The 144179-nt window shown below is 39.6% G+C and overlaps 4 protein-coding genes across 8 annotated transcripts in view; 2 read left to right on the top strand and 2 right to left on the bottom strand.

Moving 5' to 3' along the window:
- Positions 1-16175: 16175 nt before the first annotated feature.
- On the top strand, positions 16176-20254 carry dclre1b (DNA cross-link repair 1B). Its single transcript, XM_020648259.3, has 4 exons — positions 16176-16789; positions 17449-17614; positions 17756-17938; positions 18230-20254. Exons 1-4 carry the CDS (start codon positions 16592-16594, stop codon positions 19519-19521), a joined length of 1839 nt encoding a protein of 612 aa, XP_020503915.2. The 5' UTR covers positions 16176-16591; the 3' UTR covers positions 19522-20254.
- A 12007-nt stretch (positions 20255-32261) lies between these two features.
- Positions 32262-106587, bottom strand: cpne5a (copine Va). 2 transcript variants are annotated; one of them, XM_020648255.2, is made up of 21 exons: positions 106154-106587; positions 92075-92115; positions 91214-91260; positions 85158-85261; positions 83988-84027; positions 83097-83111; positions 82852-82928; positions 69710-69773; positions 65746-65849; positions 65389-65493; positions 62802-62843; positions 62473-62548; positions 60036-60089; positions 57274-57335; positions 47484-47530; positions 46238-46419; positions 44548-44675; positions 42811-42913; positions 37755-37812; positions 37526-37599; positions 32262-36157 (listed from the first exon to the last, which is right to left on the bottom strand). In XM_020648255.2, exons 1-21 carry the CDS (start codon positions 106261-106263, stop codon positions 35969-35971), a joined length of 1722 nt encoding a protein of 573 aa, XP_020503911.2. In that variant the 5' UTR covers positions 106264-106587; the 3' UTR covers positions 32262-35968. The 2 variants fall into 2 exon arrangements, with proteins under 2 accessions (XP_020503911.2, XP_020503912.2); XM_020648256.2 differs by lacking the exon at positions 83097-83111.
- An 18999-nt stretch (positions 106588-125586) lies between these two features.
- Positions 125587-129422, top strand: lhfpl5b (LHFPL tetraspan subfamily member 5b). The gene is made up of 3 exons (XM_020648294.3): positions 125587-126246; positions 128090-128326; positions 129160-129422. The coding sequence occupies exons 1-3, from the start codon at positions 125838-125840 to the stop codon at positions 129168-129170; spliced, it is 657 nt and encodes a 218-aa protein (XP_020503950.1). The 5' UTR covers positions 125587-125837; the 3' UTR covers positions 129171-129422.
- Positions 129423-129689: 267 nt separating this feature from the next.
- srpk1a (SRSF protein kinase 1a) overlaps positions 129690-144179 on the bottom strand; it is a 14661-nt gene continuing 171 nt past the window's right edge. The window contains exons 2-16 of one of the 4 annotated variants that reach the window (XM_020648272.3): positions 143496-143550; positions 139324-139451; positions 138783-138891; positions 138533-138620; positions 138249-138336; positions 137649-137755; positions 136490-136655; positions 136372-136397; positions 136033-136258; positions 135531-135926; positions 135274-135374; positions 134933-135040; positions 134127-134196; positions 132879-132971; positions 129690-130817 (exon numbers count right to left, since the gene is read on the bottom strand). In XM_020648272.3, coding sequence (XP_020503928.2) covers positions 130633-130817; positions 132879-132971; positions 134127-134196; positions 134933-135040; positions 135274-135374; positions 135531-135926; positions 136033-136258; positions 136372-136397; positions 136490-136655; positions 137649-137755; positions 138249-138336; positions 138533-138620; positions 138783-138891; positions 139324-139451; positions 143496-143550 — 1946 coding nt within the window. In that variant the 3' untranslated portion in view covers positions 129690-130632. Of the gene's footprint in view, positions 130818-131106; positions 131200-132878; positions 132972-134126; positions 134197-134932; positions 135041-135273; positions 135375-135530; positions 135927-136032; positions 136259-136371; positions 136398-136489; positions 136656-137648; positions 137756-138248; positions 138337-138532; positions 138621-138782; positions 138892-139323; positions 139452-143495; positions 143551-144179 lie in introns of all 4 variants that reach the window. The other 3 variants (XM_020648273.3, XM_020648274.3, XM_020648275.3) reach the window with 3 other exon arrangements.

Below are 144179 nucleotides of genomic sequence, written 5' to 3'. Positions count from 1 at the left end.
AATCCAGAAACTTGAACAATAGGGACATAATTCTGTATTTTTTTTGTACTTCAGTTAATGCCTTGGATCAATGGTTTAAAATGGAGTTAAAAGGTGTGAACATATTCCTGCTCCACAAACATCATCTTTACATTCTTTTTGGGGCTCCATGAGCTTATATGTACTCTAGGGTAAACTTTGGTACATCACAAACTGAGAAATGTTGTATTTCTTTATATCACAGTTTATATCTGATTGACTCGTACCGTGGGGATACTATAAATCTGTTTCCATTTACTGTACTTTCATGTGCCACTTTATGATCCTACTGGAATGTTTTATTTATATTGTTTTGCTTCTAAAGCACTTTTTAATGTTAATTTAAAAGGTGCCTCATAAATAAAAATGTATTGTAATTGATACTTGTACCCCGCTTCAAATTATTCAATTTAAATGCACAAAACTTTTTTTATACAAGTTGTCGCTATATATTGCAGCCTCTATGAGCAAACTGAGGTTTAAACTTCAAGTTCACTTTCATGAGTCGGGGGTAAATGTCTCTCTTTGTTTCCTGCACACAGTTATGATCTACATGTCATCGCTTTGTATTTTGGTTTAAATGTATTTGTAGCTATTTTGAAGCCATATTTCTTTCCAAACACAGAGAAATGGAGATGATCTGTGCTTTATAGATGCCCATTTATCTCTGAGAAAGCATATAAATCAGCACATACTGTGTTATAGATTGCCATCGTATATTTTGTTACAATCGATCATAAAATCCGAAGCAGTGCCCTGTGAGGAGGAATAAGATCGTCTGGGCTGAATTCAGGTTATGTGTTTTACAGACAAATGAGGGCACAGATTAAATCACACACTCAGAAATACACACTCACACAGACAGATGTTGTGATGCTGGATGTGGATAATCCCAGTGTCCTTAAGGTATCAGCTTAAAGTCTTTGATGTGGGAAAGTCTTTCCGAGCTGTCTCAGCCTCGGCACAAGTGGCCAAATATTTAAATTTCAAGTTCTCTCACGCCACATGAATGTGTTTTTTCAGATAGCAAAGTTGTGATTATCTTTTGTTTTGAAAGTGCTTTTCATTACCTTGCTGTGAATGTTCATGAATAAAACATGCAGTGGTCAAGGTCTTCTATCAATTTCCTTTAAAGGATCCACTAAAGTGTCCGGGTCCTTACCCAAGGGCAGGACTCTAGGCTCATGCTCCTGTGCATAATGATTTCTTACAGTAAATAACCTTTCATAAAGAAACCCAGTGACAGAGAATAGTTTGACCCCATGTTTGGTTATTTACAAGGCGATTTTTCACAAGTAAATGCCAGGTTGTCTAGTTTTATTCATTATTAAATAATTTATTCCAGAGAGTGGGTATGGGAGTAAACAAAATAAACAACAATTTCTGATGGATTAAACAACATGTCAGCATCATTAACCTGACTGTAAAGCATGAAGAAAAGCATTTTGTCTTGAATGTTGTTGTGTGCTTGACTTAAATCAAGTGGGTTCACCTAAATTACAAATACTCATATTTTAATCATTTATCTCTTGTATCTAGCCATACAGATTTGCTTTACATCTGCAATTAGTATTTCTAAATGGTTGAAAGGATGGAAATAAATTAAAGGATACCTAACCAAACTAACTGTCCTACCCACCATATTGTATCCTACTCCATACTTAGAAAATAACAGCATTATTTCAGCCGAATGTCCCCAGAAAAGTACACAATTATAGTCCACAGAGTGAGGTGTCTCATAGCCTGATATGACTTTAATATATAGTCTCTTAACTTCCAGTTACCTACTATTGTTATTTGCGATTGATTTATTTGTTTTGGGGTTTTTTTAGATTCTTTTAGGACGTTAGCCTTTGTTTGGATAGGACAATGCAGAGTAGGAAATCTGAGGGGACGGTAGATATGTGGGAAAGTATGTGCAGGTCGGACTTGAACCTGGGCCGCCCACTTGGAGGACTATAGCCTCTGTACATGGCTTTACATGTAACATATAACATGTACATGACCTCTGATCTAACTGCTAGGTCATCTGAACCTCGTTATATGCTATTGTTATAGTTTTTAAAAACTGCTGGTTGGATGTCAGCTGTACTTTTATGCTAGAGCTAATTAGCATGGGTTAGCATGCCAGTGGTAAAAGGCATATACACATTCAGAGCTGTCAGGTTTGTTGTACATTCAAAAACAGAAATGTTTTTTTTACCTTTTTAACTTGATGTTTTGGGCTAAGCTCACAAACCACAGTGGTGTCAGAACAAAAGAGCTTTGATAGATTGGTTTTGGAAGGCAGAGACGTTAAGAGCTTATATTTGTCAAATAACAAACAATGACTTGTTGTTCACCTGGCAGAAAGCGGGGGAGAGCAGAGTTTAGGGCTTACGAACGAGATGTCAAGTCCTTTTTATATAAAATAAACTGTGTTCACCTTTTCAGAGCCATGCAGTATTTAACATTTAACCTCTGTTAACCTCAATCAATCTGTATTGACCCTTTCAAATCAACATGGACCTTTATTAAACTGTTGCTTTAGAGGGGAATGGACTACCTTAGAATGTTTACATTGGTTGGTATGCTGTTAAACCAATTTCCTTGTCTGATCTTTCAAGAACACATCTTTTCTATCTAGAATAATCTAATGCTTCAGTAGTTTACACAGAGGTCTGACTTCAATACCCAAAAGTCAACTTGAGCTAATGAATCCACTGCAGGACATTGATGGGAACACCTCATCTGAAATCAAAACAACAGCATTTGACAAGCCTGATTCTGCTTTTACCACTGACAAAAGACCGGGAGAGTGCACTAATGCTCCGAAGTAAGCAACTGTACAGGACATACGTGATCAATTATGGATGACTTGGACAATCGCAAGTGAAAGTTCTGTTAATGGAAAACTTTCAAGCAACACAGAGAGATGGGTAGAGTTGGCGAAAGAGAGAGAAAGTGCAGAGAGGTGGGTTTGGGATTTGGAATTAATATTTCATCCTCCTCTCCCTCTATCTTTCTTTATCTCTCTCTGTTTCTGATAAGACAAGTTCTGCTAAAACAGTGAGTCTGCCTTTGCTGAGGCGTTATGTGGCCTTAGCCGAATGCTTCAATCTCAGCCCCTCACTCCCACCGAGACCAATCGCAGGTCACGCCTGCCTTCGAGTCGTGGCAGCGCTGTGCTGACAGCCAGCCAGCTTTTTCAGATTTAGCACGGTGGAAATTTCTCTTGCCATCCATTCTCTCTCTCTTTATCACAGTCTCTCTTTATCACAAAAAGGCATTCCCCTGCCTTTTTACTTTTAAAACTTTCTCTCTCACATAATTTTCTTACTTCACCTGTCCAGCTGCGTGCTGTTTCCCACATGTTTATGCTTCACATCCCGACCTCACTCATAAATTCTTCTGTTCCTTTGCTCTCTCTTTTTTATCTCTGCACTCTAATACTGTACAGTACCCCGCCTCCCACACCAGCCACCCACAGACACACTTTTTTGCACTCTTGTAAGTCTGTGTTTTATATTTCAGCAGCTGCTGCCACGCAGTGTATGCATTATGCTCACGCTGACACGAGGGCGTTGTCAATTAGAAGAGGACTGTAATGTAAAAACTCTGGGGTGCTCGCTGCATGAGGCTAAGCGGCATTTCAATCAGAATGCAATCAGGGATGACACTTAGCCAAGGAAAGAATCTGACAGCTTATCCCTGACATGTCAGCATGGAAATGTCGGTTTAATGTTGATGATGGAATTTCATGCCCACATCTTTTTCCACTTCCCAAAGCTACATTTTTGTGAACTATATGCATTGGTATTGAATAAGAATGCGTGTATTCATTTCCTCAATGTCAACAGATGCCCATTTTGTCATATCATTTGCTAATAGGAGTTACAGCATAGTATATGGCACCACCTTCAACCTTGACATGATGACATGTGTAACAAACAGCAGTATTCCTCAGAGACGGATTCCTGTCTCGGCTTTATCACTAACAACTGCAAGAGCGAACCTGCTTGAACTCGCTCTGGATAAAAGAGACTGGATGACATGCCAGTACCTCATTATGATGCTTTTTGTTCGGCTGCAGGTTACCTACTGCTGGATGAGGTAATCAGAAAAGTTTCTATGCTGAAAAGTTAGTGCAGGGCATAACACATTGCTGCAGAAGGACCACACACAAATTACAAAACAAAAGTAAGAAATAGTTTAAGTGAGAAGTCAAATGTGCCTTCTAATCAGACAAAAGCAAAATCAGACATATGCTGCATAGCTACAAAACATGACAAATCTATATCCATAAGATGCATACATACAGAGAGTGCTCCGGATCACATGAATAATGAATGGGCACTCATGCTGCTCTCGAAATAGTCTACTGTCAACATGGCAGCCTGGCATGACTGCATATAGTGGAGGGGGGGGATACTGAATATTGGATTGCTTCTCCCATTGCTGCAATCAATTGCTGACGGATTAACGTCTCTTCAGTCAAAGAATCAAAATGAAAAGGATATTCAAGGTTATGGGGTGGCTTGAGAGCAAATTTCAACTGTCAGATGGAGATGTAGAAGTGAAATAAAGTGTGTTTTTTGCAGACCTTAGTGTTCCTTCTACCTCCGGCTTTTACTCAATAAGAGAGTCTGGCCTGAAGGAAAACATTAAAGTAGATTCTGATTAATCCAACTGCAGTCCTCCCTTGCGGCCGAGCCTTGTTGTGACATTAACCGTACAACCTCTTCTTAATGAGACAAGCGGTGTGAGGTCAGACTTGGGACTGTGGGAGTTTGCATAGGATCTTCAAAATGATTGCTGCTATCTCCTTGCAAATTCAGCTTCAAAATGTAGATCAGGGGAAATGTGGGGTATAATTTGTCCCAGTGAAAGGATTCTTGCTTCCCACTTGACAATCAGTGATTAGGTCAGATTTGAATTACTAAATAACTTCCGCACCTGAAAAAGATGTTACTCCTGTTTGCACAGATCACTTGACCTCAGTCTGCATTAAAAACTCGCTGAATGAATTTCAAACACTCCGCTGACATTTTCGGGCAAAGAGATAAGGTTAACAGCCTCTTAAAAAGTGCTGAGGTTTCCCAGAAATCATTTATCCCCTCTGTCTTTTGGCTGGCTTATCTTTTCCTTCAACATGAACAAGCACACTTCTCAGTACAGTATATGATACACTGAGAGCTGCTGATGATTTGTAAAGAATATCACTGCTATTTGTTGTAATTAATCCATGTATAACAACATGGAAATAAAGGCTCTCAGCTACCATGAAACTGAATGAGATACCAATGGGCTGCATTGTTTTATCGCGCCAGGACTTGCCTAATTAAAAATATTTTTCTTTGTTGTTATTTGGTTTTAGCAAGGGAGAAATATTCATTTACTTATTTTAAAATTGGCCCAGTTTCAGATTTGTCCTTCTGCAAAGAATCAATACTTGGGAAGGCTTCTGGCCTTGAGAATATCATGATAAGGATTTTGTGAGTTTTACATTGGAAGGTTTAAATCAAAGAAAATACATTTGCATGAGAGGAGAATTGCATTTAAAAAAAATAAAATAAAGTGTAATAAACCACTCACTTCCACCTTTTGATCCTAAGCTGTTCTCAGCTCTGCAGGAGACGTCCAAGCACAGATATTTGCCTTTTACAGTCTGAGCTCTGGACACTATGCCTTGCAGTCCTGGCCAGAGAAGATACTTAAAATATCTGGGGCAAATGTCTGAATCCTGTTTTAAGATAATTCACTCCAACACAGTTTGTGGCATACAGCACTCTGCCAAGCACTCTCTGCCAACTGGGCCTCATAAAATGATAATGAGAGTGCTGCCTTCTGCTGACAATGAGATAGACGCAGCTAGCATAGCTAGCGCTGGCAGCAGATCCAGACTGACTGCTTATTTCATCGTTTGAAAAGTGCTGCATACTGGAGAAGAAAATCGGCTTGGAGAATGTATTCATGATAGTTTTGTCTCTTTGTCTCTTTTGCTCAATGTCATTCAGACAGAAAAAAACTATTTACCCAGGACTGAGCAGTTTCTTTTGCTGACACTGAGGTCTGGTAAATAATACGCCCAATTTCTGCTGTCATTATTCCGCAGAGTGTTTTTATACTTGACAGATGCAAAATAAAGGCAGAAAATGAATATATCATAACCTTTCTAGTCTTGGATAGCACTTTAAAAACTCAAGAGAAGGTGTTCCTTAGCGCAAATACAAATGAGCCCAAAAGCATGCCTGCTGCTATTTCTGTAATCTCTCTGCTGCAATCCCCAGTGAGTAGCAAACATCTTTTGTTTACACTTTGAGCCTGTGTAAGACCTTAGCCCTCTGGGGACCTCTGACAGCATTAATATTTCACTTCTAGTTCATAAGATGAAACTTGAAAGACCATCAAACTGACACAGAGTGTTAAAAGGTCAGCTGACACAACAGCTGGAGAGAGATGAATCTTTTCCATCTCAGTGTAGGAAAATATGGTAATCTGCTTCCCTTCTTGCAAGACGCCCCCAAAAAGCAAATGGTTCATTATGTGTGCACTAGAGTCAGGATGCTAATGTTGCTATACTGATTGAATATAATGTAACTGTGGTGTTTCATAACAATATAATTCGTTTCTGACCAATACAATCTTAATGCTCATTGTTTTGAAACTGGCTCTGTAGCTCGATTTCACCACAAGATTTTAAAGTCCTTTTTTTTACAAAAGCTGGAGATAGAATCTGTGGGGGTTTGTTTCTCAATATGGTGTTTTGATTGATTGATGGATAGAACGTTATTGTCAGACAAAGTCTGAAATATGTATTGCATCACAGCAGCATATTTACATATCATATATATATAGGATACAAACATTTGACACAACATTCAAACACCAAACAAATATTCAGAGGCCTTCAACGTACTTTTGGTCTTGGATTAAGCTCCACACTCAATTTTAGGATTGACTGGTGTACAAAAGAGTGTTTCAGTCTGATCTAATTATAACCAGAGACCTTGTATCTCAGATTTGATTGTAATGGTTCACTGTTCAGAGTGGACAAAGCTGTGAGCCAGCCTTTACATGTTTTTAGTCATGTTTCTGTAGTGGTTGGCCTACAATCTTTGAGCAGATTTATATTTGGTAGAGCAGTTTTGACTTTGTGGACAAACACATTGACCATGTGGTGTTACAGTACTGTAGGAAACTTAGAAACACTCAAGTTAAACAACAAAACAAGAATGTGTCTACTCCCCCCAAAGCAAAGAAACCAGAGCTGTGTCCCTCTGACATTTGCGCAAGGCATTTGTACACATTTAAAATTTCCCTTTGAAAAATCGAATTGTTGGACCTGTGATGTGAATATCCTGTCTGTCTTTGTGTGTTTGTTCTGCTGTCGTCTTGATCAGGTCTGTTATTAGAAGGAGACCCAATGCCTCGCTGAGATGATCTGATTAGATAAAGGTTAAATAAAAAACAATATTTCCCTCAAGAGTTAGTTGGATATTAGATTTACAGTTATCAGGTAGAGACAAAAAAGGCTCTAAATGACTGATACTGTTGCTGTGGGTACATTTGATACAGTATGTAATAAAGTTTGCTTTAAAAAGATGACGTACCCTTTATACCGCAGTCGTCTACTGCTAGTTTTGCACCGCACACCTAAAAAAACAGTATGATCACTCCCTCGCTTTTCCCATAAAATACCTCTCCTTTCCCCTCGTATTCCATTTCATTAGGGGTTTGAATATGTTTTTCTTCCTCTTCTGTTTGAAGAGTGTTTTCTGTGTATTTAATTGCAATCATGTTTATTCATGGTAATTCTTATTCTAAATTTAATAATTCATCATTAAGACTTGAGTTGTCTACTACAACTCCTACATGTTGTTAATGACATTTAATGAACTGTATTGAAACCCGGACACAGAAAATGTAGTTTCTTACCCTTCTAGGCTGATTTACTCATGTTACTGTGTGTGTGTGTGTGTGTGTGTGTGTGTGTGTGTGTGTGTGTGTGTGTGTGTGTGTGTGTGTGTGTGTGTGTGTGTGTGTGTGTGTGTGTGTGTGTGTGTGTGTGTGAGGCCTCACCTTGTATTTACCATGAGTGGTCTGCAGGCTATCCCAGGTCTGAATGCTGCACCACCTCAGTGTGTTTATTTTAACCTGTGTTCAGTCTTTAAAGTCTGTTTAACCTGACTATAGATAATGAAGACAAATTAAGGCATTCTGTTTGGCCTCATTATTGGGAATCTCTCCTCTGTATAAGCGTGCAGCTACGTCTACTGACACTTCAGAGGAACTGCTGCACTCTTCTTTTTTTTTTAAATCCGAGGTACGACAGTCTACCTCACGCTGGAGTCAAATTGTTTATTTCAGCTGATTTGAATGACGCACTGATTTACAGCTCAATAACTATTCAGTCAACGCAATCTAATGCAATAGCCTGCAATAGCCTGCAATAAATAATAAACCTTTTTAAGGAGTTTGTTGCTGTATTTAATTTTTTGTTGAAAGCATGCCAGGAAAAGAGATCATTATTTTTGTCTTATACAGTTTAGTATTGAATTAAGTTACATGTCTCATTATGTTTTTAATGATTAGTCCACCGCTGTTTATATCAGGGTTGACAGAACAGCAGACAGGCGTTGCAAACTAGCTCAGGCTATAAATGCTGTGGTATGTGGCATTGGTCAGTAGCAATAACCATTAAAATTAATAGGGAACAAGTTTCAATACAGTGTAGTCCAGGACAACACCACAAACTAGAACTTTTAAAAGACTGTAGAGTTACGTCATTGTATCTTTGCACTAAGAGTCAACAAACTCAGAACATATTTTAGTCTCGTTCTGTTGAAATCATAACAGATGCTTTCTATAAATGACCTTAATGATTTTCATCTGAGCCTGCAGGTTAAAAGGTCTACTGGAGCCAGGCTTTTTAAGTACCGGTACATCAAAATGGAAGCTACAGTGCAATCAAATCCACCTTCCCTGGCCCTGTGTCAGATGAAGACCCCCCCCTGCATGACCTTTAAAACTGTTACATCAGCTGCCTCAGTCCTCCTGGGTCTCAAATATGTGCTCAGATTCACCTCAGTTTACACGGGCTGTAATTGATGCTGAGCAGACCATCCATAAGCATTAAATATTGGCATCTGGCTGGGACACAGAGAAAAGGAAAGAGATGAGATAAAACAGCATTTTTCATTCAGTCTCCTCTCTGTGGGGGAAGCACTCTGCAGCTTTTTTTTTTTTTTTTTTTTTTTACCTGAGCTTCTCTTTTTTATAAATGAGAACACATCTGGCTCTTTCAAAATCTATGCAAATAATCCCAATTGTGGGTTTTTCAGTTTGCCTTGTAGTGTCATTATCGGCAGAAAATAATCAAGTTAATAAACACAGAGAATCAAATATGAAGGTAAATATATTATGAAATGACGTACCAAGAAAAAAAACATTATGCAGTTCTTCTGAATTACAAATCAAAGCACTAAAGATATTTTAGTTATGGGTTGAGAGTTTCTCTTTGAAAGAGTCCCATAGAGTCAAGATGTGTTTGTGCATACTCAAAACAACAAGGGATCAATACAGAGTGATAAATCCTGTATAATGCAGGAATAAGTACAATATAGTGCTCTGCATGTGTTTTCATCTTATCAATTGGGGCCAACAATCAGGATGAGATTAAAATGTATTGCATATATCAGGGGAGGGGGGGAGGGGGGCTAGAAAGAAATTTGAGTCTAAGAACCCAAAAAACCTGTGAAACAAGATGAAAAGGTTTGCGGTTGGAATACACAACACAGGCGTCTGAAAAAAAAACAAGCAAGAATAGCAGCATCCTGGGGAAAAAAAGACGATGAGAGATGCCACAAAAGTGTCTTTTATGTCAGCCCAACTGGAGCTGCATGAATAATTCCAACCATTTTCTGTTGAACTCGTTGAATCTACAATTTTGTAAATGATAACTGAAGCATAACAAAAAGTGGGTTAGCCAGAAAGCCGAAGAAGAGGAAATGCAGAGCTACCATCTTGTTGTTGTTGTGCCTTCACTCATTTAATTTGCCCTCAGCCAACTGGTATCACAATAGAAAAAAACAGTCATGTATCCTCTTCGATGCACAAAGAGAAGAGCTATTGTGTTGACAACTGTCAACACCGACTCTTTGTCTAAGGAGACTGTTCAACTTCTTTTAAAATCTTTTGTCCTACGGTGACAAATACATGGAACCTCCTGTCAGTGAAACAGTCACTAACATGTTCACTTGTTTTCTGTCCGTCTTTCTGTGCTAACACTCAGCTGTATGATCCTGCAGGGAGAGAGGAGATAAACTGCTATCAAAAGAGAGTGGTTCCCATCTAATATTTGATATGCACTGGCTTTGGTTACTTGGCTTGAAGTGATTGCAAACCCTGCATACAAAGGGTCACAATGATCACTGTGGCAGGACATTTGGAGTTAAGAGCTGTGAATCCTCCGAGCCTAAACAGTGACAAATTAAACACTATGTATGTTTACTGTTTGATGTCCCATTCAAATGTTCTTTCATTAAATAAGAATGATCTTGAACCTCTTTTTATAAGTACTAAATTAATGCTGCAGAGACGGTGTATTGATTGCCTTGCTCCCCTATGTGAACACAGCAACCGTTTAATTTACTGCAAATCAATCTGCTGGTGCAAGAACATGGAGGTATCTGCTATAGAACGGCTATATTGCCACATAGTGTTGATAATGAGCTGGCTAATGAGGAGTAGTTACCAACAGCCCTGCTGACATGCTGATACCTGGATCTTCATGAACCTGCTGCTTTGCCCTGTGAATAAACTGAAGACTCACAGGAGATGCTCACATCAACTTAACACAGTCGGATTTGGCTTCAGGCCTGTGTGCGTTTTTGTGCGTGTGTGTGTGTGTGTGTTTTGGTGCCTCATTATCGGTAGGGCAAAGTGCTATCCTGACATTGGTCATTTTACCAGCCAGACTGATATAGACCGAAACAAGCTCCTCAGTGCCAACTCCTTCAAGGCTGCTGCCAGCAATTAACTGGCACGCACGCACGCACGCACGCACGCACGCACGCACGCACGCACGCACGCACGCACGCACGCACGCACGCACGCACCTTTGCAGGCATACACAATAAAAAATACAGTACTTCTCCTACCTATTCCCTGGGTGACATTATAGGCAATGTGTGAAACGATAAAGGCAGCAGCCGCAGTGAAGTTTCCTTGCGGTCTCATGGGTGCTGTAACAGTGTTCAAAACAGAAAAGAGTTCCACTGCAGTGAATGCACATCTTTACTGTCCTGACCCATATGTGCATCGTGCACTTGGGGAGCACTTTGCTAAATCATTAGCATCGTTTGTCATGCTCACTGATACACTAAAGCATACTGTGGCCCCCATGTGTAAAGTTTCTGTGAGGCATTTATAATCAATTATTCATCATGTCTTTTATTACTGTTTAATTCACAAGAAATAATATCAACTTCTTTAGATCTGTGACAGCTGTGAGAGTAAATTTGATTAATTGGGATTACATTAACAATGAACAGTGACATTTGAATTTCAAATAGATACTCATGTTCTTTGGTATGACAGTCACATGTGATGAGTCACCATAAGCACAAAGGACTCATGCTTTGCTGTAATATGTTAATCACTTCTTCTTTGCTAAGCTCACCCAGTTTTATACTCTCCGGCTTTTGGCCAGCAAACTCAAAAGTACTCAAAAATCAAATTTTCACAGCTAAATTGGAGTGTTTCTCTTTCAGCTGGATGAAGCATTTAATGGAGATTTTCCTTTTCCAACCATCATCCAATCTCTGGGCCATCTCGGTAATGCACATAGGAGTATTAGTTCTTTGTTGCAGAGAGAAAGGAGTATCTAAAAAGCCTCTGAGTGAGAAAGTGTACTCTTTTCTTGTTTCCACAGGGTAATTACATCTAAATGCCGAACTACTTTTGTGAAATCTGGTCCTGACATAAGAAAAGAGAGTCAACTAAACTGACATGAAAGCAATTTAAAATGTGTCATCGGGGCAGCAAATGTATAAATCTGATCGCTGCATGACCACGTTCCTCCCCGCTTGTGTAGGAAGGAGAAATGATGCACAGCTGGATGTTCTGGTCGGTACATTTGTGAGGAGTTGTCAGTTTTCTGTCAGAAATAGTCATGTACAGTAAGAGACAACAGCAAGACAAATCTTTCTGCCTGGGAAAAACTAAATCATGGGGCTGGACTGATGATGTATTTCTGTTTTTTTATTGCATGGAAGCTTTCCATTATTGCTCAGCGCAGAAATATTATGCCTATGCTGGAGAAAAATGGACTTACACACAACATTAAACAAATTCAATACAGCACGAGAGACACATTTGCAGCATTAGTGTACTAAACAATGGTTGAATCACCTTTATACATCCCAACTTTCAACCGTGCATGACTGTTGGTGTACAAAATGATTATTTTGATATATGATGATATAAAATATAAATAGTTTAAGAGCATGTTCTGTCAGGCCATGGATCAACATCACAAAGTTTACCTCCTGCCTTTGGTGCACATGTTATATCAGTTTAAGTCAGCAACGTATTTGGTGGAGGAATCTACCAGGGCTTGTCTTACACCCATAGATAGAAAGGATTAATGACTTTCTCTAGCCCTGCTCTTATGATGCTTATTAGGATGGCACTGTCTTGAAGAGCTTGAGGTCCTCGTGGATTGGGTTTTCCCCTTGACTCAGCCTGGCAGGATAAATTCATGAAGACTTGGAGCTCTCCAGGAAGACAATTAGAGTCATCTTTCTCTCAGTATGCAGTGCTGCCATGACAGCCAGCTATGAGCACTTCCCAATGCATAATGCAGCCCTTAAGCCCTTGAGCCCTTGACATGATCTGGAAACAGATCATGTCAAGAAAATAAAAAAGACACATATGCACAGTCAGAGATAAAGGGAACTGGAGAGTGACGGAGAGATAAACATAGTGAGACACACGGATTAAGTAAGGATACCTGCCAAAATGAGAAAATGCATTTTCAACAGCTCGTTTTAGCTGGAAACTTGGCACCCTCCGCTGGTCAGGGAGGGATCGTCAGCACGCCGACTGCGTGCCACACCATCCAGCCCACTGAGGAGAGTCTGATGAACTGAGCAGATCAAATTAGATGAGTGCGGGGAATCAACTTGCTCATTGCTCACATTGCTCACTGTTTATTTAAGCCTGACAGGTGTTGCGGCAGTTTGGGAAAGAGTGTGGTCTTTAAGTAAAGAAGGGTACTAGTGATCATGTGGCTATGCTGTGAGGTTTTTTGTGTCAGTGAGTCAAAACGACAAACAGTAAGAGCACAAAAAAGAGATATCCAGAAAAGCTGAATGGGGCTGTCAGAGTGGAAACAGATCATGTCAAGAAAATAAAAAAGACATATATGCACAGTCAGAGAGAAAGGGAACTGGAGAGTGACGGAGAGATAAACATAGAGAGACACACGGATTAAGTAAGGCTACCTGCCAAAATGAGAAAATGCATTTTCAACAGCTCATTTTAGCTGGAAACTTGCTTTCAGCCCCCCCAAGGGACATCTTGGGCTTCTCACACATGTCCATAAATATCTCTGCAGAAGTGTGTGTACAGCACCACCACATTATCTCAGGGGAATATGAGAAATCTAGCTGCCACCGCCTTCTACTGTACAAATGTGTTGACTCAGATGAATGGAGGCAATGGATACAGGCCACATTGCTCATAATTCATGCAGGATCAATAATTAGTGATGCCATAGATATGAGAGGGGTAGGCTTGGACCAGACAATTTGGTCACTCCGATATGTCATTATTTTTTTAATTTTGTCAACAACACAAAAAGGAAAAAAGAAAGTAAAATTAAATTAAATGTCAAAAAGATGATTAAATGAAGTTCTTGACAGTAGAAGCAGAGACAGGTCACATTGGCCTATACTGAAGTCAGTTGAAGTACATGGAGGATTTAAAGCATTGCATTTAAGAACAGCAGAGACAGTGCACAGACTGTGCAGCCATCTGCCTCCTTCGCAGCATTGCTGCTGCTGTCGGGCAGCACTTTGTTTTTTTCTCTTGCAGAACAACATGACAGCAAAGACAAGTCATCCTCCTGACCTCAGCAGCCTTTGGCTCATACCATGGAGAAGTGGTTCTGTTTTTGTTCTTTTTACTGTGTTTTTTCTTTATATTCTGTCATTCTGGAGAACAAAGAAGTGCACCATGGTTACAAGTTCATAATGCAGGAACAGAATGAAAAACTTGAGATAGGGCCAAGACTTCAGTAGTTATAGAAGGTGTTTAATCTTTAATAGAAGTGTTGCTGATAAATAATGGATACAATCTATTTTTGTATCTACATAATTAACAGGTTTGTTTCCAGTATTATTTTACATCCAGGACATCTTTACATCCTTTTGGTCTGGTCTCATATTTTAAGAATCGATGCCTCATGATCAATATTATAGTCAAACTGCATCACTGCCTCTGTACTGTATATGTTTGCAGTCTGAACAGACTGAATTTGTGTTAACTCTTCAGTGGCCGAACCATTAGCCAAGAAAGAACTACAAATGAAGCATTCCAAAGGAAAATAACATAACGTGAAAGTATTGTTATGTGTCATAGTATACTGTAAAAACTTGCTGTAGCTGTATAATGTACCACAGAGAGCATACGATTTAAATAGCTAGAGGGACTCCAATGAATTTGCTGACTTAGATCTACTAACTCTTGTTTAGTTAATCACTGGTATGTATGTCATCTCCGGTGTTATGTTTCCACAGGGGGTGGCGTGTGCGTGTGTGCGTGTGTGTGCGTGTGTTAGATAATTAACTGCATGTGCTTGGGTATGAGTAGAGGACACAGGTTGTATGGTAAGAATATGTGCAATACTCCCAGGTATAATCCTGACAAGTGAGCATTGCAAATGTGTGTGTGTGTGTGTGTGTGTGTGTGTGTGTGTGTGTGTGTGTGTGTGTGTGTGTGTTGTGAGTTTATTTGCAAAAGCATCAAACCAGATGGTTCAGTTTTTGAATTAAATTAATCAATAATCCTCTATAACAGTCAGATAAAAACTTCTCTTTAGTTCTCATATCAGTTGACTTTCTGTGATTATAGAGAAACACGCATGAGAAAGATTAATTTGATGTCAATCTGTAGGACACAAAAAACATTAGTTCAAGAAGATCTTCTTAGATTCATTAACAGCATATTTGTTTTGGATTTGATTGAAAACAATTTTGTTGGGTTATTAAAATGAACAAAATGTGTAAAATTACCTCATTTGTACAGTGAATACCCATATATCTCCTATAACATGGGCTTCTTACAAATAACCTACATGTCCCGAAGAATCTTTTTTTTTATTTTCACTTTATTCTTTCTCATGGCACCATCTGCTGGAGAGTACAAGACAATTCAGTCAACTTTATGGAGATGTTGTACATTGTTAATTCATTTTATGATTTAACAAAAATGTTCTGCATCTTTGTTCCAGCAATTGTCTCATAGGCTCAAAAGAATTTGACTTCAGGGATTAAAAAAAACGATGTAGGCTATCTCTGATAGGCTAACATCTTGTAGTCTTTTTCACACATTTCTTCTGTTCAGGGTCTCATAAAGAAGTGCTATTTTTTCATCCAGTTCTTCCACTTCATTTATTTTGTTTGAATAATTTTTAACATTGTTTTAACCTTGTCTCATGGCGCTGTTATTTCACACACATGAAGGTTATAGGTTATAAATACATAGAATTATTTCTCCAGCCAAAAATAATAGAAAGTTGATAATATCACAAAAAAACATTATGTTTAATATCATAATTCTTACTTAACAGCCTTAATTATTCAATATCATCATTCTGCTTCAGAGCGAGACCAGTAATTTTTTTTTGTTTTACAAAAATATAGGCCTCCTTATTATGAATTAAGGAATTATTTTTTGTATCTTTCATTACCTCAAATGTCATGATTTTACCTGTAATCGAGCTATTTTACTCTTACCAATTGTTTAAACTTTAAATCACGACCAGCATAGTGATAACCGTATCCTATCCTAATGGTCAGCAGAGAACCAAATAGGGGAAGTACTCTCTCCTCCCAGCAGGTGGCAGTGTGATCCAACAAGCATGAGGACAACTACAGTCCAACACCCGAAAAGAAGGATGACAGGAACAGGCGTTGCATTCGGCTTTAAATTGAAAACAGAAATGGCGGGGCGAATATCGGCGTTGAGTAATGTAAACATGCATATTTCAGCTTCTTTCGATGACAAAATTATAACAGGAGAATTTCAAAACGCAAACCGGTGAAGTCGCGAAGAACAACGAGTGTTTAGCCGAAAATGCTAAATTCACTCACCTGTTAATTTATGTCGGGAGTCCTTACTAACGTCACACGTAGATAACATTACCTGTTTTTAACCTGCGCCATGTGTCGTAAAATGACCTTACCTCTACAACTTCTGTAACAGCTATAACCTTTAGGGTTGTTGTTCGCGAGATAAATATACAACGACGGTGTTTTGTAAATCTGGAGACAAACAACAAAAGCTGGTCCACCTGCTGCGCGTGAAAATGTCTGTCAACGGGAAAGTCATACCTCACACCCCGCTGGCCGTAGACTTCTGGCAGATACGGAAGTGTCCAGGCACACGGTTGTTTTTCCTGTCCCACATGCACAGTGACCACACGTCGGGGTTAACCTCCACCTGGAGCGACCGACCTATCTACTGCTCGCCAACCACAGCCACCCTGCTCAGACTCAAGCTGCAGGTGAGTTGGATGTCACATGACTGCACTGAGATGTGATGTATGTGTATGTGACTCACTCACACAAGAAAGCCACTCTATTATGCTGCAAGTTATTTTTCATGGGGGACACTGCACCTTTATGGGCTGTAAAGGGTCAATAGAAATGATTGGTCGTACCTTTCCCTTACCATCTAAGTTAAATGTTTATTTTATAGTTGTCCAACCTAGTTTTACCAATCCTTTATATTTTTGTAGAAAGTAAATCTAAATTCACTGGATGGTCCTTACAGGCCCCAAAACGATGCTCCTTACTCATTACTCAATATATGTTGCAATGCTTTTTTACATTGTAAAATATTGTAAATTGGATAGTGGTTCACATTACATGTACAGGTTGGGCCTTAAATGCATATATGATTTGGACATTGTTTTATTAGTTGTACGATACAATTCCATTAAAAAAAACCCAACATGAAGCATCGGTTTGGTGTGGGACAAAGCAGAGCCACTAGATCGGGTCAGTTTGCTTTAGTTTCTACAATCAGTATTTATTGGATGTTTATATTATGGTGGAGATAAGAGTTTCTGTCTTCGACTGGGGTTTCACCAGGAAACTAGAATAAGTAGATAAAGAACACGTCATTTTGTGATGTTGTCTGATCATTTCTATTTCTGCTAAGGTAAAAGAACAGTGGATTCATCCTTTAGAGCTGGGGGAGCCACACATGCTGCCTCTGGATGACATCAGCAAGGAGAGACTGACAGTCACACTGTTAGACGCCAACCACTGTCCAGGAGCTGTCATGTTTCTCTTCGAGGGCTACTTTGGCTCCATACTGTACACTGGTCAGTATCTCAATGCATGGGCAGAACACTTTATATGTTGATTGCTGGATTTTGTAAATACATCTTCAACTGTAGGTTGTGTTATTATTATTTTGATATTATTTTCCCTTAGCCTTATTACTGACACATTTTTTATTTTAGGTGACTTCAGATATACTCCCTCCATGTTGCGTGAGCCGTGCTTGAGGACCAACATCACTATAGACGTCCTGTACCTGGACAACACCAATTGTGACCCCAATCGGACCCTACCCTCTAGACAGCGAGCCACTCAACATATCAAAGAGATCATCCGCAGCCATCCCAACCACAATGTCGTCATAGGTGATATTATTTTGACAGTTATGACATGCCTCGTGTACATGTACCTATTTTTGGCAGCGTGTAAATGTCCACTTTCACAATGGAAATGATCATTTTGAAAAGTAATTACTGCCTTGCATTATTTGTTATCATGTTGTTGTTTTATTCTGCCTTAATTATTATAACATACTTACTTATTTCTAGTGCTTCCTCTACATAAAAGGCTTATTCCAGTGGCTTTGCTTTTGCTCAATGCACTCACCTGAGGCAGCTAAAATACCAGCTATCATGCTCTTTTGCATTCTCTTGCAGGCCTGTATGCGCTGGGTAAGGAGTCCCTGCTCCTAGATTTGGCCATGGAGTTCAAAACCTGGATCGAAGTGAGCTTTGAGAGGATGGAGACCCTGAAAGCCCTAGAGCTGCCTGACGTTTTCACCACTGATACCGGAGCCGGTCGTATCCGTGTCGTGGCACAGTCAGCGATCTGCTCTGCAGCTTTGCATGAGTGGAATAAAGAACATCCCACTTTGGCCATCTTACCCAGCAGCAGGCCCCTGGTCTCTTTTCATCCCGATGTCCATGTGGTTCCCTACTCCGACCACTCCTCTTACCAAGAGCTTGAGGACTTTGTCTCAGCACTTAAACCTACCTCCATTATACCCATTACAAGAAACTATATACCTGAAAGTATCTCTGCTTTACTGCCCAGCAAGAAGCGCCATGAAATCCTGGTGCCAGAGTCAGTCCAACACTACATGATGAGACAGCCAGAGAGCACACTCAGCTCCTCAGCCTACACCAGCCTTCATCGCAGACATTTCAAACCTCTCGTTCCCAAAGGGGTGATATTTGATTCTCCTGTAAGGGGTTTCAGGAATTCCTGTGCAGAAGCCTGGCAGGCAGAGAGCTTGGAGCAGGATGCATCGGAGGAGGAGATGGACACAGAAATCAGTGAAAATGAATATGACTGTATCCTCATTGACCTGAATGAAAAAGTCCCTCCTTACAAAGACACAAGAGGGGCAGGGGACATGTGGAGCCTCAACATCGTCGAGACAGTGTCTGAGGAGATGATGGCGGCAGAGTCTGTGACACTCTGCAAACTCACACATGCTAACATGAGCCCGACTAACAAGAAGGCCTGCTTGAAGCCTGTCCAGACCACGAGAAAAACCAAAGACACTGAGTTAAATGAAAACTTCTACAGTCCGTATAAAAGACATGATGCTCAAAGTAAGCACACTTTTTCAGATGGCTCTAGCGCGAGTCAGCACAGTAGAGAAGAAACTGATCAGGACGACAACATCATGTCAAACCACAATTATTCGAGTAAGCACAATAAACATTCAGGTGGTCAGAATGGCAGCGAGACTCCACTGAAAAGAAGCCAGGATAACAGTTCCTGCACATCATGGAGCTCAATGACTGAGGTGCAGCAGGAGTACATTGAGGAGCTTGAAAAAAGTATTTTAAAGGATCTCCATTTTACAGAGGAGGACTTTCAGGCCTGTGGCCTCCTACCACTGAGCTTTGTGCAACAGTTTCCCCTCTCTCCTGTGTATGATGAAAATGATGATGACCTCACGGAGCCTAATGTGATCTAACGTTGAAGTTGTTGCCTTGCCTAAGAGGCCTTTTTTGTTTTGTGTGTGTTTGTGTGTAAAGTAAGCACTTTAAGTCTAGTAATGTGTTTTTATTTGATACCTTCCTAGTTATTTTTTTTTTTCTTCTGGTGCCTCCAATTCTTCTGGACGGCCTTGCATGTGAAGCAGTAGACGTGATCAAAAGGTTACAGGATTCTCCTTGAAGTTGGCCTGTCAGGTGATGTTTGAACCTTTGTCCTCTTTCACTATGGTGGCTTCACCTTTGATGTGTAAGCAGGTTAGGTTTTCTGTGATTAAAACACATTTTCAGTTCTATTGCTCTTAGTGAGTGGCTGAGCTACAGTTTACAGTTGTTTGTAATTCATGTTTGTTCAATTAGATTTCCACAAGAGTAAGCTAAGTGCTATTTTTATGTTCTTTGTTCTTAAAGCCAACTTTTCTTTAAAAATAAATTGTCACTTTTTGGTCTTGAGCCTTCAGTGGTTGAAAATGATTCACTGTGAAGTTTGGAATACTTTCAAAGACAAATGTCTATGTGTAATTTGTGGCTGAAATGCTAAGATAAAGTGTGTAAATGCTTGATTACAGAGCTTCTTGCGCCAAATACCAGACCAGTCTTTTTCACATACAGGAACTGTAAATTATTGTTAAACAAACTTCTGTGATTGTCTAAACTGTAAAGCAAATGTTTGAAAAGTTACTGTGTAAATAAAGTTATACGGTTATTGTTGAAGTGTCGTCTCTTTCTGTGTCCTCAACTTCACATAAATGAATCTGAAATGAATCGCAGCATCTTTTAAAACATTTTCTCTCTTTCATTCATTTGAGCAACTTGTCAAATTAACAGTTGAAGTATATATATTTACATGTCTATTTAATAATCCAACCACTTCAGCTTGTATTCCTACAATTGTTTAATGGGTGTTTTATTTATAGTTGTTCCCAAAAATTGCCAAATCTTAAGATTAGCTGCTATTTTTCATTCTAAAGTTTTTATCACTCAAATAATAAACCAGTGGTGTCATCTTTAATCCACAATTAGATGTGTGTGACTAAAATGTAATACACAGGTTATAAACCTTTTCTATGGGTGTTTACAAGTGAAGTTTAATATAACTAAGTGTTTCATTGGTGTTGAATACAGGCCGTTTGTGTGAATGGTTTCCTTGATACATTTCCCTTATAGTAGCATATGAATCACAGTGGCATTCTATATCAAATTCACTCTTTTTGCCATATATTGAAGAATTCGTCTTGATTTTGGACAGAAATTTGGCTGTACAAGCTACTGAATTGTAATCTATTTTCCTCTTGCAGTGCTATTATTTCCCCTAAGATGGCAGTAGTGTGTTGGAAACTCATTCTTGCATGCCCTGCTTGTCACTTCATTAAGGGGTTAGGTTTCTGCAGCGTGACTGATTTATGTGTTAAAATAAAGAAAAAAAGCATTTATAGTTTGATAGTTTACAGCAAACTATGCAGTAATGGCTCCACTCTCAAACGTCCCATTGTTGCCACAATAGTACAAATAGTGTTGGTGTGAGTACAATGTCTTACCATGTATGCAATGGCAAACCACAGAGCAGCACCAGCTGTCATTTTAGCCCCCATAAACTGAACTCTGCAATAGCCTTGCTGAGGGCTAACTATGACTCACTTACTTGCTGTTATACACCTCATCACCTCCATGGAACAGAGTAAGCAGTGTAATAGCTCCAAACAAACGACACTATCGATCCAGTTGGCCCTGATCTTTACACGTCCCATTAGTCTGCGCTTCAAAATGTGCTAGATAGAGAAGTCAGCTCAGTGTGAAGTTCAGAGACCTCAGAGGCATCACGCTGACACGAGACAAAGTCTCCATCAGTGGGTTGCTAGGTTGACATGAGAAGCCAGCAGGAGCCTCCTCCTGAGCTTTATAAAGGATGAACAAGCGGCTCCTGTATGGAGTTTCCCTGCATGTGAGAGAAAGGAGGTCTGGGATTAACAATCAGTCATTGGCTCACAGGCAACCGCATGTGACGAAGATTAGTGAGAGGAAGTATTCCAAACCATTACTAAAGTAAAATGAAATAAAGTAATAATGAAAGTAAAAATAGCCCATTCCGAGTAAAAAAGCATCTGAGAATTATTGTGAAGAAAGTCATTTATAGAATCCAAATGAAGCCCCCTGTGAGGAGTTTTTAACTGGTTATGATATAGCCTAAAAAATAAATATTGATGCCTCTATATGACCTACAAAAGAAACTAGACAATCAGCAACATTTAAAAGAAAGCAGGATGAGCAGGAATTTATTGTCAGACAACATGATGAAATGTAAGGCAGAGGTTAAAGCAGGCGAGATGCTCTGCCTTCCTACACCAGAGCAGGACTTAACCTGATCTAAAGAGACTCCAGGTAATCAGACAAAAGGAACAAAACAATGGATTCCTTTGGTGTCCTGAGGCTGTGCCTTAAATTATAGTCAGATGTAATCTCTCCTGACAGCAGGGAGGGGGGGGCAGACTCCTGAGATTGCTTGAATTGTAATCAGGACGAGACAACGCCCGAGATTGAATTTGCATTAAGATCTCTGCAAATTTTACATCAGTTTGCCTTTTTTTTCCTCCTCTGCAGCATCACATGCTATTTTAAGGCAGAGCACTTGTATCCCAAAATCAGAAAACATGTTTTTGACCTAAAAAAAGAAACCCATAATTTGGGAGGAAAATGCATTTTCTTAATTTTTTTTTTACGCCAGACACTCTGAGAGAATGAGGGCTTGGCAGTGAGGGCAGGAAATGAAAGGAAATGGAGTGTCACATACCCCCACAAGCATCACAGCTGGTTATAGGGCTAAAGTAATGGATTCCTCACACACACCATTACTTCAAAGTGGAAATCATGAAGATGCTGCTACCTGCAAACCCAGACCTTTTTTTTCCAAGTAGGACTGCTTGAGAACGATGTTACTAATGCATTTCATCTCGACCCTCAAGTGCACATTTCTATTATTGGTGGAGGTCTAATTATTTACCATAGATTACAATTTTACCCAAAGAATTGATGGCTTGGTTGAGCATTATGACAAACAGGTAACCCAGGATTACAGTGTGTAGTTTTCCTCTTGTGCTGTAGAAAAAAAAAAGGAAAAAAATCCTGCTGTGTATTTCATAGCTCAGTTCCAGCATAACTCTTCAAAACATTGTTCAGCTGTAACTAGGGACTAAAATGTGCCTTCCCTGAGGACCCACAACTAAAAGAGTAAAAGCATGTTACAGGAAGGCGCACTGAACTTCTGTCAAGGTTGAAGAAGTTCCTGTTGTATAACAGCTTGTATAGCCTTTTTTTTACCTGACAGGAACAAAATCTGCTTATAATTTCTTTGTGATTTGAGTCTGGAATTTACGATGACCTCTCTATGGATCACTGTCAACTTTAAAGGGAATGGGATCAGTCATCATTATCACTTCTATCCCGCCATAACTTTGAATTTTCACATGACAAATGCCGAAGTACCCTTCATTGATAGACTAAACGGAGTGACCTTTGTAGAATCTTTCAGAAGTTTTCAACACAGCACAGTGACTATATCGCACACCGAAACTTTGTTTGATGGTCAGACAAGATTTTCTTCTTACAGTGATTGGTGCAGCTTTTGTGACTCAGTGGTAGAGTTGGACGTCTCTCAAACAGAAGGTCGGGGGTTTAATCCTCAGACCTGCCATTACTTATATACTGATGGACACTTCCGTAAAAAGCAGCAGAGGCGCAGCTTGTCAACAGGCAAGGCAGGCAACTGCTCTGGGCCACAGGCGAGTGGGGGCCCCCCCAAGAGCTGACAAACTCTGAACCACAGCAGTGGTTTAAAATGTGCAGAGTTTGAAATGACAGTAAGAGGTCTTACTAAGGAGGCCCCTTCAGAAAGCACTCTCCCTGGCTGTGGAAACGGAAATGAAGAGATGTCTTATCATGTGTGACTGTGTGAGTGTAAATACAGAGGATAAAGAACGCTTAGAGTCGAGCAGATAATAGTAAATGACTGAGTGCTGCAAATCCAGCTTCAACCATGGGGAGGTGGAGGGGGGGGGGGGGCACTTAAATAACAAAACCTCTGTAAAATTACATTATGGTGGTGTGGTCAACTTTTGAAATAAGAACATTTATTCATTCTATTGTTGGTGTAAGAATATTTGTAACATGATGGTTATTTGCCTGGGGCCCCAAACTCTAGAATCACAGCTGAACATTCACCAGACCTGAATATAAAAATTAATCATCAGTGGTTTTAACAAATATATGAAACATGCTAAGACCCAACTGATTACATAAAGGCTTATTCGTGTTTATCTATAAAATTATGTATACATATTATTTAAAATTTCCATTTATCTACACTTTGACAAACATTGTCGATCTTTTTTTTTTTTCTGTTACTTCACTATTGTGATGGTTATGACCGTCTGCATGCCAGTGAAAGATCAATCCACTCATCAGGTTTATTGTCGCTGCCTTGTTATTGTAAGACTTGATCTTACTGAATATCTGCATCTGTGTTTCATGTATGTTGAGTAAGTGTGACTTGTCGTGGCGTGGTCACAGATAATTATAATCATGAATCATAATTATGAATCTAAATGAAAGATTATGCTCATTAATGCTACATATGGATTGCATATGGATTGATATGGATTATCCATCAGTAATAATAACCCAGGCCTTTCAGCTGCCGAGAACTTTTAAAAGTTGTGGATTCTGATTTTCATGTTGCTGGTTTCCATCAGTAAAAGTTAAGAATTGTAGGATGTTTGCTTGCAATGTAGTATTTTATAGCTTAGTTGTGACCGGAGGTGATGATGTTTTAACTGAAAAAATGTATCTTTATATTTCCTCAACAACCGTAAATACTTGTGGGAATCTGTACAGTCTTAAACAACCTTTCTATGAATGTGGCTTTATTTAGCACCATGGACAGCACCCAGTGAACTCCATTACATTGTCTGAATAGAAATCATCATAAAATATTGTAGCCTGGAGCAATTTTTCAGATCTATCTTTAAGTGGAGAGAGAAGGGCAAGAAAATATTCCAAATGAATGCACTTTCTTCACAAAAAAACAAGGTTGGAACAAGGACTTTCCTGAAGGTGATACCTACTAGCAACAGAACGGCCATTAAACTCAGGCCTCAGTTTAAAACAGTGCAATTCTACTTTAATGTCTAAAAACGCTGAGTGTGTCGGTTTTTAAGGGTTCTTCAAAGACAGTGAATTTCTGAGAGAGGAGCTGCAGCTCAGAGCTGCCTACATATATGAAATATAAAAAAGAGCAGAGCAAGGCTTTAAGCAGATTTGGAAAGACAATAAGAAAGTGACTGGTTCTCTGCACTTTGTAGTGGTTTCTCTCCAGACTTAGACAAGCTGTGTCACACTCACATAGCAGCAGTTATCTTTTTGCTCACAGTCTAGAGCTATTTCTGCCTCTTCTAGTGTGTGCTGAAAAACACACACAGCAATTATGTAAGTGTGTGTGTGTGTGTGTGTGTGTGTGTGTGTGTGTGTGTGTGTGTGTGTGTGTGTGTGTGTGTCTCTTCTTAGGGAGCAAATACACAAGCAGGTGCAAGAGGGATGAGCACTGCAGTCACAAAACATCTTGAGAGAAGACAGAAAGAAGGATTTGGGGGAGTAGGCGTTAAAAAGGCAATTATTGGGGGAATATAGCAGTTGCTTTGTGACTTTCAAAGAATAAATCTTCTCTACCACAAACCATCATTAAAAACTTGGAGTTCTTCTCAATGCTTAGAGTCGAACTGGAATCAATCATTAGATGATTCCAGATTTCTGCATGCATGAAGCTTTTAAAGCATCACAACAAGCGATAATGCTGATGTGTACTCTGCAACTCATTCATCACGTTCCTTCACATCAAAAGAGCCTCAATCAGGCACCCATGAAATATTTTTTTTTTTCTCTCTATTTCCTCTGCATCCAAGGAGCAGTCATTCATCACTCACTCTTTGTTGATATCCCACAAGACCTGAGGAGGGGGTCTCTGCTGGCTTTCTGCTTGTGGATGACTCACAGTGTTTTCCTCGGTCTTCCCCGCCTTTTTCTTACTGTACTCCTCATGCTGTCTCTCCCTCTCGCTCCGCTCTGTCTCCCCCCTTTGTTCTCTCTCTAATCTGCTTTTCTCCTCGTTCAAGCCTCCCACCATCTCTTTCTGTTTTCCCTCCACCTGCCAGAATTTCTGCTCTTCGATGCTCCTCTTATTAATCTTAGTCACCACTGCTTTTCCTCTCCTTCATCACCCACTCCCTTCATTATTTTCCTTTTTATCCATCCTGTTCTTTTCATCCTGCAGCCTCGGATATTACCTTTCTGGCTCATCATCACAGATAGGGTAACTAGATAGTAAACACATGCAGAGAGAGAAGTTTCTGAGTACTGCACTAAACTACCTCCTCATTTAACATATTTATATTTTCTATTTTCTTCATGATGTGCTGGTAAAGGCAGACTTGGGTTTCACTTACTGTTTACTCCTAAATAGCTTCAACCAGGGAACTGTCACACTGCTTGAATGGTTTATGGCTGCTGGCTGCATCAGCACTCGGACATGTAACACACTTTGATTTGCATGAGATTGAATAACTGTGGCTGTCTTACACTTCTGAGGGACTGCAGGGGCATTACTGCAATCCCTTGCAGAAATGGTTTTTGTTTAGTTTTTTCAATTTGACCCTTTTTTGCAGAGCAGATGGGGCTGTTGACTCTGAGAGCAGGGTGGGAACTTTTATCATTGTCTTTCCCAATACTCCTTAATTTCTTCTCTTTTTGGCCTCTTTTTTGGAAAGTGGGGATGATATGTACTAAGGGAGCTGAGTGCCAGAGTAAATCAATCATCAATCAATCTTTATTTGTATAGAGTCAATTCATAACAAGTGTTGTCTGGAGACACTTTACAAAAAGCAGGTGAAAGACCTGACTCTATGTTATTTGATATTACAAAAGAGCAGTCCACAGCATGTGTGCTCTCATAAATGAGCTAAACCAAAAGCCTATTACTTTTCAATTCAACGCTATTTCCTCTGTGAAGCATGAAGTGAAGTCCATCAGCAAAATGAACCCTCTTTATAGTTATTTTTTACTGCCAGTCAAAACTGTAATGTAATGAAAAAGTTATTTTCTTCATGCAGACCCAAAGAGCCTTTGTTTATGTTTAAAGCAACAAAGTTGTCTTGTATATGAGGCAACACCTGCGAGCTAGTTTGCACTAACTGCACTGATTTCACACTTGACATGTCTCATTCTCAACAACCACCTGACAACACCTCCTTCCAAGTAATGGTTTATTTAAGCTGCAAGATTTCTCACTGATTGCCAGCTCTGACCTGCAGCAGAAATGTACTCTCGCTCAGCCACACCACCAGTATCCACCTGTCGGCTCCAACCGGGGTGTTAGGTAGGAGCCTAGACTAGAAACAAAAACTGTGTTGCAACAAATATTTTAAATGATACAAACATGAGGTTTTTTTTGGCTGAAATAGTTTTTCAGACAGTTTTAGGTAGCTCTTGGTTGGGGCTCAATTGGTAGAGTCAGTCGTCTTCCAACTGGAAGGTCGGGGGTTCAATCCCCAGCTCCTGTAGCCACATGTGTCCTTGGGCAAGACACTTAACCCCTAGCTGCTCCCACTGCTTCATCTGTGGCTTATGAATGTGTATGAATCAGAATCAGAATCAGAATCAGAATCAGGATTTTATTATATGGTTTTATTGCCAAGTACATTTACACATACAAGGAATTTGACTTGGTGTATTGGTGCTAAACAATTAACAAGGAAATAAAGCAGAACTAGCAACAACTTAAATAATACAGTATAAGAAGCTATTACATATATAAAATAGAATTTAAAAATATAAAATATAAAATATAAAATATAAAATATAAAATATAAAAAAACACAAAATGTACAAAAGGTGCAATGTAGGAGCTGTGCAGTGGACTATGAGAAAAAAATCTTACAGTGTATGTCACCTACTCACAAAGTGCATGTAAAGAAGTAATGAATGGCATTAGTTACATCTGCTGGACACTTTACAAAGCAGCCTATACCATCAGTGTGTAAATGTGGTTTGAATGGGTAGGTGTGACCTAAGTTTTCTGATTTATTGCTCCTACCGACATGATGACATTATTTAATCATGCCATTTAAAACCTTAAAAAAAGACAGATAATAATCCATTTACACATGTAGCAATGATCTAGTGCAGGTTTGATTCATTTCAAAACAAAATTAGGTTAATCGAAAATGAAAGTATTTGGATTCTAATAACGGTATTTTATGAAATAAAATAAAAACATGATCTGATTTTGAAGAGATTATGTAGCGAAACCCATAAGTAAGGTTAATGGTGTTGAGCCAACGATTAATTAATCAGAACCTCGTTAAAGCTTACAATAATTCCCCAAGTAGTTGATGCAGGGGTGTGTTTAATGTCATTCAAAAGAAACTGTATAAGCATGCAGTTTACTTGAGTCAGAATGTTATTTACCTTCTCAGTGTCCTCCTGTTTGATACCGGCATGTCGAATCATAAATCATAAATCTCCAAATTACCACTGACATTTTCAATCTCTGTGTTCTTTGAGTCCATGAGATTGAATTTTTATGTGCAAAGGCTGATCCTGCATGCAACAAAAAGTAAATAAGGCTCACTGTGGCACGATGTGATATTCAGCACACTGGACCCCCCTCTGAGAAGTCAGAGCTATCATATAAAAGGTATCACACTCTCTCTTCTTAATTAGTGGATTGTATCATATGTGCATTATAAACTGTGCAATCTGTCCAATGTTGCAATCTGTCTGCAAACCGGTCCAAATTTTGTTCATAATGAGCCTTATTAATACACCGTGCAAAATCTGTTTAACACAGCTCATTGTGTATATTCATAACGTTAAATATTGTTTTTATCTTTAAGTCACTGCGCTTTGTACATAGCTTATTATCTTATCTTACTTGGTACTTATTACTTATTTTCTTATCTCTATTCTATTTTATTTTTACATATTAAATTATTTCTATGATTCCTACTGCTTTGTTGTATTTTGTAAGAGCAAATTATCACCTGAAGAACACCTCTGGTCGAAACCAGTTTTTGCACTGCCCTGCACCTAAGTGATGTGTGTATAACTACCTCTTTTTCTAAGAACAACGGTAACAACCAAATTTCCCCATGGGATAGATAAAGAATTTCTGGTTCTGATTCATTATCAGTGCAGTCCAGCATAATGACTTTTTAATACCAATATACTCTAAAGTGTCTTGTTGTGTCCTTTAGTTCAAATATAAAATGAACAGGTGAAAATATGTGCCAGATTTGTTTTCCCTTTTAGTGACTCTGACAAAATAATCAACATGATTGATCATCATTATTTCTGCATGAACAGTGATCCCAGCTGACAAATCCCCCACACATGATCTTATATGGTCTGTAATATGAAACCACCCACTGCTCCATTCTGGCTCCATAGCTGCACACTGTAAATTCTCTCATTCCTCTAATATCTGTCTTCATTGGTGGATTAATAGTGATTTATAGCCAATACAAGTGCAGTTGGTGAATTGTGGAGGTAGGTGTATTTGTGATGCTGAGTGAGAGCTGTGTTGTTGCTTCAAGTTAAAATGAGTTCATTTTGAGAAGCAGAGAGGGAAGGAGCTGTGGTGGTTAGTTCAATAACAGTCTTGTCTTCTAACTCAAAACCTGAAAAGAAGCTGTTTTATATTTCCTATTGATCTGAGGTGTGTTAATTGGTGGAAATTGTTCCACCCACTGTCAGACTTGAAACAGCTCACTTTGCTGCTACTGTAGGAAAAAGCTAGATTCTGTTTTAATTGGGCAGCACTGGCAGTGCTGTGTCACACCAGTAGATCTGCTTCTGGTTGGTTTCCAGGTCAATACAGAAACCGCAGTCCAGTCTGATCTCTGATTAGAGTGGAAATACTTTGTGCACACCTTCGTCCTCTGTTGAACAGATTAAAAACAGACACTGAGTCCAGGGGGGTTGTTGATCAACCTGACAGAGGACCCAGATTATTTATATATTTGTTTGTTTTATTTGTTTATTTTAACAGGGACAGTGCACAGCTACCAAGCTACACCAGTTTTAGCTATGAGCTCATTTACATCTGTAGTCCTTGGGCAGGAGACAGAGACGTCACAAACACACACATAGTTTGTGTCGTCAAAGAAATACACTTGTTTGTGTTTCTCTGCCAAATGAAATGTTGCAAGTAGCTGTGAATAATTCAGATGATGTGACATGAGTTGTATTTCTTATTCAGCTCTTTGAAGGATGAAGTTGGATTATTCTTAAACATAGATTATAAAATAAGAGAGTAGGATAAGACAATTTATAATTTACCATGTTTCCAACTGTAACTGTAGTTACCTATTTTCCTTTGTGGAGTTCAATTCTCATATTTGTTGGAAAAATATGTAGCATGGATAGTCTAGCTAGGCACAACTGATGAAAGGAGTCTCTGATGGTGACGTCAGCACTACAGAAAAATATCTGGCAAATTGTAAATGGACTTGAGCTTGTATAGCGCTTTTCTAGTCTTCTGACTACTGAAAGCGCTTTTACACTCCACAGGTCACACCTACCCATCAACACCCCTTCACACACTGAGGGTATTGGCTGCTTGTTTTATGAAGTGATCATCAGAAAAACTAATCCCATTCATGCACATTCATACACCTCAGACCAAGCAGTGGGAGCACCTAGGGGTTAAGTGTCTTGCCCAAGGACATCTGGCTGCAGGAGCTGGGGATCGAACCTCTGAAGAGACTCTACCATCTGAGCCACAGCCGCCTGATTTCGATAAAACCACTGAAAAACCACAGCTAACCATTTTTTCAAACTTGTGTGTGGATTAAATAAAGGAGATATAATATGTCAATCAGTGAGCATTAGCGATGCTAGCTGATCCAGCTGTTTCACTGTTGCAAATCTTTGTGCTAAGCTAAGCTGATTACGCAACTTCTGGCTGTAGCTTGGTAATAAGCACAGAGATTTAACAGGTGAGGTCTTTACATGTTTTTCTTGACCAAATGCTGTAAGTGCAATTTCCAGATAAAATAACTATTCCTTTAAGTACTTTGCCACAACTCCCTTTTGGCTCATAGTATGTCGTCTGCCAGAAGCTCAGACTAATTGTTGTAATTAGTTGTGAGCAGAAATCTCTTGTGAATGATTTTCGCATAGTGTACAAGTGAAATGTTATCTATAAGTAGGTTATAATTCTATACCATTAGCTGTTGATTTTCTTCCTGGATGCCCCTTGGTGCTTATTGTTGTAGCAGTCAGTGGGTGGGACAGGGAGGTGTTGGCTCGATCTCAGGCTGCTAATTTATGGCTCCAGCTGCTGTCTCTCTCTCCCCAGGTGGACATGTTGATTCGTCAGCAGTGCATCTCATTAGGGAGAGAAAAACACATTTCTACAAGAACAGATTCTGTGTTAGGACAGCGCTCATTGCTGATTGGACTCCAGTGTCTCTCAGCGGGATAGATGTGGAGACACAAATCAACCATTTTGTTAAAAAGCTGCACTAAAATCTCATGACAGCAGCTTTTTTAATTAAAGAACGAACTGTGATGGATTTATTTAAAAAATAAAGTAGTAACATGAATTCAGAGGCTGAGCAACGATTGTGAGCAGATAAGACACTTTAGAGACTGACTTTTAAGTCTATAAAACCAGAAACAAAGAAAACCATCTCTACATTTTAACGATCTAACTACATGAGAATTATATTGTCCAGGATGAATTCAGCAGCAAGTTCAATTTTCAACACTATCCTCTACTTAGTTTTCTTCCCAGTTGGAAGCAGGATGGATTTTAGAGATTACCAAATCAATAAAGATTGAATGAGCCAAATTCAAACGCATGATGTGTGTTTTTAAACACTGCATGCTAATGAGCATTAAGGTAAATCTCGGGGCGCTGGCGCTCTTGTGGTTAGTGCGGAGGCTGTTATCCTCAAAGGAGGTGGCCCAGGTTCATATCTGACCTGCATGTCATTCCCCACTCTCTCTCTCTCTCTGTCCCTGATTTCTGATTACATTCACTGTCCTCTCTCTCAAATAAACGCATAAAAAGCCCAAAAGTAAAGCTTTAGAAATTTCTGAAGAGGCAATTTCAAAACATGACCGCTACAAATGCTAAAAGTTATCTGCAGCTTGCCTTATTCATATGAAACTTAAGATATTCATAGAAATCAGATTTATTTATTTTTAAAGGATCTAGTGCGTAAAATGTGCATTTTGAAGACTAAATTACTAAAACAGGTCGGAAAAAGTAATATCAGGGTTTCATTTCAAGAGGAAACAAAACTGACAACACTGCTAACCATGATGATGAATTCTTAATATAAAACCTATTTTCAAAATGCATGTTTACCTAAGAAATTAGTGCTTTTATCAAAAAGGGACGTGAAGGTGTGATCTCGTTACCCGCTTAGAAACTGTCACTCTCTACAGGTAACGGATTGGACAAGAGGAGCTACCTCAAATCAAATTAATTCACTCATGGTGAAGTTGCATTGTGGGTACTGTAGGAGAAATGTTGCAAGAGAAAATAAAAATGTTTTAATAGCAAAAGAGGGAGACACTTCTTAAGGAGTACACTCTTGAATCTGAATGGTGATAGTTGCTGTTTTAAACAACACATTTTATCTCCAGCAAACAGACACTCAAAAAATTGCATTCTGCCAAGTATTCAATATTTTATTAATTCTCAGTTAAGGCAATCCATTACAAAGCATTTCACAAACCACGTGACGACAATATCATGTCCAACACCTGGTTTGGAAAATTTTCAGCATGCAAGTCAGAGACCAAGAGAGGTATGTAAACAACCTGGGATAAAACAGGAGTAGTGGAGAGAAGAACCCATACAGTATGTGTCTCATAGGAACCCATTGGAAAGGAAGCAGACATGAAACATGCTAGAGGTTGTTTTTTTTTTTAACCCAAATAACATCCCAAGTAACAAACGATGCACATGACTGGTTTACTTATAGTGAAATAAAGGCAGAATATCAAACTTCCTGCCATTTGGCATGCACATTGAGGCCAAGTTCACCAAATGTGGAACACAGTTTGGCACAGAATATCCTTTATATGGGGCTTATGTACATAATTAGTGTTCAGCCTCAGATGAAATTGAACTGAAGGAATAATTCAAGCCATTTCCACGGAGACAATGAAATAAGTAACTGTCTTGCTGGAAAGACATCTTTATGGCTGCCCTTTTTTTTCCAAATAATTTGATGGTTCATAATTGCATAAGAGTCAAAATTGTGCTCATTTTTAAATGTATTATTTATTTATAACTGAGGGGGGTTGATTTTGATTTCCCTGTAGAGAAAAAAAGAAGGTTTTTATGAACTTCGAGCAGCCAGAGGAGCTGATTTAGATTAATTATATAAATATGTTGAGTGCCCAAAACATACAGCTCCAACTATATATCATGTTATAATTTCTTCTCTTCACGCTATCGCAATACGTGAGTGAAGTCACAAACCTGCCAAAAGAAGGACCTTTCATACTGAGTAGAGTCACTTTTCATTGCTTTTTAAAGGTTAGAGGGAAAACAATTTTATACTTTTAAATTAAATATATGACAAATTGAACTTATTAATTCATAATAATTAATAACTATATTTTGCAACAAATGAATTCATTTTTATTTATTCACTATTTATTTTGGTTTGAATGGCTTTTTCTTTCGTTTGAGGTATTCTGGTATTTATGTGTTTTATAAATAAACTCAATGGCCTCATTTCACTTCTGGTAAACAAGTGAATTTGGCTGCAGATTCAAATGTGTTTTGTGCTCCGAGAGAGAGATATGTCATCACTAATTCAATGTTAAAAGTCTAACAAAAAGCCAAATATGGATCAGGGCCTGTAACAGAAGGAGTGTTCTGCCTCTAAGCTGAGATTCTGAAGAACCATCAGACTGCCTGCTCTGCTCTGCTATAATAATAATAATAATAATAATAATAATAATAATAATAATACATTTTATTTGTAATGCACTTCAGATTATTTTTTTTAAATCTCAAAGTGCTACAGAGATTAAAAATTAAATAATAAAAATAATAAATCATCAGAATAAACCATTGGAATAAAAACAAGAAAGGTGCTTCCTATGCTATGCTATGCTATGCTATGCTAGCCGGTAAACATTAAACGGCCAAAAAGATGGTGAAGCAACAAAAATCGTGTAAACGCGTTTGCTCTAACAGAAGATCAGGCTTTCACATTCTCAGAGAACAACATGACACATCTTTGTAAACATTAGCCTTGCTGTGATGTTCCATGAAGGGCTGTAAGTACAAAAAAAGACGATGCAGATCAACTCACTTCTTAACAATGCATGTGACACTTTTTCCTTGAGACAATGCAAATAGCCATAGCTGAATTGTAAACAAGTCTTGACTTTGAATATTGTACAACAAGGCTGAGTGACACTATTCATTGTCATTATTTCAAAGATTATGAGTGAAGTATAAAAAGTACAGACACTGGTAGAGAGAGCGAGTATCAGCCACTGCAGCTGTAAAAGTCCTAATCTTGCAACACTTTTCTTTCTGTGTATCTTCAATGTGAGACCTGCTGCTGCTGGCAGAATAACACCTGGGTAACTGAATTTGGATATGTTTCCATATTCTAGGCACATTCGGATCGAGATAGTGAGTGACTGAGTACCTACAAATGAAAAAGATGGCCTTCATAAAGAGTTAAATTAAGATTTGCACACCTGGGCCTCAATGGCTGTTACTCTGTACACAGTAATTTAAAAATACAGCGAACACATTTGAAGATCAACAACTGGTTTGAATGAAATCCCAAAATGAAATTGTACTGTTGTATTAAAATGGTATTGCAATGTCGAGCAACAAAATGGACTGCTGTGCTTTAATTGAAACTTTTTGTTTTCTCGGTTAACACTCCCATAATGTGAGAGAGTTCAACACAGTGGACACAAAAATGAAATAGTACTTACGATTTCAGGGGATTAAGAAAATAAATGTTTAACTGCTTCTGTTCGGTGCATGTCGGATTTTTTAAGATTGATTAAAAACCATTAAACATAAAAGATGTTTGTTCAAAGATGTTTGACTGCTCTGGTGTTTTCTTTATTGTGGGAAACAAATGTGTTCAAGGAGAGAAAAAGTAGTGGATATAAGCTGACATCAGTCTCATCAAAGTTTATTTGTAGGGTCTTTTAGAAGTAAAAAAAATCCCAAACAATGATCCGTAACCACAACGACTATAATGGAAAAAAACACAAACCGCAAGATGATGAATAAGATATGGCAGCATGGCTTATGCAGTATTATTCACCTCTCTGCATACTAACAGGAAAAGCAAGCATTTACTTTGAATTACTCATCTTTCCTTCTGTAAACATACTGTTTTTAAAATAAATATAATCACATTTGAATATATCAGTATAGTCATTTTCTTATAAATATTTTTCCTCTTGTCATCTTGTATGAAACTCATGGTGGGAGACAAAAAGCCGAGCTGAGAACTTAATGTGGACTCCTTTCCATTATCCTCCTTGTGGTAACTGTTGTTTCTTTTAGAATAATGACTTTCAGCATATTAACATCATAACCTTTGTGCTTTCATTTGGAAAGTAATTAGTGCATTCTGTTATATATAAATATTAGAAATAGGTTTAAGATGTGATGCTGGAAAATCGGTATGGCAACGGCACACAGCAGGTCCTCTATATAACAGCTTGCAATCAAAAAATTATCTATCACTGAAATAACTGCTTATTAGCTTTTATCACATGCTGTTAGATTACAGTTCTTATCAAAGTAGAAATGGGATTTTTATTACACTTGTCACAAAATATAAGAAGGAAAACTGAAGGGGAAATATGACTTTAACCCCAACCTTCAAAGCCCACCCCCCCACCCCACCCCCAATAAATAAATTATTTCTTCAATAAATAAATAAATGCATAAATAAGTATACACATGATGATTTCCTAGTTCAACACACACCGATTCCAAAAGGTATCACAAACATGATACAAACTGGCACAATCTAATATATTTATGCCTTCAATCAGGCTCTCTCTACTGGCTCACTTGCTATCCATTACATCACCACTTTGACAGGTTTGACAGCGAACAACTAAATCTCCTCCTACACCAGGCTCCTTTAGCTCTTTCATCCTACAGCAATCAGAGAGAAAAAACCCTCCCTGATCATCGGCATATTCACCTTTAAGTGGTCTCATTGCTCCAGAAACAAAATGGAGTCTCACCATGTCTTCATTTAGCCTCAAAGCTTTTTCCATTTTCCTAAATGATGGGTGTGGATGCAAGGTCCCATCAGTCCCTCCCCCTGCCCCGCCCCAACACAGAGCAGTCTGTGGGGCTCACACGGGGTTGGTCTGGGCATGGTTGTCGACGGAGTATGCTGGTGGGACAGGGTTAGGTTTAATTGCTCTGCTTTTCATGTATAAGATCAGCTGGTCCGGGATCTCAGCCAGAACGTCTTTTGCCAGCCGTGCCATGCTTAGCACATGGTTACCTGTGCGGTCCATGTAGTCTCTGAATGGGACAAACTGTTGTGACAAGGAAAATAAATGTTTTACTTAATGAAAACAATTCTTTATGTATATATTAATTACAAGAATACCTTTTACACTTGACTTGAAGAAAAGGACTGGATCAAACAATATGCAGATGATGTTAGTATTTATACTTGACACAAGTCCTACTGTAAGGTTTTCATTCATTACTCATCCATTGACCAAAGAACCAAGTGTATGTATCCCATGTAATCTGGCCTTGATGTTCTTTAATCTAATCGGCATGTAGCTTTGTTTGCATTTGTGGTACAGGACGTGTCGTTCTACGGCTTGCTATTACTTATATAGCAGTTGTTAGACACCCAGGAAAGAAAGTTCTCCCATTCACTGTAATAAAGCGGAGGGATTGCAGTTATAAAAAAAAATCTGCTTTATCTACTTGTTATTTGGTCTGTCTGGCCATTCATTAATTCATCCGTCGTCTTCTACTTATCCGAGGTCTGGTCATGCCAGCAGCATGTTCAGCAAGTAAGCCCAGATATCTCTCTCCCAAGCAATGTTTTCCAACTTCTCCTAGGGAATCCTAATGCATTTGCAGGGAATATATAATACCTCCAGTGAGCTCTGGCTCTCCTGGGGTCTCGTCCCAGTTGGATGTGGTTGGAAAACATCCAAAGGGACGCTCACTGGAGGCATCCTACTGAGATGGTTCTTCTACTGTAAACAGCTCCTTTCAGTGAGAAGTAGCAGCTCTACTCCTTTGCTCTATCTCTAAAGCTGAGTAAAGTCATCCTGCTGAGGAAATTCATTTCAGCCTCATGTATCCATGATCTCATTCTGTTGGTCATTATCCAGCGCTTATGACCATAGATAAGGGACTGGTAATTTAAAAGCTTAACCTTCCACTTCAGCCCCCTCTTCACCTTGATGGTTTGGTACACGTGGATTACCGCTGACACTGCACACTCTTGTGCTTTGTAACTTTGAGGTCACATCCGGTGTTTCCTTGGCAAAGATTAACTTGTTGTGTATGTCATGACGGCTCTGTCATGGCTGCCGCCACAACAAGACACATCCTGACACAACTATAAAAATAAGGATATCTCTGTCTTTGATAGCTGTTGGAAATATTTGAGGTAATGTAAGTACTCAACAAAAAATATAGTAAAATAAGTTTAGTCCGTTTTTATTAATCTAGATATTTTAATGTAAACATTCTAATAGAATTCAACATATTATACCTTTAAACCATAAACTCAAGACAATCAGACATTTAGCTGATAAGACATAATTTTTTATTAGAAAAACAACTAACAATGCCAACTTGAAGCCCATTAACTTAAAAAGATTGAAGCTTTGAAAAACGTGTTGCACATGAGACGATCATTAGAAACCTCTCACCTGAACAATGTCTCTCTCTGCCAACTTCCCCCGGGAGGAAATCCTGATGTCATCACCATCAAGCTCAACCATAGCTAAAGAAAAAATATGTTTAATGACTTTCTGTGCATCAATGCGTTTCCAAAGCTTTACTATATTTGTTATAGTGAGAATCTTTAAAAACACAAATCCCCAGCCACAAACGTCCACTATGTTTTGCTGCCTGAAAAAGATTGGTCACTATTCTCACCATCAAACTCAGCTTGGCCAACTCCTACAATGATGATGGACATGGGGAGTTTAGCAGCCTGTTATGAAAAAGAAGAATACAAAGTCAGTTATCACTCAGATTAGAAGAGCATGTGTACTGTACTTGCTGTTACAGAGCATGACATCATTGTTTTCATCAGGGTATAGAGTGGTTACATTATCAGTTGTTTGTATTTTTTCCCATTCTGCAAACTCTGTATTAATCTACAAGCACAGTCCTCAAGAGACACTGAATCATGTACGTAATATCAGACATAATATAATAATGTAAACAGAAAGGACATATAACATCATAACAGTGTCTTCTCTGCGTTTCACATCACATTATGTTGCATATTTTGGGTCCTCCAGGGACTGAGAGAAAATATGAAAAACATTATTCAACCCAGGGGCAAACAGGTTATGACAACAGCCAGTATAGGGAAGAATATCTCAGTACCATACAGTGTGCAGATTTGACAAAATGTGGAACAGAAAGTGAGTAAAAGTACACACAACTAATCAATGTTTGTTTTTTATGAAAAGCACAAAAAGAGAAACAGTAAAGATAACATTTAGTTTTAATATAGTAATGTCAGAACATGAGAACAGAAGAGCTATGTGTCTTATCTAAACTAACACAACCTAAGCTTCATAAATAAAGATTCAACCAGGCTTCTCATGTGGACAGTATGCAGTGTTCAGTTTTTTCCCTGTCATGAATCCAAACACTGACCTGATGTAAAAAATCTAGAAACTCTGGCATGAATGAATGATATATGCTGGTTGAAGTGCACTTACAGGGGTAAAAGTAGGTCAGCTTTCCTAGGAAAAATCTCCTGAACAGGGAGGCAGCTCACAGTTAGGAGAAAATAGACAGACGATAACCATCATCTCCATATTGTTTATCATTTTTCTATGTCACATCCCTTTTCATGCTATCTTTCCCTTCACCAGACTCATTCCTCATAGCCTCTTGATCTCACACTAAACACAAGCAGCCTGTTGGCACCTTTCACAGCAGCAGAAGACCCCACAAGCAAAAAGCTATAAATACCAGATCAGATTCTGTATCCAAAGCTGAATTATTCAGTCTACATCATTTGTTACTTCACCTGTACCCTAAAGTCACTCAGGGGATCTCAATCCATCAATTTGTCCTAACACACAGTCCCTCCTGTTATCACACAGACACACAATACATACACAGACACTAGTAGCAGAAACGTTTTCTCATTATAACAATTACTGCAATTTAAAGACTTTTTTTATGCCTCATAGGTATCATTAACCCAGAAACAATATGATTGGAAATTAAATAAACATTGTACAAAAAGTAAGAAAATGTGTGTTTAGTAAATTGCTTCTTGGCAATAAATCTTGTATTGTTGGAAAGACTGTTTATGTCCCTTTAAAATGGAGCCACATTTGTAAGGAACATGCAATTGTGGGATGAGCAGCAGAGCTGAGTATGTGGGTTGTGCCATGAAAAACTTGTCAAATCTTCTCTGCCAATGCCAAATAGCTTATTCTGCTGTTGACTCTTGTTTGGTGTTGTTTAGTGGATTGGCTGATTGAAGTCTGAAGAAACAAGACATGCTGGCAATTTTACAATTTATTCATTTAACAAACAGGAGCCTCAGTAGCATGAGGAAGAACCATACACAGCCACAACAGCCTGGCACCTCCTCCTTATGCTGGTCACCAGCCTGGTCACACACTGCTGTGGGATGGCATTCCCATACTTCAACCAGCATTTGTTGCAAGTCAGCCAATGTGGTTGTGTTGGTCACTCTGGCATGAACAGCACGCCCAAGCTACTCCCACAAGTGTTCAATGGGCTTGAGGTCAGGACTGCAGGCAGGCCATTCCATCCTCTCCACTCCCAAATTCTGGAGGTAGTATCTGATAAACCCCACTCTTTGGAGGCGAGCGTTGTCAACTTGGAGGATAGAGTTTGGTCCCATTCTGTGGAGATATGGGATTGCCACTGGTTGTAGAATCTAATCTCGATATCTGTCTGCATTGAGATTGCCTCCAACAATGACAAGCCTAATTTTTCCAGTGAGGGAGATGCCGCCCCACATCATCACACTGCCTCCACCAAAGCTGTTACCCTATCGGTGCAGCAATTAGCATAGCATTCTCGGATTGTCTGGGTAGGGAGCTGTCAGCCATATCGTCCTGCAAACCTTGACTGCAAATCTGTAAAAGACTGCCTACGGTTCCTCAGGCATCGGATTGTCAAAACCCGGGGGAACCGGAAGCTCAAAACAAGAGTCAATAGCAACAGCAGAATAAGCTGTTTGGCATTGGCAGAGAAGATTTGGCAAGTTTTCACTGGTGCAACCTACATACTCAGCTCTGAGGCTTATCCCACAAATGCATGTTCCTTACAAACGTGGAACCATTTAAAAGGGAAATAAACAGGCTTTCCAACGGTATAAGATTTATTGCCATGAAGCATTGTTACAACAAAGAAATAATCTATCAAACACAAATTTCCTTACTTTTTGTGCATTTAGATGCTTTGTGTTTAGATGCATGGTGGATGAATATTAATATTGAAAATGCTTACACTTTGGCAACTAGCTTAATGAGCTCATTAGCTGTGACAATATTGAAGTCACAGTTTGGTGGAAGTTAAAGCATCTTAAGCTTACAGTATGTGATGTGATGTAATTTCAATAGAAAAAGACAAGTGGGCCGAGTTTGGTACAACAGAGAGTTACATCAAATCCTAATAAGAAATACAAAATATTACATAGAGTTAATGTCATCACAAATCACTTATTTGAGCTTTATTCTGCAACACCTAACTTTGTAACAATTGCCACTATTTATGAAGGGCATTCTTCAATATCTCCTTATTACTGTATCTATATGCCTTATAAGCAAACCATATTTAGATTGTTATTTATTTACACCAACTTCCTTTGATACAATCAGTGAGCAGGAATAAGGAGATTATTAATATGTGCTATTCATTATCTAATGTACTGCCAATATGCTCCCGAATGCATGCTGGTAAGTAGTGCTGGGCAATTAACAGAGTTTCGATTTAAATTACGATTTTGCCTTCCCACAATCATAATAAGGTAATTGGGATAAAACAATTACTGTGCTGCATGCTGTGTAGCGTTTGTTTTCTCCATAGGTTTTGTTTTGTGAGGTAAATGTTTCAAAGTTGTTCTATTTTGGCCACATGTGTAATTATTATTGATGTATTATAATTATTATTATTTGTATGCATTTAAACAATTTTGACATATTAATTTTCCCTTATTTCTTGTCCAGAATGTTAAAGTGTTTAAGTTTGATAAATGCTTGTGATGCAGACGTCAATTCAATGAGTAATCATGATCTCAATATCCTCAACTAGTCCAGTTTCTTTGGTTCAAGCATCAAATATAAATCAAATAGTCGTGTTTAGGATCATACATCACGAGGGGAATTAAAAGGGTGAGATGAATAAATAACACCCTAATCACATTTAGAAACCTTTGGCCAGCATAAATCCAAACATTTACCATACTATGTATATTATTGCTATGTTAGCTAACCACAAGCTAACAGCCCAATGCAGTTTAATATGTTAGCTGTTATTCACATTTATTTATGTAATACGAGATCAATGAATGATTAATTCTGTTGATTCTATTCAGCAAGAATATCTCGTGACTGTGGGGTAGAAGAAGTCAAAGGTGAGATTAGTGAAATAAGTTATTGAAGTCATAGACACATGGAGAAACTTTATATAAAAAGAAAGTTCATCATAAAATATTTCTACATACGGTTCTTCTCAAATAATTTATTATACAAAATGTAATAGTAGGATACAGCATGATATATTTTAGTGAGTAAGTGTTCAGAGTTGGCCAGAATATTAACATTGGCTGTTCTTTGTGTGTCTCAAAATAACAAAATATTCATGTTCCATTAAGTTAGTGGTTGAGCCAGCCTCCTATCCAGACTACAGTCTGTAAGAGCAGACTTAACCTAATACCTGGGCACAAACTCATTTATAGCTGTGCCTCCCAGATCACACAGACAGACCTCTTTCGTTATTTAAAATCCTAATACAACATTTTGAGCTTAAAGGAAAAACATCAAAAAGCTGGCCGCTAATGCTGTCCAGTTAGATGAGTGGACATATTACTCACTGAGGGCAAAGCTGTGGTTAACTGAAAACAAGAAGAGTAAAATAAACGTTACATTACAATCTGGTAAAAACCAGTATAGATATCTGCCATTTTCAGTCATTTAGGATATCATAGAAAATACAAAACTGCATCAGAAAGCACAAATAAGAAACCAAATGTGCCCACATTTGAGTTCCCCATTTCTCTTTTGCAAGGATTTTTTTTTTTTTTCGAGTGAAGCAGGTCACTCAGTCCTTTAATCTGAGGGCAGAGTAGTCAGGTGGTCAGCAGGACAGAGCAGCTTCAGGCTGAGCAGTGCAGAGCAGCAGACAAGATCTTAAAAGGAAGGTGTGGCTGTTCGAATGGTTTGATTAACAGTCGCAAATTCCCTTTAAACCCAGTCTGCTGGGGGTCAGTGCTCTGTGCTGCTGTGAGGGCCAACCTGGATGGTGATGTAATTTCTTGCCATTGCATTTATACTGCAACTTTAAATGAGCTCCAGTTAATATGCTGAATGCAGGAAAGGCATTAGAGAAACAAAAGCTGTTGCAGTCGATGTGCTGGATAAGAACCATGCCTCTAATAAAGCAAACCTGTTCACCTGAGAGAGAATCTCAGCTGAGCCCCACAGCCTCCTGAGGGACTCAATAAAAAGGAAACATATTGGACAAACAGAACACCCCAACACAGGGGGGGAAACAAGTGGAGCAGAAACATCCCATAAATCCTCAAATCTAGTGGCTCTAGTTTATAAACCCCTGGAAGTAACAGAAAGACTGGTGCCACAGTCAACTTAGAGCACCTGCAATATAGAGCCCTGCAGAGTAAAGGGAGAGGGAGAGGGAGAGGGAGAGGGAGAGGGGGAGGGAGAGGGAGAGGTATACATGCTGTGGGAGGTTTCAGAACAGTACTTACATTCACTATGGCCTCCTTGGTCTGAGCCATGTCTGATATGACCCCATCAGTGATGATGAGCAGTACAAAGTATTGAGAGCCATCCTGCACCGCTGCTGCATACCTAAAACAGAGGAGTCATCAGCACACAGACACAGAGACAGGTCATTATAAAGAAAAGCGAAGACTAAAACAGATACATGTTTACCGACTACAGCAAACTCAGAGATTGTTTTGAACAACCAGACAGAAAATCTAAGAGCATCAGGTCAGCAGCCTCTGTGTCAGAGGTAGGAAAAAAAAACATTGAAGAACATGTTCTTGAGAAACAAAGTCCCGTTTTGCCCAGCGGGTGACAGAAAAGCTTTATATAGATGTGTAAAGCAGTCAAATCTGCTGTATAGCTCGTCGTGTCTCAGAGGTCTATCCATGCACTGTTACGAAACCCATCCGAGACTCCACAGAGAGTGTGGCCTAGTTTCAATTGCCCATCACTGGCTGCTCTATGAATAATTTATTAAACTGTTTATGCAAGTGCTGCAGTCTTATTCTTTCAGAGGATTATTGATTGCCTAGCACTTTTCTGACCTGACTTGATGAGCAAACAGGGGAAAACACATCATAGATCATCGTGAGCGCCAAGGACAGGTCAGAGATCAGCCCTCAATCTCGCTTTTGATTTGTTAAATTTGGCTGTTAGGGGTCGGCATTATATTCAAAGAGCGTGTCCTGTTAGTGATAAAAGCATGCTTGAATACATTTGTGTGGCAGACCGCAGACATTTAACCACATATAATAATAATAATAATAATAAATGTAGCATTAAACCCAATATTGTATTTTATCTAGTCTACAGTGACTAATTTGCAGTACTTGAGTTTTACTGCATCCTTAGTTAAACTGCACCCTTGGGGCAAGTAGAGTGGATTTGTACAAGTTTAAATGCATAAAGTTTTCAATTGCATTCAACCCAGAATCCTTAAAGACATAATGTGACATTATTTATTGGGCATAACAACCTTTTTAATTCAATGAGATTCAAGTGTAAATGGTGTGCAACAAACCATTTTTCAAGTGTTTATCAAATCTGGATGTGGTGTTAAAAGTTGAGCATTTCCTTATGAAGTCGTTTTTAATTGTGGTTAACTCTGCAGGAAATCTAATCTAAAGTTGATGCCAAGAGTGAATCATTATAATTCAAGTACAAGCAAAGTCATGAATCATCATTACTGAGACCTAAGTCCCAGACTGAGCCTGCTGAGTGTTCATCGACTACAGAAAACTTTGGAGTACTGTTGAGTCCAGAATTCAAAAACAGTTTGGGGTCAGTGTACATCTATGCCTTGTAAAAATCTCTCTGCGGTTTCCATCCTTCAAAACATTCACTTCTTCTTTTTTCAAAGGCAGGAATAGTGTAGTGTTTGCTGGAAACCCTGTAGAGGGTCATCGGTGCAAGTTTGTATTCATGCACACATCCACACCTACACAAACATACATATGTACTAGATACAATAACTTGAAGGCTTCCACATACAGTCTGAAAGACACCTGCACATGCATGCTAACCATTTATTTTTATTTCAGGCATGAAGCTGATTGTTTATGTTCCTTTCATTTGTTCATCTCCATTCAAAGAAAAGACATCACTCACTGTCTTATAAACGTAACAACGTGTGCATCAGGGGGAAGATCATTTACAAAGGGTTGTGCATACATGTGCTCTTTAATGCTCACTAGGACAGCTGTGTGTGCGTTTACCTCGCCACATGATTAACAACAGGAGAGAAGTTGGTGGGTCCATACAGCTGAACTGTCTTAAGGCTTTGATGGTAAGCATCGAGGATCCCCTCCATGCCATTACAGTAGGGATTCTCAATGTTGCCATTCTGAGAAAAACAAAAACAAAACATGAATTGAATATAAACCACTGTATTCAATATAGTATTACAGTCTGAATGGAATATAACAGGGACATAACAGTAAATAGCTAATGTAAACAACCTTTGTCTCAGTTGTACCACAACGTGTCTGAGAATAAACTTAAAGACTCAAAAACAGTTTGAAACTTTCAAATTCATCTGTTGAAGCCCCCGAGAGCAACCATCATTAGTCATCGGTGTTAACAAAAGTGCATGTTTTATCTTATCAGTGACGTCACAGTGTACTGACCAAGCTGCAACCTCCAGAGTGGAAAAATGAAGCCAATGCGAAAGTGCAAAAAAAAACCTTTGGTTTCTCGAGTGTCTGCTTGAGGCCGGCTCCAAAAGACCAGGAAATTAGAGGCGTGACAGATCTGACTGCAAGCGGCTGCGGTGTAGCGGTTTGCCAGGAGACTCAAAGCCCGCCTCAGCTCCAGCTCTCTGCCTGTTGTTATGTTGACCCAAAGTTTGGTAGAGTCAGCATTTCCAATATGGAAGCTTCCAAAACAGCCCTTTAGAAACCAATGGGTGATAGCACTCAGGCGTCGTCCATGATTATTAACAGTCTATGGTACTGACACACTGCAGAGTACACCTCTACATCACTGCAGCAAAGGAAAACATTAAACCTATTGGGATCTGTAGAAATGATGAGGACATTTGACTTTCGTATAAAGTACGGAAAAAGAGGTTTGTTTACAGTCTCTCTTCTAAAATTAGATTAACGTGAATGTACTCTCTTTGAATGCCTAATAATGAGAATAAGAGTACTTAAAGGGATACTTCACCTGTTGAAACATGAATCTGTATTGACATTGGGTCATATATGTAGTAGAAATGTGAAATACATTTAGAAGTTGGTGCCTTCTTTGCAGAGAAAAGGCAGAAAGGCCCTGTGAAGTGTTCTGCTCAGTGACGTTTTGAAAGCGTTCTTGACCCCCAAAAGTATCAACTTTTGTTTAAAAGATTCTTAACTTTGAGGAAAGTTTCTAAAAAAACAAAACATGAATGACAAACAGTTCATCCTGGACTATAATTTCACTTTTAAACACACTTACAGGACAAGAGCGTGAAAGATTGAAGCTTCAATTATACGCTGAGATGAATCTTAATTTGCTAATTTCAGTGGAAACATGGAGTGATGCAGACATTACCCTGTAGACAGACTCCTCATTAGGCTGTACTATGAGGCAGGCAGAGAACATTAGCTGGCAAGGAGAAGCCACACTGATTTAAGAATCCTTCAGCCTCACACAGCTTGATTTGCACTATAAAAGGTAAATGGGATTCACTCTGAATTATGCATGTTGGAGGTGTAGCGGCAATCAGCTCAAAATGCACACATCCATATTGCACATGAAAACATACTTATCCATACATGTTGCAGAGAGTATAAACACACAGAGCACACACACCCAGTGATAAACTCCACTGGGAACCCAAACATGTTCTGAAGAATCAATTCATCTTATAGGAAAAATTCTGACGCAGAATTACAACCTGAATATATAAATCCATCGTGCACTCACCAAAGGAAACTCATGGGAGACCCTCCCATCAGGGGGCAGCTTAGCACCGAATCCCAGCGCAGGGAACATCTTATCACTGTCATAGTCCTGGATGATCTCTCCCACAGCCTTCAGGGCCATGGCATAGGCATTCATCTGGTACGGGTTCATGTAGTGAAGTGAAGTGGACTGGGATGGATTTCCTTTCATGATAAGAGGAGTCAGAGTCAGTGATGCAGACCCTCAGACTGACACCAAACTGACAGCTGCAGCCAGGGAAACATGTGTGAACGGAGACTAAATTGGATGTTCTGAGTCAGAGATGGAGCTTGATGTTATCCCAGTGTTACACTGGAATGTAACGTTTATATTGTGTGTTTAAAAGCTAAAGTTAAAGTTTAGAAATTTCTGGATGGATCATTAAAATATAATGCTGAAGCAAGAGAAAAAAGGAATAACGTAAAAAGAACAAAAGTAAAAAAAAAGCTAGTAGAATAGTCCGATTCAGAATAAAGTCAAATATATGACCTGATTCTTTATGTTAATTTCCTAAATGGTAAAGTGGGCAGGGATGCTCAATCTGTAATTATAAGTCATTGTTACAAATAAAAGAGATAAATATAGTTGATTAAAATTTGCTTTTAAAAGTTATTAAATTGTGGGAGTGCCGATAGTCTAGCGGTTTGTCGCACACCACATGTACAGAGGTTATGGTCCTAATCACAGCGGCTGTGGGTTCGAATCCGACCTCGGCCCTTTGCTACATGTCACCCCCCACTCTCTGCTCTAAACATTTCCTGTCTCTCTTCAGCTGTCCTATCCAATGAAGGCAAAAAGGCAGTTGGAAGGCAAAAAGTTATTGAGTTCTAGTATTAAATAGCTTGAAATATATATAAAAGTAATATACATAATATAAAAGAAAGTACTTTAAATACCCACACTGGCTATTTCAACTAAGACTATTTCTTTGTATTTATTAAAAATCTAAATCTAATTTTCAATTTGTTTTGCCTCTCTATAATGTCTTTAGTACCTATTTATTTCTTGTATTTTGAGCAGGATACATTTTTTTTTACTTGTTCTTAAAGCATATCCTAATCATTTATAACGCTTTATCTACTCTTTGTACAAGTCTAACAAGACAAGAGATAGACTATTACAAGCAGACAGAAAACTCCAGCTCCATCTTTGATTCATGGAAAACTCCACAGTCGTACATCAGAGGATAAATGGAAGCAGAGCAGGGTGATGGTACCAAAACACTCACCATTTGATGCAGTGAAATCAATGGCCACTGTGAAGTGAATCTGAGTCCTGAAACAGATGAATGAGGGAAAGGATGCTGTTAACAAAACAGAGGCAGCAAAAGCTCGATGCTGCAGTTTAATGAGGCTCTGCCAGGTTTCACTGTGCTCTCAATCTCTCATCTGAGAGGAGGTGTGACAAAACAAAACCCAGAGTAGTGCTGACAACCAGGTTTATTATCAGTACAACATCTTATCCAGGTTTTAATGCTTGGTATTAGGAAACAGAGAAAGGATACATTTCCTTAATCTTTATATATACAGTAAAGACCTAAGCTTGTAAAGTCTCTCATTTAAAGATTTAACCACAAACAAATAAAAGCCAAAATCACAAACACATCCCACAGTCTCTAAAATGTTCCCCATAAACACAGGATGAGTTGCTGCAGCTAGCTAAATCTCTTGGCTGAACACACTGAGGAAGCTATTTTTCCTCATTGGCTGTCGTATGATCTATGGAAAATGGATGTTTTTCTTTCCCTTCCATCAATCTGGAAAATCAGCACTGCAATACTTCCAAAAACTATAAGAGATGTTTTATTCATGAGCCTCTTATGCTAAGAAACTAAACATGGCCTAACTAGTCTCCGCTGGATTTTTCCCGTTTCCCCCGAGAAACGTAGAGCATAGGGAAAGGGGAGCTCAGATATCAGAGTGTGTGCTCTTTCATTGTGATTAACACTGATTGCCTTTTCTGACTTCAGCTCCATTCAGAAATTCCCACAAGCACAGTATCCAAGATAATGGTGGCTTCCTCCTGGGGAGATTCTGACCCCAGCTCATTAATCAGCATTGAGCCGGACCGCTCAGCGGACAAAGGGGAATTGTTACAATGGCATGCTGCCTCAATTGGACCGTCTCTGCTGATTTCTCTGGTTAGTTTTCACGGTTTGACTAGAAAAGCAAGATGGTGAGTTAGAGTAAAGGGAGAGCGCAGGACAGGAGAAACTGTCAGTCAACCTGCCAATTACAGTCAGGTCATCAGAGCATTACAGGGAGGTCCACCCTCCAATATTAGCTTAGCTGTGAGTGAAATGGCATGGACCAGTGTCACATTTACAGCATTTAAAGCCAATTAACGTGTTAAGTGAGAGGAGTGCCTCCTTTCTGGGCACATGTTAGTGATTCATTTCTTCAACTTCCTCTAAGAATATATTCATATCTAAAGTCTACATGTTATGTTTTGCATCATTAAAAATGACCAGTGTGTTCTTTGCAACATTTCAATCCTCTATGGTTCTGCTTTTCTATGAGGATGAACAGGTTCAAAGATCATGTTATTCTCAGCGGTGCCCCTTTCTATTAGAGAGCAGTGCTGTGAAACAAAAAGGCCAATATCATGAGGGGTCAGTATTACATCTTCCATCCCACATATGTCTGTATTGAGCACATTGGTTTGTCATATTTTCTGTATTTCACTTATGAAGCACAGTTGGGAGCTCACAAATTCTTTTGAGACTACAAAATCAATACAGATTGCTTTTGACTGATGCTGCAGTATGGTTGTCTGTTTTGCAGGTCTTCTTGGAAAGGACCAGTGAATGGAGGCCTTTCTGAGGTTATTATTTTTTCCTTAAATCTAAAGTCCTTTTGAGCAGGTAATTTTTCAGACATTTTTCATTTTTCTAACTTTCTTATTGAGTCATCTGTTGCTCCATGGACAAATTAAAAGAAAAGCACTATTGCCTACATTTAATCAGTTCATTAATCTGACACTGGCCTTTAATGACCCCCTCCAACCTGATCCAATACTTTTCCCAAATACAGTAGAACTAAATCCCATATTTCCTTGACGGCCTCACTCTGTTATTTTATATGGTAATTAACTCCATCATAATCTCCTTTTCTTCAGTTTTCCTCAGCTCTAGAGACAGCCGCTCCACCAGTTTGTGTGTCACCTTGAATCACTGCAGTGGTTTAAAATAGGCAACAAACCTATCTGTGTCATATTGACTTCCCCCTCTCAGTTAGACAAACACCATATGGCAGGAGTCTTTGTAATGTGAAATCCCTGCAGTCTTGGCAATCTGCACTGGGTAGGATATTGTATGTAAAACGATGTGACAGAGACAGCAGCTACAGTGCACCTATGATCTCATCGACATGTGCTGAAACATAGCCAACAAAAAAGACATCAATGAGCAGATTGACGCTTTTGTTTAATGGAGTGCAGGCTCATGTAACCAGGTGTGTAGAACTGGTTACAGAGGCTTGTGTGTGTGTGTGTGTGTGTGTGTGTGTGTGTGTGTGTGTATGTGTGGTTGGCGAGTTTTAAATCCTTAAATTTGCATTTTACATTATAAATAAAAGTAATTCTATTGAATCGTTTTTCTTATTATCATGCAGTAGACATCCTTACAGTTTCTGATTTTCATTTTTTTCTGTTAAGAAAACTCTGCTTTGTCGGCTTATCTTTGAGTGACGTTCAAAACCAGTATTGAATTATTTAATTTACAAACAAAAAGAAACAGAAGAAGGGGCGCAGATGGGCTAGCGGTTAAGTCGCGCCCCATCTAGAATGCTATAATCCTCCAAGCGGGCGGTCCAGGTAGGGGTCCAGCCTATAACTTATTTTCTCACATGTCAATCCCCACTCTCTCTCTCCTGTTTCCTGCTCTATCCACTGTCATATCAAATAAAGGCAAAAAGCCCCAAAATAAATGTTAAAAAAAAAAAAACAGAAACAGAAGAGAAGGTACTTTCTTCTCTTTCTTTTAGCCCTGTTTAATGTCTGCTCCTATTCCTTTCAAACCCACAAACAGCACCCATCAGAAAGATGAGGGAGCTAGTACAGAGCCTGAGAGGTAAAACAAGTCCAGTTGTTGTTGCTCCTTGTTGAAGTGTTTGGTAATAATTGAGGGAGAGTCAAATAGAACTCTGATCTCCTATCATCTTGACTGTGGTGGCTGGAAAGTAGGAGAATCATGTTGGGAGAGAATTTAGTATAAACCGACATGATGAAAGTGGACATTTTGAAAAGTAAAGGGAACATGTTCACCCTATCCCCCGTGGAAATGATGTTCTAAAATATTTAGTCTGTTAGTAAAAGTAGCCTTAAAAAATAAAGAACGAAAGATCAAGTAGAGAAAAGACTCTTAATGCAGAACACTTGTCACAATATTTTGGGGTCGCAGAGACAAAAACAACATTACTGTAGATACTTCATCTAAATGGCCAAAAGGGTGCCCTGTGCACAGCCTAAACACGTTCTCAGGTGCACATGGAAGCAGGAACAAGCACTGTGTGTGAAATGATTGTAGATACATTCAAAAGAAAATCTCTGCCAACCTGTACACTTAATAAAATAAGTGATGGTGTGGAGATGATAGCATGAAACATCAAAGCAGAACAAAGTATAGCAATACATCTCACAGAAACTGAAATATTGCACCATTAAATGATTGAAACCATGTTTTCTGTATTAAGAAACTACTATATATGAACTAAAATAAAACCTAGAAGACAAACACTGCCATGGTCATCTCCTGATTTATAGAACGGGGTGGATCTCAAAAGCCAGTGAAAGAAAGAGACAAAGAAAAGACTAAGGTGTGCTCCTGTGAAAATGCTGCAGTCTGACCGCTAAGTAAAATATACAGTATCAATTCCTCCCTTTTTTAGAACAACAGGATATTGTGGGATAAAACTATTAAAGCTTAATAAGCTCTCCACACAATAGAGGCTCCTCAGAAGCCATTACACGGCTGATGTCTCTCTGCAGATTCAATTTAAAAGAACTATTCGACATCTGAAGAAAAGAATATAAATCTTTCATTAGCCTTGGAGAATTGGAGCAGTGTGAGGCTTTTGGACTTTAATTAGCCTATATTTGACTATATCTCTGCTTCTATTGAATGCTAATGAAAATTTATGAATAACCAATTCACTGTGAAGCCAGTCAGGATGTGACGCTGTGTCGGGAGAAGAAATTGCTTGCTGAACATGCACTTTACGAAGTCATCTAAAATGCACCATGTTAGTTATCACCTGTTAGAAAAGGAACAGTAAAGCAAACACAAATGAAAGCAGAGGAATCAATAGAAGGACTCGTAAATATCCAATCTGGGTCTTAGATCAGATTTTTACGGCTTAAATCACAACTCTGCTTCTATTTATCCACTTGTCTCTCTGGAGGGCATGTCTGGCAGGCTTTCAGTTTAAGCCGTTTTACTCTTCCATTCGCTTTTCATACATTTGAGTTGAACAAAGATTCATCTATTTTCACTCAGCTACAGTATCACACATTCCAAATCGAAACCAACTCATCCATCGGATAAACACTCAGTGTGCCAGAACTCATACATTGTAAATGTTGTTTCTGCAGATTGAGTGAATACATCAAATTTAAGGTTGGAACGAAACAACAATTTGATTCAGAAGTATTTTGTGACTCTTGCTTAATCAGAATGATTCTTCCAGGTGCAACTTCCAAAAGATCATCCTTTACAAAAAGGTGTTGTGGGAGTGATTTGTTGGACATGAACTACAAACGAGATTGGAAATGTTCAACCAATTGTTTTGTTCATACTTGGCGAGAACATCAGCTTCTTTGTTTCCTCTGAAGTTATTTGGTCAATTCAACTGTATTCCTTTTATAATGAGATGAAACATGCATTTATTCTCCTCTTGCACCCATTGCTTCACTGTCCCAGTGGGGCCAAACCTTTGTTTCTAATGAGGTTTGTATCATCCTCACTTTGAGGGTTAAGGTTGTAGTTGTGGTTTCTTTTCTTAATGTGGGTGAAGCCTTTTGAGACAGCACCAGCTAATTTTGCCTATACTGTAGATATACTGTAAATCTGATGGATGTTTGGTTGAAAACAGACTCCATAAAGATGGTTAACAGCTTAAAGCTTTTCAGTATAAATTGACCCCCTCCTGAACGTCTTCTACCACTGTAAGCCTGCTGTTTCTTTTTCCATGGATACACTTAATCTCACCCATCATGGATAAGCAGCACGCTCATTATTTCGTCCCTCCTCTGCCAGCACTAGTAATCTTGTTTATTTTCTTCATCGGTCTGTCCTGCAATCTGCTGCAAGACAAGAATCTGTTGAAAGCAATATCTTTTATTTTGCTTTTGATTGAGCAGAATGGACATGGAATAATATCTCTGCAGCTGCGTCTTAAATCTTTTAGCCACCGTTTCTTCAACAGATCATGGAGATAGAATAGAAACAGCAGTGAATCAAGTGATACATTTGGCCTGTTTATCTAAAATATACATACACTGATCCAGAGATAGCCTACAAAGAACATAAGCTAACGTGCACATTTGCTCTAGCCAGCTGCTGGCTCGTATATACGGTATATTACAGGTAGGAGAAGAAAGCCACATCAGCATAATTCAGATGCAATCAATATATTTTTCCAATAAATGAATCAATGTTTTAGCTCTTATCGGTCTTACTTGTGAAAAAAGGCCTAGATTTATCAATTCAAATATGTCTAATTGTGCTTAAGACAGGTGTTTTAAATCACTGAGCTTCTATAGAAATCAATAGAACGCAGACCATAGAGGTCATGAGATAGAGAAGTGTAGATGTCTATAAAAGTAAATTACATTTTCAATTAACGGTACAAAAAGAGAAATTGAAGTTTACAATAGGCATAGCTCTCGTTTTAGCAACCACAAATGAGAGTTAATCAATTTCCTTTTTTTTTTTCTTGTTCTTTGTAATCAAATTCAAAGAATAACGATGATACCACACAGGGCATCAGCTTTATGCAGTATGAAGCCAGCTTCTGTATACTCTAAATTCATTTGAACACCTGAAATAGTCTTAATGAACCTAACCACGTCCTTCATTACTGTGATTAAAATGTTTCTGTTTTGTATTTGCTGGTTCCTATAAAGACATCTTGGTGCCCTCTCAGCTCGTTGTTTTCAATCAAAGAAGATGATAAAAAAAAGTTAGATGTATTTTCAGTCTTTTCATGCCTTTATTGTAGAGACAGGACAGTGGACAGAGTCGGAAAACGGGGAAAGAGAAAGAAAGTGGGGAATGACTTGCGTGAAAGGCGCAACAGGTTGGATTTGAACCTGGGCCGTCCGCTTCGAGGACAAAAGACTCCGTACATGGGGCATACAAACTAACCACTAGGCCACCAGCACCTCAGACTCACATTATTTTTATAATAAGTATATGGTCAGTTGTTACTTGGATGCAGTAACAACTTCATTCCTGTCAGTGATAGGAATTGAATCAGCTGCTTGTCCACTGCATGCTTCTTGTCAGAAGACTGATCAGTTATCTTAAAATTATTATTTAATATGAGCAAAACAATGTGTGTGTTAGTTAATTGAGTTGATTTAAGTGAAGTCTATTGGGTCTTGGTGCTGAGTTGAACTCATTAACATAAAGAAAGTGAATGGAGCATCAAATCATCTAAATTTGGGATATTTACATCACTACTTCATTCTTTAATGAAATTTGACAGCAGAATCTAATGGACCCCCCAAAAAACATGTCAATGTTTTGCTTTATGGCCTAAGAGACTATTTGGCTAAGAAAACAACCTTCATTGTTTTTAGGGGCTCACTATTCTTTTTTTTTTTCTTTTTTTTTTAAGATTTATTTTTGGGCTTTTTGGGCTTTTAATGGAGAGATAGGACAGTGGATAGGTTCATAAATCAGGGAGAGAGAGTAGGGAATGACACCACAGGTGGGATTTGAGCCTAGGCCGCCCGCTTAGAGGATCAAAGGACTTCCATACATGGGGCGCGCACACTAACCACTGCGCCACCAGCGCGCCGGGGCTGAATATTCTTATCTGTGCAGCTTCGTATGAGACTCCAGGACTTCCATGGTTAATAAACGATTAGTGAGGCAACGGCAACAGACTGCAGCAAATCTTTTATGACGATTTAAAACACCTCAAGAGACAAAAATCAGAACACAGAAAATGGAATGATTTTTGTCTTTTTAGATATGTTTCTAAAAATCCCCTCCCTGGTGTATTTAAAGTAGTAGTCTTAGTCATCAGGCCCTCTCCCAGGCACATCATTGAAATCATACAAAAGAACCGATGAGCTTTTAACATCTCTAAATGTCTGTAACAAAAAGATGAAGTACCACTCAACAGAACGCTTCACTCCCTGTGCTGGTTCAAATTGATTAAAGTGATAATCTGTCTCTCGTTTCTGTCTGAAACAGTTTCATGTGAAGATCACAACTTTTTATTGAGCATGAAGGGTAAAACGCTGTTTCAAGCTTCATACTGACGGTTTTTATTAAGATTTCAATTCCAAACTCATCTAAAGCTCAGAGATCCAGTAATAAATGACCTGAACATCAGACTCAGGTGAAACTAACGTGTGTGTCGCATTTTCTGTTATAAGAAAGAAGATCTTTCAGAGTGAAATACATTTTGTAGGAAGTAGCTGTAAACTGTTTTCTCACCTTAAAAAAAGCTGAACATGTGTCGTACTTTTCTAGATTTCAGTTGCTGGGTTTAAGTTTTTTCCTGAGAAAGTGTTTCTAAGGGAAAGAATATACGAGCAGGTCATGTTCACTAGTTTATATTCCAACATAAGGCAAACCTTCTGTTCAATAACTCCAGCATTTTATACTCCTAATAAACCTTATAATGCAGTGGGAACACAGACAAGGTAAGAAGAAGAGGTATAAGGGCTCGACAGGCTCATCTGTATGAAATGTTTCTTGTGGTGCTGGATTTTATTGGTTGTGGATATAATATGAAAATGTTTTACTCAGCATTCTGCAGCTCTGTTTTCAACTCATGGGACGATGGCTTGACAGTGAAATCTTTGATCATTGCATTAGTGTCATAACTTTCTCTATGAACTTGGGAAACAGGATTTTTCCAGAGTGAAAATGACACATTGATTTGTTTTTTGTGAAAATTATCTTTTTATGAAATTTGAACGTATACAGATCATTATCTGTTCCAGTTTATGAATAAAAATCTGATATAATGTTGGCTTTAACATTTGCAGACAGGCCTTCTATTTAACTTTTTGTCCCTCTTGTGGCAGCAGATTGTAGACATATCTGACTCCAGTAAATCTCCATCATCACAAACATTTAAACATTGTATTTGGTCTGTTACTCATTTGTTTGAGCTCTCCATCCTACTCATGTTAACTCAAGCACTCACAGTAGCAGGGAGTACGTGTCCTTGTATGAGCAAGTCCCACTGCCTCTGTTTAGGTTATTCAGAACTTGGATAAGCGTTATTTGGGGTTTTTATGAATATAAAATATGAATATGAAAAGATACAAACACAAGGAAACCCATTAACTGGAATGTGAATCTAAATGCAGTATATATTTATTTTGACCTTCTTCTTGTTTGTCTTTCGTCCTCTGTTTTTCTACAGAGTCTCAGAGACAAATTACACCAGCAAAGTAAAAAACAAAAACCTTTACTCTGAGTGCATGTGAGTGAGTGCATTTGTGTGGTAACATCATGTGTGTCCATTTGTGTGAGCGTCAGGACAGATCTGGGACACCCAGCCATCAGTGGCAAAGCAGAACACTAAAACCAGGGCAGCCACTGATCCACCAAGAAAGATTTCCATATGTGACAGGTTGGCCGCCTTTAATTAAGCTCTCAGATCTTCTCCATATTTTATCATAGTCATTCATATTCATTCACACTGTTGTTGTGGATGTGGACAAGATCTTCTCCTAAAGGGCCAGACTCACTGACATGTGAACAAAATCCAGGCCAGTCCGTGAGATCAGTCTCATGCCAGTGAAAGGAAATGTAGCTGGTGGCTTGTGCTGCACAGGACACAGTCCAGGCAGCTGAATAATGCATGTATTTCTTCTCAGTTAGATTGCAGACTATGAATTCTCTGCCACATTATTTCCAAGTTTAAGTCACAGCAATGACATGTTTTACAATGCCTGCAAGACTCACTAATACTTCAGCAAGTTTTAGAAATCAAGTTAACCCCTTGTATTGACTGATAGTCTTAATTGTGCAAACAGTTGGAGGAGTTTGTTAAGGTGTGTTTTTTTTTAACTCTCACTGCCCCATGTATGCACGTTGGTTATTATTCTACTATTTCATCAAAGCTGCTATTTGAGTTTTTGGTGGAACCCCCACTGGCATCCTGAAGCAGCAACAGAAGACACAATGACTTACATTAATGTTTCTTTTTCTTAGGAAGTTTGGAGGCAGACAAGAACTTGTGGTGGCTAACAACAAAGATCTATAAAGAATTCAATACAGGGACATTTAAGTTAGGTGGTAAACAAATGAGAGCATGAAGCACGATGTATATTCAGCAAAATGAGGCTCAGGGAAAGGATGCAGTTGAATTGGCAGCAGCATTATTCAAATAAAGACACAAGCAGTAATATGAGCCAAGTAAAATAGCGGCTCCGAGAAAGAAATCTATTACCACTGCAGAGCTGAAGAGCTCATTCTAAGGTAATGTCCAAACATATCTTATTTAAGGGTCATGATGCTCTTGGGAAATTATACTTATGTATATGATGACCAATTTCTGCCAAAAGAATGTGTTCCTTTAAACTCAACTGAACTCAACTTTAAGATAATGAAATGTTGCCATTACTGCAGCCTTCTCATGTCAAACGTGTTTACAAGACCACACAGCAAAGCTAAACACATTTCCCAAGCCGAGATTGGCCTTCATTTATTTTTGTTGAGTCTTTCTGCATAATTACCCTCAGGACCGAGCGATAAAGGAAATATTTAAATAAAGTGTGTTTTCACAGAAATAGAAACAACATAATTATTAGAAAAACATGTGACTCACCCTCCTTTGATGTAATCCAGGAAGGTGTGCTCTGACTCCACATTGAATGACAACAAGGACACCTGCAGGGAGGAGAAAAAAAAGGTTCAAACAGATTATCTTGTGGTTGTTAATTACGGAAAGCAAAATGAACCAATCTATAAATGAACACTGACCTCTGAGCTAACCACCCACAAAATGACTTCATAAGGTCAGGGTGGCGTATTAGTGCTACAATCACTGAGAAAATGAGTGTGGCTGTGCGCTGATGGATGATCAGTGAGATGGATAACTAGCTGCAGATTTTAATCACAAAATAAGAGGATATTACCTTAACACGTTTATTTACTCGTCATATAAGACCATTTAACATAGCCTGTTCAAGATGGGATGAGGTGGTCCGGTAAGCTGATCGGAGAGCAACAGTTTGGTTTCGAGACCTTGTACAACATGCTAGCCTGAGCGGATCACCAGCTCAATCTTAAAAAATGAGTCTGTTTGAAGACTCAGTCAGTTCTAAAATGCAGAACAGGCAGCCATTACTGAGAGGATCAAAAGATATGTGTGTGTATCATGTTTTTTCTTCTCTGTGTTGCTTTATGTGGTTGTTGATAATTTCATTTGGGTCTTATATGGAGGGACAGAGATAGCATGCTGGAACGCTGACTTCATGCTTCTAAATGGTTCATTTACTATGAATTGAACTATTTTAATGATCTAGGTTCTGTAACTTTTACAAATCAAATTGCTTATTAAATTTTACAATTGGAATCTATGTGCACTTAATGCTCTTCCACATCTTTGCCCATATATCATGCACCTGCTTTTTTGTATTTTGTTTGTATTGTCTGTGCTTTATTAGGTATATGTGAATCTCCCTGCAACCACAGTAACCTGGATTTGAACCTGAATGGGACTGCTGTGCCTCTGTTCTGCAATGCTATCAGTGTAAATGTCATGAAGGTGGGGCGCGTATAGTTCCTCAGCTGAGCCGACCTCAGAGTTAATGGAGTTACAGAGGTGTTACAGGGGCGTAATGGTGCCACTTTAAAATGTTGGAGTCGGAAAGGTGGACCAGCGCTGTGTGTATGCTGGCCCGCCCTTATATGCAGATGTATGCAGTGCCTAGCGTGTTATCCTCTCTTCTATATAGTATAAATATAGGTCATGATCATCCAGCTTTTCCCACACACTGACTTTACCCGGACATCAGACCTATTTACTGTATATTAACGGTAGCCAGAGTATGTTTGGTGAGCCATTTAAGCATTAAATATATCTATTATTTTCAGAGAAATGAAGTGATCCACTGTCAGGCAGATAGCTTACACTGTCTGCTCACTCTGCTCCTCCGCCTTGAGACACAAACACACTGTGCTGAAATGCATTCTTGTTTTGTCCCTAAATGCACTTGTGTTGGACCTCTCCTGTCTTATGTAAACTTATGATGTTCTTTAAGAATTGCAGCTTTTTTTTTTTTTTACAATTTAATTTGGTAACGTTATCATGTTGGTGTGTAGAGGTGTCGATTCTCCACCTTAGCACCCATGGGCCATATCTTAAACGCATGTTACAAATGTGAATGTTTTCTCACTGTATAAAGCCTCGCTGACATTTCCCTGGTTATCAGGTATTTTTGGTTGTTCCTATTATTGTTCTTTTTATTTTGTAGCTGCAAATATATCAATTTTGCATCGTATCGAAATATGGTTTGGTATGATATATGTTATGATATATGTTATGTTATGGTATAATATAGTATATGGTATATGGTATGGTATATACGGTATGATTTATGCAGGATTGCCCCTGGCCAGGGTGAGGCCCTAAGCAAAATTTGTTAAGGAGGCCCTTAATTATGAGGCCCTACGCAAACGCATGTTCCACGTATAGGGAGAGGCAGCCCTGGATTTATGGTACAGTACAGTATGGTACGGTATGTTATGTTATGTTGTGGTTTGGTATGGTATAGTGTATAGTATGGCGTAGTGTGGTATGGTACAGTATGGTATGGTAAATCGTAATTGGTAAATGAAGGAGTTGGGAATCAAACCCTCGACCTTCCAGGTGAGAGACGATGACTCTACCAACTGAGCCACAGCCGCCCCTGATGGTATGGTATAGTATAGTATAGTATAGTATAGTATATGGTATGGTATGGTATGGTATGGTATGATATATATGGTATGGTATGGTATGGTATGGTATGATATATATGGTATGGTATGGTATGGTATGGTATGATATATATGGTATGGTATGTTAAAGTATATGGTATGGTATGGTTTGCTATGGTATATATGGTAGGGTTTGGTATAGTATATGGTATGGTATGATATATATGGTATGGTATGTTAAACTATATGGTATGGTATGGTTTGGTATAGTATATGATATGGTATGGTATGGTATGGTGTATTATCCTTTGATTCCCACAGTTAGTTTTGATGATTCATAATATTGAAGCCATAAGGCACACTGTATACACTACTTGTCATGGGTAACAATGGGTAAATGAGTTCATTTTGAAGGCAGTAACAAATAAGAGCCCATTTGTGCATTTCTTTGGACTTGTTTATTGATCCTGACTTTAGTCATGATAATGTTTTCCCCTCTACCCTTTCACCGTCTGTGTTAAAATCCCTGAAACCAGGGATGGAACAAAAACATCGCTGAACTATCTCATGCAATAGAAAACTTTCTGATGAATAACAAAAAGCACTGGAGGGCAGGGATGTAAGTGCACCAGGAGGCTTTGCTCTTATCGCAGAAGTCAGACTCACCGTCCCAGAGTTGCTGTATCTCTTTTTCTTTATTTTCTTCTTGGCGTTCAGCACCTGGTATGAAGGCAGAATGGATAAAGGGGGTATAATGATAATGTAAACTTGCAGCACAATTCTTTTCATCCACCCTTGGGCAAGTAATAAAACCATCTTTGTCCTCCTCCTCCATGTGTGTAAGGGTAATGGAGCATGGGGACTGAATCCAATAAATGCAGTAGGTGGAAATGAGATAGCATTGATCATGCCCTGCAGCAAGATACAGATTATTCAGGGGGATATTTAGAAGCACCTACACTTTGCTGTAAATGTCACATTCACATTATCAAGCTTGGGGATAGTGGCACATTTATCTCTGTCCCAACTATTTACTCATTATGACAAAAAAATAACCGCATTCACACTGACTACATTGTGAGGGGAAAAAATAAAGTGCAAATAAAGGTGCAGGTTATGAATTATTACAATCCTCCCTGCTTTCTCCCATCAATGTTACATTTAGAGCCAACAGCCAAAAACATGGCTGCAACAATCAAGGTCAGCTATCTCTAATGCTTATCCCACAAGGCTGCACACAAACAATAAGCACAAGCCTGGGGAAACTGTGTTGTATAATATACAGTATTATATATGCCAGTTATTATGATACTAGCAACAGCCTGCATTTTGAGAGTCAGCAATAAATTATGTAGCTGCAATTAGTAGTAAAGTAATAAAGAGGAAATTAACACTGTGTCTAACTGAATTTAATTTAATAAAAACTTCCACCACTGCATTTCAAGTACATTCAATCCTATCCGCACCTCTGCTGTCTTGAGCGGGCAAATATTGTAGAGAGGAGCTTTTCTTAATGTGGCAAGCTCTTTTGCTTGATGTGCTGCATCTACATAACCTGACCTGTGGGTTTCACTGCACTTCTGCTGGCTTACTCATAGTGGCCCTTCTTCAAGCCATGTACATGTTAGGTTATGTTCACAGGAATCTGCAGTGTGCTACTGATTGGTTCAAATTATTTGATTTATAATAAAGAGTACAGCCTAGACCTTCTCTTTGTGTAAAGTGTCTTAAGATAACATGTGTTATGGATTTGTGCTATACAGATAAAGATTGATATTCATCAATTGCAATGGCAGCTTCAGTGACTGCAGCAAACTGGTTCAAGGGCATTGACCCGAAGAAACTGCTGTGTTTTATTTCTGATTAAAATCTTGAAAGGTTTGGTGAAGGATAATGAATGCACCTTCTTCTGCCATGTCAGCAGTGTAAAAGGGCAACTCTGCATGTCACTCTGTCTCCTCATTTTTCCCCATCTAGCCACCATCCTCTCCCTCTCACTTCTCTCATTGGCCCTGTTCTTTCCTTGAGCCACCTCTATGACTAATTCAGAAGCTAATGTAACATAGCAAGTGTTTTAATGAGCAGAGGTCGACAGGAGTCTCTCGTATCCTTACAATACACGATCTGACCCCCAAAGGACCATCCCCCCCCCCCAAAAAAGAAAAAAACCTAATCAGCAGCATACTTCTGTAGGGTTGCCATTTGTATTCTCACCGCAGACACAACCTCCTCATCTGGTGCACTGCAAAGCTTAACCTCTCTGCGTAAGGTTTAGAGAGCCAGAGGAGTCTCGTTGTTAATCAGAAGTAGCCACAACTTTGGCTCTAACAGCAGCAGCCTCATCTAGACATTACACATTGACTAAAAATACCTTGTGGAGCCAAAAGGCATGCTGATTAGCTCTTACACCTAGCAGTCCATTCACCGCTCTTAAATTGAAGGCTTCTTATATTTATACCTAAAAATGGAGCTTAGGTTTGTTTTTGTGCCCTCGGATGCATCACGGGTCCCTTACTGCACTCAACAGCCACTCAATTACCCTGTTTATTATTATTTATTACACTGGTTATTAAATGCATCTGATCACAAGCGGGAAACTTATAGATCCAATCACTCCACATTTGAAGGCTACCTAAGATGCATTTAACAACATTTCTTTGACAGGTGTAATAGTCCTGCACCATATGAGAAAAATATGCAATGTGGGAAAAAATGCTATTATTTGATAACAATATGAGGGGCAAGAAACAAAAAATTGAGCGTGTGGATGATTTATATCTCACAGTTTTTGTGTCTGTTGCATATATTTTCTTGTATCCAGAATACAAAATAAATAAAAAGCTTGGGTTTCTGTAACACTAAATTGGCACCAACTAATCTGATGGTTACTGATATCTAACATTAGCTTCAGCTGATGACATCATATTTCCTTTTTTTAACTGATGCCCAGTCAGCCCCATCCTCTTGCTCGTCTACATGAGTGCTCTATCTCACTCCTGAACTTGAAAAACAGTTGCAAACAGAGTTCAACTATCAGACAAATTTAAATGTTACTGCTCCAGAGTCAGATAAAAAAACAAACGTTTTTTTTATCACCACTCACCTCATAGATGTTTAACTGGGTCTGACCTCGACACAGATCCTTGTAGCTGGTGGTGAATTCACCGATAAAATCATGGCTGAAGAATAGAGAAAAGAAAATTACATCATTTATTTTAGCTACGGTAGGTGCAACCCTGAGAGGTAGGAGATTAAAGCAGCTGGAGGATTTAATCACAGGCACTGGGGCATATAGGAGGTCTTATTGAAAATGAAAAAAAAAAACAAAGCATTAAGGTGAAAAAGAATGAGGATGTACATTGGTCATGGAGTTATTAAGAGGAGAAAAATATGAAAAAAATGATGAGTGTACCAATACTGAGGATTCATTACCTTCCATCTCTGTCCCAGTCATACACCTCCACTTTGATTGTCCTGTACAACAAATAAAAGGATAAAGGGTTTGTGTGAGCACATTTATGGAGGCCACTACATACAACTGAGGAGGAAGCGTTTCTGAAATGTGGCCATTAAAACAAGCTGTTCAAGCTCATTAAATGTTAGTGAAGGGTAAATTGAATCATTTAAAGCCTGATAATTGCTTTGCATGCAACTATAAATAAAACACCCTGAGGGTCAAATAACTCATCAAAATAAGTTATCTCTTTGAAGCTAGACTGTGCTGCAAAGCGTTAATAGTCAGTTTATTTATTTCATTAAAAGAAAAATCAATTAACCGAGCCTTTTGACCAATATCAATAAAAAAAAGCTTCTTAGTCAATGATTGAATGAACTGTTCACTTGTGAGTTTATGTTTCATTCAGAAGAGTGAGCAGGTTTCAAGATTTGCCAAAAGTTTTGGGCGGGAAAAAACATTTTCCAACACATGCCAAAGATAGAAAACCAACCACTCGGGAGGGAGAATCTTTGTGAGCTCCAAAAATAAGTTGTAGAGCGAGAAACCAAATAACACGCCTGAGAGAATTCACTGTGAGAGAGCAAAGTGCTTTGTCTTTTCTTCTTGCTCTGATTGAAAGATCAGTGGCTTCCCGTCCCGTCAGCAACCGTCAATCATGTGTCAGTGGGTCCAGGAGGAGGCAAGTTGATGGAGGGATCCTTTACTATCCTGACCTGATCTCAATCTGTCTGCACAGGATGTCGTTCCCCTCCTTACAAACAATCCATGTACTAAAGAAATAGATTAAGAAAGAATTGCAGTGTGAATCTGCCTTAAAACCAGCTGTTTTATTCTTACTAGTGAAAAAATAAACGACCCAGTCAGACATTCAGATGTTCGGTGTTGAAGTGAGAAAACATTCAGATGTTAATCGTACTCTTAAATACCAAAAGAAATAAAAACAAATGTGTTTTGGCTCTCAGGGCCAATGTTACACATGATCCCCTGGTGATGTATCAGTCAACATAAATTTTCTCCAATGTCACTTTATCACAAATTGTGTTGATAGTCATGAGCAGCACTGACACACATCAACATCCACTGATGAAGATACAGCGACACACACTGCGTTTTCAGTTAAAAATAGGAGAGATTTCACTTTCCTATCGCTATTAAGCCAAATGATAGTGAAAAGATTAAACAGATTCAGAAGACAAAAGTTAAGTAACAAAGAGTTACTGTAAAGATTGTTGGATTAGGCTTATCTGAGTTGGGGCTTTTTCTCTTATTTTCTTTTCAGACATCTTTATCCTTCTCCTCTGATAGACAATGCCACACCTCTTGTCTCTTCTACCTTTGTGCGAATGGTTTCTCTAAGTTCTGAGTGTTTATGAGGTGTAGCATTTCGAGGGCTTTGTGGTCAAGTCTTCCTGAATCCACATACTTTACAGATGTCCTCAACTATCTATCAAATGTAAGTTTTCTCTTTGTCCATGTTGTGGTTCGATAATCAGAAATATATTTCGGTTCTATGTTGTTCTTCCTGAGGTTTCTTTCATTTTCCCTACACTGAAAGGGTCAAAGCATAGAGGGTTGTGTATACTGTCGAGATTTAAAGCCCTTTGGGGAAATTTAACAGCATATATGAATTTAATTAACTTGACCTAAAAACTTTAATAGAACACAAGCAAAGCCCGGTGGCTCAATCAAACCCACATTACAAGAAAGGGCTGTGCATTTATCAGATGCCTGAGTCAAAGAAATTCAAAGCCTCTGAATCACTGCCAAACTGCAGGTCAAATCCAGGCCAAGTGAAATGATAAAAAAAAGTGGTTATAAATTAAACATTAAACAGCTGATGGCTCTGCAAGAGCAGCACGTCAAACAGCAAAGCAAACTTTAGATGTCTCACACCAACATCGGGGAGACCTTAAATTGGCGTAAATTCCTCTTGCCGTCAAACTTCTGAAAGGGAGTCTTTCATGCTTCCACCCCATCTGTCTGACCCAATTAGCGCCTCTATTCAGGTGAGAGGAGACGGGATCGAAGTGCAGAATCTCAGCTGACACTCAGCGTGGTGGAGTGGGCAAGCTTTGACATGTTCTTTGACAAATTTAATTCCCTCCCATTGCTATCAGGGTCCAGACGCACACCTACACACACATATATAGCAAGCCCCTTTAGCATCTACAGCAGCAGTTAGAGCCACTATTCCTACCCCTCCACATTCTTTACTCTCCTATTTTTCTTATTTATTTTCTTTTACTTATTTTTTAACTATTCTTACTCCACGGGTTTCCTGCAAAGTTCTTTGCTTGAATAAGATCGGAGAAGCTTCTAGAAACATCAACTGAAAATGTTATTCCTAGTTGTGGGCCAATCAACACATTTAGGCGAGGTAGCATGAAAACATAAATGGGCTTTTCATAATTCTCCATTTAGGCAGCAGATAAAATACAATTGTTTAAATTTGATGCACCAAACCCCGTCTGAAAAAGGACACCACATATTGAAACTCTGCATAGCTTTGATTTCCAGTGTGGGTGTGTAGAACACTTGATCGTACATAATCTATCATCCTACCTGTCATAGTCTCCGTTGCAGAGTGCTCTGACAGGGATGGAGAAGGGCTGCCACACAGGGTTCAGCGTGTTCTTCATCACTTCGGTCTTGTGGCAGATGGTGAACCTGGGAACGCAGGTTGGCAGGGATATAACATCCTTAAAGACATTTCTTCTCACACTTAAAAAAAGGTAAATGGTAGATCTCTTCTCTATGCTTTGCTCTGAGAACCTGGTCTGCATTATTTATCTTGATGCTGCTGAGTTCAGTGGATCTCAATCTAATACTCTCGACCTTGGATGCCTTCATCTTTGATGTCCATGCCTACCCGCCTGCCTTTGACAAGCTACACTGAAAGAGCAGGAAATACAGACTTACGTGCCATCCTCATTGCTTCTGTAGAAGACCATGAAGGGGTCTGACTTTCCAAAGAAGTCCTTTTTATCCAGTTTGTTGGCACAGAATTGCATGGTGGCATAATCCTTCAGACAGTGGAGCAAAAAAAACAAAAGGCAGAAATGAAAAGACAAAAAAAAAACAAAGGACATTGTGAATCCATGCTCCTGCCTCTGTATGCCTTCTGTTGTTTGTTCATACATGCTGTGTGCCAAGATATAAAAGCACTGAAGCACCAAATAAGAGCAAAGTACTGAGTGAATCCTAATAAGAGCAGGGCGAAACAAGCCACTAGCTCCCAAAAAACTGAACTACATTCATTACTATTTCTTTATTATACTACTCCTGCATTACAACACTAGATGGGATAAAGGATATTACAATTAAAAATGCCTTGTTGTGCAGAATGTAATCATAGTGACAGTATGAAGGACCACGCTGAGGCACAGAAATGGATTCTAAAACCCTGCATACAGCGGGGAGGGAGGGGCTGTGTAGAAAAAGGTTTCAGAGGGTGTGAGTGCAGCTAATGATACATTAGAAAGGCTGATATTACCATAATTATACTCATTTAGGCAGCATTTCACCGTGTGCTACCATTACCAGAACAATGAACATGCCCCATAATGCTCTTGGTTCCAGATAGTTCTCCCTGTGGTCAAGGTATTAGTCTGTGCTGTGTTATATAATGAGGCTGAATAGAGGGCACAGACTGGACAGGTAAATGTCTGCATCAGAAGAAACTGTGCAAAGTCTTCTCCATTACTGACAGCCTTTATCTCAGTACTGTATGAACACTCTAAAACATTTTCAAAAACCCTTTCGCCTTGACACATACTGCTAATAAAATGCAAGACTTTATCAGTACATTTTAAAGAGTGAGTTGGGATATAAATGTTTAAAGCCTTCAGCTCGCAAAAAGATGAGCTGTTTTTACTCTGTTAGTCTTCACCGAGGCTTTAAGGTTTAGAAGGGCTATTAGATCGGAATCAGTGTGGTGCTGGCCAGGGCCTCTATCGATTGCTTTGACCCAAATCAGTGTGGTGCGCTCTGCCTTTGACCAGCTTCTCACTAACCCATCACATCACTTTATGCCTTCTACACAAACAAGACACAGAGCTGCCTCTACTGCTGAGACGAAGACGGATGCCTTTTTCTCAAATAGTGAAAGAATTCTTTGACGATTCCCTTGAAATTTGAGCTCGTTTGATTACCACTGTTATCTCTAATCAACATTTTGAGACATTGGTAGAGAAGAAGTAATAAAAACTGATTAAAACAGTCAGTGGTGGCTAATTGAAGCAGAATTGTTGTGAAGATACTTTTTTATCATTCCCTATGGACACTTTCTGTTTTATTCCTGTTACTGCTAATTCTACAATATGGTTTAAAGTCACTAAGCTCTGTAGTTTCTCAAATTTGCGTACTGAGAGTATATCAGCCGAGTTATTTAGCCAGCTACTGTTCGGTTTGTTCCTGAAGTGTTTCAAGCTGTCCCCTGACTGCTTTATTTACAAGAACGTCTGATTTTCCAGCTACCCACTGAGGCTCATTTTGTGGATAAAATAAAATAAAAACACCTAATAATATGTTACAGGAGTTTGCTTAGGTAAGTTATCCAAGCCCTAAAATACAGCAGCATCTAATAACTGTCCTGCTAAGCCCTGACACGGCCTCTATAATAACACTATAAAGGTAACACGGTGGCTTAAGCCTTCATTAGGTACAGATAACATATACCCACTTTGGTGCCTCCAAGTGTTCTCTCATTAAGTGGGGAAAAAAAGCAGAACATTCATTCCGGCCACAAGGTTTAAGAGCAGCAGGGGTAGAGTGAGTGCAGTGCATCCTTTCCTTTTCTTTGCCCAAGCAAGATATCTCTGCATGGGGTAAGTGGCAGAGGAATTCTTGCTGTCACGTTTAAGAAGTGGCACTGTAGGTCTTTCAAAAGAACACGAGGCAATGCAGACAATACTCGAGCATTGGTTACATAAGCCTGTGACATCCTCGGGATGGCACACTGTTGTGCAGTACCAAATGGATCCTGAGCCAGAGGATAATGTGAAGCCCAATTCATTTGTGTGCCTGACATATCACTCCATTGATATGGTTAGCCTCAGGTGAAGGATTTTATTTTTTTTAATGAGAGGAACATTTTCAAAATCCACAAAAGAAGAAAAAAGAGACATATCTTAGTTACATTCTCCGATAACAGAGATAAACAAAGAATACTTGCATCAAACCAAACACTGAATCAATGGTGATTGGTCTGATTTTTGAGTTTAGGAATAGATGTCTCTGATCTGAGCAAATACAAAAACTCTCTGGTTGACTGCTGTCATATTTAAAGTGCTACATGGTTGACTTAGATTCAAATCAGACGGAGTTGCTGCTGGACTGTGAGGAGGATCTGAGAGAGAGAGCCAGCCGTTGCGCAGCATGTCATATATGCCAGAGATAACGTCAGCCAGGAGGAAGCCTTTGATCCATGCAGAGGCGGTTGCTCTGTCTAATGATACCTGGCAAATCCTCTGACAAGGTGGGAGCCAACCTGCCTCTCAGCTAACAGTCCCTGCAGAACTTCCCCTGTCGATTCCCTCTCTCCTGGTTTCAGTTTCCCCAAACAACAGTTGCAGTGTTTACCTCAGGCGTAGCAGTAACTCTGCTGCCTCCATTTGTTGGTCACACGTGGATTAGAGAATAAACACTGTCCAGATGGATTCTAGAAATTCCAAACTGCCATAATACACAAGTGTGGGACTTGCTCTGACAGCGTGTCTTCCGACTGTTAGTCAGCCATAATTTGCCTTTTTTTCTCTTAGTTTCTCATTCTTTCTTCACACCAGAAGCATTTTTATTCAGGGTCAAATGATGTGTAAACAGGGCATGCCTGGAGTGGCCTTCCAAGTCTGTGTTTCACTAATCGAGTCTAGGAGAGTGTAAACGATCATTTGTACCTGTATTGATCATTTGCATTTATATTGCAAAGTGCTTCTGCAGTGATAATGCTTACTCCTATCACTGCAGATTCAAAGCACCTGATGACTCACAGCAACCCTTCAATAACTGTGAGCGCTGACACTTCAATCTGGCAAGGACCAAATCAGTAATGGTTAGCATGTCAGTTATATTATCAGCATGGCTTTTCTGTGTCTTTATAATCAGACTGCTTATCACTCGGGAACAGATTGATGCTCTGAAGAAGTACAGATACTGTTAATCCATGAGCTTTTACTTAAGTTGCAGAGCCTAATCATTAGATGCTAACATGCATTAAGATATCGTGAAACATTTGCACAATAGTTGCAGTTCAATGGCTTGCTTTATGGCCTCTGAGGGAGGCGGGTTGCTCAGGCCAATAAGTCTTGCTCCTGCTCCAGTGGAAGCAGTGTAATGTGATTATTCATTATCATCATTTAGCAGTGAGGAGAGAAAGCCAATGGGCATTAGTGGACGCAGGTTATTAATGCATACTCATGGATTAACACACCACACACAGAGGGAAACGCCTGGTTCAGTGATAGGAATGAAGGGGGGGGTATTAAATGAACATTCGAACTATGTACATTTTGTCCAAATGACAAACACAATTGCTGAGTGACATGGCTTATACTGCTGCTTTAATATGGACAATTACTTGCAATATATTTAATGGAAGTGAATCCTACTAATCAACCCGCCTCTCTTCAGCAGGCTTAAGAACATGACTAAAAATGCATTAGGCTGCGGAAACAACATGCACCATTTCCCCTTAATGTGTCGCACACAAATTCACAGTGACATGCAGAAATCAATCAGCGACAGTGGATCTGTTCAATTAGACTCGAATGCGCTTGTTAAAGCACCCATTTCAAAGTAGATCCCAGAACACACACTAAACATTTATCATTATATACATTCACAGAAATAAGACTCATATGTAACAATTACAACTTTTTGGACTTACTCTGCAGTTTCCCAGCTCCTCAGCAGACAAGATAATAGTCCCGCATTTTTTCCCTGGTATGCCACTGTGAAGACAAAAAGGTATTGTTCACTCTTTTTGAAAAAAAGTAACATTTGCAACAAAAACGTCACAGATATTTGTATTTACTTTGTAGAATTGTCACTTAAATGACTTTAAGATAGTCAGTTTGCTTGAATTTGCAAGATCCACAAATAATGCAATGTGGTCAATTAACAGCACAAAACTACGGTCTAAAGTTCTCAATAATGATGGAGTGGAAAAAGTAGAGTTATTTGGCATCAGTTCAGTACATATTAAGTCTTATTATGATTTCAAAAAGGGCCAAAATGCACTTGAGGATCAGGTCTTCACTTTTACTCCTCTGATTTGATTTCTTGTTTCCTATATCCCTTTTTTAAAAAGCAATTATACTGACACCTAAATAATAGTTATCAGAAAGATTAATGTTCACAGGGTTGTTTTCTGCAGTCACATTTTCCATTTCAGGCTGACAATGCAGACATTTGTATCTTCAAACACAGCTTTTTTTCTTTTAGAAAGCATTAGAAATAGCAAAGTGACATTAGAGGGACAGTTTGGCAGCGTTAATGAGCACATTTATTGCTCACCACTGTAACTAAATCAAAAACAAGTTATAAATTCAGACTCTTGAGGTTTTTTTCATGCAATGTGGAAGGAAACTGCTGAGACACAAAACTCTTCTGATCCACGTTTGAGAACACTGCACTGGGACTTTAAAGCTCTGCGGGTCTGTAGTTGTTTACTACATATCCCCAGCAGATGATCAAGACACATTGTAGCACACAACGGGTTCCCTGTGTGACTGTGTTTCTATGCCTCACCTCCTTAGTAGCATGCCAATACATCGGTACTTACAGAAATAGACTACCTCTCGACATAGTTTGCCCTAACTGTTACTTGGTTGTGTGTTTTTTTTTTTAGTAGAACAAAATGTGTTTTTCTTATAGCTAATCTAAAGCATCAACTGAAGCTTTAGAAGAAGGATACAGCCTTTTAGATCAGACTCAGGACAAGACAGTGTATCTACTTTGCAATCATACAGTAGCACTCCAGCTGAGGACACTCCTGTCATTTTCCGGATAAAGAAGGACAGATTACAGCGGAGTCATGCTGAGGCCTTAGCCAGTGGCCAATCATTAGAAGGTCAGACCTGCCGCAGATCCTCATCAAGCTGTGAAAGCTGAGCTATCAGGCAGTGATCAGGGTTCTATAAATTTAAATTGAGGGAGCCTTTGACTCCAGGAGCAGAGTGTTTCATTATTTTCAAAGATAATATGAAGCATTAACCTGCAACACTAACGGGAAAGCCGGGGGACCTATTCAGAGATAGAGGGTTTCCTCTTTCTTATCAGTGCGTGCAGTGTTTGAAATGTTTTAAGAGATATGGTTCTGGGTGTTTCTATTAACCTTTACTGGCCTCTCTCAGGTTGTCCGGGTCTATAATACACACTGTGTAATGTCCTATGGAAGCAATTGTAGTCGCTAATGTAGAAACTTTGATTAATAGCTTAATAAATCCACCCAACAAATGCATCCAACTAAAAATGCTTCACATCCAACAGTGTGTGCAACAGAACTACCAATGTCTGAGCCTTTAACGAGACAAATTCTAAAATGACGTTATCCCACTGCGAGAGGGCAGCATGCTTCATTCTCTGTCTCTTAGCTCCATGGAGACCAATCTCCAAGGTGAATTAACTGTCCTTGAATTATTGATGTTTCACTCCAGGTTGTCACCGTGCATTTTGATGGCACCTCAAACAACCAGTAAAACGCTAACCAATGAGGCTTGTAAAGCATTGCACACTCCACAGGTCACATTTTCTCCCTAAGGTCAAAAAAAGACCAATATTCCTTCCATAGTGGAAAATGAGAGCCAGTGATTGTCAAAATATCATCTCCAGACACGTTAAGATTCATCGCCCTGCTCTAATCACTGCCGCTGAGACAAGAGCGCGTACCAAAAGGGCAATGGACTTTGAAATCAGGCATGCATTATTGAGTGTGGCATTTTCTCTGACAATGACTAGTTAACTTGAAGAGCAAGCATGCACTGAATGGATAAATACAGTTCCTGTGATTCATCTGTGGGTTCCTTTTCATTACAGACTGACAGTTGTTCTGCAGCTTCAGTACTGAAATGTGAGAGCTGGTGATATGAAGTGTCCGGCATCAAGAGGCCTCATTGGCTCAGCGCTCATTTGCGGAGGGTTTCTCGGTAGGGAAAACCCTTTGATGATGAAACTAAGTGAAATGTGCTGCTGTGGTCCTCGTCGCTGTGCTATCTGCTCAGTACAAGGTCTACAGTCTGACAGCTGTGAGGAACTGACACGCTTTTTTTCAGTTGGTCATGTTAATGTGTTTCATATTTGTCTCCTAGGAGGGTAGTACTGGAAGATATGAATACTGAAATTACAACACAGCATGTTTAACAGTACCAATTCCGACTCAGCACCAGTGTCTCATGTTTTTGTTTAGTCTTTTACTTTTTGCTTCAAGATGTATGAATCTACAGTATATTATGGTATCAATGCTGCACAGATACAATGAATGTCACTGGCAAATTCAGTTAATGTGTCACACCTTCAACTTTTATAATTCATATTCATTTTATGCAAGTGATGCATTGTCTTTATTTTGGGATGCATCATTGTATCGGCCAAATATCGGCCAGCCGCGTACAATGTGGCACGCAGCAACATCAGTAGCCGATTTGTATTTGTTGTGTAGCATTAAATATAATGCTGGCATGCTAGTATACCTAACTGCTGATTAATAGAAGGGATTGTTTTATCGGGTAGAAGAAGTCTGATTTGTTTTCATGGTCAAACATGAAACAAAACGTTGGCAGTGTGGGAGTCTGGATCAGCAACATCCAGTTTGTGAGACATGTTAGAAAGACATTTCAGGAGGACAGACAACAATTAACATCAAATCACAAAGTTCATTTGGAAAACCGAAATGACGAATTGCAAAACATCAGCTAAATTGTTCTTTTACGATATGAAATTATAGTTTCATCGGCCCTACATTTTCACAACTGTTGCAACTCAACTCTAAACACGTCAAACAACAAAGGATGTAATCGTGTTTTTTCTATAAACTACAAAGTTGCATTCATTAACGAGTGAAATAACAGCCAAACACCAATTAGTGTCCTTCTTCTTTTTAATGAAAAAGAAGAATGTTTATATTTCCAAGATAATCACTGTATATGATGGGTTAAACTGTAACTTTGGTTTAAGTCTGAAAGACCTTTCTACACCAAGCAGGGCCCAACACAGCTTAACGACCGATTGCTTTATTAACCTTTAAGCTGAAACAAAAAAACCTGTCATTGGTTGCAATTCTGTTTCCTAATTGTTTATGGTTTAATGAAATGACCTTTGAGAGAGTCGATAGTGAATGGCAGAAGTAATAAAGATATCTGAATTCAATGTATGAAGCACAGATATTTTATGGGTGGTCTTATTCAGAAAAGAATGACGACAGCTTGTTACTCTCCATGGCTTCTGTGCTTGAATGAATGATTCATGTGATATAATAAAGGCATTACGGCTTCCAGCAGCTCAGCAATGAATGTGAGAAGTGACTGCACTAACCACAGGGTAAATAGCTATGATACTTTACACCATCCACCATTCGGCTATAATTCACACTGTCACTTACAGGTTTCCCTTGGCACTAGACAAACACTTTGCCATATGGTCCTGACCAATCCAATGTCAATCCATGATGTGCACTGCTGCTACCTGAAAACCTCTGTGGACCTTTTACTGCCTGATTAGCATCAGGTCAGGGAGGCCAGTACGACCTTTGCTGTTCCTGCTTTTCAACAGAAACCCACTGTATCAAGCAAAACCTCAAGACAACAAACAAGAAGAGGCAGAAATGAAATCCAGCCTTGAAGCTGATGGGTTCTTCTATCAAAAAAGAAATGGAAAGCCAAGAATTGTTTAGCTCTTCGCTAACATGAGAACAGAGTTAGTTACAGCTGTGTTGACAGATCTCGTGTTTGATCAATTGAATGGAAAGAGATCAAGCAGCACATATCAGCATCGCTACAATTATTTCTCCAATGTTTTTAATACAGCTGTTCTGAAGAATACTGATGAGAATATCTAGTTTATCTCTATTCAAGAGAGGCCACATTTAAGATATTTAGTCCTCTGAAAAACAAGATTTAAAGATCATTGTTCATGTCATATATTATTACTCATATTCCAGCCCAATGTGTGGCCTCTATAATTTCTCATCTAGAGGCTGATGTTGGTGTCAGATGGTGATTCACAATGCCCCTATTCTCCATTACCTATCAGTGTGAGGGGTGGAGTTTGCTGAGATTAAAGTCCGAAGAGAGAGAAGGAAGCAATTGTTGATGCTGTTCACATGGGGTCATTAGGATGAGGAATGGTCTTGATATTTAACAACGCAGCAATGTGTCACGCATACAAGAGTGGGGGAGGGTCCGAGAAGAAAGAAAGGATTTTTCTCACTCTGCAGCTGTTGCAGGGTGTGTCTACGTAATCTCCAAGCAGACAAAAAGACCGCAGTGTTATCATGCTTAGAAGATTGTTATATTGCAATTTCACACCACAGGATGAGCAAATGAAAACATATCTGGGAAGGTGGAGAGCGATAAGACTAGAAATAGGAAAAGTTTTCCCTGTAGAAAAGATAGAGTTTAGTTACCCAGGTCTGTCAATCCAATGAATCTCTCCGGATGACAAGAAGGAGAAGGGTAAATGAACAAATCTAACCGTTTTTGAGTTAAGTCACAGGCCAGCAGAGACGAGGACGACTGGCTTTGTGCCTCTGTAAACGTTCAGGGCAGTCAGCAGATCTTAGTTGAACAGAATTAGACAAGGTTGACAGAACTGCACGTGGGCTCAAATGGGATTATACCTTTAAACCCCTTGATTTTCATACATAGATAAGCATCTATAATCCCTCACCTTTCCAGGATTTAAAAAAAAAGTATGAACAGTGATCCTGCTAATTTAGAAGGGCAGAAGAATACCAAACTGTAATTCAAAGTGAGGACAGAGGGAGCTGCTTCAGACCGGGGCTGCTGTTTGTGTTTAAGGAACGTAGCTACAGGCAACCTATGCCACGCTCTTTGAAGCTTTGTTAGAACGAGCACAAAGCACGTAAATAGGGCAAAGAATGTGCTGAGGAAAATGTCAGTTGGTCGCGCCAAACAACAGGGAGTAACGACTGAGTTTGTTTATGTCAACAGTGGAAACCAGACACAAGGTAGGAATCCACATTGTCACCAACGTTGCATCTTTTCTTTCCCTCTGGTTGTGTAACTTTCTTTATGCTACTCACAGGATTCTTCAGGTCTCCCATTGGAACATAATGGCAGTTATCACATTCTCAAAGAACAAACATAATCCAGTTATTCCTGGGGAATAATGGGTATTTCATGAAACATAAATCTGATTGTTTTTCAATTGTGTGTGCAGTGATGTAAGGAGACCTTTGTTGTTTTGATTACTTGGGTCATAGAAGGCTTTATTCACTATCACAATGTTGAATCTATTGTAATTCTAAATGAATGAGGCACTCAGCAACCACCTTCAAGCTAAAAAAAAATGCTGATATTGACAGAAACAATATGGATTAGTAGAAGCTGTCAATCAGAGAGAAACTTTCTCACTCAGCTTACAGACAGAAACTGCTCAAAGTCACAGCAGGCGGTGCATGTACTCGGCTTCCTGTGTTTTCTCTTGCCAATAAAACAAACCCTTCTCTGGAGGACATAACAAGCCTGTTTCAATTTCCCTTCGGCAAGAACAAAACATCCGTGTCCTTCAAAGGCCAAAAGAGATGCCCAATTCCTTTTGTTATTCCAAATACAATGTAAGTTGTATTTTTTTGTGGCTGCTTGACATCCAATCACAGCTGATTCTCCTCACTTTTTTCCCCCTGCTGTGTCACAAGGCAGCGGCACCTTTAACCCCCCCTCTTGGATGTAATGGAATTCATATCATGTAGGAGCGAGCTGCCCTGACCTCCTCTGTGGTGGTGACTGCTGACTATAAATTGCAATCTGTGAGCCCACAGATCGCTTTCAGGTGCTGAATAGATTAATGACATGGTAGTGTTAAACTGGTGCAGGAGAGTGCTTTTTTAAAAGGCATTCAGGGGGGGGTTTCTCACCTTTCTAGTAGTGGAAGACCATAAAATAAATAAACGCTCATCCACAGACTACTCTGCCCCTGCCTGTCCTTGCACCTGAAGTCTTAATAATTAGTGCAAAGACGATAATCTGTAGCTTTATTGTCAACTCAGCTCTAGAAACCAAGGGCCCTACTTAAACGATCTTTAGCGCATAGTGTAAACCGTATAGTTAATCAAGTGCATTAAAGGCTTGCAAACCTTCTGTTGTTCTGTCAACAGCCCATGATTTGGAAGTTAAGAGCATGGCAAAAAGGGATTTGCAAAAAGGTCTCGTAATTATTTATATGTCTTGGAAAGGAGAATACGATAACCAGCTCCCACTATCAATCATCTCTCGCCTGCTATTTGCTCTGTGCAACTGACAACATGGATCTGACCCTTTATTTTTAATAGAGTGGGCTCACATCACTCAGGTTCATTACAGTCTCTCCTTCCACTATGCTGTTTCATGTTCATGCACTGAATTAAATGTTTTACAGATTATAGTGTTCAGTTACATCCACCACAGAGATCCATCCACTGAAAAGGAATGATCTCTGATATTTCAGAGAACACACAGATTTTCAGCTGAGAAGTTAGGGGTGCTGCTGCATGTCACTTTGTAAGCAGAGCAGTGCACGTTTTGAACCCACCTCATGTTGTTTCTTACTGTCTGTTCAACAAACAAAAAAACCTGCACATTCGACATGGCTTGGGCTGTCATTGTTGCAGTTGCATTCCCCTGACTCGTGATAGCAATGTGACAACACACCATTGACGCAAATATAGATAATGACAACTGTTGGGATCTGTTGGAAATAAGCAAACACATTCAAGCTGCTCTTTGGGACCCCTCTGTGATAGGTATAGACAGGACCCCGATACCCTCAACGGCCACAGCATAAATCAAATGGGCAATTTCAAGGAATAAAAACAGAACTACGCTAAGATTTTTCATGACACAGAACTAAGTCCTCGGAGAGCCATAAAGAAAGAAATTCAACGGGATGGTGGAAGGCCAGGTGAAAAAAAAACAGTTCGGTATAAGAGCTGGGCTGTGTAGAGGAGAGGGTGTTTGCCTCTTATGGAATCACAGTATTACCTAATAAATCCCACTTTTGTCACACAGACAGTGTTTCTGTACATCAGCACATTCTGTGTTTTCTTCACCTAAGCAGGAATACACGTTATTAGAGAGGGACCCTTGTTAGTGTTCAGCCTTGGAGCCTAAATTGGCATTTAGTGAGGCAGCAGAATGCTTTAATTGTGTCTGATGTCCCGAGGCAGAAGATGCTGATTACTTTAAGCCTTCTAGAACACTTAACCTCCCCGTTTAGTTAAACAGGAAAACAGGCAAAGAAACACCTGCCCCACTTTCTGCATGTACAGTATCAGCACTTGGAATAAGGATTTTCAGTTTTACCAAAACATGAACTTCTTTTCCTCCCACTCATATTTAAATCTGCAGCAGCATGTTCTATTTTTCATCTCAGAGGAACTGCGGCTGTGTAGCCCCGAGTCAGTCAGCCAACTGCATTAACCAACAACTTAAAAAGAATTGCGACTCTCTGAAGTCGAGTTGAGACAAGAGATACCCCCTGCCTCAGTTTTCTCTGAGTAAACTTCTGGTGAGTCACACAGCTCTGATACTTAGCTCTGTAATTTAACGTCTTATACGCATGAAATTGCAAAGATATATTTGTTTTATTTAATTTCTTAATGTTTCATTCTTAGTGTCATGAATAAGGGTATAGAAAAAGAGAGCCTGAACTTCATCTCAGTTAATAACGATTTGAAATGACCCTTTACTACAGTATACCCCTCCCCCAAGCAAAGATGGTTTTTAAAACCACAAATTCATGCAAATTATGCAACTATTCGATTCTTTTTTCAAGAACCTGTTCGAAGGATTCTCATTTTAACAAATAAGCTGCCAGCAAACTCAGATAACGTGATCATTTTAAGTCACCGAGCTTCAGCTGACAACATCTGACAGCAACAGTTGATTTAAAAATAACAATGACAATCCCTGATTCATCTGTATCCTTCATATTCTTAAGGAATAGTATGAGTCTGAGATGATGTCCCACTGTTTCATGACAACACTGAAGGCAAAATCAAGATTTTTAGCTCAATTTGAATGACAACAGATCAGTTGAAAATAAGAATCATTACTGCCAACAGTAAGTTATTATTTCCACTGTTGAACTCTGAGCAGATGAAATAAGGGACAGAGGAGAAAACAGCAAAAAGATGAGAACATTACAGGACAATACAGAACATCTTCAAGAGCAGATGGAACTTGTAAAATGTAATAAAAGAAAACTGCTGAGAATATAATAAGAGAGTTGAATCAACAACACTGGCTAATTCATCAAACATCAAACCTTGTCGGTTCCACAGATTCAGTTTGGACTGCATTCCTGTCGAGATGGAACAACAACAGTGTCGTTGTATTTAATCGTACATTATAACTCGATTTTAGGGAACGATGGATCCTTGGAGACATACAGTATATGCACAGAATTATTCAATTAAGCCTCAGGAAAAATATAAACTGTGAATATATACTTCAAATGATTTCATGACATGGAGTCTATGGATAAGAAGTGAAAACGTTTTTTGATTTCATAGAGATAAATCCGTAAATTAAACGTGGATGCTTTAATAAAAGCAGAGCCATGCAAAATGTATCATTCATATCATAACTTCGTTATCTGTTTATCATGCCACATCTGCATTGAAGTGTGCTGTTATCATTTAACATGTGCACCACCGAATGTGTCAATCAATGCTGTCTCCATACCTCTGACTTCCTCTTCCCTGAGGCCTCATCGCACAGCCTGGTGGGAAGATCTGGAGCTCCAGTTTGTGTTTACTTTTCTTTTAAGACTTAGTTTGTGGATGTATCATTCATAAGATATTGAACAAGAAGTGATGCCCCAAATAAAATATATTCCTTAATAGCAGTTATTTAAAATGGTTGTACTCGTTATCATTAAAAAGCTGGTAATGGATGCTGGAATATGACTGTGCACTGTGACGAAAGTAAGCAATAAATTCAAGAGCCCGAGAAAACAAATTATTCAAAGCAAAGCTATGACCATCAGGAAGATGTTTATCAAATCAAGCGACTGATGATTTTGATCAAATATTGGCTCTGATGCGATCAGATCTAAAATGAGTGATCAGATTATGTCTTTCTCAATGCATGCCCACATCCCGGGGGGAAAGTGTTTCAGTGTAACTACACTTCATCTTTGTATTATTGTTCAAGTTTCTGATTCCCACCCCTTGGCTCGCTTCAATGTAATTTCTGCTTCGCCTTTGACTTTGAAGTTTGGAAATTGAGGAGCACTGTGGTGAAGAGCTCTATTGGCCTCAAAAGACAGTTAATGAAAAAGTTCAAAGGGATGTTTCATGGTACTACATCCATGCCACATGTGTGTCAAAATATTACTTGACTTAAAAATATCTTTAAACGCATCGGGTCATTTCATTATACAGCTTGGCTGTATCACACTGCAGACACCTTCAACTTATTGAATGGTTAGGGCTCTTAAAAAGTATTATCTAAGGGGGGGCACTGGTGGCGCGTACCGCATGTACGGAGGCTGTGGTCCTCCAGGTGGACGACCTGGGTTCAAATCCAACCTTTTTCCACATGTCAATCCCCACTCTCTCTCTCCCTGATTTCCAACTCTATCCTCTTTCCTATCTCTCCAATAAAGGCACAAAAACTCCAGCAAATATTTATATACTGTATGTATTTATTATAAAATGACAAAGAAGTTGATCTGTCTATGAGCTAAAAAAAAAAGAAGTTGAAGTTGTTGCCTTCATGTAACTTCTATTTGGTTGCATATGTTGCTGAACTTCCTTAACAATAACAGCTCATAGAGTCACACAGGGAGAACTAAAAGACAAAACCTTGCTTTCTGACGATGCTTTTCTCTCCACAGGATGGATATAGCTCAGATGAGCCTTGGATTTATTTATTCTAATTAGCATATATATTTTATATTTTTTCATATTACTTTCTATATTTCCATTGCGCCCTCGGCTCCCACGGGAGCAACTGGCACACCCACCACAGTCATTGTAATTTAACTCCTGCTTTATTTCCTGCCTCAAGCATACAGCATTAGGGCACAGTCACAGTAGGATGATGGGTTTAACATGCTAATGTTGTGCTGTATACACATGCTCTAGTGTGTGGTATAATGTACCGTATACCAACTCAAAAGGTTACCGGTATTTGTAAAATGAACTCTATTAAAATGTTAACTACACACACACATGTTGTGCGTCCTTCTCACTGGCTACACACAGAATCACAACCATGAGAGTTAGGTCAGAGCTATGATGTTTTTTTCAGTTAAAGATGTCATTCACCTGCATGTGTCTGTCATTTAGCTTTGCATTTTGTTGCATTTCGATTACTTTGATGCATGTCTCTCATTAAAACCAGATTATACACCGAGAGGGTTTGTAGCACTGTGTCCCTTCACTGCTTCATAGCTTACATTACTCCTACTGGCAAATGTTTCTGTCTTAATAAAGGCATGTGGGAAAAGCCATACATCACAACTGACTCGTTATTTTCCCCTAGAAACGTATGTATGTGAATATTTGCTCTGACAGAAATGTCAGAATATTACAACTGTCCCCATGTGTGGTGCATCAGGGAATTCAGAATGATTGAGGTAAATTATTCCACCAAGCCTGAGTAGCAGGTTATGTTTCTGCTGTGTGCATGCGTGCGTGCATGTGTGTGAGTGTGAGGGTGCGTGTGGTTGCGCCTTTGCGCATTATGTATCCATCACAACATGGGTATAATGAATCCTATAACACGATGAATATCCCCAAATTCTGCTCGAATAAAGTGAATTATTTATTTCTGTGATGATTTTTGATTTCTCTTATCGTCAGAGACTTTTTGAAGGCAAAAAAAATGTAGTTGGGACAATTTTATAATTTAACAACATGTTACATTGAACATGTTTATTTTTCTATTCTTTGTTAACACATACTTTTGTTTTGTACAATATCTGCTATAATATAAAGCAAGATAAATGCTTATATGTGTATAGTATGTATACTATAGCAAAACCCTAAAGATAGTGGAAAACAGTGTTATTGGTTAAGTATTTAGTACGTCTGCACAGACTTGAAGCTAGAGAACAACGTGGTTGTTGATTTTTGATCAAACTATCGATCTTTACGAGATTTGCTTCTAATGAGAAAAAAAAGAATGAGACTTGGCTATTTAGTAAAGGTTAAATTGTGTGAGTTCATTAATGTGTAGGGGTTTGATAGGTGTGTAGTAGTTATGGTTTTGGTGAGAATTGGTTAAGAAAGTAAATTGTCCTCACAACAACAGTACAATATTTCTGTTTGTGTGTGCTGGATGGAGAAAGAAGCATAATGCAGAACAAGAGAAGGGGCGTGTATTTGGGGAGGAACAAGAAACAGAAAACACAAAGAGAAAAGAAAAGGAATGTGGTAAATAGAAAGAGAATGAATGATAGAGGAAGTGTAGAAAATAGGGAAAGGGGTACTACTGATGTGCTTCTTAAGCAGGTCATTGGATGCAGTGTGCCTTAGGAGGACTTGCTTAAGCATAGCTAACAGATTTCCTCAGTCTCTGCTGGAGCGGTTCCTTAAAGCTCTGGTGCAGGGAGGCACATTCAGTGTTTATTTGCATGATGTGGAAATGGAGCACACAGCCATTACACAAAATCTGAGCTATCATCTTTACAAGAGGGGTAAAAAAAACTCCATTACCCATAGATATGCTTTAGCTTTTTGAGGCATGGGTGAGTAAAAGTGAACCTTTTACTAACAGTCATCAGGAACAGAAAGAAAATGTTTTTTTGTGTGTTTCTGAATTACTACATTCTAAAATAAAAGTTTAGGGAAATTTAAAAGCAATACATGTAAATTTAAAAAGTATAATTTCTCCAGTCAGTATACCTCTGACTTTAAAGACAACCACCCCTTCATCTTCACCCTCTGCTGAAGCCAAATTGGGTGTTGCATCAGAGCAGATTCTCAGCGGGGATCAAGGTTCCCTGCTGAAGCTGCAGAATCAATACTTTTGTCCATCATGTCTGGGGGCTCCTGAGTCTCCTGTCAGACTCTGATGTGCAGAGTGAAGCCTAGTTTACAGCATGCTGTCTCTTGATCCCTCTCATCCTCTTATTCAGCACTGAAGGGCAACGAGCTCTGTAATCCACAGCCACCAGTCCCTGGCAGGGTTCATGGTTGACACCAAAGCCATGTTGTTCACACAAACCCCCCCACAGATGGGGCCGACACCGTCTCATACTTCACAAATTCTGCACTTCGTAGTCTTCTACAAACATGCACGAGCTTCATAGTTTGTCAAAACCCTCCCTCGTACTCGCCAAGAGACTCACATAAGTCAGAGAGACATGCACACTTCTGTGGGTGCCAGTGGCTTCTGGGCTTCATATTTTCCAATTTATGTCAAGGCGGAGTTGATAGTGCCATGTGTCTCATGCTGACTCAAATCCAGTCTCCGTGCTAGATCGCCTCCCTAATGACAGTAATTGCATTGAGGAAGCCCCCAGTCGTGTTCAATTACCCGTTCCCATCCAAGCATACGGGTCTAATCTTGCTGCATAACATACGATACAGATGGTTCGGGAAGTCAGACATATCAATCATGGCCTCATCTTTGCTGCCATTACGTGTGAAATCCAGCAGGAAAACATGTCACATTTGAATGAGCTGAGGGTTGGCATTAAGTTTTCATAATTTGATTAGATCTGAAAACGTATTTTTGCATATTTAAAATGGATCTATTTGTCTCCTGACGAGGCTAAGTGAAGCCTCACCTTAGCTCTGAGGGGCTTTTATTCTTTCCCTTTGCAGAATAAGAGACTGAAAAAAGTCAAATGAAAACTCACCCCAGAGGTTTCTCCAGGCGACTAGCAGGTGAGCCCACGATCTCTCCCAGAGTACAGTGAACCTGTCCCAGGAAGTCCTGCCATGGTGGATAGCATATATTAGGATGCAGAGAGATTGTGTGTTGGGTCAAAGGATGGGATGTACCGGTGGATCACGGGGGGGGACAAAGAGAGTAGGTGAAGAGTTAAGTATTGTTATAATCATTGTACATTTATAAATAAGGACTTCTGAGGCTATCACGTACGTTGAAGTCGGTTGGCTTCCAGGGTGAAGAAGGAGGAATAGAGACACCAGGCAGCAGCAGCAACACAACAGAGCATATCATAGAACAGAGGACACAAGACTCAAATACCAGACTGTCATCAACAAAGTGCAAGAAAGAAGAGGAAAAGTAGATTTGTGAAAGAGCAGTTAGGCAGAATGGTAACAGCAAAGGGTCAATGAGTCTTAGAGGGAGGGAAAAGGAAAGCGACAGAGAACAAAAAAGGAAAGGAACGAAGGCACAGAGAGTTTCACTGTTTCCAGAGCATGCGGCACAATGCAAACACACAACAGCTAAAGCTTCAGAATGAGAGAAGAATTACCAATGATGGGAATGTTGATAGTATGCAAACCAAGGACTTCAAATATTGTCTTTATCTGTCTGCATGATATGTGTAATAGCTTATCTGAACGTTTATTCCACAATAAAGGCCCCGTCTTGTTCCATCAAATACGCCTTTTTATAAATGTTTCTATCTTAAGAGTAACAATTTTACACTGCTTTATAGAGCACACAATAAAATGAGTTTATAAGGCTTTGATTATAATGATATGCAATGCTTCATTTCTTGTTTAAATTAAAATATAACAAGGATGTGCCAGATGCAAATCAAACTGATTATTTTAGCTCTGGAGAAATAAGAAATCTCATTTGCACATCCAAGCAATGAGATTTATAAGAAAAATCAACATGTTTTCAGGTGAAGCATATTTTATTCATTACCAAACATATATATTCTTGAGCATTTAGATGCCATTTACTGTGCTTTGCATGGAACCTCAAATTTGAGGCATGCACTTTGATCAATTCAAACAAATATTTGTGAGACATTGTAACGTTGAACTCAAAAACAAAAGAAAGTCCTTTACTTACATGTTTTGCCAGATCGGGACTTTTAGAGTCAATATCATATCTGAAATCACAAAGAGGCCACAAATCACAAAGCAGAGCAAAGCAAAGACATTACTTTAAAGATCATTACAGAACCTTATAAAGAAACATTAGCTGCAGCATGGACATTCTCTACCTGTGAATCACACAGCTGCATTGTAGGAGGAAAAGGGAAAGACCAGTGAAGAAAGAAAAGTGAAAAAGATAATGTGACAGTTAATTAAGGAACTCATTCCTTACTTTTAGAATTTAATTTCCATCATTTGCCAGGGGGATCTTATTGAAACAATTTACTGAAGCAGGGAAAGTTTGAAGCATCTGCCAGTCAAACTTGATGTTAAAGTAATTAAACCTCAGTAAGCCCTGGCTCCCACCTCTGTGATAAAGCACAGATGTAAATGAGTAACACTAATTGTGAGGGGATGCACTTCCTGCGTTGCTTTTCCAGAGTTGTATCATGGAAATATGCCAAATGAATTCATTAAGTGTCTAAAAGTCCTCAGAGACCTCCAGCTCTGTCCCGGTAGTCCACCTGAGACCTCATGCTTGAAAGGAGAGGAATAAAAGGACAGGTTTTTGGAAGCATATCTGTTCTCCTTGAGGTATGGGGGAGTGTGGAGAAAATCATCCAGACACTGTTCTCTGAGATCTCAAAATGAAGCTGCACCTTCCTGACCCTCTCACTAGTCTGGCCTTTTCAAGAAGAGGAAGGCGGGAATATGTGATGGAGGGGGGGACAGGTCTCTTTATGCATTTTTATAGGGCTTGGTTTTCAGACATTTGCCTTGCTTAGCAGCAGGGAGATTAAGGATAAAACTTGATATTAAATATGTATTACCCTTATACCAATCTCCCTTCAACAAATGACTACTGAGCGACTATGCAGATAACTCATTCCTCAGGAGAGAGAAGAGCTGCATGGTGACGAGGGAGGGAAAAGAAAGAAGAAGAGGTGAGACAAAATGAGAGACGGGGGATGAAAAGACAGATGAGGAAAGAGAGAGAGTGCATGAGGGAGAAGATGTAAATTTTTAGGGAAGAAATGTAGGACTGGGTTAGAAGAGGGTGAACCTGGTGTGTGTGTGTGTGTGTGTGTGTGTGTGTGTGTGTGTGTGTGTGTGTGTGTGTGTACAGATCAAACAGATAACTCACACGTCAAAGCGCAGGTTCTGCTTCTCCTCAAAGAAGTAGTCCAGGATGTACTTCCTGACAAAGTCTGGGTTTAGCGTGTTGTCTATCACTTCTGTTCTCCCAAACTAGATCAGCACCAGGAGAGAGAGAAAAAAAGATGGACGCGGATAGGAAGATGTGAGTGCAGAGCATGGAGACGGCACATCATGCAGTCACACAGAAAGTACATCTACTGCTCTATTACCTCCCCCCCCCCCCCCCCCCCCCCCCCCGCATCTTCCCCCGGCAACTGTGTGAACTCACGACTTCGGATAAGCTTGGATTTTATTAACAGGAGTCAGTGATCGCACAGTGTCAGCTCTTCTTCTCTGCTCTTTTTTTTTTGCTGGGGTTGAGCAAGCCGGAGGAAAGCACTTTGTTGAGTCCAATTACACTAATTTAATTAATATCACATTTACACTGTTGCTCTTCGAGCCACTTCAAAAAGAGAAAGAAGGGGAGACAGAGAAAAACAGTGACTCTCACAGTTTCTTCACTGGGAAGATGGTGAGCTATCTCCCGTTCCCTGGAGTTAAGAGGAAAATGGAAAACTGCCAGCACAGACACTAAAAAAATGATCTATCAGTGTTACAGAGCAAGACCCTCTGATGAGTTGATGTGCTGATAAACAAATCAACAGACACGGAAAGTGGTGCAGGCCCCAGCACAAGCACACGCACATTAATTGAATCCAAAATGAATAATTCAAAGTGAGAGAAGTGATGCTGAGCTGCATAAATAAAAGATCCGCAGTAGAAAGGGTTACCATAAACTGACACGGGGAATTAATAATAGCAGTGTGAGGGCTTAATGAGGAGATGAAACAGCAGGATTACAGGCTCACACCTTTGTGATTACATCAGTTGGGGGCAAGACTCAAAGCGGGAGTTAACAGGGGAGCTACACACAACAGCAGCAATACTTTTACACCGATGCTAATGTGAAAACAGTTGAGATGGATCATACGTACAATATGACAGTTTGAGATGGTTTTCTGGAGTGTAACCTGCCATGATCCAACATGAAAGTGTGTCTAAGCTCATAAAAGTTTAACTGCTGTGTGGCTCCTTCTCTTCATCCCTGTCAAAAAAGTGTGAGAGCTCTCTTCCTGCACAAGCAAAGGAGGTGAAAGCTCCACAGCGCGCGCACGGGCAGGAGTCTTTTTCAATGATACAGGCTGAATGTGGCAGCAGGGGGGCCATAGCATATCCAATTTGGTCTCAGGCCAAACTAAACAAAGAAAGAATCAGCACCAGAGTGAAGAACAGTCACCCGAGGTAATAACAGATCTCCCAGCGCACACATTATTCCTACCAAGGCAAGAACACTGTCAGCATGTAAAGCCAAAGTTGCAAAGCACTACAATTAACCGCCCCAAAAAGAACCCTGCTGTGATTTATATCGGCTCTGTTTCTTCTCTCCAATAACCTTAACTCGGATATATTGTGAGTTGGGATGTCAGAAAATGTTCGTTAGTTAAAAAGATTAATGTCTAGGCATTTGACTAGAAGAGGAAAAGCCTGGCTTTGCTGAATTTAGGGAAGTTATATTGTGCAAGCTGCTCAGTCAAGTAAAAGCAGTAAAAAGAAGGAAACCTGTCGTGGTTTCAAGATTCTGACTTTAAATATTATGGTTAAAGAAAGACAGAGTGAGGCCACAGCTTTGTGTATCTGATTAAAGGGGATGACAAAAAATAAGTCAAGAGGGTACAGGTTTTGGAATCCAAACTCAACCTATTTATTAGCATGGGGTCTTTCTTTTGGTGTAGACGCTCTTAATACGGGGAGGATTAAAGTGATAGTTTGGTATTTTACAAGTGAGTTCGTATGAGGTAATAGTTGATAGTAAGTGTATAAGCCACCAGAAATGTTTGTCAGCTCAGGCGCTCTATTGAAAAAACAGGGATGGAAGCAAGGCTATACATTGTAGCAGATGGGTACATTTAAATTGACATATCACTAAAAATAATGCACACTATATTGACAAAATTCACAGTGCTCCTCTTTTCCTCTAGCAGACCCCTTTGTTTAAACCCTACATCCACACACCACACACTGCACGTGTTCTTCCACCTGCAATGCACCGATCAGCTGTTCGGCTCTGCAGGCTATGAAAGAGACAATAAATACATCCAAACTAAAAGCACCTATGAGGCGCTGTGCACCATGGACACCTGAGGATACTTTTATGGTCCAGAGTAAACAGAGAAAAAATCTCTAAAGATGGAGACTGAGCAGGTCCGAACAAGAGATAGGGGAAACTACTAAGGAAACTGGTGGTGCAGGTGTGTAATCTAAGCGCTCATATTCACAATGCCAGAGAGCTGCAAGTGTGACTTGGTAAAAAACAGTACTTCAGGACATTTCTGGATCATTCTAGCAGTCTGCATATCTTACCATCCATAGCTGTTCTGAACGCTGATGTCTTTACGGACCTTCAAACTTTCACAAAGAGCCGAATAGAAACTTCTCTACAAAGTACATTTCCGGCTCATACAGTTTTTTTATAGCATAAAGTAAAAACTCATGATCCTCACGATGTCTACTTGATGAAAACAAACTTGTGTCCATTGTTGAGAAAAACTGAGCTAGTACTAACTTTATAGCCATTCCAGTCCTGCGTCGGCCGGATCATATTTAAAGATTTGTTGGCCTAATTAAAATGATCTCAAACTGGCATGCAGTTATTTCAGCATTCACTATAGACCGAAACTGCTGATCAGTGTGCTTCAAGCAGAAGAACACGTGGGCTATGTGTTGTGCCGAAGTAGGTCTAAAACAAAGGGGCTTGCTAGCAGGGGAAAAAAAGCGCTGTGTATTTTTTCAGTACAGCGTAAATTTACACCAATGTTGTTTTTTTGGCTTGGTTTTTCTTACACAAACCTGTCTGCTACAATATAAACCCTAGCTTCCTTGCAGAAGAGCTTACAAATATTTCCAATGGCTAATATACAGCTTATTGACAACTACCTCATACTACTCCACTTCAAAAATACCAGACTATCCCTTTAAGGCGATTACAGACGGTTGTTGTAGAAGTGAAAGGTGCTTTGAACATCCACTTCTAAGTCTCTGGAGAACAAAAACACATAACATGACAGAGGGGCAAAAGAGGCTCTTAGCTTTATCAATAGTGCACAGCTTGTCTGAAGCTCACAAAGCCAGATGTCGACTGCAGCAGAAACATACGCGTCTATCTAAAGCTGCACGCTCAGTGTGTCAGCTTGAGGTGGGGCAGTGTAAGAAGAGGTGACAGGTGTAGGAGGCTCTAGCTCTACCTGCCTGCTAAGTGCACTTGATGCTTGTCATTGTCTACAAAGGCATTTTATTCGGTATACGATTCTCTGGCTCCCATAAAGGAAGATAACTGTTGTGCTACCAACATAACGGTATAAGTTTCATGATGAGCTAAGGCCAGTCGACCTCTCCTGAAGGACGTGCGAGTAAAAATTACGAGCAGCAGTGAATAAGCTGAAGAATGTTTTTGCTCTGAGTGATTGCCACTGTAGAACGATCCGCAATCAAACTCTCTGCTGAATCAGTTAATCATCTAATCCATTAAACAATCGATCACCAGCCGACTGATCTTTCATCAAGTCAATCATTTGTTTTAATTGCCTCTGCTGGGAATTTATTGTGCAGTACGGTTAATTGAAATGACAAACACAGACACATAACGAGTAACCACTAAGAGCTCACACAGATGACCCACCAAACATTAAAACAAAATTAACAAACAACTCTTGAGATTCCTTTCTAGATCAATGTTCCTCTACCATCAATCACCCCCCCCCCCACACACACACACACACACACACACACACACACACACACAATGCAAAGGCACTAAATACTTTATTTATGGAATTTATGGAATTATTGTGGACTTCTTTTATTTCAGAAGAGCATGAGCGACTTTCATGCGTTTTGCTGTCCTGTGGTTGCAGGTTCCTGATCCATGTATTCAGTGTTGTGCCTTTGTGTTCATCGAGCGTGCTCATATCTTGCTGCCCACATTTTCACACATTGCATTCTGAATTGTATTCCGGGACAGTTATGTAGTGAATAAAGTGACTTGAAAAGCTCTTTAGCTCTCTCGTGGTTCTCTCCTAAACCTTCTTTAAAAAAACATGGTCATAAATCATATAGGCCGTACGTACACTATGTTAATAATTTAAAACAAGAGGTTCTTGTTCATGTTTTATCGCCGTCTTGTTCTCTTCCTTCACCTTTAGACAGTTGTTTTTTTACACCTTTATATTTATTTAAACACCCGTTTTCATTGTAAATAAGACCACTTTCCAAAAGCGTGACCCCAAAACCTGGAAAGCCACTGAAACTGTCTTTTAATAGATATACAGTAGGAGAAGAGAAATAAATATGTATATCTATTGACGGTTACTAGATATCATTTAGTGTTGAGGAAATGTCTCGTCCACCTTTCCTGTATATAACTGATTCTAATGATATTTCTAAAAGCAATTGTTTATAAAATAGTTAAAGGCCTTAAATCAGGTAAAACTTGCGAGTGAATGATGACGACAAGATTTGAAGCGTAGGAGTCTCTACTGAAAAAGAAGCAGCTCGGTGCAGCTGAAAATATGAAAAAATTAACGTGAACTTTTTTTACTTTTTAGACTGAGAACTTTGTTTAAAATTGTGAACTATTAACTTGAAGTACCTGTAGTTCAATTCAATATGTGTGAACTGAAATTTGTGCTAGCGTTGAGTTAGCTCTTTGTAAGTGTGGCACTCCCAATGAAGATTTAAATTATAGGATACACATTGTAAAACTTTGCAACACTGTCTTTGGAACCAAATCATGATGAAGTCAATGTGTATTTCTGTACTTAAAACTAGATAAGGGACAGTTTCTGTCTGCAAGCAGGACGTGAATTCCCAAAGGCAGGTCATAGTGTTAGAAGAACATTTTCAGATTTGTCTTGTCATCATCACTGAAGAGTTGACAGGAAATCATCTGAGAATTTATAATGTTAAGAAATAGTCTGACAAATAACCCGCAGAAAAAACTGTGACTTCTAGACATGTCCCCAAGTGAGCATGAAAGATGCTGCAGGGCTTTTTTTTATCTAGATACAGAAAGAAAAAGCCATTTCAGTTTTTATGCTAAGCTAATCATCACCTGGCTTTTGGCTGTTTAATTAGTGAGCCACAGAACTGGTACATTTAATCACTTTAGTGATTATGTGTGTTGTTTTGCTTTTGAATAGTAAGATTGACTGTCTCTCATGTTTCTCTAAATCTGTTTTCAACCTGTTTTTAACCTCTGTGTTTCACTGTCCTCCCTTTCTAAGATTTTAACAGAAACTTTTGCATCTTGGTGACAAGTGTTTTCAATTTTTCAATCTGTTGTGTCACACCACAGTGCACCAGCATGACACCAAGGTCTCTGTGGAGTCAATAAACAGAGCCTTTCTCTTCGGTCGAAAAAGGTTTTCAGAGTGAAAACTATCTGTATTCTTGTTAGGCAGCGTGTATGTATAGTATTGATTTTGTTGTTTATTTCTGCACCCTTAAATATTTTTGCTTCATGTTCAAAAAGGATGGTTGAGCTCTCTCACGGTGATTCTTAGTTTACCATTCCCCTTGAAGATGTAATGCAAGTTGCCATTTTTCTATCTTCTTACTGAGATGGGAGGGAAAATTATAATGCCAGAAGGACCACTTGTCTTCCTGCAATCTCTGTCTTCCTCTATTTTATTTGGCTCAATGGCCTAATTAAAGCCAAGTGGTCAACAGCCAGCGCTCCCCCTCTGGCTGTGTGTCACAGAGGTAAAACTTATCGATACAAGTGGCTGTCACCTTAATCAGCCAATCAGTCACACTGAAAGCAGTGCTGACCACGGCGCGGGTATTCACAGGGTCAATCAATGTCAATGATTGGCACTCACAGCATTTACCATGAGGGAGATGTGGGTGGGATAGGGGGTGTTGTGGTGTAAACATAGTGCGGGCTGTCATGAAGAGGAGACAGGCTGATGAAGTTTATTTGACAGAAGGATGTCTGTGATCGCTTACCTCTCTCCACTGTTTGCACTCCACACCCTGGGTGTACAATACCACCACTGAGAAAAGAGGAGACAGAGAGCAGAGGAAGACATTATTATCAAACAATCTCAATCAAGCTCGCTGCCTCTTTAAATGTTGTTTGTTTTGTTGCTCCTTTGCTGACATTTATCATTAATTATGCTTCCCGCCTTGACAGCAGAGTGAAAAGCCTTGCTAGATGATGCTGCGCAACATCAATTTCGGGGTATGGGTTCCACATACAAAGAGCTAAGCTCTAAAGCAAGATTGAAGGCTCATGGAGCCCTATTTAAGCAATGCAAACAAAACACATTTCTTGACCGTGAGATTTTGATTCCCTTTTGATTTCCAATGAATCTGTGGCAGACAAACAGGAGGATGTGACCTGTCAGACATCTCCAGCTTCATCTTCAGGCGAATACAAAACAGGGCCAGTGTGATATTTTCCCAGCAGCTTATTTGCGCAAAGGGCTTGAACCTCCTCCCTATTATGTTAAATGTCTCCTCCGGTCTCTATCCTTTGGGGAGTGTCAAAGAAAATGCCTTTACGGCGGTTCCTGGTGTGTCTCACCAAATGACACCCATTGGTATTCAAAGGCTGCCATTTATTCCCTGCACACATTAAGGCACTTTCTGTTGCTCTCAGTGAGGAAAGGTTGTCACATTACTGTGCAAATGACATGCAGTTATTGAAGGAACACTTTGAAAAAGCAGAGTAAACTGAATCAAAGCTAAGCTCAGCAAAAAATTTAAAGTAAAGCTTCGCCAAAGGGGAAAGGGTGTCCATGAACTGTAATCGGAGAAAAGAAAAGCTAACTTATTTTTAGCATAATAAAAAAGCAAAGAACTTACATGGGTCAGATTTGGAGAAAGTGTCTCGGTCCAAGAGGTTCCTAAAACAGAAGGAAAGAGTGAAATGTCAAAATTGGTCAAATAAACACATCACAGCTGCGTCACACATTATAGTCAGACAATCCCTCGCACAAAAGGCTACAAGATAACAGCATGGTAACGCATAACCACACGTAACTTCAAATAAACCAGTGTCCTTGAGTTTTGTTTCTAAGTGCGCAGTAAAATCAGCACATTGAAGTTCAGTGAAGTAGGTGGTAGAGAGGACCTCGAGGCAGAGGTGCCTGTGAAAAAAGGACACCGTCCCAAACATTCAGATAACTTCACCGAAGCTGTATATTTTTCCACATTTATTATAACAACTTGTAGAAAAATATGTTTTTTATCAATATCAGTCAAATAAAATACACATAAAAGACAGATAATCATGCCATTCACAGCTCTTTCATTTTTTGAATGTCACCACTCACGTCACAGCAAAAATGTTCCATCTCAAAATAAACCCTTTGGAAAGAATTTCTAAAAGATCTCCTGTACTTGATCTTTTCAGCCTAGGTTGTTATTATCGCGAAATGTAATTAAATCTGGTGACTAGTTTGAGAGGGACTGCAAAGGGAAAATAGGACAAACAGTCACAAAAACGCTGAACATGCTACAACTTTGATCGCAACCTCAGCTTTTCCTGTCTTTTCTTGTGTTTCCCCATCCTCTTATGTCTATTCCTCCCGGTCTGTCTGTGTTTGTCTGTGTAGCAGGCGTGGCTCATCAATCTCCAGTCCTGCCTCCTCGCTACCTGGTCAAGCATCTCCACCTCCTCCTCCTGGATGCACACCTGTTTCCCATCCACAATCAGCCATGCAGTGTTTAAAAACCCTGATCTTTGAGCCACTCTTTGCCATATCGTCTGTTCATTAACAGTGGTAGTTAGAGTCAGCCCTTTTGGATAGAGAAATTTGTTTGATATTTTCTTGAAGAATTTGTAGATAGTTTAACACTATCTTTCTTTTATTGCCCTAGTGTGTTTGCCTGCCTGCCTGCTTGCCACAACCTCTCCTGTGAGATTACAAGCCAGTCTGCTTCTTTTTTGGACAATAAACCCTTAAAACCAGTTCCTGAGTTTATGGTGTTGCACTTGGGTCCAAGAAGTGTACCTTATAAATTAACCTGTTCTATGTTGTAATTTGGACTGGAATTTTACAATATCACTCTGGACTTGTTTCACGCACGAAGCAATTATTGATTCAAATTAGTGGAAGCTAAATGCGCTCGATTGTAACGGCTCTAACTCTAAAGCATGGGAGTCATCGGTCAAAAAATGGAAGTCTGAAAGAACATTCTGGTGGACCATTGGTTGACTACAACTGCAGCTTTAATAAGAATGAACAAGAGGTATCCAGGTTTATACAGTGGAAAGTGACGCACTGAACTCTATCACGGCTTAGCAGTGCTGCTCAGTGAAGGAAAGGAGTCTTGCTGTTTGACTCTGGCCTCAGGGCAGAAAGTAAAAGTTCACAACACAGCACAAACAATACGAGGACATGTTTTACCATTCACAGCAACATGTTCCTATCAATACTCAGGTTCATAAGCAGCTAGGGGCTAAGTTAAATCCAGATTTCTTGTAGCATCCATGGTGACATCCTGGAGTCACTGCATACTGTATACATATCACCTACGACCTAGTCCTTGTACGCCGCCATGGGTGTGCATGTAACACTTAGTGAAACCAGTTTAAATTCAGCTTCCCTCAATCTGATCCGCAGTCAAATAAATTAGGCTACTATTGCAAATTACAATACCTACAAGCCTCTGAGATTAAAAATGAACAGCATTTTCTCAGTATCATGGAGCTATCCTGTTCTCTCAGAGCGATCCTAAATAACACATTTCAAGGAGCCACGCTCTTTGATTGGCCCATTGATTTATTCAAGTTGCAATCAGAGGTTAATAGTGTTCATTCAAGCATTTTTTTTTAACCCATTCCCCTGATTTTGTATGTTTTTCTGGGAGACCGAGGGATATCTGACTTCCCTGACAACACATTTACTTTATGTCTTTTCGTCCCTGTATAAGACTCACTCAAACAAGACACAGCGTTAAAAACAGAAGCCAGTGTTACAAACGGAGCCAACCATTAATCACTTCATTCAACATTTTCGATGAGACACAATTTCCAGATGGTCACAATGATCTCATTTGCATATCAGTATGATGCTAAAGCCTATAAAATGAGGTTTTTTTCCTGCTTCCTGATAGTTTGCAGTGACGATAAATAACTGGCTTGCAGTTTGCAACAATCCTTGTCCCTGTAGGGGACTGCAGGATTTCAATGAATATAGATGAGACTTTAGGACTGAATCCAAGCAACAGGGCATCATTCATGTACACATAATGCAGCATTCCTGGACACAAAATCCTCTGTCACAGGGATACGTGGTGGGATAATAGATGCAGCTTTGTTGGGTGTTAGCCTTGGGCTGACCTGACTACATTTGGAGCATTGTCAGTGTAATTATCAGTGGAGATAACAGATTCATCCATGACTAACAGCCTTCTTGTATTCACCTGCTACTGTCTGGCATCCATTATCCTCCAACAATTAGCTTGTCCATCACCATTCCCCATCTCTCAGGCCAGAAGAGAAAGTGCAACATGGTAAACACGACTTCCTGTTTCTCTTCCGTGTCAACGTTACTCCATAAAACAAGCCTAGCTCTGAGTTAGAAGAAATAATGAGTATACAACAATACAAATTTATCCACAACCTCACAATGCACACGGCCAGCGAACACACCATGGCGCCTTCGGAGTGGTACGAACATCTCAGATAATCCGCCTGCCTGCACTGAATATTTCAAAAGTTAACTCCTTCACATGTCAAATCTCAGTGGGATAACAGAAGATCATTATCCTGGAAGCTGATGTAGACAAAGTTTCATTGAAAGTAGGACAAGAGTAATTAGAGCAAGCTACTTTTCAACCACAACCAAGTTTCAAACACCATTCTTAGTTCATACAGCACTGTCATTATGACCGACTCATCTGAAATAAATTAATCAAAATGGCACAAAAAAATCTGTTTTCCAATTCCCCTTGATCTCCCACCTTCATTAAAAAACTCTAAATGCAATGATCTCCTCTTGTCACTGGTGTATTTATTAATTTATCACATGAAGAGCAAGAGTCTGGAGTGCAAAAGAAAACAAACAAAACTGTAGGAAAGGAAAATTCATTGTACCGGTGAAAAAAAACATTTTAATTACTTTCGTTTTCTGTCTGATCATCCCTAACATAGTAATCAGTGAAATTAGCTTTAGTAGTAATTGGGTGTGCAAACTCAAATGAATACATGAGGCAGTACCAAGAAAATCTGCTTATAATTACTAAGAGTATCACCCCACCATAGCATGGTCTAACGGTAGAGATGGATCAACACCAATACTGCTTGTCTATATTTATGCTTATCAACACTCTTATCAATACTACTCTCTGTTAATTGTTGCAAAAAAAATTAGGAAATGGCATGAAAAGATCTCACAAAGCACAAATTGAACGAGACAATTCTGTTTACTGCTACTAAAATGAAGACTTTCAGAAGTATTAAACTGAACTCACAACCTTTTAAAAAAGCCCAAAACCAAATAAATCATTTGAGATTTCACCACAATAAAGGGAATCATTCTGTGTTAATGTTAGATATTAACATTTTAATTAGAAATCATTTTACTTTAAAGTGATACAATATTAATATGAATTCAATTATAGGCTAGAAAGACACCTTGCTCTTGGGCTGAGAGAGAGAGGAGGAGAGGAAGTGCATGCATGCATATAGACGGAAGCGCAGACGAAAAATGAAAAGAATCATGAAGCCTGATGTTAATCTGTAGGATTTATAACTGGAATTCATTGATTTGTTCATTTAGTTAGCCCACAAACACATAAAATCATGGCGTGATGGGAAAACGTTTTAATGTGTACTGCGCAGGCATCACGTTGCTAACACTGGTGTTTTCAGGGGTTTTCTTTGAGCAGCATGTATTGACGCTGACTCCCCTCTCTTAGGTAAAATCCAATTTTCATATTGACTTCAATTATTTTGGTATTTATGGACTCTATAGTTTCCTCTTAGAAGTCAACCTCCACCACGCTAACACTCCGTGGAGGGGTTGACACATACACACAGGCTGTGTCGGCTGGTATAGACACGTTCGGAGTAGATGACACGATGACATCAAATGCATTATTATGGGAAACACAGCAGGAGCAAGTGCAGACTAACACGGAGATGCACGCTGAAACCCTGGTTTAAAGAAGAAATTCTTGTTGTACCCTTGGCTGTTTGACTAGAAGCCCAGCCCAAAAAAACATGAAGCCAAACGCAGGCATGTATGGTTGCTGCAGCAGAACCCTATCCTGCAATGATTGGCCTACAAAATAGATAATATATTCACAGTTGCAATTCATAGAGAACATACTGTATTAACCCTACAGTAACAGCACTACATAACATTTAGGCATATGACTAAAAATAATGTACACTTGATAGTAGATAGTAGAAGCAGCAGTACTTAAAGCAGTGTTCCCCCTACCACCTTGAAGGTCAAATTAATTAAATTAAAGAAATTAAAAACAAAATGTTTTTGATTTATTTTTGGGCTTTTTGTACCTTTTATTGTAGAGATAGGATAGTGTATACAGTTGGAAATCAGGGAAAGAAGTCATTTAAGGATACCTTTCTGATAGAACAGGACAGTTGTCATTAAAAGTAACGCATGAACACCAAGATTCCTTCAAGTGTTTGTGTCGGCGTCCATCTGCCTCCACCCCCCCAAAGCTGTAAACCTAGGGGAAACACTGCTTGAAGTGATTTACAATGTTCTAACATGCATTGAACAATAAATTCACTAACAAAGAGTCAGAGTGTCCAAAGAGATTTGTATGCCTTGAGTTTTCCTTTAATATAGATGCTGGGTTTCTCCATGAGAAAGCCACTGTGACTTTGGCAATTAAGTTGCATCAATGACTCACTGACCAGACAGCGAGTACATGTCAGAAACCTCACCTCATTGCTAAGGGTTAGCTTGTCTCTGTAAGACAACTTGTCTTCCGTCTCAGATAATAAAATTTGAGAAGAAGTGCAGATCGACAATAACTTTCTTGCTGTTAACTGACCGCAAGCTACCCCTATTTAACTTTCTGACACTAGTACGGCTCCGTCCACAAAAACAGTTATCACTGTGTACAGACAAAAATTGTCTATTGATGTGAAACGGTAAGTGATTCTATAACGTACAGGAAAAGAGAGCCATCACTTCTTATGGAAGCCCGGTATTAAATATGACCTATGGCTCCTTTTCCATGTATAGTTCCCTGCTCTCTCTCTCCAGGTTTCTGACTCTGTCCACTGCCCCCCAAAGGTCAAGTAATTATTTAATTTTTTTTGTAAGATTTATTTTTGGGCTTTTGTGCCTTTATTGTAGGGATAGGATATTGGATAGAAATCAGGGAAAGAAGTCATTTAATGATATCTTTCTGATAGAAAAGGACAGCTGTCATTAAAAGTAACCAGTGATGGGAATAACGGCGTTATAAATAACGGCGTTACTAACGGCGTTACTTTTTTCAGTAACGAGTAATCAAATTGATTACTCTTCCCATCATTATAACGCCGTTACCGTTACTGCCAAAAAATGCGGTGCGCTACTATGACTGAAGCTGTTTTTCATCAGACCAACTAGATCTCTAAGCCGAGTGGCAAAGATATTTCTTATTGTTCTTCCTCTTTGGTGAGTGCGGACACACGACAACCGCATAAATGATGACGATTGGCTGAGGTAGAGTAAAAATTTCATGGTGAGCCAATCAGAGGTAGAGTTGGGCGGGTGTTGTTTACACAAATTCGAAAGCATGCATAGTCAGACACACAACTACACAAATGAGTCAACGAGAAACAGGAATGGCGAGCCCAAATAATCGAACAGTAGCCTTCTTTAAGTGGAAGTATAGCCATTACTTTTCCTTCCAAGAAATGAAAGGAACGAGTGTAATCGTGAAATGCACATTATGCCCTGGAGTCAAAAGCCTCTCCACGTCGGTGTCGAGCAATTCAAACTTATTGAAACATCTTTCAACGCTACATGCTTCCACGAAATTAGTGGCCAAGAAGACCCCCGAAGGAGAAGGAGACAGTGCCACAAAACCTAAGCAACCGAAGCTTGATTTTACGGCCCCACCACCACACATTTTGTCTCAGGCCGAGCTAAACAAACTGGTAGCCAGGTATGTTGTGGAGGATATGCTGCCAATATCGATGGTTGAGTCGGAGTCATTCAGAGCACTAGTTGCCAAAATACCGGTCAGAGCAGGGGTCGGCCTGCCATGTAGAAAGACGTTCGCGAACTATATAGACGCCCAACATGCTCAAATGAATGTCGAGCTCAAACAGACATTTGAGAAATTAGAATATTTGTCTACCACAGTAGACAAAACATCTATTATGTCATTTTTACGGATCCACTATATAAACATAGTAATTATAATATCTACAATAATACATGACATTTGATTGGAGGCTAGTCTCACTTTGTCCCACAGCAACATTAAAATAGTTTAGATTTGTGTACACTGTTTCTGTTAATTATTGATTGTATTAAGTGTCCATTTCATTATAATATTCAGATTTATCATAAATAATTGAACATGCACATGTATTTTAAGTTCTGTTAAAGAGGGGTGGAGGTGGGGTCCAAATTCTTTGACACATTTGAGCATTTAAAAATTTACTTGAAAGTAACGAAATAGTTACTTTCCAAAGTAACTAGTTACTTTTATAATTTGTTACTCAGTAACTACTTTAGTTACTTTTTGGGAGAAGTAACTAGTAACTGTAACTAATTACTTTTTTAAAGTAACTTGCCCAACACTGAAAGTAACGCATGAACATCAAGATTCCTTCAAGTGTTTGTGTCGTCGTGTCGCCGTGTCGCCGTGTCGTCGTGTCGTTACGTCGGCTTGTCCCCACCCCCCCAACGCTGTAAACCTAGGGGAAACACTGAGGGGCATGAAAATAAAAACCTATAGGAGCTCCTTCAACGTATCCCTGATTTCAGTCCTGACCAATCACTTGATTCCCATCCTTATCTGAAAGTAAACTGTCTCTGGCTTTATAAATGTTTCCCCTCGTAAAAAGTATTTAGTTTGGCTAAACTATTGACACACGCCAAGTGTTAAAAAGGTTTGACCTCTATAAAGTGGCTGGCCGCCAAACTCTTGTCTAAAAGAACATAGAAGTACGTGCAGCCACTCGGACTGATCCCTGGAGATATTTTAGCAGCTCTTGGCCCTCGTGGCTGATCATTAAACTAAGAGAAGTGGGAATTAATTCATGCACCCACAGTGCCGCATTGTCAGTGGCCCCTTAATTCTCCTCCACTTTCTAAGAGTTGTCGAAATCATAATTGGCACCTTGGAGAAATAGCTAATTCAGTGGAAAGGGCTTTTTTTTAAACCGTCTTCAATCTGGCCGGCCAATTCCAATATGAGCTGCTGCCTCATTGGTTCCTAGAGGACAAGAGAAATGTGAGCTTGAAAGTCAAGTCCCTGACTGGGTAAGAGGCAAGAAAGTCTCTATATTACTTTAGAGACAATGGAGGGAAGGCTGGGAGGAGAGAGTGAAGGATGCTTTGCATTATCAAGGCTACTGTGTCACTTTACTTCCTTCCTGCCCCCTATAGCCTCTCTCTTTTTTGACTGAGGGCAGGCATTCACTTTCCACTCACACACCAAGGGGTCAGCAGGTCTAGGTTTTGTCTAATATACCCTAAAGCAGCTTCTCATGGGTCAAAATATGAGGATGAGGGAAACAAACAGTTGCTACAGTGGTCTGCTGACCCTTTACAAACTGGAGTATTCCCATTATTTACACTGAAAAATTCATTTATCCCTCAGGGAGTGCATTTATAATTCATGAAAAGCTCTGCAAAGAGTATTTATTATGTAGGAGAAGTCATCGGATTAATTCTATAAAGAAACAACACAGAAATGTCAAACATAACGTATTATAACCGATCACATTTCTTCATTATTTTGGAATGACCTCTGTCTGCCTTGCATATCCAAACCCCTTGATGATACTACGGAGTTATGTTGCAACATGCAATCTGGTCCCTTTATTAGAGACATGCCGGCACATCTGCCGACCTTCACTGTGAAGGCACTGGGTGTCTTCTTCTCATCCATCTGTTTAATTATTCAGCTTCTGATCAACCTGGGATCTCTCCAGGTCCGCAGTACCTGCAGCCGAGCACTCCCCAGGCGGCCGTCTCATGGGCATTGACATAATCTCAGCCATAAAACTGCTAGTATGGTAGTGTAATAAATTAAATTGTAGATAGGCTTTGACTCCCTGTTTCAGGCTGGCTTTTGGTGTGTGACTAACACCCAACCAGGGAATAACATCACTGCTAATTTCTCAATGTAACAGTTTGAGGTTTGTGTCGGGAAAAGAGCTGTGGGTGGTGCTCCCACTGATACTATATGGCTGTTTTAACCCTGGCAGAGCACTTTGCACTCCGCCATCTGTGAATTCACGCCAATCTTCCATCATCTCTGCAATTCATGAAAACACCCAGGCTGCACATGTCTTTTCAGGAACCCTCTAACCGTGCACTTCACAAACTGTAGACATAAAGCACTTAATAGCGTGCACTTGGAAACGAATCAGGCACAGTAAAGCGTTTCAAAGCTCATACATACTGAGGCTTTGAAATGACAATAACTGATCATTAAATGGAGATAGAAAAGGAAACTGCGTGAATTCAGTTTGCTGTGAAGCGCAGCGAGCGGGGTCAATCTCAAAAGTGGACATCATAATAAAGCATTCAAAAAGCTCTCACAGGAGAGAACACTGATTAATGTCAGTGAAGGGTGAGATGAGTGTACCATATAGGACAGAAGAGAAAAATGGAGCTTTCTAATTGGTGATTGACTCATGTTGAGTCTCAATATGTGAAAGCAGCTTGAAGCAGGTAGGTTGAGGTACATCATAATGAACTGACAGAGACCAACTTGCAAATTCTCTGTAGTACGACCAATTTATAAACGCTGCAGCACTTGTGATTCTTTTTTAGTTTTTCTCAACTGAAACAGAAGATTATTTTGTAGCTCGTGGTTAAGTCTATCTTGCACTATTCATGCATTTAAACTGATAATCCGTTTCCCTACAGTAAAAATTTGTGGTTTTTGTTCACGTTTAAACTCCACACCCAGCTTTTTTAGCGAAGGCACACATACAAATTCTCACCCACACTGATAAAAATGTGTATTTTGCCCGCGGTTTAACATTTCCACTCAAATTTATCCAACAAAAATATTTCCAAATCAGATAAGACAATGCACTTACAATAAGTAGCTTGTCTAGACCCTGGGCTAAGCCATTCAACAAGAGATAGACCTTCAACATATGCATCTGGTATGAAGCGATTGTTAGCTCTCACATTTCCAAGACAAACTGTGACATTGGGTCAAATATCCCCTGACACATAAATCCAATAAGACACTCTACTGACCCTCAAGGTTCTCTGAAAATAGTGACAGAGAGCTTGATACTTGTGCGCCAAGAGGGACTGCTTTGATTTCTAATCGCTACACAACATTTGAGACTTTTCCTGTCTTTCCAATCAACACTTTCAGCTGAATGTTAGAAACCACTAATATGGCCCTACAGCTGTGTTTCCATGGAATCCGCTTCAACTATCATAGATCCCTAATGAGAATATATTAACAATATATTAATAACACTGACACCATCACAAGCCAAATACCTGGGATCAAAACTCATTTTCACTGTATCAGGGGTTCATGCATAATTATCTGCTTCGTCGACCTGTGAGTTTCTGCTACTGCAATCTTAACATCCCCAAAATTGGACGAGAAAAAAGAATCTGCCTCCTCTTGGCACCCTCATGTCTCTCAGCTTCGATTCCCAAAACAGATGCGACACATCGCTCACACATTAGCCATCCTGTGAGATAAAAGCTGCAAGCTTGCCCCAGGTCAGTCTTAACCCAGAACAAGATATGAAAAGAGCGGCACAGTAGAAACACTGCAAATTGAAATTTCTCTCTCACTTCAGAGATCTTTTATGAATATTTTATGCTCTTGCACAATGCAAACCCCGTCCAATTCTAACCCGCTTTCTCCTCGCACAAAACAAAAGGATGTTTAAACCTTCAGAAAGAGTCACAAAGGGTTTGATGAAATGGGTAACCAGGATGGAATGACATCAAGAGCTACAACTGCTATTAACACTTGAACAACAGCAGAGTCATAATGACACATTTGAATAAACAATAGTTTGCAACACTTGAATCCCAATTGCTCTGATCAGGCGATTGTTTTTGACAGATCGAGCAGTGCAGTCTGCCACACATCCTAATCGCCCTGATGATTTCATTAAGCCTGCCTCCTCTGCAGCGATGATTGCCTCAGGAAGAGCTCAGATCAAGAAGCATGCCTCAAGTTTTCAGAGAGACCCCAGGGAACAGCAATCACGGATCTCATTCAAAGGGGGACCCTCTCCTGCAAGCATTTGTCACAGGATGCTGGCAGTCATGTGACCTCTTGTGATTTTCACCAGGTAATGAATCTCTCGGGAGCAGAGTGGCCTGGTAGCGTTAGGTCCCACAGGTATGGAATGCATTGATTGGATGCAGTACTACCCTAACCAATCTATCACAGCAGATGAATGGTTACAGCAAGCTCAGGAGGGGGACCAGATGCACTGAATCCTTCCTGATGAAATGGGCGATGGGGGCTGATAGAGTTCGATGTTCAAGCTGTCAGGTGGGAGGCTGATCACAGTGGAAAGGAGGGTGGCTTTGTCAGCTGATTTCATTTTAACAAAATTCCCGTGGTGTGTTGTGACACCTTGCAAAGTACCAATAAATGTCTATAATGCGCCCTCTGTTCTGCTATAAAAAAGGGAATAAAAGAACATTTTAAGCTACGTCCTTGTGTGTTCATTTGTGGGAGCTTAAGTGTCAAACATGTTCTCACAATGATACAGTGTACAAATCTGTGCTTTCAATCAAATGCTTTTGTTATTTTCTTTCCCTTCACTCTCCGTATGATGGTAACTATCTAACAAATAGGAGATGCCAAAATCGAATCTTTCAGGAGCCACAACTTCTTTTTCCCCTGCTCTGCTCTGGCAAGGGTTGTACATTTATGTCACGGTTGTCAAGCTTATCAACAATGCTCCATCATTCTGAGGCACACACAATAAACAGTGCGTTTACAAAATATTCTACATCCTGTTCATGCATCTGTACTGCGGTAAACCATCGAGAAATACAGTAAAAAAAAAAAAAAGATCTGTTCATTAAATGTAGATCTGGGTTCCCGTAGGGGCTGTGTGAGTTTTGTCAGTGTGCACATTTTTCCAACATTCATTACCAAAAGTGTTCTTCACAGTGGAACTGCAGAGCATAGGCCCCAGTTTCCCTGAAGTCATTGTACATGGGAACTCTGAGACGGTCTGGTAAGCTGAGATATAGAAAGAGCCCATTTTACAATCCGGTTTGCAATATTCTCTTTTAACACTTTTTTTCATAATCAAAGCGTGATGTGGCAAACCGCATGGACAACTTATGAAATATTCATATTAGCTGCTTAAATATTAATTAATGTACACTCTTTATTGGTGCCACGTAAGACTTGGAATCATAGCCCACCATGGGACCACTGGCTCCAACCCACTGAACTGTATTCATTGGCATGCTTTGGTGAGGCAGATGTAAGCATAAAGAGGCCACTTGGGTCAGTCTAAGTGCTGACATTGAGTGTAGCTTTCGCAACCTAGAAACTGAAATTCTGAACTCAGCTCACTGGCTGACCTTTGAGAAAAACCAATCAAAGCCATTGATGGAGAACAATGTGCCATCACAGTGATGCACAGTTGTTTTGATACACGGTTGTCTGCATCAGTCCCTCCAGTTTGTCAGGGAGCTCACTGCTATATTGGCAGAGGGTTCTAAGAACGCCTGTAGGGCCACACAGAGCAATTCAATTCCATGTGCACTGCAACCTCAGAGCTTTCAGGCTTACCAAATCAATTACACAGAGTTGTGGAGCTTGTGCCTGTCACCAGTGTAACACCAATTGTTTCTTTTTGCTTCTTTTCAATGGTCCAAGTACATCATTGCTGATCAGTGAAATAAATTGCAACATGCATGGCAGTTTACTTCATATATGTTCAACTTTTAAGCTGTCCAGGGTCTGGTCTATAAAGAATTTCACAGCAGTCAGGAAATAACCTGCTCTAGCAATCTTTGCAGATAATGTTTCAAGGTCCATTGAAGGCAGGAGTGATTCTTTTTTTTCTCGCTTTTTTATCAAGCTGTGTCCTGGAGCGATTTATTGTTTGGAGAGACATTAATGACAGACAAGGGAGCTGCACAACGAAAACAGCCTGGGGCATCGACAAAGAGCATGGCTTTAAGTTGAAAGGTCGGAGGGAAAAAGAAGTCTGCACAAAAGGGAAACAATATAAATCCATGTGCTCTTCACTACATAAACCACAATGTATCAAACACACTACACATAAACACCCAATCTAAACTACATTTCCTAACCTTATACACAATTATTGGTCACATTTCAGTTAAATGGAATCATGTTTGTTACCTACATAAGCTAGATCCTGAAGTAGGCATAGGCTTATGATTTTATGCTGTTCAGCTCCCAGCTTGAGTTGCTGCACCAACCAGCTCATCAACCAGCCCGCTCTGCAAAGGTTCACAGATCTGTTTAGAAATGTGATAAGAAATCATTCAATATCCTAAATTGGTTGAAAGGTCAACTACACATCAGCAGTGATATGGGGTTTCTTGAACGACTTCGCAATAAAATGGATAACAAAGCAGCATTTGCAACAACAAAAAAGACAGTTTCTCCTTTAGATAACGCTCATGAGCGAGTGAAGATAGCAGAAAACAGGGACAGCAATGGCAACAGGGTGTTTGGCTAATAAATCTCTCTCGCCTGTGGCTTCACATTAATACATTAATTTCTGAAATCTCTCTGGGATCAGTTTAAACTGCAGCGCAAATGGCAACACATTATTTACATGCATATAACACAGATGCAGCCAGGGGCAACACAGTGCTTAACAGTGTGGATTATGGCCAAATTAAGCAAACCCAAGAGGCCCTGAAACCATGGATTATCACTAAAAGAAAACACGTTAATCAAATATGTGAAATGTACTTGTCGACCCACATACAGCCATTTAGCCTCTGTCGCAGCTGCATACAAGTAAAAGACTCTACCTGCAACCAGCGCTGCCCCACCCACCCAGCCGAGGCACTCGCTATCTTCATAGAATATCTGGTATTTTGGGGATGGGACCAGGGTCTTGCTTAACACCATAGTGAACGAGGGCGGAAATATCTAACGCTAATTCATTTTCCTCTTTTCTTTTTCCAAGTAGTGTAATTTCAGAGCCTGCCAGGCGGTTACACAGCTTCACACGACAAGCTGCCTGTGGGGAAAACCTCTCAGGCACGCCACTAACTTCACGACAGTCGATATTGCCTGTGGCACGCGACTTGGCGCGCGCAAAACACAAAACACACAGTGCTGTAGACCCCACGAGACTCACCGACGGAGATATGGATTTACCAGGATAGACATTACAGCACAAACAAGCTCACAAATAAATAAAAGTTTGTTCATTATTGGTAATGTTTATGGATTGTTTTTTCATGTAATATTAGACTTTACCGAAAAGTATCAAAAATGCACATTTTCCTAAGACGTCTAGGTGGTTTTGAGTTTGGTCGCAGGGCGAAATCTCTGCAATGATTTTCCCGGCACATGTGTAAAGTTTTTTTTATCCCTTAAAATGTAAAACTTAGCTCTCTCTAAGTGTCTAGAACTTAAGTTAGGCAATGTTTTTAGCACCAAATTGTTGAATTGTACGTTACAAATTACAGCTACTCAACGCAACAAAAAGCGCGCGGAGCTCCATCAGCCGTGGCGCAGAGACAACAGCATCGGCACAGGCAGGAGTGGACTCACCTGCATGACACGGTGATCTCCACTTTGGTTGCCGGGATGCTCCCACTGATGGGGTCGAAGTCACGGACCGTCGCCGTGGCCTCAACGTTGTCCATAACGTCTCCCTCCATGTGTGCGGGAGAGCCGAGCCAGCACCCCGGGCCGTGCGAGTCCCTCTGAACCTGGAGAGCTGATGATGGATGAGAGCCGGAGCGCAGCAGGCGGCGTAGCAGGAGCTGATACGGTCCGGACAAACCTGCTCAGTGCTTTCCACTGGACGGTCAACAGCATGGAAAGTTTAATGAAAGGCTACAGCATTGGGGGGGAGATTGATTTGACAAAGTGGGATCACATGCCAGCACGCATCAGCGCCAACTCCGCTGTTTCCCTGCAAAGAATGAGCTCTTCTGCGTTAGAAAAGTCAAAGCTGTGAACTCCGCCCCTCCCTCCTGCCTGCATGTGGGGCTGCGACTGACACTCATTGCAGATTCAAGCTATTGATCTATGGCTGGGTGGATCGTTATTTTAATCGGAAATGGTATAAGAGCCACTTACAGACAAATAAATAATCACGAGGGGTGTGAAAATGTCATAAGAATGTATATTATTCCCCTTTTTTAAATTAATTTAGGTGAAATCTTTTGATTTGAAAGAAGCTGCTGTTGCATTACTGCCTCAAATGTATGGCAAAAAATAACAAGGTGAATCTATATGTCAAACGGATGAATAGTTTGTTATCACTTACTGGCATTAGTTCCTCCAGAGCCACTGACTCCAATTACCAATTGAAAGACTGCCTGATGCTCTTTCAGCATCTGGACAGCTCCTCAAACTTCAGGAGGCTGTGCGAGAGCCTGTGTTCTCTCCATGGCGCCTCATTTCCATTTCCACGTTTCCCTGATTGAACCTGGTGAAGTGTTGCAAAATTCTGCCCGTCAAACAAATAATTCATAGGTAAACCGCCATGGAGAGTCTGTGGACATTCATGTGGAGTGTGTGAGGTGTAGTGTGTGAGGTGTGTAAGGTAGGTAACTCCCATCATGTAAATAGTGAGTGAGGAAATCTCAGGAGAGGATCACTGTGCAGAGTGATTGCCTCTCTTGCACAGGCTTTTTAAGAAATGACTGTAAACACTCCACCTGTCCCCTGAAACATTCTCCTTGGGTATCAGATATAGGCTGCTTGCTATCACATGGAAACTGCAAATGAAGCTTCTCACAATCATCCTTTTAAACAAAGGTAAATCTATCTGAAAAGTTTACTGTACACATAGTCAACAACTGGAATTCCTGCATTTAATTGTATTCCATACACAGGCGTTCCATTACTTTTCCTTTGTCCATCAGAAAGCAGTGTGGACGGTCTAGCAGGCTTTGGATAAAAGCGTCTTCTAAGTGAATTGTAGGAATACAGAGATTTTGCTATACATTTCAACACCTGGGACTGAGAGGGCGATAAGGGCTGCACTGTAGACTTCGGACTGCAGCACCACCAGAGTGCACCTTTATCGTTAGTCATGTTCACCCTGTAATTAAGCCCTGTTGGCGTCCTAGTTTGGTTGATTTCAAGCTCTTTTTAGTGCTACTGTTCCCCATCGCCTGTTGTGAGGCTCTCCACTGTTCCCACCTGCAGCCACCTCACTTCCTATAGCTGGGGCAAGAGTGTAATTATGGCTGTATGAGCCGTCTCTGCAGGGTGTGTGTGTGTGTGTGTGTGTGTGTGTGTGTGTGTGTGTGTGTGTGTGTGTGTGTGTGTGTGTGTGTGTGTGTGGTCGGAGAAGTGGTACCTCCCAGTCTTGCTGAGCATCAGCAGCCAGCCTTAGCATCAGCAGGGGGTTGAGGCCAGATGATCACAGTGCTAAGCAGTGAGAGAAAGAGAGGAAAGAAAATTCTAAGTACATTAAATGGAAATATATTGTAGTGAATACATCTTTTCCAAATGGAATATTTCTTTTTCATGTGGTATAACTGTAGTGTCCAGAGAAATATATGAGGGAAAACGTTTTATTCTGATACATTTCTTAAATGACTTCCACGTTTACATTTATTTATTATACATTTAATATGACTCATTGGTAGAGAATAAAATGGCCAACAGAATAGAAAATACACTTGGCAGCCTACCAGCTTGACCAAGAGTTTGGTGAAAACAACACTTACTTTTTACCAAAATTCAGTTGAAAAGTCAAAAAGTCAGTGTGGTAAACCAGAATATGCATCGTCGAGTTCTTGTCTTTGTGATTATATAAACCAAATATAAGCCATATGCACTCATATTTTAGCATATAGTGGTATTACTTTCTCTCACACTCTTTCCAAAGTGGCGAGCAACAATGGCAGTACAGAATAAGGAGCGTCCTGACAGAGCATATGAAAGAAAAAGGTTCAGGAAACACAAGACCTAGTGAAGAAAAGATGTTAGACATGCTCAGAGCACAGAAAGTTAGCTTTTTTTAGTTTAGCTAGCCAACTAATTGACTAGCACTACTGAACAAGTTTAACGTAAAAGCTGTAGACTAAGTTTTCTCACCTAAACATAGGACACATACATGTCTTTACGACAGCATTACACCGCTAGTTACCAACATCCATAGTTCACTGCTACTGCCACCTACCGGTGAAAACTCATTATCGGCCTCTAAAGCCGTTATTAGGTAAACTAGGGGCAGTCTTTCAGTGACTTAAAAAGTAACACATTGAATTTATACATTACAATAGCCAGGAATCTGCACTCTGCAAGCAAATTCTTTAATTAATTAAACTACTGCAATGCCTTGATAACTTAGCCAAAGAATAGTTTTAAGTAGCTGTGCAATGTTCATGACCTCAGTACTCCATGCCTCTGTCACAATTAAGTTGGTAACTAATAATTTCACTGCTCCTGGAATAATGCAATTTTCGATTGAATCTTGTTTGGAGGGAAAACTATATTAATCAATTATTCAGTAGACCATGTTGCCCCCCTCTGCTCTTCTTCTGGGAATTCCATCGAGTTCATTTGGCAAGGGTAGTTTTCAGATTCAGTGCATTCTGTGAAAATCTGATCGAAACCATAGACTGTATAAACACATTCCATCACATTAACACGTACTGTATTGGGACTAATTGATATAGAAAATACCTGAGGAGATAGTCTAAAATTAAACCCTGCTGGATGAAAGGTAGAGCCTACAGTCAGTTTTATAAGTTATAATGATTAACCAAATTGACCATCCAGCAGACGCAGAGCAACATTAACATTCATCAGAAGTGGTGCTTCTGGCCACCAGACAAATTAAAGTCTAATATTTACTCTGCCTTTTAGCCCTGGACTCCTCTAAGTTTCAGAGAGCGTGTGGAACTAAGAGTGTTAAGACCTTGTGTTTTTTGTTGCTGGCTGCTGTTGCTGCTGAACGCAGTGTTGCTTTCAGTGACAGAAACAAACATACTCAAAACACTGCACAGTCTTTCATTAATACACAAACAGAACGTTGAATAATGCTTTTAAGTTCTTTTTTGTTTCCTTTTAATCTGATTATCACTTGACACTTTGGCAATTTAGGCTCATTAAATATATGCAAATATTAGATAATTGAGAGAAGTGCAGCTCTACTGAAAATCTGACATCTGACATCTGAAAATAGAGTGTGAATATCTAATTCAATATTGTATTTCTTTCTATGTTTGAATATTTATATTTGAAAAAGTGACTTTATTTCTCAGAAACCTGACTTTAATCATTGGAGTCTGTCTTTACTGTAAATCACATTTTCTCAGAACTCTTACCTTTCACCTGTGGTCCTAATCCTTGTCTGAGAAAAATCAAACATTCAGAAGCCTCAACAATGAGCTAAAGGAGACTCCAAATGTTTACATTGCTGCACGGGTTTGGCAATCACTGTAGATTTATCATGACACAAATTGCAGCTTTAAGTACAATTTATAATCAGGGCTTCCACTTGTAATTCTGTATGTTTCTACTGTGGCAGTGATCCATCTACTGAGATAATGATCTGAATACTAACCATGAAGGTTGTGATGTATAGATTAGTATCTTGTGCCAGGGAGGGGGAAAAAGCCGCTGTTGGCACTTCTTGTTTTTTGAAAGCGTGTTGAATACAAACAAACATTGCAAAGTCTTTATCAATTCTAAATGTCACGTCAAAGAAAAATTGGCCATAAAAGCTTGAGATTTGAGTTGCCTTCAGTTGAATTTTGTATATTCTAGTTTTACGTTATGTTTCCAGGTTTCAGTCTGGGCTGAAAATCAGACACTCTCGAGGTACTGATAGTTCATCTGCAGAAGCGCTTGTTAAGCTCCAAACACAGAATTACTGATTTTTCGAATGAATTAAATTATTTTCACTATTAGCTCTCCTCTCCCACTGAGAATAGATAGAGTCAGATTGGCAGCCTGCTGGCTTCAGAAAACAGCAGTTTGAAATAACAAGGAAAATACAGACAGTCAGAGCTGTTCAATCTGTCGTTGTGGCTCTGGTTGTGTTCATATGTGTTGATGCACACTGTTTTATGCAAGTGTGGCATCTTTAACTGCCGTTCTTTTAGTTCTGTTTTCATGTTCTGTACTTTTAAGAGTGTTGACTTCTGCTATTTGTTAGATAAAAATGTTCCTTTGTCCGGTAACTTTTCCTATATCTGGTATTCTGCTTTTTTAGGATGAACCTTATGATTATATATGTCCTTCTTTGGCTAACTGTTTGGTAACTTTTTTGCTGACATTTTATTTTGACTATAAAAGATCGTAGACCAAAAACCCAGTGTGGAGCTCAGAAATTTTACCTGCATTTCAGCAAACCAGGCACTATAAGAAGTTTTTCTGCATGATCAAATGAGATGTGAATAAGTCCCTGCTCCCTGCTGCTTTGGAAAACAGAGAGACAAAAATGAGGTGAAAATAGATGAAAAAATCCTACTTTAAAATGAAGTTATATCCTTAAAATGATGCCTAGGATAAGCTCAACTTCGGGGGTTTTTTTCATGTCATAAATCAGCAATACCCTGTGCTGGGCTTCACACACATTTCCCATTCTCTATATCAGACCGTCTGATCACTTTGTCATTGCCCTTGTTTCTCTGGAGGAAGGAAAGAAGGAGAATTAAATTTCTCCAATGCAATGACGTCGAAGTGATAATGAGGGGATCAGTGTGAGGATCTTCAGTGATACTTACACAACAGCACAGAGAACAATCTTTTCAACTAAACTGGGAAGTGTTGTTTAGTCCATCACTGCTGCATTGCACTGTCCAGTGAGCTGCTCAGACTTTGGATGCATATAAAGATTTCAACTCATTCATCTATGTGTCAGAGAATACAGAGGGAATCACAGGACACACTTCTTGTTGAGGGAATGTGTGTATGTGTGACCAGTTTGCATGTGTGTGTGTGTGTGTATGTGTGTGTGTCAGAGACTCATCCGTTGCACTGATTGAGCACGAGGAAATGTGATGTTGACAACCGCTCTCCTCCTCCATCAGTAAAACTGTGGAGCACGGCTGTTTGTACTGTCAGTGACAGGAAACAGCCGTTGTTTTACTGTGGTGAATCTGCACCGCTTCCCTGTCTGGGAGTTCATTATGTTGAGAGAGAGATTCACTGTCCCGTAAAAGTGCAGGCATTTCTTATTATAGAGTACAGCAGAGGTATTTCAGACCGTCTATTGTATGTTTCTGCTGCAGAATTCAGACATAAAATCCTTTTGTGTTAGGAATCTGAGAAATCTGTTCTGGTTATAGGGCTGAGAAATGCAGTCAGCTTCAGCTGCGGTAATATGCTTTGGAAAGCTCAGAGCCATTTTATTCAACATTAATCTGATCTGATTAAAGCCATCAGATTGGATTAAAAAATGGAAATTGGGTTTTTTAAAAGAAAAAGAAGGATTATGAAATCAGAAGAGATCAGATCAAATCTTTGTTTTTATCTGGATAAAACCTCAAGTTTGTGTTGTTTACAACTCTGTTTGAAGGAACTGTAATCCAAAATATCAGGATTATCCTGATCATAGCAGAGAGATGGATTCAGGCTGGATAACAGAAAAAAGAAAACATGTTTTTAAATGGTCAAACAAAAGAAAAATCTTTCAATTATTTTGATTTTTAATTTTTTAATTTTTGATTTATAAAACAATATTTTTACTCTTGTATTGCTAAATCTCTCCAGCGAATTACTAGATAAAGTAGACATTAAGATTGTAAAATTTGATTTGTCCCCATAAAATGATAGTTAAAGTACCCATGAGGAATTTTTCATTTCTGTGGATTTGGCGCCCCTGTGGACACAACGTGAAGTATGAAGTCCCTTTAAGAGCACTGGTAATCTGGATTTGGTAATCTTTTAATATCTATTGTGGACCCTGATTACCCGATCCTGGGTAGAAAAAAGGGGGATTTCCAAATCTAGATCATTCTTGTCCCGATTCAGCCCTTTCAACATCTGATTCCAGGAGCTCAAATTTTTGTCTTCATGGTGCTTCTGTCAAATGCGGCATATGTTACGCCAATAATAATTAATCTCGATCAATTTTCTCAAAAGAAAAGATCAAAAGAAAGAAATCTGTTATTGAGGGCTTTCATGCGCACAGAAGCACAAACAAATTCCCAAATGCAATCGCAAGTTGTAGGGAACAAAGCCTGCACATTTTAATAAGAGATAATAATATTGGGGGGCTTTTCTCATATCCTCTGACAGATCTGTTGGTTAGGCATCCGTGACAGCCGGGAGGACTCAGCTGTGTGGTGGGCTGGCTGTAACAGACAGGTCTTTTTCTCTCCCACGTCATACCCTCATTTGTTATTAATAATGTTGAAAATGTAAGCCTAATAAATGTTTTGGTTGAAAACCCATGAGCTGTTAAATTTGTCAGTGGTTGTAATTTCTGTTGTAATCATCGTGGAGAGTGAAATGATCGCAGAAGGACTTAACAATTCTGGATTTGCTTTGCCTTGTAGACTGTAAAAACAAATTACTGTGATCAACAATGTCTTAACAGTTTGCTTATTTTTTTTCTATTTATTCCTCACTAATTTCTCTGAAATACTCCCAAATGGTGGGAATATATTTTCCTGACAAGCTACATAAAAAGTAAAGACTATCTCCCTGCTCTGGCAACATATGACATCATTCCAACCTTTTTGTAAAACCATCTGATTTGTGGAGTGAGAAGATGGACCAATCAATGCGTCCAGTTATTTAAATGCCAATCCGTAAAAGACAGAATTGCTCCCCAGAGAAGTCATTTAGGGTCCCTCGGCTGCATAAACTGCCTCCCTCTGAAGGCCTGTACATTTGTTAGAGACGTCACATAAAAAAGTTAAGGTCCCTCACATCAACGTGCCTCTCGAGGATTCCTTTTGAACAGTATGGCGTTGCCGAACATCTCCTCGCTTCACTTCACAGGCAACTTATCATCCAGCAGCAGTCTGACCTAGATCCAGCCCTCCCCGTGCTCACATTGAATGCATATTCATTGGGCTCTCTTAATCTTAAAACAGCCCCTTGAGCAGTAGAGAAAACTCTCTCATTAGTTTCTATCATCCATTGGCAGCTCTGTGGCCTTGTGTGTCATTCCTGCCTCATGTTTTCATCTCTGCACGCTGCTGCAGTCATTGTCATGTAGGCTGGCTGTCACCTGTCCTATCTGTGGTCACCTGTAAAACAGAGGTTGTGATGAGTTTCTGTGACTCTGTCTCTGCTTCTAAATGTTTTGTAAAGTGAACACACAACACGTGCTTGAAGCAGCCTGATTGGTTGTTCAGAAAACATATGATCATGCCTGACTGAAATTTGTAGCTGCTCACTAAAGTGTTAAACTGTTTTTCTATATTTAAGAATAGACTTTAGTGAAGCCAAATGCATAACAAGCATTCCTTGTCTCGTTCACAAAGTGTCTGATTGCATTGTCAGTTGTTCAAAATAGTAGCGGCCTAATATCTGTGCATCAGAATCCTCGTAGTGACCATTTTATTCTGGATAACTCCCAGTCCTTACAAATGTCACATATACCTACATTGTAGCCCAGGATTTCCAGCCCATTCTCATTCCCAAATTATCAGCTCACCAAGGAAGGCTAATAAAGTTTGCTTATGGTGGCAGATGGCGAACGGCGTTGGAGTCTCAGCCAGGAGACCTAAAAGGAGTTCTAAATAAAAGCAGATGCAATGTTGACTAACTGTACAAAAACACCCATTGAAGTCTGTCATATTCTGAAACATGATTTTTTACTAAACTAATCCAAAAAGACTGTTTCACATTTAACAAAAAAAGAAGGAAACAAACCCAATCATGTGCCACACTATGCTTTCCTGTGCATTTAAATAAGATACCAAAAGGTTGTGACAATGCATCAGTGTTTGATAGCTTGGGATAAGAATACGGTGGGATTTGTTGACTCTAGCCAAATCAATATTGTGGGGGAGTCCTTTTAAGTAACTTTGACAAAACTCTGTCCAGAGCCAATGATTTCATTTCAACTTTTCATCTCCTGCCCATTGCTGTAACTTTAACCTGAAAGATTCTTTGTATAAATAAGAGCCAGACATTGTATAAAGGCTGGCAATGAACATTGGAAAATAACAAAAAAGTCATTGAACCCTATCCAAGGTTTTACTTCATACCTAGAGATTGAATTTGACCATAATATTGTTAAGAGTGCCTCTTGTAAATTGTCGCTTATTTTCACCAGCTATTTAGGTCAAGCATTCTCCTCAGCATATGAATTTAATTATTAATTAAACCCATCTTAAACAAGCTCTGGGCATGTGACGTTTGACTTCTGAGTTATAGGTGGGTAGACAGTTATGAGAGGAGAAAATCCTAGAAATACGTTTCTGTCATAACACTGAGAAACAGTATAGAAACCCAGCTGTGCTTTCTTCTGAAAAATAAGATGCAAAATAAAAGAGAGCTGCGCTTCCAACAGTCCAAAGTGTGACAGAAACTGACGTGTTGGAGAAGCTGTACTTTATTCAAAGGCTGCAAAAAGTGAAATTGTCAAAGACAAACCAAAGCAACATCAAGGCAACAAGTTACTCCTTTTCTCCTCATGGCAGACAGGAATTGTTGGCAAATATAGCTAATAAACGTCAAGATTCACACGAGATGAAAGGGAACAAAAGCAGTTCAATATAAACCATTTGCGGGAGCACTGTCGAAAAACACCTCTCCTGCTCATAAGGTAAGGTAAGGTAACTTTAATTGTACCTGTTGTTAGTTTTGGTTTACAGTTATTGAGTCGGCCTCCATTAACACAAAATCAACAACACATCAGGACAGGTCTAAACATGATCAAGTGACGACAGTGCTCCATACTAAGAGGATAATCCTAAATAACAGCAAGATTAAATAACCCATCAATAAGAACAAGGCAAATAAAAGATAAAAAAGGAGAATATACCACCAATCTGTAAAAACATGGAAAGTAAAAACAAGATAGAAATTAGCCATCAGGAAAAACAGGGTAAAGGAAAACCAGATAAAATGTGCATAGATGAATAAATAGTCAAGAAATAATACTAAAAATGTTGGCCCTTCAGCAAAGGTGCCGTAATATTATGACTTATTCATCTCATTAATCACGGCTGGGACAAAGCTATTTTTATAAATATAGTCGCTGATGGAGGAAAAACTTGGCAGCTTCCACGGAGTTAGAGTTTATTTTTGGGAAAGGGATTGCAAGTAATTCCTTCATTATTGCCGCCTGATTGCATGAACCGTAAATGATGCGGTGTCCAGTGTCAATCAATTAAAACAGTGAATTGAATTACCTCCAAGGGAGGGAGCCTGAGAAAAATGAATCATCTGCTACTCCACTCAATCCCAGGCCTCAGTTTCATCTGATTTTTCATTTCAGCTTCTGCATGCAAAAAGCAACGCCGCAGAATAATCAATCTACCTCCAAATGCTTACTGAAGCAATTTAGTTTGTGTTGACTGACAATCAGCTGCTCCACTGCTCATCTTTAATGAAAAAAAGATGATTTAGATGCGTAATAAAAAGTGCTTTTAGAAGCTGGCATACTATGATTTAGACTTTCAGGGTGTAACCTACAGGTAAATTGTTTAGGGAGTCATGGAAAGCAAACCCCTCCCTCAGGATTTTGCCTTACTCTATTTGCTCAACGAGCACTGGGTGTGATTATAAATGCCACACCCTTGTATCCTCGTCCTGCCCCTGCAGTACCAGAAGGCATTGACACATTTCCCTCCTGCCCTTGATTAAAGTTTGCTTTCCATTGTGGGCGGGAGAGACTTTCATCACAGTGTTTCCTCAAAGCTATATCCATGCAAATCATTGCGTTTATCCCCTGTGTGCATAATAGGGGGGATGAATACACAGCCAGTGATATGTGAACATTACCATGGTAAGACTCTCAGCAGGCACGGCGCACCAGCGATGGCTCACTGTGGAGAAATAGCAGGATTCCTCCTACGCAGAGATCAGATGCAGGTGCATGGAAGCACCGCTGTGCCCAAGCTGTAAAGTAGGACTATCATTACAGCGTACATCCAAATATTATTAAAAGTAATCTGCGACCAAAGAAGAAAAATATAGAGGTATGCATTCCAGCGGTATGCATGCTAGTTGTCACTCTCAGAGCATTAGCATGTGGGGCCATGAACTCCTGTCTCTTGAGTGGACCTGTACAAGTTCTACAGTATGATAAATGGGACTCAACACCCTCTGTGTTATCTGACCCTCATGGCACTCACATCCAGTTAATGAGGAGAGCTTTCTCACCAGCTGAACATGCCCTCTGGTGCAACCATCACGGATGCTCCGACCAAGGTTTGTCACTATGGTTTGCCTCATTACTGGGGCAGCGTGATATTTAACCGTTGATGGGCATCCGTATGCTCACATTCAGGCCCTGGGAAGTCATCATAGTCTGAAAAACAAAACAAAAGAACTCATCAGTGACAAGTTCTGGGTGCAGTGTGAGCATGCTGTGGTGTCGTTAATGCCAGAAGTCTTTAACCCTTTGAGCTAGTTCTTACCACGGCACCCCAGCAGCTGCCATTTGACAATTCCCATCTAAATGTCAGCTCCCCCCTCTTTTTTCTTCTCCCTTCTGTCGAACCTGTCCCAAGGAGATGTAGAGAAAGGACTCATTAAGTACGAGAAGATTTACTGTTATCAAGAATTTCTATTTGTCCTTGGCACTTACAATTTCTTACAGTGGCGAAATTGAAGACTTTATAAGCAAAACTTTTACAGGACATTTCAAGTGCAGTATTTGTTTTGAAGTGATTTTAAACTGCAGGTTTTTCTGTGACTGAATTACTGTGATAAAGCCACTCACAAAGCTAACACAAACTGTTACTCAAGGGTAAGAGCCTCTCTAGAAGGGGTCAATACACTGGCAAGAAATGATAGCAGCAACAAATGTCCCACTATCTTAACACTAAGAGATAAGAACATAAAATGTCTTTACATTCCCAGCATCGACATTTGAAGTTAACACTAGTCTATCTCATCACTGTTAACAGTTACATGAGCTGGCATCATCACCAGTCACTGTTTCATCAGTTTCAGAAATAGTTCTTATTTAGATACACGGCATTTGAGCTTCCTACCCTAAGGAAGAGTGAAGAAGAGAGTGTACTGTTTTATTATGCACCCATCAGGGTTTTGTATGTGTGTGTTCACGCTGGGACACATAGCACTCACTTCGTTTTTAAGTGTGCCATTTACGGGAAATACTTTCCTACTGTGTAATTCATAAAGGACATGGAGGAGCATCTAACAGCTGCAACACATTGGAAACAAATTGCAGATTGTGATGAGACACATCCAGTACGACTACTAAAGCAAAAAAAAGAAAAAAGAAAAGTAAAAAATCTTAGGAAACTCTTTGCTTCCTTTTTGAAGGACAAGTCATGTTTTACAAATAATGCTTATTTACATTTTGGACAGAATTAAATGATGAGATAATTATCATTTTAATTCCAATACTATAAATATTCAATTAAACCAGTGGACCCTGGAGCTGATCAGGCTAGATCACAAAAAAGACATGAAGCGAATTAAAGTGATTCCAGGTAAGACTGACGCTACAGGCCAATCAAAACATGAAGTACTTCAAAACTTCATAAATACGGCAATTTTTTTTTAAATTAGGTGTTTCCTCGATAAAGTGCAAAAGGGCGTCCCTCAAGGTTGATTTCTGGGCCCATTATTAATACTGTCTACATAAATTTCCTTAGGGAGAATCTGCTTTTCACTTCCATGCTGATGACCCTTTAATTTACTGCTTTGCACCAAAATCCCTGCACCCTTTTGCACATCTCTCATCATGCATTTAATAGAGTAAAAGAACAGATGTGTCAAATACAAATTGTTCTAAATGCAGAAAAACAAGAGAAAATTGTTACCATATATAGTCAACAATAAAAATGGGATGTTGAGGATAGCAGTTTCCCTCCAGTCTATATTTAAGAGCTGCTGGCTCCACATTTAGCTTACAGGTATTCTTTTTAAGGATCTTCTTGTCTAAGTTTCAGATAGAAAATGACAATTATTAATTCCCAAAGCATCAAACTATTCCTTGAACCAGGATTGGGTCTCCAAAAAAGAGAATTTCAATAGTTTGTGGTACATGCTGAATACAACTGCATGGAATTGTGACATACAGAAGGAGAAATTGAATGCATTCTGTAAACTAATAAACCTTTACTATCCATGATCGGAGCTAGAAGAGTGGGTTGAATCCGCAGTAGAAATCCTTCACAGTCCAATTAGCAGCAAGAATTTCCCCACAGCTCTCACGGAAACGCCTCACCAAATTTTACTGTCGGGGGGGGGGGGGGGGGGGGGGGGAGGAACCCTCCTTCATATCACTTCTGCTACAAGGTTATATAACTGCTGGTGCATCACTTACACTTGCAGTGACAGAAAACAGCCGTGCAGTGACAATCTTAAAGTGTGCACATTTGTTGTAACAAATGATACAAAGTCTAAATGAGCGCCTACTAGAATAGAGCGGGAAATTTATTTTTTTGCTCTGTGGCTACGCTATGCTCTGCTCAGGGCACTCCACAGACATTCATGATGATATCTGAAAAGAGCACTGCACATCATGATTGAAATTATAAGTGTGTTTTCTTCAATCATTGGAGGGCCTCTGATATTATACAAGTGATACATGTTTATCCCCTGAGATAAACATGCCACCTTCTCACACGTGTCCTTGCATAACTGCCTCCCTATACCTGATAGCTCATGCAGCGTGTGTGAGCTCGGAGATGGAGCACCAACAGCAGCTGTTTTCAAAGGGATTCAGTCCTGTCAGGCAGACTGAGTGATGACCCCCCACTCACACTTGATATCATGTTCACACACACATACACAAACACACACTGGGCTTCAATCCCAGACACAAAGAGATGCATCTGTGAGACATCAAGAGAATAAACACATTATTCACAAAAACAAATGAAGGAGGAAGACAGGGAGTGAGGCAGAGAGGGAGTGACTATTAAAATAGGTGTTTCAGATTTCTTTTGTTTAGGCACTCTGGAGGATTCAAAAACTTCTTCAAAGAACATCACTGCTCTTAGGAATTTATGTAAAAACCACTCAGGGACTCTTTCAATAACAAAAGATAGCACAGGAATACCCCACAAGAGGGAAAGAAAATGATGAATCATTTTTCCTATTGTAAGAGACTTTTTGTAAACAACTTATGGAGATACACAAGTGCAGAGAGCTTTTTGTCCACTGTTTGAGTTTGAGGGGCACACCATTTATTCTATATCTGTGTTGTATACTTTAAGTGTCCTGACTCAATACCCTTAATGGGATACTGCCCCCTATTGGACATTTTTTTACATAGCTAGTAAACAAAAGATCTCCATCATTACAAAGACAGAATAGGATTCTGTGGTCAAAGAAGGATTCTTGTGGTTTTTCGTTGTTTTTTTTTGCATACATGCAAAGTATCAGCTGGGAAAATAAATCTTATTAGCCTGACAACAAACACGCATTCCAAGAGCTTTAGTCATGTTGGACTCGCAGGTATCCAGAATCAGGTTATGAGATGGAAGAATATTGGCATCAAAGCTGGTCAGACAAACAAAGCTGAGTTGCTGTTATTAATGAAGGGAATCATTAGCAGGAGGGCATCATGGAGGGGAGGATTAAGTTTTGGGTTGTTTCATGAAAACAAACGGGAGCTCAAAACATTACTGCTCATGTCTCGTCTTGGCTGCTGCAGTCATAACACCGCCTGCATGAAACTCACAGCAGTCATTATCTTTAAACATTGTTTCTGCAGGGGAAAAAAACAATAAATCTGGCAAAGGTCAAGGATATTGATGCAACACAAGGCTGTTTAGCGAGTATTACAACATAAGAACTCTAAAAATGAAGGAATAGTAGAAACGGAGAGAGTTTGCCCTCCTGCACCTTCCCTCCTGAATACTGAGTGAAGCAGTTTATTCAACTGAATACCAAGTAGAAGATTAATCTTAAGTTATTTTTCTCCTCAAACAGGAATTCTCCTCCGGGCCAATCATAAAAAGGATCAGTGCCTGACTTTAAATAACTGTTAACATTGGAATAAAATGCATCTTCATTTACAACTAGCACGCTGTTTTAAATCTACTGGATGTTTTGAGAGCATGGTGGGTTTTTTTGTTTTTTTTAAACAAACACCTAAGAAACACCATCCAGCCAGACACAGGAAGGAAGATGAGTCACATAACAGTTCACAGTAATCCAGTCAAAATAACATATGATAGTGATAGAATATTTGTCACAAAAAAAAGATTACGCTGTATACTCTTCTCTCCAGCTCAGCAGCAAACCGTAATCACATCAAGGAATAAGCAGGTCGTTCATTTGATGAAAGTTAGCTATAAATGTAATAAAGCTGCCATGGTTATTAGAAGTGCCACAGGCCATTTTACAACAGCTCACACATCTCAGATTGGATTATGGAGAGAAATATGATGAGCCGAGGAAGTAGAACTCCCCCATTTACAAAAGGACCCAGGGAGGTTTAATGGTGTGTGACTGGATCCATTCTTACACATTAATTCTCGTCGCTTTGACAAGCTGCAGAGGTATGTCTCAGCCCAGTGAAAACTTAAAGACATTATTTTTAAGGAGTGATGCAATTCAACTGCCTGTTCACATTAGCTGTGTGTTGTCTGCATGCGACAGCACTACATTGAGAAAACTTTAAGGGTAAGATTGAAGACATCCTACCTGCAAAACATTTGCATATAAGAATTATGACTGTGCATCATTTTGTTAGCTTAAATCTCAAAATAACACTGACAGAGTAGAGCCTGACAGAGCCGCTAACCCGGCTGCAGTGTTCCTTTTTGATGATCTGGTGTAGCTTCTTATTTAGGCCTGGAAAAGAAGATTTTTACAGTCTTAAAAAGTGTAATCTTTATCTCTGAATATTTCAGTTTTTTGTGTTCAAATGGCAGCTACATTTTTGTTTTTTCTAAAAGATGACAAGGTTAAGGTATTCAAGCCGTTTGCACAGAGCCTTGTGTAGACAGGGAGCATTTTGTTGACATCTGTGAGAAAAGTGGCTCTACTTCAGTTTGACATGCCTCCTAAATTTGACTGAGACCATGAATCAGAATTGTAGATTCCACACTGGTATTTATTAAAGGCAGAAATAACCCGCTGCTCCGTCAGTGGTGACTGCACTGAAATAAACTCCTCCACATCAAGGAGTAACATTGTCATCAAGTATTTCTGTTTCCTTGCTGACAAGCAGTCATTCAATGATTTTTAAAAGGGCAAATCACAGTTTCCACTTGTTGGATTTGACAGAACGCATATTCAAATTTGATGACTATGTGCACTTCTCTTTTTTCTGTTGTCTTTGATTACACTTTATTAGATAAAGATTATGTTTATTTCTCCAGTGCTAGTATCCAAACTGGATTATTTTGATTTGTATTCCTTTTATATCACCTGGACAATACTGGAGAGTGTGAAATGATGTAAAGTTCAGGTGACCATAGTGAAAATACTTACTAATTAATGCATAAAAGCAGAATTGAACTAGACACAAATTTGTACTTGGTACCAACTTTTAGCTCCAACTCTGACTAACGATGAAGATCTGTTTTTAGGGGAGATAAACCCCACCTGTGAACTGCAGGTTTTAGATTGCTGCTCATTAAAATTATTTGGGGGATTTTATGACTTACTTTTCCAAACTTCAGTGGGTGTTCCTGCTATTACTGAAGAACAAAACTTACAGCATGTATCAAAACACTTTTATCAAAACCATTTTCACGTGATTTTCCTAGGAGAAATTCTGGTTAAATGTTCTCTTTTACAGCTCTAATTAGGCTGCAATAGAGTTTGATTAAATGCTGTGTTTAAGCTTAATATCCTCTGTGCCACACGCATACAGCTTTGTCTCAACATATTTATAATCCTGGTAAAGTAATACAAGAAACAAGTCCTTTAATGTACTTTTGGAGTTTTCTGTGACTGTTGCAGCATTGATATTTCTGTCCTGAAGAAATGCTGACAAAAACTCTGTGCTAGTTTTCAAAGGAGCAGCAGCAAGGTGACTGATAGCTGATAGAACAGGTACTGTCTAAACAGGAAGAGGCTAACCACCCATAGTTCACACAAATGGAGCTCAGTGTAAGTTTAAGTAGGAAGACAGGTTATATTCTTTCACACATTTATTCTATTTCCTCCATTTAAGTTAGCCACTCCCTCTCTACCGCTTCCCCCATCTCTCTGCTCTGGTGATCAGGACATTTACTCTTTAAGTAATAATCAAATCTAATAATCCCTATCTTCCACGGTCAGTTTGTCATTTCAGTGTGATCGCTGCGACCCTCCTCCGACCGAGTCACCTCCATTCCAGCTCAGCAGAGTTCAGATACAGCCTTAGAAACCCACTCCTCATCAGATTCTACATTCTTCTATTACAACCACCACCACCAGTGTCTAGACTCCATCAGGGGGGGTATCCTATCCTGCTGTCAGCCTGGCTACCCCTCTGAGTTCATGAAGTCATCCTGACAGAGTGTAATCGCCAAAGACATTGCACATTTATCTTTTCCTAAACAGTTGAATAAATAATTGTAAACTCTTACTAAAGTCTCTCCTGATTGAAATGTATTTAGCTTGGTAAGAAGAAATGCCGAAAATCCAAAGATTTGAAAATCTACCAGTAATCGATAAATAGTTGGGATTTCCACTCATCAATTCTCTTTCACAGCAATGAATTATCAAAGGATCTTTCCCTGCTCATTATATTTCTAAACAGTCACTTAACCGCCTCACTGCACAGAGCTTTATTTAATTATTAGCTTTTTAAATCATGACTAATAGACAGTTATTTATTTCATCAGCAGGGCTTCATACTAATTTCATAAAGAGACAAAATTAAATGTGCTCTTTTATTTCCCTTCGTTTGGTCTTAATCTCTGCCTCAATGATGTCCTCCTTTCACAGAGTTTTAAAACAGTGCCGTTCACTGTTGGACTCATCTATGGCCTCTGCACTTAAAACATGAGCAGAGAGACGAAGAGTGTTGTTGTTCAAGCATTATATTTCACAATGTACAATTCTTTTCTGAAATTTTTGATCACAAATATGAAGGTGAGAACACAGTTTAACAACTTGATCGTTCTGCTAATGAGGGGAAATAAAGTTGAATTATCCACCTTGGGAGCTTTAACACCGCAGCGCTGCTCTAAGTCATAGATTTATCTTTTAATTCATAACCGCGAGTTCTGAGTGCAAAGTGGATTTAGGAATTCACAAATTCCCTTAAATCTGTACAGCCTTTCATTAACAAGCCTGAAAACACATAAGAGGTTAAGTCTCCAAAATTGTGAATCAATAACTATGAGCTTGTGTTCAGAAGCCTTGATGATGAAGAGGAGTCTTTGCACCGTTTTCTCTGTAAGACATCATTAAAGAATAATCAGACTTGATGAAATCTTAGCAGGCTCTTTAGAAGCTGTGTCTTCTCTTGTATCAGGGATTAGGCCTCATTAGAGCAGCAATCTAAAGCAGCTCCTTCTCAATTTTCCTCAATAGACTTAGATTTACTTGTCTTTTTTCATCAAAACCTCCATGCCTTCTGTCTCTCTGTCTGTCTGAGTGTGTAAGGCAGAGCTTGTGTTTCCTTTTCTCCCCCCTACACACACAGGCAGTAAATTGTCCCTCCTGAGCTGCAGGGAGCCCTCACAGATCCCCTGGAGATGTGGGACAGTCGCTCATCCTTAAGAACTTTCCTCCACACATGACAAAGTGTCAAGTAGGAGGCCTGAGTCTGCTTGTTATGAACGTCTAAGTGGAGGGTGACGGGGACAGAAGGTGTCATGCTCTGCCACCCATCTTATCCCGAACTGAAAATGTCACCACATTTCAAAAGAAAAAAAACATGTGTAAAGAGCGGAATCAGTATGTTGTAAGTTTAAAACAATAATTTGTGTTTTTAAAGACAGTCACATTAAAAGGGGACATTTAGAAATATTTTAGAATTTCAGGCAGCAGTAAGTAAGATTCTGAATTGTGGTGTTGTATTTGTTAACATTTGCACCCACACAAGGTCGATGGAAATGGAAGAGAAGTGTCTCCCAAACAGACGTGACAGAGCAGAAGTTAAAAAAGAAAAAAAAAATGGATTTCAAGCTGCCAACATGCGTTTGTGTGGTGTGATAGCTTCCACACATCTCTGCTGTTTCTTCCCTGTCATTTGGAGTTTCGTGATGCAGCTGAACTGAGAACATCCTCCCACAACAACAATTCTAAAGCTATAATCTAACCGTGTAAGTCTTTTTCAATATCTCCAAATTAACTCCTTATTAGATTCCCGTCACTGGCAGGAAGTTTTAAACTCCAATAAGAAGACTCAGCTTGTGCAATTTTGAAGTTGATATCGGCAACGAGGCAGAAAGTTTAAAAATATAGCATTGCACTTTCCAAAAGTAAAGATGTACTTTTTGTGAAAAGGTAATACTTATTTGTTTGGAAAAAAATACTGTATCAAAGTTACATATTTGCTCATTTATAACCTGTAGTTATCAAAATGTATGCAAGTATTTAAACGATCTTGAAGAAAACCAGCCAAAGATAGTTCAAATATAAATTATATAAATAGTCCTCAAGCCAGAAAATATATTGTTGAAAAACTGGTTGCTACTAGTATGTAGCCATCCTTATTGGTAGTCTCAATGAAAGGGCAAGAATAATCTTCTTTTTATACAAAAGCTCCTTTACGGACTGCCATTTAAAAGAAAAAGACATTAAGTATGGTTATTCTTACCTGACCTATATTAACTGAGTTACGTCTGCTCTTCTTTAATCAGAGACTCAGGTTACTCAGTAAACTGAACATCTGCACGAACATTAAAGTTCAATTAAACAGCACTATAGGAAGTTTCTCTTTAACCCGGTAGGAAAGTCTGTATTTTCAGGTTTGGGAAAGTCGTCGGACAGCTGTCAATCTCTGACGTCAGAGCAGGAGGCGGGTGCTGTCCAGGGTGCTGAATGCTGAAACAGAACGGACATCGCAGAGCCGCTTCAGCCTAAACAGGTGTTGACTATTGGTGAAGCGTTTAAAGACTAGAGGATATCTGAATTACTTTTTTTTTTGGTTTGTTAAGAAAATGTTAACAATTTAAATCAACATAAGGGGTATTTTAGAAAAGCTGACTTCTTTTCTTAAAGTTTTTTTTTTTTTTAATCAGATACTAACTTTTTCGCAAACATGGACCTTCTTCCGGCTCAAGAAGCCGCCAAAATCTACCACACTAACTATGTGAGAAACTCGCGCGCCATTGGTGCAATGTGGGCCGTGTTCACCATCTGCTTCGTCATCATCACCGTGGTGGTCTTCATCCAGCCCTTCTGGATCGGGGACAGCGTCAACACCCCGCAGGCTGGCTACTTCGGCCTCTTCCACTATTGCATTGGTAACGCGCTCACCTCAGAGCTCATCTGTAAGGGCAGCGTGCTGGACTTTGGCTCCATCCCCTCCCCGGCTTTCAGGACGGCAATGTTCTTCGTGGGGACCTCCATGCTGCTGATCGTGGGCACCATGGTCTGCTTCAGCCTCTTCTTCTTCTGCAACGCCGGGAACGTGTACCGGATCTGCGCCTGGATGCAGCTGGCCTCCGGTGAGCAGACGTGTGCTCCGTTATTTTTCTGCAGCACTTTACACTTCTGAAGTTCTGTGATAAAGACTTCCATTGTGTTCTACTTTATATTATACTCTGGTCTATACACGTATAAACTATATTCTGGTGTTTTAAACATACAAATGGATCAAAAATGTAAACAGGATGCTTATATTGACAAGAGTAGCAGATCAAAATCATTCCAAGTTGATAAGACCCGAACTATCCACGACCACCAGTCAAATCCTGGTTGCATTAGGGTGATTTAATAACATAAATCTATACAAATGTGCCTACTATGCATAAGAAGTACTTTATCTTTGAATACTGTTGTGCTATTGTAGTAAGTTCTGAGTTTAACCCTTTCTTAAAAGAAATGCAGATTAATGTGCTTTACACTATGGAAAACAAAGACTCGTAGAAATATACAAGATGAACATAAACAATGAATGAGTGCCATACAAATTATTTTGGAAAGTAAAATCCAATACATAATAATGCTTAAGTTAAGAATAATAATTTAGAGTGACAGTGAAACTTTTTATGGGAAGAAATAGTTTGATAAAAATCTAAACTATCAATAAGAATAGTGTGTATATCCTAGAAGATTGTCTATAGAGAGGCATTGCGTTTGTTGATTTCTTCATTAGCACGTTAACATACCGGTAGTTACTTTGTCACCAACCAGCTTAAAATATTAATTCAAGGTTCCTATTTTTTTTATTAAAATAAAATAAAAATATAGGCCAGAGTTAAAGATCATAGTCGAATGAGAAACATTAAGAGGGAAAGTGACTCCAACGTGTATTCTCCTTTTTAAAACTGTATAATGTCAGCTTAATTACAACTTTTAGGACCGAGCTTGTTCATTTTGTCATGATGATACAGTTACACCTTTCAAATCTCTAAAAACCTTCAGCACGTGAACATCTAAACACTGAAGTGAGGCAGCAGGTCTAGAGACAGAGACCTGTGTCTCTCCTGTGGGTGAGAGGTGATAAACTCACTCAGTCATGAGTTGCCTTCTCACCTCTCTGGTTTCAAGCGTGATGTGTTTGTACTGTGATGCTCATCACTGTGGGAGCCAATAAGGGATCCAGTTTCAGCCCTGACACCTCTGATGGAGAATAACTCACATGTAACACGAAGAGGTGTTGCTGTGTTGTTAACTGATCTAGTCCTGCACCTCACTCAAAATGGATCCAAGGAAACCAGAGCTGTGATAAAAGGCCTGTGTGGAATGGTAGCTTTGCTGAAGTCTAAGTGCCTATAAGACAATGGAAAACACATTCACAATTAAAACTCCTGCAATTAAAATGCAGAACAACCATCAACTAAATATCTACATCACGGCTGATACTGTGACAGAGGGGAAGAAATTCCCAATAACCATCATGGCAGTCAATATAATGAATTTTTGAGCATGAATGAACCTTGACCTTTCTATGATAGTAAACAGATAAGCCTAATGATATCATGTCAGCATCCATACAGATGTGTTACTATAGGAACATTTCGAGGTGTTAATATCCTCTGATATTGATATATCAGTCCAGCTCCACACTAGAAGTAAAAACAAAATGCTCTGCCATCCTTTAACTAATATTTTATCATATGATACATCATTTAATTTTAAGAAATCTGAAGAAATGTTACCGGATGAAAGACTTTTCTCAACAGATGTCTACACCATCCAAATAGCAACATCGTGCACCCTTTGCCCTGCTGCACTTATAATTCATGAGGGTACATCCTGAAGATCAGAAGAATATCTCTAATCAATATGTATTATTCAAGTAGGTCATTATCTCACCACTTCATTGTCCTTCTCCTCAACCCACAGCCGTGTTGATGGTGATGGGCTGCATGATCTACCCGGACGGTTGGGACTCTCCGGAGGTGAAGAGGATGTGTGGTCAGAGGACAGATAAATACAGCCTGGGGAACTGCACAGTGCGCTGGGCCTACATCCTGGCCATCATCAGCATTCTGGATGCCCTGCTTCTGGCCTTTCTGTCCTTCACCCTCGGCAACAGGCAGGACAAACTGCTGCCCGATGACTTTGAGGTGGACGGAGGCGGTAAGGGTTAATGTAAACATGTAAAGGTCGGAGGTGCAGATGAGAGTATAGGGAATTGAACATGTAATGTCTTAGGCTTGAAATTTTGAGTCAGAATGTTTGAGTCATTTTTCCCCACAGACTTTCCTTTATAATGTAAGAATCAAACAGATGTTAGTCTACTGATAACAAATGATGATGTCTGTGTTCTTTTTAAGTGTCCCAGTAAGCAAAGACAATGTGACAAGTGAAGCAGCATGAAAAATACTAACCTTTTGATACAGCTTCAAGTTCAAATACTCCCAGAGTGTAACCTACTGCGGAAATATAGGAAATTAATAGTACTTTTTTTTTTTTTTTTAACTCTTAGAAAAGTAAGCGGGGGCCCTGATTAAGTTTAGTTGTTAGAGCTGGCGCCCCATTTAAAGAGGATACAGATTTCATCGCACCAGTCGCAGGTTCAACTCCTGATCCTGGGGCTGTTTGGTGCATGTCATAGGCGAGAGGCGGGGTACACCCTGGACTGTTTGCCAGTCAATCACAGGGCTGACGTATAGAGACAGACAACCAGTCACACTCACATTCACACCTTCGGGCAATTTAGAGCCACCAATTGGCACAGGGAGAACATGCAAACTCCACACAGAGAGGCCGGGGATTGAAAACCATGAACCTCCTTGCTGTGAGGCAACAGCCCTACCCCATTATCTCTCCCCTTATTAAGTTGTTTTTGAAATGGTGGATTTCTATGTTAACTTAATGTTATGTTTGGGTGTCAACAGGCCACTACTATGGAGTGAGTTAGTAACTAACATTAAATATAAATCCCTAAGGGTATTCATTCCTTTTTGCAGATAACTCCTGATGAACACGACCAATGAAGAGCCCAGTGTGATGCAGATGTACTTTGATGGCAAAAAAACAAGCAACCAGAGGAGTCTTGATGAAGCTGAGATCAAACTGATCTTCTAACTTGCCTTTTTTTTAATATATATATTCCTCTTGTTTTATAAAGTTAAGGTGACTTTTGGTTAATGAACTAAGTGCTTCTCAAACCTAAAAACACCTCAAAAAATATTCTTCTTATCAAACATTTAATAAAAAATAAATCTGTGCAGACATTAGTTTTGTATGAACATCTGTTTTATTGTATGGTGTGTAGTACAGTTTCGTAAATTAACAGCTCACACAAAAGCTAAGATCTCATGAAACTGATGTAAATTTAGTTTTTTTTTTTTTTCCGTTCAGCTCAACTTTAACAGATAAAGATAGTTTACTTTGATATGATCAAATTTGGACACCATGACAGAACACCAGATCTCCCCATTTCTAAAAACAGTGATATTATTGAACAGTTGGCCATTCATACAACTGAGCTCGAACACATCTTCCATACACTTTATTAAAACACAGCTACCCAGCTAAATCGTTTTAGCTATGATATAAGATTTGTTAAAAACTGTACATAACTGTCATTTACATAAAGGCAAACTCTTTGGTACAGATATATACAGTTTATTTCCACTTTTTTCCTTTCGATTGGGCTCCTTAACATGTCTTGTTGAAACCTTTTAAAATACTATATTCCTGAATCGTGTTCGGTGTATGAGAAAACCAGCCTCCCATGAGAATGAAAGTTCACTGTTAGAAGTAACTAACCTACACTAACTGTTTTTTTTTTTTGATATATCTAAATAATGTGACCTACTTCATCAGACAGTTGATGTTAAACTAGAGGATCTATTTGCAGAAATGCTATTACCACAGTCAGTGTAAATGTCAGCCCAGTGTGCAACTTCCTTAGCCTACTTTACAAATACAAAATATATACCTTACATGTGTAATAGAAGATGAAATAACTCATTTTAAAAAACAACACAGCACTAATGAAAATGTACGAGAAAAGAAGTGATAGTATGTTCCTTTAAAGGGAACAAAAATTACCAATAAAAGCTACATATCCTTGATTTGTTTGTATTTTAGTGCAGGAGTGTAACAAACAAGGATGAGTCACTAGCAGTACAATAACAGGTTTGCTTAATTGGGTGGGTGAACGGAGCACAGCAGTTGGAGCCAACATGAGCACAAAGTAATATAACCCACTGGATTCCTGGACGTCGGCACACCGAGAGAAGAACCAACAAATACAAACATACACAGAAGCATTAGTTCAAAAAACGAAGAACGTAAGAAATCCAAAACAACAAACAAAAAGAGAAATAAATATTCATCTGATATGCCCAAACTGGAAAAGTGACCTGTTGCAGTCTCTGGAGAAAAAAAAAAAAAGGGGTAAGAAAGGGAGGTGCAATGGCTAGAGATCTCCACTAGAGGGTGAGCCAGGGATGCCGCAAGCACTCGGCAGCCGTTGCTCTTTTCTCTGGGATCAGCTCTAGCATGGGAATCAGGAAGTCGGTGAAGCACTCGGCTTCTTCGCGGGGCCACTCGTACTTGTCGACCAGCACCTCCAGCAGACCCCACGGCTTCAGCTTGGTAATGTGTTTCAATTCACCTGCACACAACCACAGCCACACAACGCTGTATCAGATCCATGCAACATGCAATGATGATATTTACAAAGTATTTAAGAGTAAAGAATCATGTTCCAATATCTGCATCAGCCATTTTTTAAATATTACTTGATACTTAGTCAAAGTGTTATGAAAAAAATTATTATTATCATAGGAATTAAGTGAAAAACACTCAAAAACTGGAAAAAGTTCATACTCTCAGCATAAGCGGCACAAGGTTATGAGAAAACCATTGCAAATCCAGACACTGGTACTTCTTTTTTTTTTTACCTTTCTTGGTGAAAAAATCCTTGGAATATTTGCCATTCATTATGAGTTTGCGTGGGACAGTCCCCAGCAGCTCAATGATCAGCGCTATATGGTCTATACGGTCAGACAGTTTGTAAGAGGAGAGGGAAAGACAGACAAAAGAAACAGATTCATAAGACAGTGTTCCAGTCAAAGGCCCACTCAGGGGGTGTGGGTGGGGGGGTTGAGGAAGAGATCGTTCAAATGGGCAAGATTGTTGCAGAGGTTTGGGTGCACAGACCTACTTTAGAAAAACTCAGGGTTCAACATTGCTATTAGACATTCAAGAGCCATGAAGTTCTTTGCCTTTTTTTTATCTCCAAGTCAAGAATCATGAGCTTCAGTTTGAGGAGAAATGTAAAGGGGTTAATGCTACATTTGGGTGGAATTTCAAGAGAACATGGGGACAATTTTTAATCAGCCTTTAACTGATCAGCCTGTTTATAAAACATTTGGTTATACAAATATTTTATTTCACGACCTACAACATGAGAATCCAAAATGATCCTCAACTCCCTGATCTTTGTGGTTTGTGTATATTGAAAGAAAAGGGTTTTGTTATCATACCATCAAGCCCTTTCAATGTTCTGTCACAGAAACAGGAAAAATGCACTGAGGCATGAACTAAATGTTAACAAGGTTCTGCATCACAGTGACTGCCAGGGTGCTATTCCAATCATTCAGACTAGTAGTCATTTGTTTTGCCCTGCAGAACATCTCTTAAAGGAGATAGTACCAGCTACAGTGGTGCTTAAGAGAAACAAAAGATTTATTGACTAGGCAAGACAGAGTACACTGGGGTCGCCCACTTGGAGGTACAACAGCCTCTGTACATGTTGTGTGCAACCTAACCGCTAGGCCAACTGGTACCCTGTGTCTGGTTATTGTTTATGTGATCTTATTCAGTTAAATATCGTTGTTTGTGTTATAAATACTTTGACCTCATTATTAACAGATACTTAACTGTCCTGGCCACCCTCTGTTTGTTGAGTCTGATCTCCTTTCTTCTGGCCGTCGTTACAGAATGCCTCAAACCAAAACAAGACGTGCCAGACATTCTTTCATTCCTGTTGCCAATGAAAAGCTGAATCTGCTGGCCTAACTTCGCTGTTTTCTTATGGTTTTTTTTGTGGGTAAAACAGGTTTTTAGATCACAATTTGAGATTGTATTCCTGATTATTTAAATGTTTTTTTCTCTTACCTATTTTAGCTTGATTAGTCATAACTATTTATTTTTCACAGACTGCACAGCACTTCATTGCACTTCTCTGTGCTGTGTCTGAACTGTTTCAGCCTCTGGCTCAGTGTGGTTGAAGTGCCTGTTTTTCACTTGAGCTTTGGATTTTCTGTCTGTATTTCTGATGTTGTCTTTTGTGTACCTGTCGTGTCGTGTTGCCTGCTACAGATCTAATTTCCTTTGGGATAATAATAAAGTTGAAGCTGACCTTACAACTTAATGAAATTCACTCCAGGGATCAACACAATTGTTGTCAAGCCAAGTTCTCTGGCAACAACAAAGAAGGAGCACAGTGTACCACAGCTGGGCATTTTTTGGCAGAACTTCTACTTCTTGAATCTATGTCTGATGGCACTGATTAAAGTATCAGACACTGACTAGTCTGTACTGAATATCTTGCCCACTGGCCTGCACACAACTTTAGTAGTTCCAAGTGTGCCAGGTGACAGGACCTCTCCCTCCACACACCTCCCTTCCATTGTTCCCTGAGCAGGCCACAGACAGAGGGGTTTCATACCTCTCTTGTTGAAGTATTCCTGTGAGTATTTCCCACTCAGCGCATAGTGACGAGGGATTTTACCGAGCAACTCAATCATGAGAGCAAGATGGTCTGGAAATGAGGCACATCCGAGGAGGAGAGGGAAGACAGAAAGTGAGAGGGTAAAGATGGAGGAGATGGCAAACAGGAGAGGGGACAAGGGAGAGATGGCGAACAGTTATCTGGAACAATGTAGTAGGAACAATGGATGATGATGACAGCCTCATATGACAAGAAGCACGTGTATGGGAAGCCTCTTGTTATTATACATTAAAAGCTCTCGCAGGCATTTAAACGTCAAAGCGATTCACTTTTAAATCAAACATAAAATCATGAAGATGCAAACTAACTTAAAATACAGCTTAAAGCAAAGCCAACACATCAGTATGTCCTAAAAGTCTAACAGGAGATGCAGAATGAGTGATTAGAAAATAAAGGGACATTCCCACAACACAAGAGGAAATAGTGGAAGGATGAAAAGAGCGGCAGCCTCGTGAGTGTACGTACTGTAGGTGACAAAGCAGATGCACTGCTGCAGGGCATGTGTCCATAAACTGAGAGAGAGATCTCAGCACATACCTGCCAGGCTGCATCTGAGTCAAGTCAACTACACACACCTCAAAGTAAGCAGCAAGCCAACATCAACATAAAGAGAGCGAAAGGAGGAGAAGAAAGAAATGTGAAGGGTGAGTGAGAAAGAGATTTCAAAGAAATGAAAGATGGCCCAGTCTCCAGTGTGGGAAGACAAAAATGTGGTTTGAGGTGTTAAGAGAGGAAATAAACACAGGAATGATGGTACTCATCATCACAACACTGACACTAAGTTCGATGTAAATATGAGAACATTTGGAATCACTGTAATGGAGTACCTCATTTCAGTGTTAACACTGTGAGAAAGTACACTTATAATGCAAACTGCACCATTATTGGCAGTGTGGGTCATAACTCGCCATGCCTCCTGTGAAACACTTCTAGATGTTTGGAAAGTTACTTTAAGTATTCATATTGGCAATAAAAACAGTAATGAGGGCCAATGTTACGAATTAAAAAACACTGTGAAGCTTTTCATAGGAGCAGTAGCTTTCAACAGCCATCACTATCGCTAAACAATTCTTACCACTGACGCATACATTTCAAAAGCACTTCTAAATTTGGCACTTAATGCGAATGCGAGTAATAATAGTATCAAACAGAGAAAAGACTGGAAGAGGAAGTCCCGGCAAATACCTTCATCCCTGGAATAATCTTCTCCAGAATGTGGTTCAAACAAGTAGTCCCCTGTGGCAAGCTCAAAGGCCTGAGGAGAGAACACACGTAGCATAAACACAGGAAAAGCCACTGCTCAAGAGAGAAACATTCTCACACTGGCTACACTTTCATAACACGACTGAGGACTTTAACTTTGAACTCCGCAGTAGTAATGTGTTCAGCATGGACATCTTTCCTGTAAGCACTTTTTATCAGCTCAAGTTTTAAATGTGTTTGCAGGAGATAGTGAAGGTTTTTTATTTTAAGGTGTGATACAAATAAACTTGACATGAATTCACTTCATTGGTAATTATTATATTAGGTTTAGTTCCTTACTTCAACTGTCTTCAACTGTTTCATATCCATAGATAGGTCTTGGAGGCCCATAAACTAAAGATGCAACAGTTGTAGCATCAGGGTCGGTATTGATACCAAAGTTTAAAATAAAAGTTGAGTCGATTGCTGATTGCAGTACTGATGTTTTTCCATTACTACTTTGTGATTCTTTGAGTCTGTTTTTCAAAGGAGCTCTGTCATTGAATGTATTTAAATTGATTTGATTTGTCTCTTCTCTTGAAATGTGACAGGTACATGTGTTTCACAGAGACTGTGTTAGACTCCCAACCCACTGACATTTTCTATTTTCTTTCATTCCCAGGTGGGGATAAATAAAGTATAACTATCTTTCTATGAAAACAAAACACAGATGACAGATTTTTTTTTTTTTTTAAAGTTCTCGTTCAAAGAGTTAAGGTTAATTACTATGGTATTATTTTTACGCTCACCATGCAGGCTGTGCTCCATATGTCGGCCGGTGTGCTATATCCAGATCCAATGAGTACCTCTAAGGACCGGTACTGCCGTGTCTGGATGTCTTCTGTAAAGTGCTTGTGCTAAAAGAGGGAGTGAGATAAGAAGAAATGAATTATAAAAAAATAAGATTTCATGACATGCAATGAACAAAGCCTACAGATAGAGTCCTGTTACGATGGGAGAATCGTTTTCAAGAACGTAACATATCTCAAGATTTGACTCGGTTAATAGCTACATGACATTGGATGTGACTCTTACTGTAGGGCTTGATCACTAATCAGGAAATCCCTCAGGTCATTAGAGGTCTACTCACCACCCAGCAGGCATTTCCCAAGTCTGCAATCTTGACCTTGATCTTGTCTGCATTGAGTGGCTCAAGAGGGTTAACTAGCAGGGCTCCCGCTGTTTGCTTGCCTACGTGAGAGCAGAGAGACACAGAGAGATAAAATGAACTACACATCCAATAAGGAACAGACTGATGATCAGTGTAGTAAGTTTACATGGCTGAGCTTTATTAAAAATCCCAAAGCAGGCCAGCCAGAGCAGAAAGCTACCACAAAACCTCTTAACTGAATTTGGCTGACTGACCGTTGCTCAGTCCTTCCTCGGTTGTATATTGACAGTCGTCTTCCTCCTCCAGTAAAATGCTTTTCTCCAGCTCTCCCTCCTCCAGACCAGCAGAAAGACATCTCTCCCTGATTCCACTGCTGTGAGCACCCCTGCCACCAGTGTCAGTGTCCAGCTCCTTGAGATCTGCAGAGTCTACACCATTACAGACAGAGTTGACAGTGGACTCGTTGTGCTGCTCCTCCTGACTGGCACATTTCTCTGTGGGTTCTGCGTTGCCGTTGTGTTGGTCTTCGTCCCTCCATTGGGACTGCTTCTTGTCCACCTCCACGTGGCCGTTACAGTTTACTTCTGACAGTGCTTCTGGTCCCGTCCTCATGAAATCTGCACTCAAGCTCTCTGGAGTGTCAGAGAAAGACAGATTACAGCCAAATGACTCATACCAGGATTTTCATGACAGATCTTCTAATAAGAATTTAAGTGTATATTTCTGGCGGCTTCTTACCCTCTATTTCCTCATTTCCTAGTTCCTGAAGAGACACCTGTCTGAGAGGAGCACAGGCCCGTCCCTTTGGCGACTGTGGGTCCTCATCTTCATCATCCTCCTCCTCTCGAGTCTCTGTGGTCTTTTCAATCTCCTCCAGGTCTAAGATGCACTTCTCCAGGAGCTCTGCCTGACGCTTCTGCTTCTTTTTTAACTTTTTCTTCTTGTTCTTGGACATTTTTACTGTCTGTAAATAAACAAATAAGAGTACAAATTACTCTTGCTGTTGGCTGCATATTTGTGGGACTGATTTTATGTGTTTCTGATGTCAAAAAAAAATGAATGATGGACAAGGTGTACCTGTTTGGGAGCAGGCGCTGTGCTTACTGAAAAGAGAACATCAGATGAGTACAAACTGTTACCAAACTGTGCCCATGAATGTAAATAAGAACATTGTTTGAGTGTGTGTCTCTCATACTTGCTGAACCCGAGGGGGGAGGCGCCCCTGCCCTCTGCCACTCTGTGGCTTCAGCTGCAAGCTTGCGGACGTAAGGCTCATCAACACTCATCAGAATATTCTCTGGCTTGATGTCTGTGTGGATGATCTGACACTTTGTGTGCAGGTAGTCCAGGCCTTGGAGTACCTGAGAAATTACATGTTGTTTAATGATATTGCCAGTTAAATGATACAACGGAAATCTGCTCATCATCAAATCAAAGTAGCAAGTAATGATTACCAGTAACTTCCTGAAAGGGATGTTTCAAGTTTAAATCTGTTTTACTCTGATCCTCTAAGGTCAAGAAATGCCATTAGGCACTTCTAGTCTAGCTGCCAGTGACCCTCAAAATAATTTATGTCATGTTACCATTTATTGTCAACTACTCCCCATCTTACAGGACTTACACTCACAAGCCCTTACACTGCTTTACAGTGACAGCATTCTCCAGCGTATAAAAAAAACTGCAGACTGCAAGCTGTTCCTATTTCTGCTGAGCAATAGGCTACTTAATCCATTCATATTTAGGAACAATGTCCAAAGTTGAGATATGTGTGGTACCGGCAGGGAGTTGTTGGAAGACGGCGGCACGTCCAAATGTAATGGCTTTGCTCTATTTAAGCTGATGCAACTTAGGTCATACTATCTTTAAACTTAGTTTTTCTGGTGTGTTTAAATTTACTACTGTGCAGTTTTAATTTATTGCAGTGCTAGTGTTTTGTTTTTTATTACCACTGTGTGTTATGGTTGCTATTAACTTTTGGGTTGCACTCTAAATGTTGTTGTATCCTGTTCAATGACAATAAGATATTCTCTTCAATTCTTCTACTCTATTTGATTATTGCGTTGCTACTGTGTTACAGCCCAGGCCTTTTTTAGTTAAGATATCCAGTGCAAGTCTTTTGAAATATAATGCTGAATAAGAGATTGATGCCCGTTAATGACTTGTTTTTTTCTCAATATGGGCTTCTTTTACTTGCTTACTGTTTATATGTTCAATCATCACATACACTTCTGGTTTTCTCACTGACAGCTTGGAGGCTGATGCTTGTGTAAACCACTGGAGGCTACCAATTGACCTTTAAAAAGGCAGAAGTCAGCAGAATAAAGAAGTTGTGACAACGAGGGTGCTTCTGTTACCTGTCTTACAATGCTCTTCACACACGGCAGGGGCAGCCCCTGGTAATTGGACTTTATTATCCACTTTAATAAGTGATGGCCCAACACCTCAAACACCATGCAGACATCTGAAGATCGAAGTAGTTAAGATAATAACTCAATAAAAGTAAAGTCAAGCTGAAAGAAACCTGGGCAGCACAAACAGAAAGGACCAGTTCATCTAACCTACGTACCTACCTACCTCTCAGGTACAGGAGTAGCATTATTTATACTGAAAAGAAAGCAGGGCAGGTCACAGGAGTGCACACAGTACAGTGTTGTTAGGCGGTCTCATGTTACAGTTACTGCTATCCCTGTGGCATTCAGAGGATCTTACTCAGCCATAGTGTTGTGATAGGTGGAGTTTCACCCATCACCTGTTGTTTACTTTGTTACTGACATACTGCTTTCCTGCTAAATTTGACACCATGGGAAAGAATGATTCCCTCTTTGACGATGTGTTACTCGGAGACTCAACAAACTTTAGTCGTTCCAAAAGGAAGTGATTCATAAGGATTAAAAACGGAGTAATAAAAAAAGCACCAGTTAGCACTAGGAAGCATTTGTTGTTGTCAAGGATACGTGTTCCATTAACCCCAGAGATCTTGAAGTCATCTAGCAGCTGGACCACCATCTCCCGTTTGGGATCATCGGGGTCTGACTCTCTTACCTTGGAAAAAAGAACAGGAAATGTGATTGATACAATAGGGGTTTATTTATTATGTTTGACTGGCACGTACAGGACGGTCAAACATGTCACTTTGTCACTGCAAAGCACATATACCCAATATGCCAAATAATAATAATATACAGTTAGTATTGTGATTTCAACTCCCTAAAGCTACTGTTTGAAATCAGCTACTTACAGATCTGAGGAGTTTGATCTCATCCACTGCTGTTTCTGTGTAGTGCTCTGCACTCTTCACTACCTTCATTGCAACAAACCTCTTCACCCTGCAACCACAGAACAAGAAACGTTCGTTAACAGGAAGCACCATACAAGTTCCTACCACAACAGTGTCACAGTTAGTGGCTATTGAATCCGTATCCAACAACAGGCTTTAAAATAAATTTTAAAAGTGCAGTAAGAATATGAAGTAAAAGTTTTGTTCGTACTGGATGTCCCAGGCAAGCCACACTGTGGAGAAGTGTCCCCAGCCAAGTTTCCGGATCACGTGATATTTTCCGTTGTAAAGGTCTCCTACTTTCACGTGGTGGTAGCCACCTAAATCAGAAATAAAATTAAATTAAGTGAGACAGAAAAACATGTAAATATCCTGACTGTAGTAGCTGCCATATAAATACCCAAACTGTGTTACTTCAGTTACTTTTTCTTTCCTAAGATTTATTTTTGGGCTTTTAATGGAGAGACAGGACAGAGGATAGAGCTGGAAATCAGGGAGAGAGAGTAGGGAATGACGGGAAAGGAGCCACATGCTGGATTTGAACCTGGGTCGCCCGCTTTGAGGACTATACCCTCCATACATGGGGCGCGCGCACTAACCACTGCACCACCAGCGCCCCTACTTCAGTTAACTTTGAGCAATTTAATGGAAAACTCCTCCATTAGAAAGAAAAGTAATAGATACTCGCCAAACAAGTGATACCATCTGGTTAAATACAACTGGTTCCAACTGTGTAATGAAACAGGACTCACCTTTGCAGTAGTCATTGGGGTCCTCCTGTTCCTCATCATCAGAGCCAAGAATCTCCTCAGGTTCTTCAGGTTCCTGCGGTGAGGCCTCCAGTTGGGTTGGCTGTCGAGCTCTGGGATTGACTGGCTGTCTGATGGGACAAAAATGTGCAAATCAACAACAAGCATAGACTTCATTAGGGGGGGAAGATATTCAACAATTTATGACAAAACTAAAGAAGACCTGTGATGATCAACAGCACCTCTTTCATATAGTCTGTCTACATAACTTTTAGAGTTGACGAACAACTTCTTAGGCCAAAACTCTATCAATTCAACCACACCCAGTCCCTTCCCAATGCATTACAGGAATCAACTGTCCAAACAAAGAAGAGCAGTTGGCATTATTCTGATGTGAGAGACATCAAACCTTTAAACCTGTGACTGTCACCTGAATGATGTCATCTGGAACTGGTTGTGTGTTGTGACTTTGGTGTAACTTCAAACATGTGTCTTGTTTTCCTCTGAATGTCAAAAAAAGAAAGAAATGCGTTGGTCCTTATCTGCTCAATTTAATTATTAGAAACTTAAACGTGATTCACAATGTTACTGACTGACATTGGACTAAATATTCTCTAAGAAAGACTGTTCACAGAACAACTAGTTACATGAAGATTCAAGTCTAAAACTTCTAAACTTTAGATAAGACATTTACTACTTGTTTGTAAGCCTACTAATTTGTAGTTGTGTGTTCATGCAGATTTTAAAAAAAAGAAGGTGAATATGTGTCAGATGATAGCCAAAGGGTTCCAGTCCAATTTTTATACACATGGACTGTTCTCCTACAATGAACCGATACTGATGGGTAATGGGTATGCTAATTAATAACACTTACAAACCAAACCAGAACACTTCTGATAACATCAATTGCGAACTTTGCCAAATTAATGGACGAAGTCTAGGTGACGTCACCCATCTTTTACGGCAGGGGGCTCCTGGGCAGCAGCCGCCATGCTGGAAATCCTGTCTCAGCCTAACTTTCTGTCAACCTAATGATAAGCTAAAAGCTGGCACTGAGGCGGGCTTTAGAACTTATGACAGACAGTTAAGTTGTTTAAAAAAAAAAGGAATTCACCACAGTGTGTGCCCATGAAGACAATACCTAACCTGACCTATTTCATCTTTTGTAGAAGGCTATAAACCTGTTAATTGCTGCTGTAAAAACTGGCTTTTCTTGGCTGTGGTGTGTATGAGACTTCAGGGGCTCCTGGAGCCAGCCTCAAGCTGATACTCGACAAACTGCAGGATTTATCACTTCGGCATTGGCTTCATTTTTCAAGAGAGGTTGCCGCTTGTATTATATGCTTAAAATAAGCTTTTAAAAAAGGTGGGTCTCACAGTTTCCCAGAGAGAGCAAAGAGAGCAGATCTACTTGAAGTAATAAACATATATTTCAGTAAACAAATAGCAGTTTTGGCATGTCAACATACATTTTATGTGACCACCTCTGCACTTCCATGTGTTTACTGTCGGGCTTGGTGGTTGGAGTTTCATTTAAATGTTTGTTACTGATATAATAATGGGTTGTTTTTTTTTAATACAGTCTAGACACTGAAGAGCCGCTGGTAATCAAAACTGGATTTGAATTTCTAGATTTTCTAAGATGGTGCTGAAGCTGTCACAAACTTCCTGCCACAACAGATCCACCCAGGCTCTCCTACTTCCACAGATATCTCACAGGACACATCACAACATCAAGGTAATATTTAAAGACATCTGTGCTGCAGGCAGTATTTTCTAATGCATAGCTATTCAGCTGTCAACAGGTCTGAACAAGAATGGCTTTGCTAATTTTAGCACAGTCCTACTTTAGGTTCAGTGTGCAACGTCCAACTGTATCATTCAATTAGGACAAATATAAAACACTGCTGAATCAGGACTTCAGTGCTAGGTGTTGGAAGATAATTAAATATTCTAATTTTGTGTGGTTGTCAGGTGGAAGACACAAAATCATCTAAAGCAAGTCATCAAAGATTTAAAACTTAGGATCGTAAAAACAAGTATTTCAAATCAGTATTTCAAATCAGTATTTAGTCATTAATCCAAAAGAAGTCCAGTACAGACAAAAGAGGGGCAGACGGATGTGTGCGATGAATTATTTATTAAAAGCAAACAAACACAAATCAAAGTCTTTGCCTATTATACATTTGGGTTTTTTATTTCTGTATGCATGTTTTTACTGTTCAATACAAATAAATGATCAATTCTGGCATCACTGAACAACAGGAATGCCTAGAGTCGTTGTTTGACTAAATATGGTCTTTCATATTGGAATAAACCAGCTTTTTAGGAGGTATGTATGTCAAACATTTCATGAGAATAATCCCTTATTTAAGGTTTCATTATTTTGGTTCATTTGAAGTAAAAAAGATAACAGTTCTTTGATTCACTCAGAGTTTAAACCTTTCTGATGTGTGTAGTTGGGATAACTGATCAGAGTTTACAGATCAGAACATCTCTAAAACAATACAATGCATTCAGTTATTTTATGTTTATAGAGGGTTTATAGATTGTTTGTAGTGTTTTATAGAGTGGGTGTTGGCCTTGCTAAACAGTCTTAACATTTTACTGCACATCTGTATGAGCATGTGACAAATACAAATCTTAAATCTTGATAAAGTAATAGCAATCGCATGTGAAACAGGTAAGCACTGTGTCTGTGTATATATGAGCAATTATAAACAGTGTTTGCCAACAGTTTGGCAGCTAATATTAACTTATTAACAGTCTGATGTTACTTCTTCCACAGAGGAGATTAAGGCTGCTCATCTCCATGGGAGAGAGCTGTGATCACATTCAAATCCTAAACTGGTCTGTACCATCTCAGAAGTGGGCTAATGGTTTACACATAAACTGCAACCGACTTATTCATTCCTCACATGGTTATTTTAAGCAGACAGGATTTTGGACAACTTTGGATTTTAACAGGATTTGCAATTTCTGATATCTTTTTCCATTTGAAATGCATTCATTACTCTTGTATCACAGCAATTATTGTTATTGATACACATTAGTGAAGAGTAGCAATCTGTACTGGTAATAAAAAAAAAAAGAGAGAATGATCAGTCACAGCTCTGTGTTGACTAATGAAGAAAGCAGACAGGGATAGACCAGAGGAATAAAAGCAGAGTCAGACAAAACTCAAATAGAAATCTTTCCATGACAGGAAAATAAAACATGGCTGCCTTCATTTTGAATGGTTGTGCCTATTTTGACGCAGCCGTGAAAACAGCACTCAAGTCGGGATGTATGTCTACCTTGAGAGGTATACTGTACATTGAACTGATTTGTATCCCAACGTCTGATCCAGCATACTGACGATTGTTATGTCCTCAGCATGACTGAGAGTCCTTCTGCTCCTCCGTACATATGGTTCTCACCATGCAAGGATAACTGTGGCATGCAATGGTTAAGTTATATTTAGCTTCTGAGCATTAAATGAGTCTTAGGTCTGACAGGCATGCCATGAAGATAACGCTGTCAGGAGGTGAGTATCTGCAATAGTGCTGCTTTCTGTGAAACACCATGCTTCGGTGGGCTGATGTGGGCTTCTTCATTCTCTGGTTTTTAAATATAGCACAGGCCGTTATGCAACACTCCAGAGGACACCACCGATGGCATGATTAGTAGATTGTTAGGTACACCTAAACAATCAGCATCACAGATCGCCGCTTTGCATAGTCTATTTTTAGCCCTCTACGTAGCATAATCTTCATGCTATACACCATTTTCATCAAAGGACAGAGCCCTTTGGCTGTATTTTATCAGGCGCTGCATAATGCACAAACTATAAAGATATCTTTCAATATTACATCTTATCAAAATAATTGTCCAAATGATAACAACATGCAAAAAGAGCTGTGAACAACAACCCATGGTGCTTAGTGTAATTACTCTTTTGGGATTTTTTTTTATCAGTCTTTCACTTTCTAATCTTTGGACCATGCACAGACGAAAATAAACATTTAAACGCAAGCATGCAGTCAAGGACTTTTTTTTTGTCCATTTTTAAGTGTGAGCAGACAAGCACGAGTGTCACTGCAACAAACAGCCCCCCTCTTCCATCTGACATCATTCATGAATGCATGCTTGCAGATTGTAATACGACACGGAGCTTAGTTGGGACTGAAACTCACTTTTTGCTGGTCTTCTTTGCTTTCGCCCTCTTCTTCCTCGCCTGTAGTGCCAGAACTGTGAGAAGAAACCAGAGAGCAATTATTTTTTTTTACCATTGTCTGGTTACTGTTTGATGTCTAGTTGACACTCGAGACAAAAAGGATGACACTGTCTGAGGCAACAACACACTGTACCTACAGCTCAGAAGTCATGTTGTGTTCATTTATATAGACAAAGATGAATGTAAACAGCCACAGCAGTTTATCTGTCTGTGTGCCAGATACACAGTTTGATATTATAAGCCATCTAACGTGGAGTTACATCACTAAGCTACCCACCTATCGAGGTTACATTTCTCCTAAAGAAAAGAAACGATAATGGAGTAATTCCAGACACTTACGGGGCTGTGTGTAAGCTTAATATACCAACTGTGCGTTATGTTGTCGGTTTATAGGCTGTGACAAAAAACAGAAAGCGCTACACAGCTAAACGCAGCTAGCAGGATTATCCTGACATGTCCCATTGAGGCTAACGCTAATGTCTAGAAAGCTAACGTAGCTCGCACCAGCTCAACAGTGCGTGACAGAGACGCGTTCATTTAAATCACCATCTGAATGTGTGCAGCTTTGGCTTTAACCTAGGTGTGTGCCCGCGGAGGAACATCGACTGCAGTTGTCAACACACACGCGGGTTAAACAATTCTC

This window comes from Labrus bergylta, chromosome 12, assembly GCF_963930695.1.
Source record: "Labrus bergylta chromosome 12, fLabBer1.1, whole genome shotgun sequence".
Taxonomy (NCBI): domain Eukaryota; kingdom Metazoa; phylum Chordata; class Actinopteri; order Labriformes; family Labridae; genus Labrus; species Labrus bergylta.
Note: the sequence above shows the minus strand (reverse complement) of the source record. Positions and strands in the feature narration are given on the sequence as shown.

What these genes read in the sequence shown, in the direction of transcription:
- lhfpl5b (XM_020648294.3), top strand. Translation starts at nt 125,838, where the DNA reads ATGGACCTTCTTCCGGCTCAAGAAGCCGCCAAAATCTACCACACTAAC. An exon ending in CTGGATGCAGCTGGCCTCCG is followed by an intron (nt 126,247 to 128,089) that starts GTGAGCAGACGT and finishes CTCAACCCACAG; the next exon opens with CCGTGTTGATGGTGATGGGC.
- cpne5a (XM_020648255.2), bottom strand. Translation starts at nt 106,263, where the DNA reads ATGGAGGGAGACGTTATGGACAACGTTGAGGCCACGGCGACGGTCCGT. An exon ending in CCCAGTTAAACATCTATGAG is followed by an intron (nt 60,090 to 62,472) that starts GTGAGTGGTGAT and finishes CCTTCATACCAG; the next exon opens with GTGCTGAACGCCAAGAAGAA. An exon ending in CCAAGGAGGCCATAGTGAAT is followed by an intron (nt 37,813 to 42,810) that starts GTAAGTACTGTT and finishes TTTTCATAACAG; the next exon opens with GCTGCTAAACTCCCCATGTC.
- dclre1b (XM_020648259.3), top strand. Translation starts at nt 16,592, where the DNA reads ATGTCTGTCAACGGGAAAGTCATACCTCACACCCCGCTGGCCGTAGAC. An exon ending in TGCTCAGACTCAAGCTGCAG is followed by an intron (nt 16,790 to 17,448) that starts GTGAGTTGGATG and finishes ATTTCTGCTAAG; the next exon opens with GTAAAAGAACAGTGGATTCA. An exon ending in CAACCACAATGTCGTCATAG is followed by an intron (nt 17,939 to 18,229) that starts GTGATATTATTT and finishes ATTCTCTTGCAG; the next exon opens with GCCTGTATGCGCTGGGTAAG.